Source organism: Equus caballus, chromosome X, assembly GCF_041296265.1.
Source record: "Equus caballus isolate H_3958 breed thoroughbred chromosome X, TB-T2T, whole genome shotgun sequence".
NCBI lineage: Eukaryota > Metazoa > Chordata > Mammalia > Perissodactyla > Equidae > Equus > Equus caballus.
The window spans coordinates 126119849-126264027 of NC_091715.1; the positions used below are offsets into that span (position 1 = coordinate 126119849).

The window sequence follows — 144179 nt, forward strand, 5'->3', positions numbered from 1 at the left end:
TAATTCAGGCTATCAATGAAAACAGATTCAAGCACAGCATAAATTACAACCATATTGAAATATCCACAAGGAATTCAAATACCATTCCTCTACTTATGTCATAATTAAAAAGGAAAAGTCAGACTTGTTCAAATTTCTGGTCCATCCAGCCCAGAATTTTTAGGGGCGGACTGTAGACATGTTGGCAGTAGGAGTGGAGATTGTGTGGTTGTCCTCCTTAATGACAATTTCAAAGGTTAAAGACATTTCTCAAGATTCTCTTAGTAAGCTGTCTTGGTTTTATCTTCTACAAATATAGTTTAAATCTATCTCGAATGTCTTTTCAGCTCAACTTGTACTGTCGCTTGAGGTGGTGAGTTCTGTAGGTTTTACTGCCCACTGTATAAAGTCTCACTTCCTTTTGTTTGTCCTGGACTTGACCCTTTTGAGTTTCAGGGTCTGTGCTGAGCTCTGGCCAGTAAATAGCTTAGATCTCTATTTACTCTGTACACACCCTTTTTGATGCTTTTATAATGAGGGACCTACCATATCGGGTTAACAGGTATTGAATGATTGAGTACATGTCAAGTGCATAGACCTGTGCCAGGCACAGAGTGAGTACTAAGTAAGTGGTGATTATGAGTAGTACAAGTATTAGTATGAACTTCGGCCATTGCCTTTATCTTCATCTTTCTGGGTTAAAGAATCCTAACACTTTGAATCTGTCTCAGCATAGCTCCCTCTCATTCCTTCATTCTTGCTGACCATCTCTACACCTCCTTGAGCTTCATTTTGCCTTTTCTGATTTATGGCTCCCTGAATTAAACATTATGTTCCAGATATGGCCACACTAGGTTTTAATTTTTTTTTTTTCAAAAATAAGATAATGTGTGGGGCCGGCCCGCTGGCGTAGGGGTTAAGCTTGTATGCTCCACTTCGGCGGCCCGGGGTTCACTGGTTTGGATCCCAGGTGCGGAGCTAAGCACCACTTATCAAGCCATGCTATGGCAGGCTTCCCATATATAAAGTAGAGGAAGATAGGGGCCAGCCCGGTGGCACAGCGGTTAAGTTCACACGTTCCGCTTCTCGGCGGCCCTGGGTTCACCGGTTCGGATCCCGGGTGTGGACATGGCACTGCTTGGCATGCCATGCTGTGGTAGGCGTCCCACATATACAGTAGAGGAAGATGGGCATGGATGTTAGCTCAGGGCCAGGCTTCCTCAGCAAAAAAGAGGAGGACTGGCAGTAGTTAGCTCAGGGCTAATCTTCCTCAAAACAAACAAATAAATAAATAAAGTAGAGGAAGATAGGCATGGATGTTAGCTCAGGGCCAGTCTTCCTCACGAAAAAGAGGAGGATTGGCAGCAGACACTAGCTGAGCCTAATCTTACCCCCAACTCCCGGCCCCCCAAAATAGGATAATGTGGTATCCTGTTTCTAGTTTGTTTTCTACTGATGTACAGCATTTTGTTGACCTTTCCACCCAAAATGGCACAATGAGGTGAAATTGTTCCAGAAATATCTACAACTCCTAGATCTCTTTCCAGAGCCATAAGTAACAACAGATCTTATTATTTGTATTGTATAGTTAGGATTTTTTTTTTCTGTAAATGCTTTACCTTGCTGAGATAATTTATTGTTCCTTTTTTCCCATTCTCCCAATTTTGAGAGATTTTCTTGCCATTTATTCTACCAGCTTGCTATTTCACTACTGAGAAGAGTTTAGTGCCAGCTACAAACACAGGAATACCACCATATATAGCTTATTTTACACCACTTATTACGCTTATACAACCCTGGGACCATGGGAATCTTAATGCTGACAGTTCTCTATCCAGAGAAGCACCTACTTTTTCCTATCCTCCATCTCATTCTGTAAGTTAGCTCACCTTCCATGAGAAAAAGCTTCCCCAAATCCCATAGGGACTCATTTAACAACAACAAAAAATCGACAGTGTGGAAGCTTGTTAAAGGCTTTTTAAAAGTCTATGTAAATTCTATCCCCTGGTTCCTCCTTGTCCATATGTTATTTACTTTCTTGAGGAGCACTAATAGATTAGTCAGACATGATTTTCCCTCACAGAAACCCTGCTGCCTTCCTTCTGAAAGGTCATGTTTGACTGTGACTCTAGATTTATTATTTGGCTATAAAACAATGGTTCAGAGATTTCCAGATTTTGCTTTTTAAGCATTTTTTTCATATAATCATTAAATGTCAGTGCTAGAACGAACCTTAGAGATGGCCCAGTTCTCTTCATTTTACATTGAGGAAACTGAGACCTAAAAAGGCTTCTGACAAAATTGTTTTTCATTTATTAGTCTTTTAACAATTTGAGTAAAATTCTTATTCTGGATTGTGGTAAAATGTTTGGGCATATGCTTTCTCTGATAGCTCAAATGAAATGTATTTTTCTTACCATGGAATACAAAATAGACATAATTTATAGAAGCAAAATATTTTTAAGAACTCTAACATTTTTAAAAAATAAGCTTGTTACATTTAACTTTTTTGTCATATGCTTTAGCTCACAAGTTAGATTTTTATCTTGTTATTCCTATTAAGAATTCTACCCCCAAAACATACCTGCTTTCTTGTTATTGTTAAAATCACATTGTCAAGCTTATACCATGTTTACCATGTGCCAGGCATTGTGCTAAGTGTATTACATAGATCCTCATTTAAAGTTCAAAGGTAGACAATACGAATCCATAATGTTCAAAGACAAGGAAGTGGATCCATTTGGCATCAAGGTGACTTCTGGGGTGCAGGGGGTGTTCTGTTTCTTGATCTGAGTGACAGATACATGAGTGTGTTAACTTTGAGAAAATTCATTGAGCTGTTTGATGCTTATTATTTGCACAACTTTCTGTATATATGTCATACTTCAGTAAACGTTTAATGAAAAAATAACATTCTTTTAAGCCCTTAAATCAACTTGATTACATAGGTATTGTTATTACCTATATTTGACATATGAGGAAACTGAAGTACAGAGAACTAAATACCTTGCTGAAGATCACAGAGCTAGTATGTAAACAAGACTGGGATTTGAACCTAAGTAGTCTCGCTCCACGGTTCATGTTCTTAATTAGCATACTGCATACCACCTCTCAGAATTGATATTTTCAAATACCAATGTTATTTGCTTTCCAATCTTACAATGACTTTGTATTTGACCCTAACTGTACTTACTTTTGTATTTCCTCTCATTATATATCACCACCCCTTGCTTCAGTGAACATGCACACACGTACACACAGAAAAAAATGCTGTAATGACATAATTTCCTTGCTCTTGTCATCTCTTTTCATGCCTGTGTCCCTCAGAGATGTCCACGGTGAGTTTTCCCATGAAACTAAAGTATATAAACCCCAACTTGAAACTCTAAGAACACTCTCAATGTGAAAAAAAAAGCACCCTAAAACTCCTTCTACTAATGTTTAAGAGCAGAAATCATACTGTAGTCTTTTGTTCTAACCTAAACATTTTAGGGATTCAAAAGATAATGGAAGGAAGGAAAACATTTTAGGCACTCTGGGTTCCAATTGACTATACCTCCGATTGCTATGTAACTTCTGGGCAAGTCAAAATGCTTTCATAAATAAGGGTTAGATTTTCAAAGATTCATGAGGGTTGCTGAGAGTAGCAGAGGCTCAGAGGAAGAGGCAAATGGACAGAGGAAAGGAACTCTCACTATTTGTGAAGTGTCATTTCTGTACCAGATATCACATTAGAGCAGTTCATGTTCATTATCTCATTTAATCCTCACCATCACCATTCGAAGGAGGCATTGATAATCCCCGTTTTGCAGATGAGGAAAATGAGGCTCAGACATCAAGTTCACAGAGCTAACAAGGTCTGTCTGGCTCCAAAGCCTATGTTTTTTCCATTCAATTGCACTACCTCTCAAAAAGTAGATGCCCCTTTGCCTGTTTTACAGTAAAAATATCAAAGGAAGAGAGAAGAAAATAGTGTGAGTAAATACACATTTTTCTTTTAAAAAGCTCTTACTAAAAGAAAGCTCTTACTCTTTACAAACAACACAAAGCTGCATTGTGAAGGAAGAGAAAGTTGTTTTGAACAACAGTACTGATCAGTTAATTCCACTCATTACAGTGAATCGCACTTTTTCTTTAATCTCTCTCCTGGGAGAACATTGAAAGAAAAATTATTTCAAAAATGTTACAGATCTTATCACTTTTAAAACAAAAGTTCTCACCAAAGTACTGTGACCAAATGATATTAACTATTGAATTAAAAGAAATTCAAACTTATAGACCTATGATCCTACCAATGAGATATTCATTAGTCATGATTTTTTTCAGTATTCCAGATATAGACAATAAAGCACTCTACTCTCCCTTCCTTATAATCAGTAGAAGTATAGTGGCTAAAAGCATGAATTCTGATGTCACACACCCCGGGTTCAAATTCTGGCTCCACCCCTTAATAACTATATGCCCTTGGCTTGAGGGTTGTCGGATTTAGTAAATAAAAATACAGGAGAGCTAGTTAAATTTGAATTTCGGATACATAAAATTTTGAAAGTATAAGTATGTCTCACATAGAATTATTCATCACTTATCTAAAATTCAAATTTTACTGGGCATCCTGTATTTTCTCTCACAATCCTACTTTGTATGAGTTACTTAATATCTCTGTGCCTCAGTTTTGTCAACTGTAAAACAGGAATGATATTATGATAGTAGTACCTAGCTCATGGAGTTCTGGAGAGGATGACATGAGAATATATGTAAATCACAACCACGCCTGACACAGAGTAAGAACAATATAAATCATAGCTCTTATAATTACCTAATTCCTCCATTTATATTAATATGAGTTTGGCTTGGGCTTTCATTTTAAGAAGGACAACGAAAGAATTACTTTATACCTCATTTACTATGTGCAGAACCAACGCAGAAGAGCGATACTGAAGTGTATTGTTAAGCATACTTACATTGAATACCTCACTTTTTCACTAGGAAACATATTCAACAACTCAGCATTTTACAACCTAGACACAGTTTCTTTTGTTATTGTTCATATAAATTACCTTTCCATACAGCAATAACCTTTTTATGCTTTGGGAGTCTGGAAGAAAATGAGAAAATATCTTTTTTAAGTATATATTTCATGAACTAAATCTATCCTTCACAACACAGTAAGCACTCATTTCTTTATATTTGCATAGCAGGAATCTGTATATTGTCAGATGCAAAAGTAACATGAAAATTTAAGAGCTGATATATTTCAGTTTCTTGTAACACCTGAGAAAAACCCAAACACATAATAAAATGCGTTGTGCAAAACATTTAAAATATAATCTATTTGTATCTGCTTTCATGATCTCAGATTGTAAATGTCTATCACTATTTTCACAATTTATGTGAAAAGCATGATTTATCTATGTTAATTTCAAGTTGGCATTTAGCCATTTGAATGCTTACCTTCACACATGGTAAACTATAGGGATGTGTGAAGTTTCATAACAGGTCAATAGCACAGAAAGAATGGAAGAACCAGAACAGTATGAATTACTCCGAAAAATTGAAGAAATATTAACTAAAGTTGCTGTGCACTTTCACAGCAGGCAAATATCATGACTTTGCCAGTAATCTGTGCTTTAGATTGCAATAAATTGTTCCTGTTTTTCTTTCCATTGTAGAAGACACTAACTTGGCTTCATGAAACCAGGCATGCATGTCATCTCCCACCTCATTTTCTTTTGAGTGTAGGAGGGGAAATATAATACAAACTGCTCTGGTGCACAATAATCTATTTTACAGTTGCATGCAAGAAAACCATCCCAGAAAACCTGGCAACACAGCATGCAGATCTCTTCACATCATTTCTGTCCCTTACTCCATTCCTTTCTTTACTGTCATAATCTTGCATTCAAAGGGCCATCTATGTATGTGGGAACACAGCAGAAATATTTAGTAATACAATCTTATAGACATGAGATTAACAATGATGACTTTGAAGAAAATGGTATGCTTTCTGCAGATAGATATGATGTCAGCAGGCACAGCCAGCATTGACTGGACCAAAACATAGGACAATTATTTAAGAAGTGATTTTCTAAATAAGAAGTGAATGGTTCCAACTTGGTTTCTATTTTTTATGTCCTTTATTGACACCTTGCGGTGAGGTTACAAAGGATTTCTCTCTGCAATTCTCAAATCTATATTTGCAATCTGACCTCTTGTCATTTTCAACTGCCTCTGGACATCTCCACTTAGATGTCATATAAGCACCTCAAACTCAGTGTACCCAAACTGAACTCCTTATCTTTTCCCCAAACCTGGTCCTCTTTCGGTATTCCCTGGCTCAGTTCCAGGCAACAACATTTACCCATTTCCCTAAGCTAGATGTCTCTGACATTTTAAACCTCTCCCTCTGGTCCATATCCAATCAACCAAATTGTTTCTGGAATCTATCCCCTTCTCTTCATTCTCATAGCCATTAATTTAGTTCAGGCCCTCTCCTGTACTTTCACAATGGCCTCTTTATAGGTCCCTCTGCTTCCAGTCGCTCCCATATCCAATCTATCCTCTACACCAGAGTTTGGTGTTGGGTGTTTTGTTTTGTTTTGTTGAAAATACAAATCTGGAGCAAATTACTCTTTTCCTTAAAACCACTTAGTACTCCCAGGAGCCTACAGGATCAAGTCCAAGGTCTTCAGTATGGCATACAAGGCTCACAGTCTGCCCCTCACTTCTTCCAACCTCATTGGTGGGATGCCTCATGTACTATACGTTTCCGCCTATTAAACCAACTACCAGCTAGTCCTCAAAGAAAGCTTGTCATTTCTCCAAGCTAGTGGTTCATAACCAAGAGGACACATCATAATCATCTTGGGAGTTGTTTTTTTTTAATAAAATGCAAATGCCCTTTCTCCATCTCAGACTTACAAAATCAGAATCTGTACAAATGGAGCACAGTATCTATTTCAATCAGGTCATTAGGTGATAGGGGATACACATGCCTGGCTTAGGCATCTGTTCATGCTCCTCCTTATATCTGGAATGCCCTTTCTTCTCCACTCCCTTTCCCCAATTCTCTACCTGGCAACCTCCTACCCATTTTGCAAGGCTTAGCTCAAATATCACCTCCTTTGAGAAGCCTTCCAGGATCTACACAGGTGAAATGAATTGCTCTCTGGTGCCTGCTATTGTAGCACTTTGTAATATCCTGCTACTATAATCATGGGTCATTTTGAGTGCCCCCTGTTTTTTATGGTGTTCTCCTGCGAGAAAGCAAACTCCTTGCATTTCTTTGTATTCCCAGCACTTAGCAGAGTTCCTGGCACTGTGCTCAAGAAATATGTGAGAAAGAAACGAAGGGAGGAGAAAGGGAAGAAAAAGGGGAAAGGTAGTGTGGCCTAGACTGGCTCTGGGGCCCAAGTGAAAGTATAAAATGACATTCTGTCTTCTGTTTCTCAGCAAAAATTCTGTTACAGTCTACAGTTCAACCCTTGGAGTGGGCCTTATGGTATAAACACACTGAATTTTAACTAATCTTAAAATATTGATTTGGCACAGGAAAAAAATGAGTAGGGTGGGAGCTTTGCTTGTCTACACTGTTGTTTCTGCCCCTAGAAACTTCTGGTGGTGCCTGATAACAGTCCTGCAAGGGGTGCCTGTTAGTCCCTTGCTCTTTTCACGTTCTCTTGAGTACAGCAGCAACAAAACTATGGCAGCTTTTACCACAGAACTTCAGCAAGCGAGTTGAAGGGTGGTAATTTTACACAACTGCCTTTCTTAGAGGTCCTGGCAACAACTTCCTTTTCCTCAGTGTGAGCTGATGGCATAGTCACTTCCTATTTGGTCTCAACTGCCAGTTTTTTTTTTCCTGTTTTTAACTGCCACCTTTGACTAGAACTGGTTTCTTGAGAAGCTTACAAGTTAAAGAACAAATGGTCAATTCAATACATTTTAAAGAGCTAATTCAGAGGGAAAAAGTATCACCCGAATTGGTTGTTTAGCATCATTTTATGGTAACACATGAAGGGTTCTCCTGTGACTAAAAACCACACGCTGGAGAGCAAAGAAGTTACCTGACTTCAACACAAAGAATGTAATGTCCCAAAGAATCTCTCCTAAGAAACTCCCCAGTCTCTTCATGTATCCCTATTGGCAACACAGAACTGTCATTATAGGTGCAGCAAGCAGTGGTTCCATCACCGTTGAGTAGACCGTGAGTGAACGCAGGCTTCTGAGGGCCTTCGCCCTGGGTCCAAGGCAACTAGAGATCAAGCGTGCAATTCTGTGAGAGTTCAGGCAGGCAGCAAAACTGAAACCAGGAAGCTATCTCTTAACATGCCATCTTTTGACTCCCACCTCTACACCTTAATGAAATTGTCTGGGTCACATTTACCCCTCTCGGTTCTGTAACCAATTGGTGAAGGCAAGAAGTAATGAGCTGGATTCTTTTGGTAGCTAAATGCAAATATTTCAAAGTGAGTGAGGGTATATGTAAAGAAATGGTATAAGCAGGAAACCACTTAAGCAGCATCTGCTTCCACCCACCTCCTCTGTTGCTCTATTCCCCTCTGTAGGGTCAGGAAGTAAAGCTTGCAAGAAAATTCAGCTGCGCCGAGTCTTAGATACTAGTTTTTGTTATAAATGATACTATGGTAGAGTACTGTGCAGCCCCAAAAGGTGCAAGCTTATTCAGGAGAATTAAGCAATTACACAGGTTTAATGTTCCCTGACCAAGAATTGATTCAATACGTTTTTCCTTGGGATGCTTTACTGGAACAATAGTGAGGACACAACATCTGCAAAAACTATTATATCCTGCTTTCCAATTTGATACCCACAGAGAGCAAAGAGGAGATTTGAGGTATCACATACGCTTATATATATATATATAGGCTCTGAGGATACAGCATATATATATATATATATGACCCCTGAATGTTATACTTCCAAACATCAGTACAGAGTCTAGTAGCTTGAATCAAAATCTTCCCATCACTGGATGGTGAGCTTCTAGAATTACCCAGATAACTTCCTTTAGTTTCAAATATTCAGATAATTGAAAGAAATTCAGATAATTGTATCAATGTGTCCTTATACTTTATATATTTTTACACTTTATACATTTAAGTGTAGTTATTAGGCCCAAATGTGAAAGTCCAAAATGTTAAACCCTACCTTTAAATTTTGTGAAATAGAGTTAGAGGTCAAATGTATCTCAATGAGGTAACATATTTGGAGGCTCCCAGGTAATGCCTGGTACCTTAGAACATGCTCCATGACTAAATATTTTTTTAATCAAATCATTAAATTTTTCTTAAAGTTATTTTCTGTTCAATATTATTTTTCATTAGGTGGTATTCATTCTTTTGAGGGAAATGATCTATGGTTTAGTACAAGGTAACATAAAAATACCGCTTTGTTTCCAGTACCCACTTGCTGTGGCCCAATGTCTTGTGGGTTTTTTTTTTTGGTTTCTTTTTTGGCCCCAGCCATCACATTCAACTGAAATCCTCGGGAAACAGTGATTCCCAAGTTAGTAACTTCTATTGCAAAGAGTGTAGAGCATGGTTTCTCAAAGTTTGGCACCACTGACATTTTGGGCTGGGTAATCCTTTGCTCTGAGGGCTGTCCTGCGCATTAGAGTATAGCCAGCAGCATCCCTGGCCTCTACCCCCTACTAGCAGCACCCTTTCCTCCCCATGTGTGACAACCAAAAATGTCTCCAGGAGGCAAAAATGACCGTGGTTGAGAACCATGACCCTAATGTATTACCTCACTGTTGCCTACATTAAAATTTGGCTATTTCTGTCTACTTACACTTTAGCTCTGAACCAGTCCATCCAGTAAATATTTATAAACATGGTTAAAGTCAAATATTTAACATTGAGGGTATGACAAATGTAGGAAATTAAAACCAAAGATCATAAATTTAAATTATTAAACTTTGCGGGGCTCAAGGACACTGTCTAACTTGGAATTCACTGACTTCAGTTAATCTTTATACAATCTCACTTTATTTCTATGGTTATTAAGTATTCATAGCTACTCAGGCCACATCAATCAAGCAGGTACCAAATGCTCCCTGCAGGACTATGTTACATTCTGTGGGGTTACCAAAGAGCATAAGATGTAGTGTCTCCCCTCAAGGAACTTCTTCCATCAAGCTGTGGGAACACCTTGTAATATATTATTATACTCTGGGCTGACATTTGAAGTAAAATATTCAAGTGTCCTTCTTGAGGGGGAGTACCAAAGCACACTTGAATTTCTTAACATGGGGCCAGCCCGGTGGTGCAGCAGTTAAGCGCGCACATTCCACTTCGGCGGCCCGGGGTTTGCAGGTTCGGATCCCGGGTGCGGACATGGCATCGCATGGCAAGCCATGCTGTGGTAGGCATCCCACGTATAAAGTAGAGGAAGATGGGCACGGATGTTAGCTCAGGGCCAGTCTTCCACAGAAAAAACAAAAAAGAATTTCTTAACATTTTATTTAAATTAGAAAAAATACATATATGAAAAAGCATAAGCAAACCACAAGGAGCTCCATGTAAAAACTCAAGTTATCTCTATCAATAATAGCAACAACAAATAATTTGTTCAATAGCAGTAGGCCTAAATAAGGTCAAAAGTTGCTAAGATCTCAAAGAAGTGTTTTTAAGGAAATGTCTCAATAGATCAGGTCTCAAAATTTAGCATTCAGTCTTCCACACTCTTTCAAAACTCTGGCCCAGAATGATGCCAGCGAAAGTCACTTCAAAGACATACTTAATTTACTCGTTTATTAAAGTTACACAACACACTCTTAGGTAGTTGTGAAATTAAAGCAACTGGAAAGAATTCAGAAGACAAAAATATGGGAGGTGTAACATGTTATAAAGTGAACAATTTAAAGATTCAGCAAGAGCAGTGCCTAGGGGTTTAACCAGGCAGCAATAAAACATACAGTGTACCCATAGCGTGCCCAGCACTATACCAACCTCAGTGAGGAATTCAAAGGGAATCCATTCATTCATTCACTCAACAAATATCTGTTGAGGGCTTATTACATGCCACATACTGTTCTAGGCTCTGAGGATACAGCAATGAACAAAACAGACAAAAATCTTGCCCTCAGAGAGCTGACATCCTACCTGGATAATCTTCATGTAAGAGAAGCTGGATCTCTGGCCTCAAGCACTCAATAATCTTGTTGGGCAGACTAAACAAATGAAATGCATGAAATAAGAAAAAATTACCATGTGAATGTAATAGGAGAATTTTGAAGGAGGGCTTGGAGCAATGAGGAAGGCTGAGTGGGGGTGGGCCTTGAGATGAGCCTTAAATGATGGAGCTTGATTCAGACCCTTGCTACTCAAAGCATGATCCAAGAATCAGCAGTATTGGCACCATGTGATAAATTGTTAGCAAGGCAGAATCTTGGGCCCACTCCAGACTTCCTAAATCAAAATTCGCACTTTAAGAAGAATCCCAGGGAATTTCTATGGACATTAAAGTTTCGGTGGCACTGCCAGTTTCTGGTTAGGCTGACATTGTGAAGTGTGAGCTGGGCTGGTGGGAAATAGACTGGATTGGGGCCTATCATCAGGTTAGAAGGAGCAAGGGCCTGGAATTGGGGAACCAGGAGTAAGGGAAATGCAATTATATCCTTTATCGTGTGAATGGATAATGAAAATGTGTTGTATATACATGCAATGGAATATTATTCAGCCATAAAAAAGAAGGAAATCCTGCCATTTGTGACAACATGGATGGACCTTGAGGGCATTATGCTAAGTGAAATAAGTCAGAGAAAGACAAATACCACATGATCCCACTTACATGTGGAATCTAAAAAAATACCAAACTTACAGAAACAGAGAGTGGACTGGTGGTTGCCAGGGGCAGGTGATGGAGGAAACAGGTGAAGGTGGTCAAAGGGTACAAACTTCCAGTTAGAAGATGAGCAAGTTTGGGAGATGTAATGTACAGCATGGTGACCATAGTTAACAATACTGTTTTGTATACTTGACAGTTGCTAAGAGAATAGATCTTCAAAGTTAGACGAACCTGGGTTTGAATTCCCAACTCTATCACTTCTTAATTGTGTGATATTTGGGTCAAATTATTTAACTTCACTGAGCCTTTTTCTTCTTGTGTAAAATGAGGGAAAAGCAATACGACCTCAGAGGGCCCTTGTAAAGATTCAATAAGGTAACACACATATAATACTTAGCAGTCCCTGGGCAAAGAAAATGGCATCCGTTAATAACAACAATATTGATAACAGTAATATGTTATCTTTTGAGAAAGATTCAAAAGGAACAAGAGAAATATTTATTGAGCATCTACTAGAGCCCCAGCACTGTGTTGGGTACAGACCTACAGCAACTTGCAAGGTAGGGAACTTCATCCTCATTTTAAAGTGGCACTCGGATATTACATTTTTAAAATCTTATTAACCCCTTGTAGATTCCCAAAGGTGCCTTCACAACGAGATTCCTGTAATTACTATTATTATTATCGTTACTGTTGTTATTATTAGGGTACTCTCAAAGGAGCTTGTCTCCCTCCTGAAGTGGAACTTAAAATGGGGTGGAGGCTGGGAGTTGCCGGAAACATTGCTGTGTATGCTGAGTCCAATAATACGGACTGCTAATGATCCGATCTCATTTCCCATGCCTCTATTATCCTCATTAACTTTTCTGCCGCTATACCAACTGTTTTCCAATTTCCCTCTCTGTTACACGTGCGAACTTGCGGCGAAGAGAAGCCTCAGTCTGGCCGTCCCCCACCAACTGAGAGCCCAAGAGGTAGGTGTAGCCTCAGGTTTAAGTCATCTGAAGCACGTCTGGGGGCAAGGAATCCGGAAAGCAGGACAGTGGCTACGGACCCGCCCAGTGGCGCGCAGCCCTAGATTGAGGAGATTGGACCCCGCGAATGAGCAGGGGTCCACTGACTTGGCGGCTCTCTGTGCCTCCACCCTCGACAAGATCGGGGAGCCAAGAAACACTTCCAACACTCCCCGAGTTTCAACTCAAAACGTCTCCGAGGCTGCGTGTGCCCCAGTCTCGCGCGCCTGCCTGCAACGTGGCCGCGTCCGGGACGCCCTCAAACCCCCAGGGTCACCCAAACTCTTCCATTCTCTCTCCAGGCCGAGCCGTGTTCCAGGTTCCCCAGGCCCCAGGTTCTCATCTCCATGTGCAGGGAGAGTCTCCCCCTTCTCAGGTTCCAGCAACTCCAGCCAAACCCCTTCACTGCGTGGAGCCTTAGTTCTCCTGACACCGCCCGGCTGCGGGGCGGGGGCAGGGCCAACGGCGGAACCGCCCCCAACCGCCTCCCGGGCCAGGCGGGCGGGCGGGTTGCTGGGGCGCCTCCACCTCCTCTTCCTAAAGCGGCGAGGCGCAGACAAGCGGCATCACTGGAGCCCAGGTCCCAGCCACCGCCACACACAGCGCCCCGCATTCAGGAGGAGAAGCGGCAGCGGAGGCGGCGGCAACAGCGCCGGGCGGGCGCCAGAAAGGTAGACTGAGTCCCAGGGAGCCGCGCCGCGAACTGCCCACCTCCCAGCTCGAGCTACGCGCCACCAGCCCGGTAACCCTACTTCTGTGTGTCCTTCCAGGCCCCGGTCGAAAAGCCAGGGAGGGCCGCGGAGCTACCCCCGGAGGAGGAGCCAGTCCGAGCCCAAGGCGCCACCGCCGCCGAAGCAGTGTGGAGCAGCAGTCGCCTTCATGGCCCACTCACCGGTGGCTGTCCAAGTGCCCGGGATGCAGGTGAGGAAGCCCAGGCCTCCCCCGCCGCCCACGTGACGGCCCGGGAGCCCGGTGCGCGCTCCAAGCTGGGCACCGGCGACGAGAGGCGGCCCCAGGGCTCCCCTCAAGGCAGGGCCGGGTGCTCTGGCCAGGTGACCCAGGAAGAGGGCTCTAAGTGTTTCTTGGCGTTTAGGCTAGGTAGTGCCCCGCGCTGGGAAGGCGGGGAGGGACTGGGGCGCGCAATGAGGTGGGAATGGGGGGCGGGGGCTTATAAAAATAGGCCAGAGCGAGACACCTGCGCCTGCTGAGCGTGAAACGATTGGGGATTGGAGTGGGAGGACGTAATTTAGGAGAGATGGAGGTGCCTCGGAATTCGTGGGGTAAAACGCCAGTCGTGCTGCCCCACCACACACACAAGTTGGGCCGGAGCAAGACAAGAGGGTGTCTGTGGTGGCGGCATTGAATTGGGCTCTTCCTGTGTGCGTAGAGCGAAGAGCGAGGTGACTTCTTTTCCCCTTTTGGTGCTGCTTCTGAAGGGCAAAGTTGTATCTCGCTCCCCCACCTGGCCCAGCCCATAGTGTGGCGTGAGAAATGCAGGGTCCTATGTCACAGTCGCCTAGATGATGACTCCCCGGTCCCCTCCCCCTGCCTTTCCCACAAGATGACTGTTCAATGTACTTAAAGAAAGCTTTTTGTCCTGGACAAGGGACTACAGCATGGGACCCAATTTGTTACTCGCGATCTACCCAGCCCCTCATTATATTTTCATTTTACTAAAGAAGAAATAAGCTGTGTCCATACACTTTTTATGCTGTTATGTTTTTAGATCGGTGCATTTCAAGCTATCTACTAAATGTTATCCAAGTCTACTAACTTTTAAGCGTTCACATTTTTTTTCCGTTGCTAGATAGCCTAAACAACCCATTTATGAATAGGTCAGAGGCTAGAAATACTAAAGCCGCAGTCCCTCATTATCTTCTAAAACTGTGAAAGCAAACTTTTCAAGTGCAGAAAAAATGTTTAGAGTAGTAAACAGACAGCTTATGTTTCTAGTAGAAATCAAAGCACTATGCATTAGGGCCTCAATTTACTAACTGATGCATGGAATTCATCCTGTTTTAGCAGTTGGTCACATTTTATGCATGGCCACAAAACAGTGATTTTAAAAATACTTTCCCAAAAAAGGACCATTTGTGTCAGACATATATCTGACCTATGACTCCCGTGTGTCTAAGCACCGGGCCTGTTCGCTGAATATGGGGCAAGTCTGTGTTCAGTCCCAGGAAGTCGGTGTGTATTTAATAAAGAAGAGAGGGGGAAAAGGGGAAATGAGAAATATTAGGGCTTTTTAAAAGGTTAATCCATTCAATTTTTGCAGAATGCCTCAAACTTTTTTCTAAGGCCGCCCCCCTCACCATCCTTTCCTCCCTCTTTCTCCCATCCATCCTGCCCCACACCCCATTCATTCAGCCCTGCCTTTAATTGTATCAAGAGAATTAATAGTTTGCAATAATAACTACAGTTTTGCTCTTTCTGGTGTATAAGAAAGTGCGAAAGTTTTCCCACCGTGCTCTCCATCATGTGGAGAGCAGAACGTTACAGATGTAAAATTTGTCTCTGAGGGTCTCCATGTTTCTCTCTCCATTGTGTACGCGCTCCTGCGTGCATACGTGCAGTGCGTCAGCAGAGTGAGTGCCTCCAGTTCATCAAGTTTGTGGTTCTAGGGAACCTGTGTGTTGAAGAGAAAATGGTTTCTGGTCTTTATTTCATTTGTCTTGACGTTATTTGATTTATATGGTTTCTGGTCCTTATTTGATTTGTTTTATTTGATTTATGGTTTAGGAACTGCTTACTGTTCAGTATTTCTTTTTGCTCCCTGCTTTTTAATTATCTGCGTTCCCTATCACTTGAATTTTTAAATCTTAATTAAGGTGGCTTAGAATGTGAATCACATATTTTAAATGTCAAATTCTGCCTTTTCAGTTTATGCCTTCTCAAAGTTGCGAATACTTCTTCCAACCTAATTTGGGGAGGGCAGTCATCTCAATATTAGCAAAGAAGAAAGGAATATTTGTCATTTTCTCCAACTTAATGAAATGGTAAATTCTTAAATTCTTATTTCCGTTTTCTTAGTAGATGTGGTTCTTAAGCATTTGGTGCAACACAAAAGTTTTCCACAGTTAAAATTGTACAGTACCCTAAAAATAAATTTAATAGCATGCAGTGTGACTCTTGAGCCTAGACTACTTTTGCTATTTTTTTGTTCAAAAATATAGCAGATGAGATGCAGAAATATACCAAGAGCTTGTAAAATTCTCCTAGAGTTTTCTTAAGGAGTTAGGAGCAACTTTTAGACCTTTTGAGTAGTAAGAAAACTCGAGTTAGCCATGTGTTCTTGAAATTAATGTATAGTATTTCCACAAATCAGGGTGAAGTGGTCGACCAGCCTATAACTTTTTAACAGTTTATTTTAGAGAATTATGAAGATTGATGGAAAAAATGATTTTTCCAGAAATAAAAACAAAATTACTGTACCCACAGTGTTTTTCTCCCCCTGAGGAGAGACGTGAAGTAGAAGCTGAGTTACCTGTTCTATCACTTAAGACTTCCAGCGTTCCTGACTTTCAAACAAAGAAATTTCTGTTGCCACTAGTTTAAAATAGAAAAGAAACTTGGAGTGACGAAAGAAAACCCAGGATTTGGTCCAGTTCAAACTCTTCCTTATGAATTAGTTATTCAAACTCATATTGTTGATATTTCTTAATATTGTGGTAATGAACATTTTTGCCATATTACACCAAATGTTGAGGGTAGGAATTTTTCTTATACTTAATTTGTGCTTACTTCTTTAGTATATAAAGGAATTTTCCATACCAGGAGCTAAACTCTTGAAAAATATTTAAAGCACTAGTTTAAAAAAATAAGCCAATAAACCTGTTTCTTTCCGCTGAAATATTTACTCCTTAATGGTTTAAAACATGTTTTTTTCTTTGAAGTTTTCGGTTATAAATCATACTTGAGTTTAAGATATTTCCCCTTAAAACCTGCATTAGTATTTATGAAGACAGTATTCTAAATAGGTTGTTAAATCTTTCATAAAATGTAGGTGGGAGAACAAAGTTAAATGTTGGAGTACTAAGCATTATTGTTATGCTTTATGTTATGCCTTTTGTGAAATAATTTTTTTAAAGTTCTTACTGAAGAATTTTAAAACTAGCCTTCACATATCTTTAAGTATGATCAAGGTGATAGGTGATACACTTTTTAAATGGTTGTTATTTGAGATGTGAGATGGAAATGAAGTTTAAGGATTAATGAACACTTTATTGAAGACTTTTATCTAAGAGGTGGAAAATATTGCCTTGCATTGGTGAACCTACTTACTGGGTTCTGGGAAGGATGTAGAAGTACACTACATAATCTGTGCCCTTAAAGATCTTAAAATGTTGTTGAGGAGTTAAATCTAGCTCATGAAATATCAAATAATGCAAAATCTGTGATACTCACTCTGTAATAGAATTTTCTGCCTAGAAGAGTTGAAGGCTTACAGAAGGTAAACTGACCCCAAAGGATTGTTAGGCTCCATGTTGGAGAGGGCATTTCCAGGCAGGGAAATGCCCTGAGCAAAGCCATGTGGACAGAGAAGGGCCCACCCACAGGCATGTGTGCACACACAATCTTTGAGAATGGAATAAAATCACTTGGACTTTGATGAAGAATTCCTGTAGAGAAACAGTAGGGGGTAAGATTGGAAAACTTGATTGGGTCCAGATTATGGTCGTTCTTGAATGTTAGGGAGAAATTTTGGCCTTTGGACTAGCCACTAAACATTTCTGAGTAAGGGAGATTTAATGAACAAAGTTCTATTTAGGAAGAAAAATCTCAAGACTGGATGAATGGATGAACTGGAGAACTGAGAGACTTGAGGCAGTTTGATCTACCGAGGCTGTTTCAGTGGGACAATCATATCTGTACAGATGCAATGGACCTTGCACTGAGTGATTGCCTTCTATATGCCTAGTACTGTGAAGAGAAAAATGTAATTATCAGACTTAATAATTAGCTAGTTACAGAAGGAGGACTCAAAGCCTTTGTGGTATTGAATATGGGGAACTGGGAAAATTATGGTACATCTGAAAGAAATTGGAAAGTCAGGGGGAAGAGCCAATTATGGTAGGAAGTTAATGATTTCTAGGCTTGTGAAGTTTGAGGTAGCAATGGGATGACAAAGAGAAAATGTAGAACAGTATGTCTATTACCTTGATTGTAGTGATGGTTTCACAGGTGTATGTGTGTGTCCAAACTCACCTAATAGTGTACATTAAACATGTACAATTTCTTGTTTATCAATATGCCTCAATAAAGTTGCTTGAAAAAATGTCCAGCAAATACTTGAAGACATAGATCTGGAGCTTTAGTCATTCATCAGACATTTAGTGAGCATTTACTATATACCAGTCTCTTTACTTGAAACTGAAGGATGGAAGCCACCAACCAGGGAGAGGTTCATAAAGCCAGAGAGAATATGTGGAAGTGAGGGCCCTCGTGAGACAGGAACATAGATGGAGGATTAGCTTGTAAGAAAAGGAAGGGTGACTTTAAGAGGCGTGGTTGGATGAGAAAATATGTCAGTATCAGGATCTAGAGGGAGTTAACTGGGGGGAATTCTTGAACTGTTTAACTCTCATCGTGAAACCTAAATTGGAGTAGGAATTCAGTTTGGTTCCAGAATATAGTATGTGGAGTTCTTACTTCCTTTATACCTTCTGAAAGGACTAATCAGCTTTGCAATTTGAGGTGGAAAGCATTGCCTTGCATTAATAAACTCAAACCATTGACCTTGTTGGTACGTGATTGATACAGAGATGTTGAATATGCTAATAATAATGGCAGAAGACCAGCTGGAACAGAATAATCAAAGACAACTGTTAGCTGGGAGAGTTGGGGATAGTTGGAAGGTATAGGGTTAGAGGCTAGGGGCTGTAGGGAGAGTAAATAGGAATTGGATATCATAGTGCATGTGCCTTGAAGACTAATGAGGGTCTAGAAATGGCACTTGAGGACAAATGTCCATCATGTCCCACCCTTACTTTAGTCATAGAAAATAAGAGAATGTAATTTAGCTGGTACTTAGGAACCATTGAACATTGTGATACTGTGTTTTTTTATTCTGCCTTTCATTTATTGAGTAACCTTGAGCAAATCATCTACAAAATGGGGAATAATAAAAGCTTCATTTCCTTTGCTTCAATGAGATGTTATTAGGATGAATTAAGTATCATCTGTGGAGTATATTTTGAGCTCCTTTATAAAAGGTGTTATGATGTATATGGGCAATTCATCCTGCAGAACAATGCTAGGCTAATCACGTGAAAACATTGTCATTATCTCACCTCTCTGCTGCTTGATAACCCACATTTTTCTGTTGAAGTCCATCCCCCCTCCACCACACACCCTGCCGCCAGACCCAAAGTCCTCTGCTCAGCTTTCCAGACTTTCTGTTATCTGGCTTCTCTCTACAGATCTAAACTTCGTTATCACTACTACCCACCAAGAAATTTCTTTTGTTGTACCATGCCAGTTACAATTCAATAATCACTGACTAGCCAAATCCTACCTGGTTTTCAATGTCTCCATTTTACTTTCTCTATGAAATTTCTCTGAATGTTCCAGGCTACAGAAATCTCACCCATTTCCAAGCACTTATTATATCTGTTGTCGGTAGCAGACAGTCCAGTCAATTTATTGACTGCCTTAGATTTTCTCTAATTATATATGTTATTCTTGCCTCCCAAACTTAAGTTGTACATTTCTTGAAGGGACCATGTACTTTACTTTTCTTTGTACCATTAAGTATGAATTATATGTAACAGTGTTGGCTAATGAATGTAGTATAAACTAGACTTTTCTAACTTTTTCCCATTGTTTCTTTAAATATATTGTGTAATGCTTTAATTCGTGTAGATCATGAAGGCTAATTTCTGTGTGCACAATGTAGACATTTTATACTTACTAAAATGATTTGAATGCATTATATGTAATATGTCTAACAAAATATACTTGTAACTAATCAGCTGTCTACACACTGAAGCTCTCATTCCCTTGCCTTCCCAGGGTTTTGAGAGAAAAAGGAGCCTCATTGCTTTCCTAGTAACTAGGGCTGACTTCAGACAAATTTGTGTCTTTGGGAGAAATAACCTCTTGTCCCTTCCCTCTGTCCCCACTCTCCCCCCACCAAAAAAACCCAAATAAATAAAAGAAACTTTTTCAGTTCTCTATCCCAGCTATCACACTAAAATGAAACTGATGAATTTCATTCATATTAAGGTGGTTTTGATTAATGCCTCAGTGTGTGACCTCTCCCATGGATGTTCACATTTTACAGGGAATAATGCCTTAAAAAAAGGAAATCTAGTAGTAGAATTTCAGACAGCTTGATAGTTTTTGACTGAGTTGTGTCTCCTGAAAGAGTGGTGGTTTTACATGTTTTATTTGATGCTAGAAAACGGAGTTAGGAGAACAAAAATGAACACTATTACTAGGTGTGATGCAACAAACTCCTTTTCATTTCTCATAATTAAGACCCAAAGAATTTCTGCCACATGTACATATAAAACAATGTCTCTAGAGGAATGCCATGAAGTAACTCACTTTTAAAAGAACAGAAATCAGTAAAATGTGCACAACTAAAATTTTGACTTCATCTTGTGTACATTTCTCATTTGGTCATCTGCTGCCGCTTTAGACTAAGGTGCTATATGGCAGAGACCACATCTTTGAGTTAATGCTTGTAGGAATCAAACATTTTATAAAGATACTAACTAATTCTTCTCAACAATTCTATGAAATCGGAAGAGTTGTCCAATAGGAAAATGCCTTCAAATTTGGATTTAGAAACTCTACCCATCATCCTCTTTATTGTCCCTCCCCCAAATCCCATATAATTCAGGCAGGTCACCTGACATGCACATGCAGAGAAACCCAGAAACCTAGTACAGAGAAGAACCCATACTTCTCTAATCCTGCCTGTTTCCCCATCACCTTTCACCAGCATTTACCTGACTGGGGATAGAGCTACATTCGCCCTCAGCCTTTTCTGGACTTGTTCCAGCATCCCCCTGACAGCAGCCCTCTGGCCTTTCTTTTCCTTCGTTTAGCATATGATCGTGGATTACAATGATCCGTGTCCTAAAATCTCAGATTAGACGTTAGTATGGCATAGCTTTAGATATTCTAGCAAAATTAGAACAAAATTGTGGTTCATACTTCCTAGGGACTAGAGACAGCTTAAGTGAAAGAGTTAAAAATATTCTAATTATCTTTTATAAGTGCCCACTTTCCTCCTTTTTGGTCAAGTAACTTCAAAAATGTGCTGCTGAGGAAATTCAAGGACTGTGTTTTTGTCTTTTTCTCATGGAAAATGTTTATAGGAAAAGCTTTTCAACCTTTCTTTGTGATCCTTATAACAGAGATTGTGTGTTCTTAGTGGTATTTTTTCCCCTCTCCGTCTTTCACCCGTTTTTAAAAAAGCGGGGAAAAGAAATCTGTAAAACCCTACCAATTTAAAATGTAAAGGACTGAAAAAAGTAGGTTCAAATCAACCATCATTGAATTTTTAAATTTGTTTATCACAGAACAATAGAGTGTCTAGCTGAAGAATAACAGTTGCTTTGAATTATGGAAATAGCTTCCCAGTATCAACTTAATGAAGTTTTACTGGATTTGAAATCCATACCACACTAGATGTGTTAGGGAATTTCTAAGCATACTAGTGAATTACTCTACCAGGTTTCAGTAGTGCCTGGTAACACAATCCTAGCAGTGAATTTTTGGCAAATGGAGGAAATACTTCAAGGACATCTAGACGCATCCAGATTTTTCTTTGAAAATGCATTTTTGAGTTGCTCTGGTAGTGCCTTTTTATCCCCCTCCCCCAGCTTTCCATTAAACCATTGGCTTCGGGACATATCACTTTACAGTATGTTATATTAAGCTAGGACTTTACTGCTTGGTGCACTATAGTGTAAATAACAGCAGTGGGTGATGAGGAAGGGATGGGCAACATAGATAATCAGGTGGGACATAGGTTGTTATTAATGCAAGAAAATTTGGGGGACCTGAGCCAATAGAAACCATAAAGTCATAATTTCTTCAAAAAGCCTCTGCCTCATCATCATTGCTTCCCGCTAGAGCTGGGAAAGTTTCTAGACTCCCTGGTCTCAATTTCCTGCTGCCTGCCTTAACTTTAAGCAGAAGCACAAAAGAAACTAATCAGCAAAGCATGCACACATGCTACTAAGTATGGTGATAGAAAATAGAACTTTGACCTCTTGTGGTTAAAGAGACTATAGTCGGTGTGTCTAGCAGCCTCAGGGAAAGAAGCGTATTTCAGATGTGTGCTTTTTAAGTGCTGCTGACCCCATGGGAAGCACAGTTAGCAAACTCATTAATTAGGATCCTGTTTGCTTCTCTAGCTTTAGTTCAAATCCTTTGTTTGAACTTAGCTCTGAGCCTTCCTATGTGCCTGTCAGTAAATGGTAATATATTGGACTTTCCCAAGTTGGACACTGGTGATCCAGGTTTAATGGTTTTACATACTTAGTCTTCATAAAACAACGAGGTGTGATTTAAGCTAGAAAATTATCAGCAAAGTTTGGAAGGCCCACTTTGTGTAGGACATGGTGCTTGATGCCTGTCTTTGAGATGCAAAAAGTATGAAAGTCTCAGACCTCAAGAAGTTTATGCTGTGACTGGAGAGACTGGACACCTGCACATTTAGGAATCTAAATGCAGAGCAATAGTGATGAATCCTAAATGAGACAGAAACTGCTGTAGTAGCGTCTGAGGCAGACGGAACGAAGGAAGGGAACTATCGTTTACAGAATTCCTTTATGCTAGGCACTCGTGCTTTTGCCACTGCTGTACTTTGCTTCTAGGCAGGGCAGCCCTCAACAGACCCTTAAAGGAGAGTAGGAGACAAGCAGGAGAAAAGGCACAGAGAAGCATGCACAAGGTTCCTTCTATAACAGACGTTTGAGGTAGGTACTTATTGCCATGAACTGTCTTAGGGCCAAATTATAAAAGGCCTTGAATGCCAAACTGAGACTGTTGTTTTTAACCCAGTCTACGAGGAGATTTTCAGCAAGAAAGTGAACTGATGGAAGCAATGACTTGTTTGTTTGTTTTTAGAAGATCACGTTAGACTTTCAACCCACCAGGCTGGGTTGGAGAAGGGGAACACTGAATGTAATAAGTGGATATTGTAATTGCCCAGGCTTTAGTTGATAAGGGTTTGATCTAGGGCAGTGATGGTCAAACTTGAGCAGGTATCAAAACTAACCGGAGAGGGGGCTGGCCCCGTGGCCGAGTGGTTAAGTTCGCGCGCTCCGCTGCAGGCGGCCCAGTGTTTCGGCGGTTCGAATCCTGGGCGCAGACATGGCACTGCTCGTCAGACCACGCTGAGGCAGCGTCCCACATGCCACAACTAGAGGAACCCACAACGAAGAATACACAACTATGTACCGGGGGGCTTTGGGGAGAAAAAGGAAAAAATAAAATCTTTAAAAAAAAAAAAAAAAACTAACCGGAGGGTTTGTTAAAACACAGACTGCCAGGCCCCCCATCTCCAGAGTTTCTGATTTAGTAGGTCTGCAGTGAGGTCTCTGAATTTGCATTTCTGATAAGTTCCCAGCTGCCCTGCTGGTCTGGGGAGCACTCTGAGCACCACTGAAGGAAGACTAACAGACCTTGGGGACTCATTGGATATAGCAAGGGGGGAAACATGATGGGAGAGTAAAGACCCAAAGATATGGCTGAGTTTGGGAGAAAATGGGTTCATTTTTACAAGTGTTCAATTTGAAGCACTGGCCACATATCCAAACAGAAGTAATTAGGAACAGGTTTGTTCAGGAGTGAAGATGGAGATCGGAGGTTCTACATGGAGGTAGATAGTAGATGAAATTGTGAGAAATTAAAATAACATGATTTTCAATTATCCCTCCAAGAGACTGAGCTCAATTTTGTGTTAAGTTCTACAGCTTCCAAAATCTCAGTCACCCATCACTTCTGTTTCCCTTCGTCCAGGTAGGTGTGACAGCTCAGTAAATGCTCTTATCTTCAAATGCAAACACTTTTATTAAGAAAATGAAATCTATTTATGCTTATAGCTGTGAAAATGCAACTTGGCTAAAGTGAAATAAAATGCCAGTAAGTGGTAATATTTCCCCCAATGGTAGATATTTTTAAGACTTTTTCCGATTGTGATACATCTCACCAATTTTTATTGTTCAGAATCCCTTTCCCCCACCCTGTTATTACCCCCTGCAAAAAATCCTATACTTGATAACTCTGAGCTGCTATTATGTCAAAAGTACCCATTTACAGTCATGACATTCCAAAACCAACTCATGTTTACATATGTAAATTCCTGGAGAGGAGAGGAAGTTACTTCTGAATCATTAAGGAAATATCAAACCACTTCCTAAATGGCCTTTCTGACTCCAGCTCCTGCTCTCTAAAATATTCTCTATACCTGTCAGATTAATGTATTACCATTTGCCAACAAGTACCATGTAGGAAAATTCAGAGTTTAGTTCAAACAAAGGATTAGAACTGAAAAGAAGAGAAGCAAATAGGGCCTCCCTAATGAGTTTGCCAACATCAAACAATGTGAGCAAACCTGATCACCCACCTCACTCACTAGCCTTGGATCTAAATCTCTTTTCAATTTCTAAAATGAACACACAACAAAACCGAAAGTATCCTTCAGAGTCAAAGATTTGCCACCAATAAGGGTGTTAAGAAACATGTGTAGAAATGTACCTCTAAACCATTTTAAGCAATGTTTAATTATCATTAGAATAAAGTCTTTGAATCTCTAGGTGGCTTGCTCCCCCTTTAGGGAATACAATTTATTTGGGTGTAAAAATTCTAATATGTTTATCTTATACCTCACACCTCTTATGTGGTAGCTGTCTCGCTTCCTGGCTACTTAATTACTCTTGTGACCCACTTTTCATTTTCTGGATGGTAGATTAAGTTTTTGTTGGGGAAAATTGGTTGGGGGATATATATGCACAGGCAACGTGTATTGTGCGTGAAGTATATTTTGTGTTTGAAAACGCTTTTAATCTATTCAAGAAAGTAAGACTCAACATTTGCCTTTAGTTTTTAATGAATTGTACCAATTTTAGACGTAATTGTTTTTAAGAAGTAGAAAAGTGCATTGTCAAAACAAAAATGGGCAAAAGATAGGACGGTCACTAAGTTCAAGAAGCAGAAAATTATGATTTGGCGATGTCATTTAAGAAGGTCTGCGTATAAAATGAATTCAGTAAAAATTATGTACTCAGTAAAAATCATGGTATCCATGGATTTGCTAAATATTTTTGTTAGACAAAAAATATATAGAATTATTTATTGCCTTTAAAATATCTACTTTAAGGTAAATACATATATGTATATGTACCTATCTCTAAATACCTGAAAGGTTATCAGGATTTTACACGTTGCATTTTTATCATGGCTGGTTCGGTTTGCTGCTTTTAATATTTAAACTATTATTATTATTATTCAAGAAATTGGACTCAGAGCAATCCATTCCATATAGGGTGCAGATCATGGGAAATGACTTTTAATGAAATTCAATACCAGTATTAAGCTGTTTTGGTGAATTAGAATTGAATTGTACATTATGTAGGATTATATTTATCAAGATTCTCAGTTCTCTGCTTAATTTCTTCCATAGAATAGTCTTATAGAGAATCATTGCATCAAAGGAACTGCTTTTGATAAATTTAACCGGTTTACCTGTTAGTAAAATCAGAGGCATGTGGGTAGTGTACAGATGACTTGTAGTTAACAGAAACTTGTGATCATTGTCTAAGCTCTCATTTTGAAGCTAAAATTGTTATAGATATTTTACACTGTAGATTCTAAGGTGATAGAGAATGGAAGGGATGGGACATTGGACCCTGTTTCAGTGACAAGCAGAATCTTGTATGCAGAGAGCTGCTTTTTTTAAAACTATTTATCTCTTCATGAAAAACGGTAACTGTCACCAAAAGATCTTTTTTACTCTTTGACAAGCTTCCCAAAGGGCACATAAAATGAAAACGTGGGATTTGACTAGTTAAATAATGAATCAATTTCAAGGTTTTAGCATAGGTGACACTTCTATGGTCGTCTTTTTGGACTGTGATTTCTGGTAATAGCAAGTGAAAAAAACTCTTACCGCTGTTGCTATGGATCTTCTATCTGCTGAGGTTCAGGCATCGTTTTGGAGGCTGCAGTGTAAACCCTGCTTAGGGAAGGTAGAATTTCATAATACCAGAGGATTACTGCTGCCTCATGAGCAAACAGCAAATGTAGGTGAGGGAAAAGGTGTTGGACTCTGGAAGAAGAGAAAGACAGTATTTCCAAGGAAGGGGAAAAGTAGTCTTTTGCTTGAAAGGTTGAGAATTCTCTCTTTATTTTTTAGAATGGGAAATTTCTCTACTTTCTGCAGAGAGGAGAAAAAGCTAACAGAAAAGGAAATTGGGGAGGTAATAGTAATTCATTTCTTTCTTGTTCCTTATGACTTCTGTGATAAAAGTTACATTTACATAATTGATTTGTTATGGCAAGAAAATGTCAGTAAAGAGTCTTTTGGTTGGGAGAAAGCTTGTGAAAGATCAGGGGGAAGAGCTGACATCAGAGAGATGGTGATTTAAGCTGCTTTGCTGTTTAAGATATGCAATTTTGGTGGCGTGTGTATTGGGCCAATAAATTGTTTCTAGACACTTGGAGTCATTTTGGGTGGCCTTTTTTTTTTCCTCTGTAGGCAAGATGAATACTTTTCATTAACAAGGAAAAGTGCCAGATATCACTGGGTTACAGCTGGCTAATTTGGACTGTTATTTTGGGGGCGGAGGGAGGCTAAAGAGAAGGAATCTTTCTTTCAAATGACTGGACTTAATATTGTTGTTACTTTTCCAGTAGGTTCTGGCCTTAAAACTCTCCCTCAGGGAATGATTAAAACAGTTCTTTGGAGCGTTTCAAGGCTGAGTAGCATCTCAGATTTACTTTAAAATAAGTTTACTTAATGACTTTTTAGCACCACTTGATTTATGTCTCGGCTGAGAGAAGACTTCTAAGTAGTATGTAGTCTAGTTATTTTTTTTCTAAGAATGCTTAGGGATGCTAAATACTGTATTATCCTATTGTTAGCTTTCAACTTTCCAATAGTTTAAAAGGTATAAATATCCTCATACAAAACAAAACAAAACATTGTGTTCTGCTCCCAGGAATGCAGCCCCCTCTCCAGGTTCCTGGCTAGACACAGGTCTCTCCCGTTGTCCATTCACATGCCTGTGTTCTCTGGGAGGGTCCATCTGTGTAACTGTAAGCATTTTAATATGATTGGTCTTGTGTGTATTTTTTGATGACAGTGTGTCATGTAGTTAGAGTGTAAGTATGATCCTGATTGAAAGATCAAGCACATTTTTGGAGGATTTTTAAAAAAACTCCTTTAACTGAAAACTTGATCTGTATATTATGAAAGAATATTCTTGTTTAATATGACCAAGTGGTTCCAGAGCTTGAGAATTTAATTATTTTTTCCTGGTAGGACACTAAATTATTTCCTCCTAACTACTAGAATGAGGAATGCAGTGTATTCTGTTCCTCTATACTATGTAATAATGCCTGCTTGCATCTCCTCAAATGTAAAGTAAGGGGATTGTATAGGGAATCCTTAAGCTCTAAAACTGTGAGCTTTGGGGATTCTGCTCAGGAGTCTGGACTAGGTTATTATTTATGAAAGATAAGGCATACACAACTATTCATATATTGAAGGCATCAGGTACTCATTCCAAGTAAATTTTGAATTAGGTGTAATTAATTTTCTACTGAGGCAATTTGTGTGTAATTGCTTTTCCACTATGTGTAATTAATTTTCTACTAAGAGGTAGTGAAGCTATAATGTTTGGCTTATGCTTTGGACAGAAGGAAAGTTTTGAAATTTTGGATTTTAACTTCTTCCTGGTAAATATTTTTTGACTGCCTGTACTTTTTGAAAATAATAATGATCACCTTCTTTGTTAATCTAATGCAGCCTTTCTCATCCTGGATTGTCATCTGAACCACATAATAAAGCAAATGATTTGAGTTAATGTTTTCTCAATTCTCCCAAGAAGGACAAGTGACTAAGACCATTCTAGATCTACTAGAGAGGAGTTGATTTAGTACATACAATGGATTCCTTACAGCAGCAGTCGGCAAACTGTAGCCAAGGGCCAAATCCAGCCTGCAGCATGTTTTTGTGTAGCCTGCAAAGTAAAAATATTTTTTACATTTTTAAAGAGTTGTTGGAGGCTAAAGAAGAAGAATATGTGACAGAGATTGCAGACTGTACCTGGCCCACTAAGCCTAAGAGATTTACCATGTGGCTTTTTACAGAAAAGTTTGCCGACCCCTGTCTTAGGGCATGCAACCACATTGAGAATTGCTGATCTAAAGAAAGGAAGCATTTTATAGCATTTGCTCCAAATTGGGGATACAGTAAGATAATAGGAAAGTTTCTCTTTATTAAGGTAACTGACTTGTATCTTGGTCCCATTATTGTAATGCTTGATTCAAGGAAAGACTCCAGATTATAGCAAAGAGGTAGACATATTTTTGTTTTCTAGACATAGATTTTGATGGTTGAATTATATGGAAAGTTACATTGGTAATAATAATGAATGGTAAATTATGTGTGTGTGTGTTTTTCTTAATTTCTAGAGCAAGAAAATAAAACTGGGCAAATTTTATACAAGCATGTAAGGGAAGGCATTCATTTCTTTTATCGCTATTTTAAATTGAAGGGCCATGTCTATTAAAGAAGGAGAGTGAATAGAGAATGTTAAGTGTCAGATATAATCACATTTGTTTCCTCCTTGTACTGAATAAGTGTCTTCACCCTACAATTAACATCTCAGGTACTTTGTCAGCAGTAAGAAGAATAGTACTGTAATCAAAAATGCATTAAAATTATTAGATCATAGCATATGAAATAATCAGGCTCCACCAAATGCCACTTAACTACTTGATTTAGTGGGGGAGGTGCCATCAGCCATAAAACATATATTGGTAAATCGCAAAATTATCAAGGAGAAAAAGACCACCAGGCATTATTTGTCATTTGCGGCTGATTTCCTTTATCTCCATGTTCAGTTAATCATGAAGTTCTATCAGTCTTTTTTCCCAGAAAATGTCAGACATCATCCCTTCTTTTATCATGCCGTTCTGGCCTTTGTCACTAGGTAGACTCGAGGCTACTCACAGACATGATGGAGCTGCCTGACACACAGACTTTATTTTTTCACTCATCTGCTGAAATCTTTCAGTGGCTCCCTACTAGCCTGATCAGAAATTCCTGGGGAAGATGAGTTAAGCCAGTCTGCTGAGATGGGCAGGAAAGCCGTCGCTGGGTAGCTGAGCTGGCTTTAAGACTAGTTGGGAAGAAGGGAAAGAAAGGGAAGGAATGAAATTAGCCAAGGCAAGAAAGACACACAGAGTTGTAAGGTGGTATTTTTCAAAATGTTTTGAGTCCTTTTCGGGTGGGAAGTGAGAATTTGTTTGATGAGTGGTACTTTCTCCCTGGTTAGAGCTGTAAAATGATAGGGTACAAGTCAGCTGAAGTTGTAGATCACAGATCATTTTGGGTAGCACACTGTTCAAAGCATTTTAATTACTTTGAATTGCTCATCAAGCTTATTTTGGCGATGGCAATTCAAGAACTAATTAAGGAACTTTGTCATTTGTCTCTATCTTGAGGTTGCTTGTTTGTCATTGCCCTCCCCACCCCATTACCAGCTAGAAATCCCTCATTATAAAATCAGAAAAGCCAAGTATTTTATAAGGGTCGCTTCCAGTTCTAAAATGCTATGACCCTTTAAAGTTCCCAAACAGACTACATAGCAGGTTTTTTTGGAGGAAAATAAATCAGATTTTGTGCATGTATTCAAATTTGGTACTGGATGTTGATTATCCTTATTGGAGAATTATAGTTTTGCTAAGTTGATTGCTAAATGAACAAGGACTATAAATTTCGACTAATAAAATATATTATCCTAGCCATAGTTGTGTGGAGAACATTTAAACAACCTTATGTTTATAATGGTATTTGTTAAAAATTGGAAGATTCAACTCATTTTACTAGATAGCTCATAATTTCACTAGCATTTTCCCCTTCATTTGAACATTTAATTTATCAAATATTTTGCTTTGGTAACATGAACAGATTTCAGCACAGGTCAATGGGGGTAAAAACTGGTCAATCTGTACCTTTAGGAATAGAGATTAGGAAGTTCACAATTGCTATTGACAGTGGGGTGTAGAGTAGGATGGAGATTTATTTGAGAAATTTCAGTTCAGGAAAAGTTGGCGAAGTTCGAGGGAAGATTAATTTATAGCAGAAAGCAGAAGAGTTCTCTAAGCTGAAATTCTTTGGGAAAAGGAAATATAACAATATTTAGGGCATTTTTTTTTTCAAATGAACTGGCACTCCCTATGCAAGGGAAAGGGAATAAGTATAATAAAGTCATCATCAGTGAGGATGTTGGAATCCAGTCCCTGTTTTGTTAATGTAACGAATTTGTTAACGTAAGCTAATTTTTCATATATGTTGGGTGTATCATGGTGCTGAGTACAGAGCTAACTTTTATGCCCATTTATAGTAGTTCTTCTTAGCTTAGGTTTTCAGGACTAACTATCACACACACATCCCATTTTACTTGGTTTCTAAGTGTATTCTTATTTATTAATGCACTGCTCCAAATCTTTTAAAGAAGTAGATAGGGCATAAAAAATAACAACAAGCCTTATTCTTTTAGCCCTTCACCCATAGACACACATAAACATACACACTGATGATGTTTTTTGCTTTGGGTAAATGAAAATACTAGATTGTTGAAACTATTAGAGACCATTCTTTTAGAGTATTCTATAATCTCTCTGCTTCATTCTTAGTGTTTGCCAAGATTAAAATAGTTTTCTATTGACGCCATCGTGCCATCAGTGTCATTGTCTTGGGATCATAGAATGTTAAAGACAGCAGGACCCAAGAGATAATTTTCCTTAGTCCTAAGATTCCAATGGGTAACTCCTTGCAAAGGCTATTTGATTAAATTCGTTCAAAGTATAGATTTGGTTAAAGAGGAAAATGTTGGAGGAAAATTATTCTGCAGCCACTTTCTCATTAAGAATGAAAAGGTAAGTCTACGTAAAATTCCACTTTTTCAATCAGTGTTAATTTTCTAAAAGAACTCATGGTGTTAATAATTTAGTGCTGTGCTTACAAGCTTCAAACCTATTGATTTTAATTGGAGTTCCACATCTAGAAGGAAGATAGGCAGTGAGCAAATCAATTTTGTTTTAATCCAATGCATTTTAATAAGTGTGCTGAAGATTCACCATAACATTACCTGTAATAGTTCGATATTTGCTATGAGTCCTCTGCCTCAGATTCCATCCAAAAGTGTTTATTTCTGAAAGTGCTCGAATGACATCCTTTTATTTTACCTCCAGGATGAATAGCATAAAATAAGGCTGTGTCCATCACGTTAAAGTGCCCTGTGTGGGTTTGATTGAATAATGGCCTGAATAAATTAGGATACCTGTTTTATCATTTACATTTTAGCAGAATCCTTGTCTTCCTTTCATTGTATGGCCTTATCCCCCTTCCCAAATAAATGTTTTATAGTTAGGGCTTGTTATCAATCCCAGGGAATATTTATGTAACATCCTGTCTAGTCAGTAATAATCCCTTTTATTTTAATATTAATGCTTATGGTTAAACCTGATCCCTGATTGAATTGTGTATTTCTATATGTGTTTAGCCCAAAACAATTCAATAAAATTTACAGCAGAGTGATATACAGACTGTGGCTCTTCGAGACTTCTAATCATTGCATTAGAGTCTGAAATCGCCCTAGACTCTCCGGGACATACAGTAGTCACGCGGCTTTGGTTAATAGTGATTGTAGGTATGCTTCCAGAATCAGACTTGCATATACCACTGATAATGCATCCTCGTGTGTATGGCCACTACCAACTCTCCTTTGGTATCCATATTATTCAAGAACTGCTGTTTTGCGACCTAGAGAGCTCTCCAGTAGAAAGAAGAAAAATCTTGAAGTTGTCACTTTGTAAAGTTTTTATTATGTTAATCACATATGAGAATAAGGATTGACTTAGAATTTCGTACCTATTTTAACATCCTTCAGTTTATTGAATGTGATCTCCCTTGCACCAAAAGTCAGAAATCAAACTGCAAATGAAAGGATAACCTTATGCCGAAGATTGCATTGTAGGAGGGCCCCCAGGTAAACACTCTGCAAACATCCAAGGGCCACAGTATACAAAGCACTGTACTGGGTGCTATGAGGGTACCTAGTGTTTAGTGAGACAGAGCCCCCTCCTTATTGAGCTTACTGTTGAAAGCAGAAAGGTCATGGCAATGAAAGAGAATGCAAAGATGATAAAGTGTGTGCAGTAATGGAGGTGCGAACACAGTGGAGGCTGCAGGAGGGCAAAGGAGATAGTAATTGATTCTGTTTGGGTGATCAGGTTCCCCTGGGAGTTGGGAAGGTTGGTGGGTTTTTTCTTTTAAATTAGAGGTACAGGATTTTCAGAGATGGAGGAGAGGTAGGGTATTGTCGACTGAGAAAATGGCATCATTCAAAGGCTCAAAACAAACAAAGTAGATTTTTCCCCAATGAAGCATTACATTTAAGTTTGTGTGTCTAAGCTCCTAATCACTGATGCACTGGGTTTGAGATATGGTAAGATATCCTTGAAATTTTCCCTTTAGGCACCTAGTTTTGTTGGATGTTCTAGTTCTGTATATGGACAAGTATAATTATGTTACTTTCTGAATGCTACTTTACTTTCTGAATGAATTTACTTTACAGTTAAAGAAGAGGAAGACTAATAGAACCTTAAGTCCTGTATGAGCTGAACTCCTGGCTCCCCTTGACTTCCTTGGAGCAGTCACTCATATATAATGGGACATGGCCAGCGTGAGAGGCTAGAGATCAGTCTGGGCAATAACTCTGCTGCTCTTTATCCATCTATCCTTGGCTTCTGAGCCTACTTCATTATAGTATCAGAGAGTTGGGACTTGAATGAAGCCTATGAGTGATTCGAAATTTCTTGCTGGAATAATGGGATAGTACATAGTTTTTGTTTGACTATAGAATTGACCATTTGGCCAGTGCCAGTTCATCTCTTGCCTTAATGATTGCTTCAGAACTAGAGTTGGCAAACTGCTAGTGATAGAAGGAGGGGAACAAAGGGATTTGGCTTCTAGTACTTCACAAATTCACAGTGTCAGAACACTAAGGGATTTAGTGATCATTTAGCCCACCTCTGTCTCTCTCATACAGATGGTGAAGCCAACATTTAATTGCTGATTTCTTGTAATTTCCAGGATAAACAAAATTAAGCCAATTTTGCCTGACCTCTCTGCTCTCTTTACTTCTGTAATACTTATAAGAAACCAGACCTCCCTTTTCCTTTGGAATGGCTGTAAGGTCAGAGAGAAATGAGCTAAATGATGCAATGGAATTTGCATCCAGCATTTATTGTGATGATAGCCTTCGCTTTTGGTTTATTGAAAGAAGAGTGTGATTGTTTGCAGGATGTTTCCTTTCCCTTCCCCATGGATATAATTAAAGATTTAAGGGAATTTCAGATCTGAGAGAGTTAGTCAAAAAGACAAAATTAGTTATTTCATTTAATTTAAGAGCTCTTAGATCCAAAGATGATTTAGCTGGCTGAACAAAATAATCTGACATTTCTACTTTCAATTAAATTTAAAGATCTATCTGGGAAATGGAGCTAATAAAAGTGTTGCCTATTATGACTTTGTTTCTTACTTGAGGATTTCTAAAAGTGGGGGAAGTTATTAAATTTCTTCTCATTCTTTATTTCATTTTTCTTTAGAAAAACGTTATGTGGTAAAATGACAACAGAATCAAATAATTGTTTCATTTTTCTTTACTCGATTGTAAATTCAACTGTCTTACAAACATATGTAAAGAACTGCGTTCTTCACATCCCAGAATGTGTTCTCCTTCCTTCATTGTTCTTTTCCCCTGCCTCCTAACTTGCTGTTCTCTATGATCTGTTGAGTAGGCGGAATTAAGATGAAGGAATATTATCAATTATTCTTTTGTTCTTAAAGAGGAAGTAGATGCAAAATTATTAATCAGGATAAACTCCTCAAATGGCTGTGTTATTCATGCAGCTATGTCAAAACCTTTGTAATAATTTTAATGAAGTTATCCTTTACTAAAATATTTGCATTCTAAGTATTTTTGCTAATGAGGTACATTTAAAAATAGAAATAATAAAATAAAGAGAAGATGAAAAAGTACTTATAAATCTAATTATATATTTGCCTGATGAACACATTTTTCTTGTTGCTAGGCACAATATTGCTGAAAGTTTAAATTGTTGCCTTAAGAGTACAAAATATTACTGCATGAGACCTTTGACTTTATCCTTTGCCATTAAGACCAGGGCTGCTTTGCTGCTCAAAACTGCCTTTTAGGTGAGTGAGTAAAGACAGGAACTCAGCTGTGAGTTGATAAAATGCTGTCTGATGACCACAAGGAAGCCCAGGGTTGTTGTAACTACATTTCTGACTACGTTCATTTATCCCATTGCATATATGTAAAATGAGACAATTTGACTTCCACTTTATGTTGCAAAAGCAGGTTATAATAACCTTTGAGAGAGATGTAAAAATGTGAGTATGCCATAAAAATAGGTAAACTAAGAATATTTTCTTTATGTGCTTAGATAAATATTTTGAGCTCTCATAAACATGGAAATGCAAACTCAAATGACTGACCACCCAAAGAAGTTTGACCTCAAGCCCAATTCTTCATGTTTAATTTGAGACGTATACAGACATAATTATCTTAGTTCTTATTCTGTCATATGCTAAATATAGTGAAGCTAAATATTTTACTTCAGTAATATAAATCACAGAGGTGTCTTAAGAATTCCATAGGGGGCCAGCCCCGTGGCCGAGTGGTTAAGTTCGCGTGTTCTGCTGCAGGCAGCCCAATGTTTCGGCGGTTCGAATCCTGGGCGCAGACATGGCACTGCTCATCAAACCACGCTGAGGCGGCATCCCACATGCTACAACTAGAAGGACCCACAGCTAAGAATATACAACTATGTACCGGGGGGCTTTGGGGACAAAAAGGAAAAAAAATAAAATCTTTAAAAAAAACAAAAAGAATTCCATAAAATTTCATCAGATGCTTGTAATATGAACCTGAGGTTGTACAAAGTGGAGAAATACTCTAACATCACATTCTTCAAAAGTCTCTATGAGTTTGTTTTATCCTTCTCATTGTTAAAGTAATCTGAGTAGTCATACGGTCATTTGAACAATTCTATGCCTATATATAACCTAGCACAGAATTATTATTTTTATTCTTGGACAATTTCATCAATTTGAGAGTCTTTTTTTATGAAGAGAACTGAAAACCTTAGTGTTAAGGGCTACTGAATTCTATAATAAATCACTGATAAAGCTGACATTGGAGCTGTTGGCTTCTGGACATTGGATCCTATGGGAATCATAGTATAGAATACCAGCCCTACCTTGTTTCCCATGCTCTAGAAGCTGGCCCATTCTCGTCTGGTTATTGACATGGACAAAAATGGGCTGAGAATCGTAACTTTGCCAGAAAGGCAAGATTACATGCAGGTCGCTTCTCTGAAAGATTGTAGTATGAAGTATTTGGTAATTGTGCATATATGCAGGGATCAGTCAATTGTGTAGAGGTTCACAAATTATAAGCAATCATAGCATTCAAAGAATAGGAAAGTCCTATTTTGAGTTTTTCAAATGCTTTTGGTTAAACTTTTTCAAATTCAAAAAATTACATTAATAAAATAAATTATAAGAATTCATAGCATTCAAAGAATAGGAAAGTCCTATTTTGAGTTTTTCAAATGCTTTTAAGTTTAAATTTTTTCAAATTCTTTAAATGTAGGGCTATTACTAAGTAGACATTAGACAATTGTATGATCTGTTCATAGTGGAAAATAATCTTGGTTTTATAGCAAAAGAGTAGAGTTTAAGTTACAAATTAACCCAAGTTGTAGTGAAAGAACCTTAGATTTAAGAGTCAGGAGACTTGAGTTCAAGTTTGAGCTTTGCCGCTAGTTAACTGCCGTATATCCTTAAACAATTTATAACCTCTCTGGACTACAGTTTTCTCTTTGTAAAAATAGATTTGTGACCAGATGTTTGCTAAATTCCTGTTCATCTCAAAGATTCTATAATTCTTTTAATTCCAGGATTTCTGCTTCCCTTCTTAACCTCTCCCTACCTCTACCATCACTTTGGCATAAATGGCCTTAAATTTCATGGTTTCCATTAGGTGATATTAACCTAGGACACAGAAGGCATACAATAAATACTTGTTGCTTTATTGGAGTTGGATTAAATGACCTATACATTTCCTTCCAGCTCTAAAAGCCTATGACTGTTGTAGTTCCATCCAGGGAGAAGTCAATTTGTGCTTAGATCATATATGGCACTTTAAAAAGACAGATGGTGTCCTGTGGTCTTTCTTGAACTCAAGCAGTACTAAGAGGTATATGGCTGTTGATTTTTAATATTTTTTTTCTTCTGACAGTATCTTGATTAGGAAGCACTCAACAAACTTTTGAGGCAATGTTCATAGGGCAGTTGAAAAATCTTAACATAGTCAATCATAATAGAACTAATTGAATTTGAAGCTCGTAGATCCACTAGAGAATAACTTATATTTATATGCACCCTACTTGTTAGATGACAGGTAATACTATAGAGATGGAAGTAATCCAGAAAAGCCTTTCCTCTCTAATTTGGGAGAACTAATCTGAGCAATTTAAATAGGTAGCTAACTGGGTATGCCTCTAGTTTTTAGTACATCATTAGGCTAAAGTTTTCAGTTACTCTCTGTGATTGTCAGGGCATCTTGAGTTCACTGCTGTCACTCCTGGTGTTACCGCTTGAGAATTTGAAGAGCGTAAGAGGTCTTCCTTTCTAAGCCTTTATATCATTAGCACATTCTTTGCTCATCATTTCCCATATACCCCTCCTCATCAGTGAGTCACTGAAAGGCCTATACACAGATCAGTCTTTGCAAAGTGCAAAAAGTATCTTTATAGCAAAGAGCATTCATAGTATGGATTTTATTAAGATAGGGAGGCAAGTGCAAAACTTAGAGTTCAACCTTGCTCTTCTTGGTTCTTGGTTCTTGAAGGTCCTTTCACCTGAACTCAACCCTTCCTAGTCAAATCTTCTGAGAAATCTATCGTCTCTTCCCTAAATCTATTATGTGTTCACTCTCGGCTCCAGACTAGAGGTCTTACTTAGCTACTGCAGATTCAAAGAAACTATATTTTTTAACTTTGGTTCTTTCCCACCTTTGGCTCTCCAGGTCTCCATTCTGTTAGAACCTCAAGGCTAATTCTAATTCAGTCTATAATTTTCTTGTTTATCCCGATCACTTATTCCTAATGCCCCCTCATGGGGTTCAGAACACGCTACCCCAAAATATAGCACCTTGGCATATTGAATATTTGAAGCTGAAGGAGTTTGAGAAACTGCAGAAGCACGAAGGTCACTGTCACTCCCCCTCTCTCCCCTGAAGCAGATCCTGAGACCCTCATGTGAGAGGTGCTCTCCCTATACCCAGAGGAAAGGAGCATCCTTGTCTCCAAAGACAACGACACGCCAAGAAGAATCTGAACAAACACACCTCGCTGAGCTTCCCCCGGTTTACTACACTTAGCTCATACTCTTGGCCCTATCACATCTTCCCACGACTTTCCACACTTCATCAAACCTCGCATAAAAACCCACAAGTTTAACCATTTCCTCGAGCCTTCACTTCCTTATGGAGGCTCCCATGTCACATAAAACTTATATTAAATAAATTTATATACTTCTGTCCATCTGTCTCTGTCAGTTTAATTTTCAGACCCGGCCAGGGACACCAAGAGAATCAAGGAAATCTTTTGTCCTCTCCTACATCCCGCTCCATGATTCGTACCTACTTTCTACTGGCTAACTAGGACTAAATTTTCACTCCTTAGCAATGTTGACTGTTACCTCAAAACTGTCATCAATTAAATCTTAACTTGTTATACACCCTATTATTACATAGACTATACTGGGTAAAGAAAATGTTCGAGAATACATAGACAAAGAGTATGGGATCTATTGTGTGTGTTTTGGTACATACTACGTGTCTGGTCATATTTTGAGAGTAGGTACTAACTTCAGAGAGGTGTTCTTAGAAGAAGTATAGCAGACTTAATTTTTAAAATATAGGTATGTATATATAAATACCAAAGTCCTCTTAGTTCTATTTTCCTCTCCAAGTTGTCCACTTACAGTGTGCAGAGTTAGAAGAGAGCCGTGTGCTTGCCTGGGGGAAAATAAGGGTAATGGGTTCCCCGTAATCAACGATACAAATTTCAGATGTGTCTACTCCATGGTTCCTAAATGCTGATCTTAAGACTGGTGCCAAAATGACTACATAGGGAATAGTTTGTAGTACTTTTTTAAAAAAAAAATACTGATTGCTGGGCCTCAATCTTAGAGATTCTGACTCAGTAATTTTGGAATAAGGCCTAGGTATCTGCATTTTAAAAGTTGTGCTTGTGCTTCTAATTTGCAGCCAGGACTGGAGAGCACTTAGAGAACCTTTAAGAGTTCTTCCAGCCTCTGATTCTGTGAGTTAAGTGTGCAGGAAGTCTTCTTCCATCTGCCCCTGACTTTCCACAGGAGACAAGCAAGAGGATCATCTTGCATTTTTCCATTTTGGACTTCCTAAGAGTATTTCCCTACTGAAAGGTCCTTGTTATTGTTGTTGTTGTTTTAGTGGTAATGATACCTTCTGTCTAAGACTTAAATTTGTAGAGGCCGGCCCCGTGGCCGAGTGGTTAAGTTCGTGTGCTCCGCTTCGGCGGCCCGGGGTTTCACCGGTTCGGATCCTGGGTGCGGACATGGTACCACTCGTCAGGCCACACTGAGGCGGCGTCTCACATGCCACAACCAGAAGGACCCACAACTAAAATATACAACTATGTACTGGGGGGATTTGGGGAGAAAAAGCAGGAAAAAAAAGAAGATTGGCAACTGTTGTTAGCTCAGATGCCAATCTTTAAAAAATAAAAAAAAGGCAAATTTGTAACAGTGTGCTTAGAACTGAAGAGTCCAAATCCAAGCAAAGGAGAGGTAGAGAGTGCGAAGGGCTCGTGAGAATGTCCTGAGGTGACTCTGTCAGGTTTTCATTTTCACGGACATATTTTTGAGGGGCACATATAAATCGTCTACTAATAGTTTGTAAATCAATGTGAAGTGAATTTAGTAATTCCTCCTATTTGTTGCTGCAGAATTTAGAGCTCCTTCCTGGGCTAACTCTTTGAGAAGGCAATGCAAATACAAATATAGTAGTAAACTATAATTTTGCAGTAGAGATAGAAAGATTTGGAAATTTTAATATTCTTCAAAGAATATTTGATTGAGTGGAGAGGGAGCTGACTTGACTTGATTTTCTTAGAGGCTTTGAAGAAGAGTGATGTGGATGATTGGGCAAATCAGGTTCTTTGTATAGGTAGCTTTTAAATTGCATTACTTCGGATGTTTACCGTTTATTTTCTTGACTTTTGCCCTGGTATGAAAAACAGAAAAGAAATCTGTCTTAATAAAGACTTAGGACGCTTTGATTTAAGAAGCTGGTGAGATAATACTTAGGTATTATCTATCCACGATTCAGGAATTGGTAAATAGGGCAGGGACCTATCCCTCAGGTAGTCAAGGAGGCGAGGTTATACTAGTGAACGCTCGTTCTCATGATTCCCTCCATTCTGAAAGTTTGGGTTTTTCATGAGAAGTTTTAGTCCCCAAATAAAAGAGTGGGAAGTGCAAACATTGTGTAAATGATAGATCTTTCTCCAACTTGGTATTCATTGATTTAAAATCTTAAACTATATTGATGAGTTAGGATTCACTTCAGAGTTTCTTTAAAATGCAAAATGTGACTTGATTTTTTAAATCTTTGATTTACATACTTTCAGGAACTCATTTATTGTAGAAAGCAAGAGCAGCTGTGTGCTCCCTGGGGCTGATTGTTTCAGTCAAATCCTTTTAAAACATGAATTATGAACATTAGGATTTAATCTTTGTTTCTTGCAACAAAAATTTCTGGTTTTAAAGTTAACGAAAACACTTCTTAGTCCAGAATGTGTTATCAGAAAGTACGTACTATGTATTTTTTAATCAATGGTATATTTACAACTTTTAGATTTGTAGTTACATGAGAAAAACTGAAAGATTTGATTTTTTTATTTTTCCAAATCCACCGAATTTAATAAGTTATAGGGAGGCAAACTTACCACCAAGCTGTTTGGTGAGTATTTTTGCTGCCAGGTAATAGAAAGACAAGAACCATCACCAAAAGTAGGAAGAGGTAACTTGTGGGTTAGCTACTGTGTAATAGTAATCACAATGAGCTACAATGCCAAGGGAACCAATAATGATGATACTCAAGTTTTGGAGAAGGTATTATAACAAAATGTGAGCATTAAAGAGACATTTGCAACCTACAAGAAGTCTAAATTATTTTTAAAAGCCTATACAGGAAGGTCAAAATGTATTTGCTTCGTGTGGGTGCTCGAGGTAGGTGGGGATAACAAGTGGCTTGCAATATCAGAGACTACTACATAGAAAGTGCATCTTTTAGAAGTGGAAAAAATCCAATCAAGAAGGGGAAGCTTGTAAAGTAAGCAGGTCATGTGCAAATTGTATTTTAGGCAGGTTGAAAAAGAAAGGTTGGTGAAATTCTTTAAAAACAGTCGTAAGTATTTAAGTTACTCAAAGGTGTGCAGTTTACTGGAGTACTAGCGGATCTATTTGGTGATGATGGTACAAAGAACTTGAGAGAAAACTAGTAACCTTTAATGATGTCTTTCTCTAATAAGAGAAGATATAAGGAAACATACTGGTTCTGTAATTATCTCCTGAAATTGAGGACTAGGTAACATTATAGCAAATGAACAGATAATCTAGGTCAGATTGACAGATTAAATATAGACAGCTCACCAAAACTAGATAGCATCCTCCTATATTTTTAAGGAGCTCAAAGTAAAGTTTAAGACGTAGACTAATTAAGCACCTAAGTATAACTTAATAGTGTTCCTATGGGGAGGGAGGTTTGGAAATCTTGTGTTTCTACTTTATCAGTAGCATTTATTCAGCAATATGAGTTTAAGTAAGGATATAAAAATTGTCTTGTGGGAATAAAATTTTAATTCAAAATTGTATAAGACAAAGGATATTTCCAAATCGGGAAAGGACAGTGAATTTGTCAATCTAAGTCATGCCTATACATTTGTTAACCTAAAAACCTATGCTTGATTCCAGATTTTATTGTAGCAAAATTTTGACTTATTATGGATTCCCACTGTGAGATGAGTTGTGGGAGTTCAACATATTACCATTTCCCTCATGAGTACTAGCAATTATGATGAAGCTATAGAATCTTATTTCGGCCATTGATGAGAACATTGCATATGGATAGAATCCCACGTAAAGAAAAAAAGACTTGTAAATTCTCGAGTGTTCTGTGCTGTTTACATGCTGGTTTAGAAGTACAGGTGGGGTGATTGGGATGTCCGAGCTGGAGAGAGAGGAGAGTTAAAGGGTAATGTTTTGATGATAGGATGTTAGGTTCTCTCACTGTCGCTACCATTGCATTGATGTGCAAATTGTGTATTCTTAAAAGTTCCTGTCCATTTTGCAGGCACCAGAGACAACATTTGCTCTGTGGGATTGTTTGTGGTGGTAGGATCAGCTCAACTCAGTTAGTGTGGGTGATTCAGTAGAATATGGACTGGCTGGCTGTTTAGGATTGCAGTTGTTCCAACAAAGCACATGTGCAGAGTCAAGGGAGTTTGTATTCTTTTGAAAAATGTGTGATGTCTTATCTGATTTATTTTCCTTCATTTAAACAAATGTGCTGCAAAACATTCCTTCTCTCCTTTCTTTCTCTCTCCCCCCGGTAGAATAATATAGCCGATCCAGAAGAACTGTTCACAAAATTAGAACGCATTGGGAAAGGCTCCTTTGGAGAAGTTTTCAAAGGAATTGATAACCGTACCCAGCAAGTGGTTGCTATTAAAATCATAGACCTCGAGGAAGCCGAAGATGAAATTGAAGACATTCAGCAAGAAATAACTGTTTTGAGTCAGTGCGACAGCTCATATGTAACAAAATACTATGGATCATATTTAAAGGTAATGTGTGTGCTATATTATTTAAGTCATAAGGTATTTTCATTATAAGTTTTTCTTTGTTTTTTTTTTAAATTCTATTTTTTGAAAGGCAATGTCTTAAATTAGGATTTGGCAGTCTTTGGCCTCCAGGCAGAATCCAGCTCCATTTATAGTGCCAAATAGACTGTTTTTCGATTTAGCAGCTGTATCCTGAATGCATCCCAGTCCTCAGCTGCACCATTTTTCCACACCTGAACTTCTGAGTTGATGGAGGAGCAGAAATGTAGCTGGTCCTTGAGACATATCCTTTGTCAGAAAAGAGCTTTCCCCCTGGGCTTTCATACATTATTCTTGATGATCCAGTCTGTCTCAACCTCAGAATTGATGGAATATGTAAATACTGTATGTCACTTATTCCGCTGAGTTACAGTGGTTATTTACACATCTCTCTGTCCCTCCAGGTTGTGAGCTCCTTGATGGCAGAGAGTTTATAGCTCAACCAGTCTTGGTTTTTACATCACTCAGTATAGGGCATGGCACATCTTAAGCACATAATAAATATTTGTTGAAATGGAATTAAATGGAATAATATCTGTTCCCCACCTCCTCCAAAGAAGAAAAGTTGGATTTTTAGTTTCCGTGGAATTAACAGACATTAAAGTTCCAGCAGATGGAGATGTTTCTGCATAACAATAAACTCTTTGGTTAGTAAAACCCAAGAGTTCTTGGGTTCCAGAGTTCGAAGTCAGGATTGGTATCTATTGAAATGTGAAGAATAAATAGGTAGAAACATCTAGCTTATGTTAGAGTTTAAATTATTTTAAAATAAAAAATTTCTGTGCTTGTGTTGAAATTTTTCAAAGGAAGGCAGTGTTAGTTAGATCCTTGCTTTTCTGGGTTTACAATGGGGGAAGGGCGTTTTGTTTGGTTGGTTTTTGGTTCATCTATCTCTAGGCCAAAAAGGGTGTGTTTATAACTCATCATGCTGTTAGCCTGCATAAAAATTAATTCTATATTTTTACGTTCTGCTGACCAATAAACCCTAGGATAATCTATTTATATTAATCAATACTGATGTAGAAATTCGTCATCAATTTTACTGCCTTTTTATGATGCGTGATTTATTCTAATATTACATGAATTATATTAATGTGGAATGAATGCATAGTAGAATGAATCATTAAACAGCCAGTCACTATGTGTCTTATACTGTACTAGATGCTAGAGATAGAAAAATGAGCAACTCACTCCTGCCATTACGGAGCTCACAGTGCCATAGTGCACTAAAATGGTACAGATTCTGTGATTAAGTATGTATAAGGTACAGATGGGGCACAAATAAGCAAGTAGTCACTTCTGTCATTTTTTGGGGGGTTGTGTGAAGCAAAGGCTTCCAAGAGGAGGTGATACTGCTGGTAATTCTTATCCAATTTACTTCTAAGTATTAGCCGTTACTCTATTTTACTATATACGCAATTATTAGATTCTTTGTGGCGTATTTTGCTTTGGTATTCTTTTCTAAAAACCTTATTTAGTGGATCAGATTCTTCTTTAGGAATCCTATCTATTGTCACCCAGTCTCACTAGTTTTAGGTCCCCCTGCTAATTCCCATAGCAGTCTTGGTTGTAGGCAGCCCCAGGAATTTGTCGTCTCGTGTGTGTGTGTGTTTGCTTGTTCTGGTTTACTCTTTCTGGATTAAATCCTGGTAATTCCAGACCCACTCCAGAGCAAACCTGAACCCTTGCTATTTTTAGACACCTGTAACAGATAAGCTATTTTTGGTAACTGACTTAAAATATTAAATAAGCCCTATTTAAAATTGGCTATTCTATATTATATTGAAAATGAGTACTGAATGGCATGCCTGTTTGGTTGGTTGCTTATAGCCTTTGTTTATTCATATTCAGTACTCTCATGGAAAATAAATTATAGCTCTGTTTGTATTATTGATTCATAAGATTTCATGTTTAAAAAGAATTCCCCTCATAGTGCGCATGTACCGGTCACCCAATACATACCTGATCTTTAAATGTAAAAGAATGGATAGTTTGTTTTGTCCAAATTTTGATTGCAGAATGTTCTCAGGCCAATCAGTGATATAAAACCATTATCCATGATGTCTTCTTAAAGGATTAAACTGGATTATTTTTATCTGTTTTACCCACGATTAATTAAAGTCCATGATGTGAAAGACTACTTTGAAAAACATGTCATTTCATGATAAATTCTAGAAATTCACAGCTGGCCTATTATTTATCATTTTTATCCTGAATCTGTTTATGTTAAAGTAAACAAATATGTGTTTGTGTATTATCTCTATATGGATGTACACATATATGCACAAAGAAAAATCTTATGCTTTTATAACCTTTTAATACTGTTTATTTAAATTACTTTCTTAAATTGACCAACTTGTTTATTTTCCATTAATATTAAAACATAGGGTGACTTTGTGGGCTTACTTTTTTTTTTGTTAACTAAAATCATATCAAATATAACAGGGTTCTGTTTAATGCAGTTAATGTAATTCAAGGCTACATCGTCTAAGTGCCATCAGAGAGCTGCATTATCAATCGACTTATGTTCTTACTGTGACCCATCCTTCCGTTTCAGATGACATGGGAGATTTTGTGAGTCGAGTTAATTGAGTAAAGTAGGATATGGGTTTTTCTCAGATTGTCCTTACACAGAATATCATACATAACCAAGACCTCACTGTAAGCTAGAGGAAAGGTTATTGCATTTGAGACTAAATTATATGCTCTCTGAAACTGTATGCACTTGCAGTGATTTCCTTGAAACATGCAAAAATGTACTAGGTATTCATTTTGACTGAGCTCACTGTATAACTTCATTTTTAAAAACAAGAGTAAAAACCAGACAAACACATCAGTATGACCACAGTATTTTCCTTTAATTTTAGTTCACTGCAGATTTTCTTGAGAGACAAAGTTAGTCTTTATGAAGAGGGCTAAAGTAAGCAAACCTTTCCCTTCTGATCTCATGATATTGGAAAAATCTTTTATAATCTTTAAATATTTTTTCTGGTTCGATGTAAATCTTAAAATGAAGCTCACTCAGGCATTGAGTAGAATTTGAATCGTGCCTTTCTTTGCTGCTGAAAATTGCCTTTAGATTTCTGTTCGTGTTAAGGAAATATGCCCCCCTCCACATACCACCACCACTGATATAAATGATTGAAGTAAAATATTTCCAGAATAGAGTCTATACAGTTTTGTAGCCTTCTCATTATTTTTTCTGAGACTTCTGTGTGTGCTTGTTTCTGGTGTATGATGAATGTTTCTGGAATATTCTTTAATTTTTAAAAATTTTGGAGTTTTCTTATAAAACTTGAAGGAAATTGAAGTGGGACACATTTTCTCCTTCTTAGGATGATTTTTCCTCAAAATAAGAATAGCTTTAAAGTTCATATCACACACCTCTAAGAAGCCCCATGTTAGATTCAATTCAGCAGACATTTATTGAATGCCTACTGTGTGTATTCCTCTCATTGTGCGTATTTGGCCTGTCGGTCTCATTCACTTTATTCTGACAACCTCTAAATTCATGTCTCTGTTTCCTGCCTCTCCTCTTAGCCCCAGATAGGTCTATCTAACTTGCCTCATATATGCTTATCTGTAGGTACATCAAGTGGAATAATCCTAAAACTGGTAGCATTTGAACTGGGTCTTGAGTATGATTTTGCTGGGAGTTGGGATGTGAAGGTGGGGTATAGACAAGGCATTCTAGACTAGAGGAAAATGATTCGGAGGTGGTAAAGTATCTGGCAAGATGATCTCTACTGTCCCTTCCAGCTCTATAAAATTTCATATACTGTTTCTTTTTTATTGTGGTAAAATATACATCACAAAATTTACCATTTTAACCATTTTAAGTGTACAGTTCTGTGGCATTAAACACATTCAAGTTGTTGTGCAACCAACAATCACCACTATCCATCTCCAGAACTTTTTCATTTCCCCAACTGAAACTCTATACACCTCAAGCTGTAACTCCTCATTCTCTTCTTACCATAGTTTGGTAGCTACCACTGTACTTTCTGTCTCTATGAATTTCACTCCTCTAGGTTCCTCATATAAGTGGAATCATACAACGTTTGTCCTTTGGTGACTGGCTTATTATACATGCTCGTTTATGTGGTCAGTGTTAAGATTGGCTATTGGATCCACAGACTAGCCCAATTAATTCAACATATACTTGCTATATAGTACAATGATGATCTCTCAAATACATATAATGAATATTTTAAGTGGCTTTTCTATCAACAAATGAGTTCTAAGTTCTGTAGTAGCATTTCTCCCCGCTTTGGCCAAGTGTCTGTTTTCGCGACCAACAGTGGGATTCAAAGGCCTCATGGGGTGACAGAGTTGATACTTCAGACACCAGTAATTTGTTAACACTAGGCTTCAACTTCTCCTCAGTAAATAGTACAAGTATTTGTTACACTAGATTTGTATAGAGTATGGACAGTCCCTGACTTATAGTGGTTTAACTTACGATTTGTCAACTTTATAATGATGCGAAGGTATTACATGTTGAGTAGAAACCATATTTCTAATTTTGAGTTTTGATCTTTTCCCACACTGACAATATGTGGTACAACGCTCTTGTGTGATGCTGGGCAAAGGCAGCGAGCCGCAGCTTCCAGTCAGCCACGCAATCATGAGAGTAAATGACCGATACAGTGACAACCATTCTGGACTCAGACAACCGTTCTGTTTGTCACTTTTAGTACAGTGTTCAATAAATTACATGAGATGTTCAATGCTTTATTATAAAATAAGCTTTGTGTTAGATGATTTTGCCCAACTGTAGGCTAATGTCGGTGTTCTGAGCATGTTTAAGGTAGGCTAGGCTAAGCTAGGATGTTCGGTAGGTTAGGCCTATTAAACGCATTTTCAACTTACAAAGGGTTTATCAAGATGTAATCCCATCATAAATCAAGGAATGTCTGTACTTACTCTTTAGGCATTCTGAATTTTGGAACAGAGCCATTTCTTAACCCCTAACTGACTACCCATGCTGACGCAGGACTTTAGACTTACTCCTCCAACCCTTTGTTAAAATATGTGGATCATTTTGGAAGTGGAGAAGTGGATTTTTTCCTTTAGGGACTTCCTGTGCTTAAATGTACTGGATGTATGGTTATAGTTTACAGTCACTTGGCTCTTTTGGAAGTGTATGTAGATAAATCATCTTCGCCTTTTAAATTATTTAAAAGCAAACAAAACATACTTATTTGCATTCTCCAACACAAACATCTTTTATCAGAAATCAAAGGTAGAAGTTGTAGTTCCCCCCAAAAATACAAACACAGGGTCTAGGTTTTTTCGTTTTGTTTTGTTTACGATGGGTGTTTTCATCGAGACCTGCGGTGGACAAGGAACTGGTGAGAGGAGCCTCTGTGGGTTAAGCTTCCTTGAGCAGGGAGAAGCCCCACCAGCTCACCATTCCTGCCTGAGCCCACTCAGCCCTTGCTTCAGTCCCAGTGCCTGCCTAGCACTCTTCTGAATGCTCAGATCTATGGCCATCCTCCAGTGAGGCTTATCTCCTGAAGTGGTAATCAGAAGGAAGCAGCCAGAAAAGCTATCAGGCAGGCAGCTCTGGTTCCCTGCCTGTCTCAGAAGAGTCCTAGTTCCACTGAACAGCTTGCTTGCTAGGAGGAAGCCTTCTTTTCAGATCTGGAAGTTGCTTAGTCATAACTTTAATAACATTTTAAGCTTTCTATGAATAATTTTTAGCGAAGAACAGTTGGTAAGTTTCTGTTTTGAATTGGTACCCAAAAAACCCCCACACATTGTTTTTAACTTGGAAAAACCGCAAAACAGGTAAACATGTTTTATAAGACCTTTTTCTTTTAAATGTCAGGTGAATGGGAAGCATTCTAAATTCATAAGGTAGAATACAGTACTTATTAGAAACAAGCTTGTGGCAAAAGAAAAATTCTCAGGCTATATGGCATTGTGAGAAACACTTTTTTCTTCTCTTGAAAAAAGTATAAAGACACATCAGGTTCATAATTCTCTGAGTGCCTAATTTCTATACATAATAACAAGTTACATGAATGATTTCTAGAACTCCTCTTTCCTCCCCACTATTATGGAGATTTATTTCTCTCTTTCCTACTGTAGACATCGCTGCTAGCGAAGACTCTCAGCTCTTTCTTTCCTCAGTTCAAGCTGACCTGCTGTGACAGGAGAGAGTGGATGTGGAGATTAGGGGGAAGGCACATTGTTCCTCTCTTCTCTTATACATCCTACATAGGGGCAGCCTCAAAAAACAAAGGAGGAATCCTTTCACCTTAATTCAACTGAGCCCTCCCTCCTCGGTCCCTAACTTAGGCTACATACCCCATACTACTGCCTAAACACTCATCATGTTGCTGGAGTCCATTCTCTGCCATGATAAAGCCTGAGCCTCATGGAAACACTTGGAAATGTTAAATGGAACTCCTGAGTATTTCCCGGGAATTTTAGAGTTTGAGGCCTACCAGCAGTAGCTTGAGAATCTTCATCACACAGCTGGGGCTATAAAGGTGAGAAATGTGTTCCTGGCATCTCAGGTTGAAGCACAACACTGAATACATTTTTCCCCTAGAAACACTGTTACAGTATAAATAGTAGTTAGTTTCTTTGGTACTCTTTAAGCTGTACTATGGATCCCTTTGTGTTAAATTGTCTTTTGAGGGGGACTACCCCAGGAACCTAGACATTATTTTTATGGAAAAATGCTTGCTTTCCAAATTCCAAACATCTCACTTAAAAATGGACTTTGGAACACAATCCATTCACAACTTGACTACTTGCCAGTATAGTAAAACCAACCATTCCACTTCCAGTCAATTTTGTGGTCCCACAAAAATTCGGAGAATACCACTCATGAAATGGTATAGAGACGTGTCCCTTGTATTTCAAGCTATAGCTCAAAGAAAAAAAGATTTAATGGTTTATTCCGGTTTTTATCTGATAGAGCTGAATGATGTGTGTGTGTATGTGTGTGTGTGTGTGTGTGTACATCTGTTTTGGGATTCATATACTCCCATGTACTCCCCCATGAGCCTCATTTCCTCGTGCACAACTTACAGTGAAGTTAATTCTACCTGGAGTAATCATATGCTTTTTAAGCTGCACAATCCCTTTCTCTTATCCATTTACCTCGGGCAGTGGGGGTAAGCCAAATTCTTTCTAGGTTCCAAATATGTACCAAAAATGCCCACTAATCATGGCTGATAAAAGTTGTAAAGTACATTTGGGGCCGACCCAGTGGCATAGTAGTTAAGTTTGCACGTTCTGCTTCGGTGGCCCAGGGTTCACCAGTTCGGATCTCAGGTGTGGACCTACATACCACTTGTCAAGCCATGTTGTGACAGGCGTCCCACATATAAAGTAGAAGAAGATGGGCATGGATGTTAGCTCAGGGCCAGTCTTCCTCAGCAAAAAGAGGAGGATTGGCGGCAGATGTTAGCTCAGAGCTAATCTTCCTCAAAAAAAAAAAAATGTTGTAAAGTACATTCAAACAAAAGCCAAAAACCGAAAGAAAACAAAATATCCAGTGTCCTCAAACTCTAAAATCACATGGGAAGCATCCAGAAGCCCCATTCAAAATTTCTCCAAGTCTCCATTTACCTCCTCATTTTTTCACGTAACTATCTTTTCTTTTCGATAGCATCATTCAAAATAATCATTTAAAACTATGGTTATTTTTTCTGGGTTATGTAAAAAATGCTAACAGTTTAACAATAAGAAATAATTGTTATTTATTTAGCCGTATCATAGGCTAAATAAGTTTGAGGGAGGGTCAAGACTCAGAATTTTACTTTCATTTGTAATGTTCTATAGAAAAAATATTCTGGTTCCAAACAACTAACTTATAACCTGTATTTTAGAACCAGTACATTAGTATGTCAGATTTAACATTTATGCTCGTATGTTATTTTGCTCGGGTTTCTAATTATGAAATTGTTTCATGGCTTTTACAGGGTTCAAAATTATGGATAATAATGGAATATCTGGGTGGCGGTTCAGCACTGGACCTTGTAAGTATTTTTAAATAATTACAGACACGCATCCACATCCATACTTTAACTTTTCTTTTAATTGGAGTAAAGAACAACTTTTGGGCAAGCTAAGTGGTTGCTTTAGTTAATGTGTTCAAAGTAAACTCTTTCTTTAGGACCACCACACTTGTGTTGACCCAGCTGTATTGCAGGATTGAGCATGTTGCTGACATTCTTAGAGCATATAAGAAATGCAAATAGCTTAATAAAATAAAGCCCCCCAAATGAGGAATAAGTGTGTGACGATTGATGTCAGTTTAGAGTTTTACTTTGCAAGTTTATCCCTGAAAAGACTGTGTATTCTTAGATTTTTAAAAATAGATAATTCAGATAACTGTCACCACAAGTGCTTCCTAGGTTCTGACCAAGTAGGTCTACAGACCCAGGGCTCGACAGAGTTCTCTCTGCCTCTCTATAGGTCACTTGGAAATGTGATGGCATTTTTGCTTGTCACAATGTCTTGGAGTGCTCCAGCCATTTTAGTGGGCAGGGATGAGGATGCTAAAATCCTGCAGTGTGTAGGAAAAGTTCCACACAGTGAAGCCGTGTTCACTCACAAAATGATTTTGAGAAACGCTGGTTGTTTTCCTCATGTTAGTGTGATTCTACCAATGTTGGTTTTTTACCCTTTTAAAATCTTTATTAATATGAAAATAAATTGTATTTAAAATTCAATATGAATTATTAGAGGCAACTTTGTGCAGTAGAATGACCACTGGGCTGCCCTATGGGAGTTTGAGGTTTTAGGGCTGGATTTATTCATAACTGAATCTGTGACAGAACCAGACCCATAAATTCCTTGCAATTGGCTGTCCTATAAAACAAAGACGTTTCACTAAGCTATTTCTAAGTTTTCTTCCATCTTGAATATTATATGACATATTAGCTTGCTTCTGCCTTTAAAATTAGAGTATGCTGTTTCTAAAAATAAAATGTTTTGATGAGTAAGATCATCAAGTAATATTTTAATTCTTATTTTTTAAGTGGAGATGAGTTTTCCTAACTGAAAGTGATTATTTTTAAAGGGCGTTAAGCCTGACTGCCAATGACTCCAAAGTTTCAAATGATCCTATGAACAGAAATGACCATAAGAGATTCTCTTTCCTTTAGACAGAACCATACTTAAACCATTCTGAATAAATGGTAATTAAACTTGATGGAGAGCCTCATCTCCTTCTAGGAATTCATCTTAGTTTAATCAGTTGCTGAGTTAGGTAATCCTTCCTCGTGTCTAATCTAATTCTTGATCCTAAAGCTTGAGCTCATTTTTTCTTTCTCTCTCCTCTCTCGTGAGAGAACACAACTGGAGTTTCTTTGTATAATAATCCTTCATGCATATGGAGTCAGCTCTCATTCTCCTCTTGAAGTTAAGTGATCTCATTTCTATTTGTCTTGTCACGTAGTTTTATTGTACAATAATTTTTACGTTACCTCCACAAAAAGCCTCATAATTGCTCCACGATCCTCCTTTCTCTTTTTAAATATGAAGAGCCCTTTCCAAATTTACCACAGTTACCTTATCTGGTCCCCTGAGGTGCTCACCATGTCTCTTCCCCGTTTTGTAGGCGTTGGCAAAGCTAGTCCACTGCTTTCATCAGAATCACTGCTAGCCATGTTAAGCATTGGACACTGGCCCAGTCCTAACTGACACAATCTGTGTCCCCCAGTGGGAGTTTGGTCAGTTTTATGAAGTCTCTGAACGAAATGATTGTAAGATCTTAATCTTATCCTGCCGTTCTGATCTCTGCCTAGGAGAATAGGTACCAAATTAACATAAATTCAACAAACTTAAATGCTCTTAGCACTGTAGTAGCTAAAAATCAGGAGTCCTAGGTCCTAGTCCTGGTTCTGCCAGGCTAGCTGGCTAATTTTGGGCAAGCCATTTAACATCTGTGCCTTAATTTCCTCAGATGTTCAATGAAGAAATTCGATTAGCAATCTTTCTAGTTTTGTTTTTCTAGCTCTAGAATTCAATAATATTGTGATTTAATTATAAACCTCATTTAACTGAACATTGTAGGGAGAGCAAATGATGAGAAAATGTGCTATTTCTTCTCTATGTATAGTTCTGTACAAATAATGCTAGCATTTGGAGGGCCTAAGAAAAGATTAGGCTTAGAGGAGGGCACTGCTACCAGGAACAAGAGAAAACAAGAGGGATACTGATCTGAGAGTGTTTATCACTTTAAACTGGGGCCTGACTAATGGAATATTATTATGACATAATTTATGTCAACATTATATACTGTATATCTTAAGATTCCTTACCATTCTTGAAAAAAAATTAGTTGTATGTGAACAGACTTGGAGCATACTGTATGTTATCGTATTGAATTTATTCTACCTCCCTTCTTTCCAATAAGAGTTGCAGTGGCTTACAATAAAAACACATGTAATGTGGTTAATAGAATAAAACTTGAGTACCAAGGAAAAAAGTTGGAAACAATATGCATAACCATAAGAGAAGGCATAGCATAACATGCTGCATTAGGGACCGGCTGGAAGTCAAAGGAACGTAAGGAAAATCCCCAAGCCCATAAGTATACAATCTTTGAAAGAGCCAATAGTCCTCTCTTGCATATCCTCAGCTGACAGGCAAATTACCCACGGCGGGTAAACTGCCCTGAAGGCAGAGGTATTAGCTCTTGGGGACAAGGCGCAGTCTTCAGTCATTGGAGAGGAGTTCAATTATGCACTCCAAGGACAGTGGACCAAGATCTTGGGATTCTCTCTCCCAACGTTACATTAGAAATTAAAAAAAACAATCTTTGTTCCATCTACTTTACCTTCCTTCTCTTTCCAACTCCCTTTTTTTCGCCTTTTTCTAATAGTTATCAACATGACTAAGGAAACCTTTTTACCACAAGGTTTGGGATAGTTTTCTGTCTGATAATTAATGAGAAAAACCCAACTGTCCCACCATCACATTCCCATTTCCTTGCTATGGAGTCTCCCCTTCCATTCTTCTTCCAGGACCCAGTAAATTGAGGTTTTACTTTTACTGAATTTTAAACTGGACCTAAATATACCAGATAAGCTAATGGGTGTTTAGGACCCCTTTTTTGTTTGTTTTTCCTTAAATACATTTTTAAAATTCTGTATTAGGTAATACACTGGCTTGTCCAGGCCGTTTTAGAAGTCCTTCAGAATGTTAGCTATTACCCCTTATTAAGGACCTTTCCCAATTTCTTAAGTAACTGAGGGTATACCTCCTCTGGTCCTGTCAAAATTTTATGATCACTGATGATAAGTACTAATATTTTTAAGGGAACATCAGTGAGTCTTTTTTTTTTCTGTGAGGAAGATTGGCCCTGAGCTAACATCTGTTGCCAATCTTCCTCTTCTTTTTTCTCCCGAAAGCCCCCCAATACATAGCTGTATATCCTAGTTGTAGGTTCTTCTAGTTCTTCCATGTGGGACGCTGCCTCAGCATGGCGTGATAAGGGGTGCTAGGTCTGCGCCCAGGATCCAAACCAGCAAACCCCTTGTTGCCGAAGCAGAGTGCACGAACTTAACCACTTGGCCATGAGTCCGGCCCCATGAAGTACCAATTTTTGGTAGTATGATGTTTGTCTTTCACTTATTTGGTTAGTACCTCAGAATTTCATTGCCAGAATCGATAAAATAACATGCCATTTTCACCTTTTAGAATGACTTTAATCATTACCGTTTAAATAGAAACTTTTGGGGTGGAAGTTGATAGATTTGAGAGTAAATAGATAATGTTACCTAGGAAAGGCACCTATTGAACTACGGATGTCCCTGGAGTCTACTGTATACCCAGACCACAGTTAATATTAAATAGTGAGACCAAAGTATGGGTTCTATTTTAAGCTGTTAAATTTCAACATAAAAGTGCCCTTTATTCAGAATAAATACGGCATTCATGAAAGATGAAATACACAAGGTGCCAAAGAGCTGTGAATCCCTCCCAGTGTGAGGCGGAGTGGGCGATGTTTGATTTTCACCACCTCTTCCCTCCTGCCAGCAAACAGAACTCTACCTCAGCTCTGACTTTAGATTCCCACCCTTTTCCTGTAATAATATTGTACAGTCCACTGTTTGTGCTTTATGAGGTACCAGAATTTTAAAATAACCATGTATTTTAAAGAGAGATTTTCAGATATTCCATTACAAGTTCTCCTGAAACCTAATCATTGCTTTCCTTATATTCCAGTTTGGAACTATTGGCTTCGGTACAGGGATGGGGAAAGAAAGGGAAATGTGTTACAGTTATTTGAAAAACTGTATCCCTCCATGATTTGATAATTTTTTTTTTACAATGAAAGTCTGAATAGTTTAATTATTAAATTCCTGGCTAGATTTTAAATTGGAGCCTCAGAAAAGCTCTATGCTTTCCAATGTTATTGAAATACATAAATTCTAAGAACCGTGTTGCAGTGGACCTACACAATCAAATTGGGTTGCTGCGGAAATCTTATGGACTGTCTGATCTAAAAATCAGTTCACTATAAATATTTAATAGCTTTTAAACAACAAATGCCAAACTTTAAGTAGCTGATTTCTTTTTTCCTATCTGAAGAAGAGAAAGCTAGTCTGTCATTATTTAAGCGTATTTCTTAAATCTTTATGTCAAAGATTTAAGAACCTCAGGATTTGGAGCTAGTATATAGGTGACACTGCTTATATTATCTGTCAAGATTAAATCTAATCATTTAAAAACTCCTTCAGCCCTTTGACTTAACTTTTTTACTCTCTTCCCTCACCTTTTACATTTTTGATCATTTGTTTAAAGATTGGTTTAATAAACAGAACTTCTTCATATATCTAAGTGATTCCCTTATTTCAAAGCTAATATCAAGTTTGAACTTTATTGTTCCAAACATTTATGCGTGTACGTGTGTGTGTTTTTGCCCTAAGCTGCGAGCTGGTCCATTTGATGAGTTCCAGATTGCTACCATGCTAAAGGAAATTTTGAAAGGTCTGGACTATCTGCATTCAGAAAAGAAAATTCACCGAGACATAAAAGGTACACAAACATCTAATATGAACCTGAGAAAAATAGATGCATTCTGAGGAAGCTGAGGGGTAATTTTTGTTTGTTTCCTTTTTCCTCCTAGCCGCCAATGTCTTGCTCTCAGAACAAGGGGATGTTAAACTTGCTGACTTTGGAGTTGCTGGCCAGCTGACAGATACACAAATTAAAAGAAATACCTTTGTGGGAACACCATTTTGGATGGCTCCTGAAGTTATTCAACAGTCGGCTTATGACTCAAAAGTAAAGTGTTGCCTGTACAAACTCTTCTCTTTTTAATAATAAGTTTTATATAGCTTACTATCCTGTTTAATCAACTGCCTTAATTTTCCTTCCTTTTAAAGTATTCTTTTTTTTTAAAGATTGGCACCTGAGCTAACAACTGTTGCCAATCTTTTTTTCCTGCTTTTTCTGCCCAAATCCCCCCTAGTACACAGCTGTATATTTTAGTTGTTGGTCCTTCTAGTTGTGGCATGTGGGACGCCGCCTCAACGTGGCCTGACAAGCGGTGCCATGTCCGTGCCCAGGATCCGAACCGGCTAAACCCTGGGCCATGGCAGCGGAGCATGAACTTAACCACTCGGCCACAGGGCCGGCCCCCTAAAGTATTCTTAAAGCCAGAATTATGTCAGATGTTGCTGCTAAATCATAAGTTCTCTTGATGCTGGTAATATTTGGATTCTATTCCCTTCAGTGGCATTCCATCCCACTTGGAATAAAATCCAAAGTCCGCCCTTTCACATACATGCCTCTCTGTGATCTGGCCCTTGTCTGCCTCTCCAGTCTCATCTCCTATCACTCTCCTCTATATTCTATCTGCTTCAGCCATAGTGGCCTCATTGCTGTTTTGCAAACATAGCAGTACACTCTGGCCTCAGGACCTTTGCACTTGCCCTTCCCTCTGTCTGGAATAACCTTCCTCCCAATCAGGTCTCTGCTTAAACATTACGTACACAGAAGTCTTCCCTAGCCATCCTGTGTAAATATGCAGCCCCTTGACCCCATCATTCATTCCTTTTTTTTTTTTTTTTTGAGGAAGATTAGCCCTGAGCTAACATCCATGCCCATCTTTCTCTACTTTATATGTGGGACGCCTATCCCGGCTTGGCTTGCCAAGTGGTGCCATGTCCGCACCTGGGATCCAAACCGGCGAACCCCGGGTTGCCGAAGCAGAACATGTGCACTTAACCACTGCACCACCGGGCCGGCCCCATTCATTATTCTTTTATCCTGATTTATTTTTTTTTTCACAGAACTTAGCACCATCTGACATGATACTGTTTGTTTATTTATGTGTTTCTTCTACTAGAACATAAGCCCCTTGAGAGCAGGGATTTTTGTCTCGTTTATTCACCCCCTGAATCCTCAGTGCCTAGAATGTGGTACCTGGCCCAAAGTAGGGAATTTGATAATTTTTTAAAATAAATGAGTTCTATTAATAAAAATTTAACACCACATTTCTTGAGATGCTTTAATATCACATGACCATTAGATTGCACAGGTTATTTTGTGGCCGGGTGTTGGAACGGAGTTTCAAGGTAATTTTTTCTGTCTCTTGCCTTAGGCTGACATTTGGTCATTGGGAATCACTGCTATTGAGCTAGCCAAGGGAGAGCCGCCTAACTCCGACATGCATCCGATGAGAGTTCTGTTTCTTATTCCGAAAAACAATCCTCCGACTCTCGTCGGAGAATTTACTAAGTCCTTTAAGGAGTTCATTGATGCTTGCCTGAACAAAGATCCGTCATTTGTGAGTATATATTGCTATCACTACTGTTTTCTATTATCCGATCTCCATAGAGCAGATGTGGTTTTTTTCCACAGTGAGGAATTACAGTGCATGTGACAATTCTCCAGGATGCCAGGAACCTGGCTCTTCCCTCTGTATTGCTAATTCTGTTCAGTTCTTCACAACTTCCTTAGTTCCTTTTCTCCTTCCCCTGCATCTCTTTCGTCATCCCTAGCTTCTTCCTTATTCTATTGATCATTTCCTATTTCGAGGGGAAAGAAGTTTGGGAAATAATGTTTATTTTATAGGATATCATGATTAAAGCATATGTGTAACTATTTGCAATGGTTTTTATTCAGCTGTGTTTTCATTTGCACAAAAAGTTTTGTTTGCGTTTCACTATTTTTTCACTTAATGTTTCGGAATTCCAACATGAAGTTGTATACTTTTCCTGAAGTCTAGTGAGCTCCACTCATTTACCTGGCAAATTTGATTATCGTTGTTTTATTGTTTTTAAAATAAAGCTGCCTGGTGACTTCTAGAAAGTAGAAATATACAAGAACTAAGTTTGATGCAACTGTTTTTAAGTCAATAATAAATATTCTAATATTAATAAAATACTAGGGAGAAATATCCCCTGCAGCACCGGGTATAGGCTTTGAGATTCAGTAGGAATGAATGTGTGATAGATGCGGGATGAGTCTGAAGATCATAGGATGTGTGCAGATAATAACAAAGTTACAGCCTTGCTAGTTTTCATCTGTTTTTTTTTTTTTTTTTTTTTATTAATGTTATGATAGATTACAACCTTGTGAGATTTCAGTTGTACATTTTTGTTAGTCATGTTGTGGGTACACCACTTCCCCCTCCGTACCCTCCCCCCACCCCCCCTTTTCCCTGGTAACCACCAATCAGATCTCCTTCTCAATATACTAATTTCCACCTATGAGTGGAGTCATATAGAGTTCGTCTTTCTCTGACTGACTTATTTCGCTTAACATAATACCCTCGAGGTCCATCCACATTGTTGTGAATGGGCCAATTTCGTCTTTTTTTATGGCTGAGTAGTATTCCATTGTGTATATATACCACATCTTCTTTATCCAATCATTAGTTTCTGGGCATGTAGGCTGGTTCCACGTCTTGGCTATTGTAAATAATGCTGCAATGAACATAGGGGTGCAACGGACTCTTGAGATATCTGATATCAGGTTCTTAGGATAGATACCCAGTAATGGGATGGCTGGGTCATAGGGTATTTCTATTTTTAACTTTTTGAGAAATCTCCATACTGTTTTCCATAGTGGCTGTACCAGTTTGCATTCCCACCAACAGTGTATGAGGGTTCCTCTTTCTCCACAACCCCTCCAACATTTGTCGTTCTTGGTTTTGGATGTTTTTGCCAATCTAACGGGGGTAAGGTGATATCTTAGTGTAGTTTTGATTTGCATTTCCCTGATGATTAGCGATGATGAACATCTTTTCATGTGTCTATTGGCCATATTCATATCTTCTTTTGAGAAATGTCTGTTCATGTCCTCTGCCCATTTTTTGATCGGGTTGTTTGTTTTTTTGTTGTTAAGCAGTGTGAGTTCTTTGTATATTATGGAGATTAACCCTTTGTCGGATAAGTGGCTTGTAAATATTTTTTCCCAATTAGTGAGCTGTTTTTTTGTTTCAATCCTGTTTTCCCTTGCCTTGAAGAAGCTCTTTAGTCTGATGAAGTCCCATTTGTTTATTCTTTCTATTGTTTCCCTCAACTGAGGAGTTACAGTGTCCGAAAAGATTCTTTTGAAACTGATGTCAAAGAGTGTACTGCCTATATTCTCTTCCAAAAGACTTATTGTCTCAGGCCTAATCTTTAGGTCTTTGATCCATTTTGAGTTTATTTTGGTGTGTGGAGAAAAAGAATGGTCAATTTTCAATCTTTTGCATGTGGCTGTCCAGTTTTCCCAGCACCATTTGTTGAAGAGACTTTCTTTTCTCCATTGTAGGCCCTCTGCTCCTTTGTCGAAGATTAGCTGTCCATAGATGTGTGGTTTTATCTCTGGGCTTTCAATTCTGTTCCATTGATCTGTGGACCTGTTTTTGTACCAGTACCATGCTGTTTTGATCACTGTAGCTTTGTAGTATGTTTTGAAATCGGGGATTGTGATTCCGCCGGCTTTGTTTTTCTTGCTCAGGATTGCTTTAGCAATTCGCGGTCTTTTGTTGCCCCATATGAATTTTAGGATTGTTTGTTCAATTTCTGTGAAGAATGTTCTTGGGATTCTGATTGGGATAGCATTGAATCTGTATATTGCTTTAGGTAGTATGGACATTTTAACTATGTTTATTCTTCCGATCCATGTGCAAGGGATGTCTTTCCATCTCTTTATGTCATCGCCTATTTCTTTCAAGAGAGTCTTGTAGTTTTCATTGTATAGATCCTTCACTTCCTTGGTTAAGTTTATCCCAAGGTATTTTATTCTTTTCGTTGCTATTGTGAATGGGATAGAGTTCTTGAGTTCTTTTTCTGTTAGTTTATTGTTAGTGTATAGAAATGCTACTGATTTATGCACGTTAATTTTATACCCTGCTACTTTGCTGTAGTTGTTGATTATTTCTAATAGTTTTTCTGTGGATTCTTTGGGGTTTTCTATGTATAAGATCATGTCGTCTGCAAACAACGAGAGTTTTACTTCTTCGTTACCTATTTGGATTCCTTTTATTTCTTTTTCCTGCCGAATTGCTCTGGCCAGCACCTCCAGAACTATGTTGAATAGGAGTGGTGAAAGTGGGCACCCTTGTCTTGTTCCTGTCCTCAGAGGGATGGCTTTCAGCTTTTGTCCATTGAGTATGATGTTGGCTGTGGGTCTATCATATATGGCCTTTATTATGTTGAGGTACTTTCCTTCTATACCCATTTTACTGAGGGTTTTTATCATAAATGGGTGTTGGATCTTGTCGAATGCTTTCTCTGCATCTATTGAGATGATCATGTGGTTTTTGGTTTTCATTTTGTTAATGTAGTGTATCACGTTGATTGACTTGCGGATGTTGAACCATCCCTGTGTCCCTGGTATAAATCCCACTTGATCATGGTGTATAATCTTTTTGATGTATTGCTGTAATCGGTTTGCCAAAATTTTGTTGAGGATTTTTGCATCTATGTTCATCAGTGATATCGGCCTGTAGTTCTCCTTCTTTGTGTTGTCCTTGTCAGGTTTGGGGATCAGAGTGATGTTGGCTTCATAGAATGTGTTAGGGAGTTCTCCATCTTTCTCAATTTTCTGGAACAGTTTGAGGAGAATAGGTATTAAGTCTTCTTTGAATGTTTGGTAGAATTCTCCAGAGAAGCCGTCTGGTCCTGGACTCTTGTTTTTGGGGAGGTTTTTGATTACCGTTTCTATTTCCTTACTTGTGATTGGTCTATTCAGATTCTCCATTTCTTCCTGATTCAGTTTGGGGAGATTGTAGGAGTCTAGGAATTTGTCCATTTCTTCCAGGTTGTTCAATTTGTTGGCATATAGTTTTTCATAGTATTCTCTTATGATCTCTTGTAATTCATTGGTATCTGTTGTGATTTCTCCTCTGTCATTCCTGATTTTATTAATTTGCGATTTCTCTCTTCTTTTCTTGGTGAGTCTGGCTAGGGGTTTGTCAATTTTGTTAATTCTTTCGAAGAACCAACTCTTTGTTTCATTGATCCTTTCTATTGTCTTTTTTGTTTCAATATCGTTTATTTCTGCTCTTATTTTTATTATTTCCCTCCTTCTACTGACTCTGGGCCTTGTTTGTTCTTCTTTTTCTAGTTCTGTTAGGTGTCGTTTGAGGTTGCTTACGTGAGCTTTTTCTTGTTTAGTGAGGTGAGCCTGTATTGCGATGAATTTCCCTCTTAGGACTGCTTTTGCTGCATCCCAAATGATTTGGTATGTCGTGTTCTCATTTTCATTTGTCTCCAGATAATATTTGATTTCTTCTTTAATTTCTTCAATGATCCATTGTTTGTTGAGAAGCGTGTTGTTTAGTCTCCACATTTTTGCACCTTTCTCTGCTTTTTTCTTGTAGTTGATTTCTAGTTTAATAGCGTTATGATCAGAAAAGATGCTTGATATTATTTCAACTCTCTTGTATTTATTGATGTTTGCTTTGGTTCCCAAAATATGGTCAATCCTTGAGAATGTTCCATGTGCACTTGAGAAGAATGTGTAACCTGCTGTTTTTGGATGAAGTGTTCTATATATATCTATTAAGTCCATCTGGTCTAATTTTTCATTTAATTCTATTATTTCCTTGTTGATTTTCTGTCTGGATGTTCTGTCCATTGGTGTTAATGGTGTGTTGAGGTCCCCTACTATTATTGTATTGTTGTTGATGTCTTCTTTTAGATCTATTAAGAGTTGCTTTACAAATTTTGGTGCTCCTGTGTTGGGTGCGTATATATTTATAAGTGTTATGTCTTCTTGGTGGAGAGTCCCTTTTATCATTATATACTGTCCCTCTTTGTCTTTCTTTATCTGTTTTGCTTTGAAATCTACCTTGTCTGATATTAGTATAGCGACACCTGCTTTCTTTTGTTCATTATTAGCTTGGAGTATTGTTCTCCATCCCTTCACTCTGAGTCTGTGTTTGTCTTTGGGGCTGAGGTGTGTTTCCTGGAGGCAGCATATTGTTGGATCTTGTTCTTTGATCCATCCTGCCACTCTGTGTCTTTTGATTGGGGAGTTCAATCCGTTTACATTTAGAGTGATTATTGAGACGTGGTGGCCTACCACTACCATTTTGTGTCTTGTTTTCCGGTTTTCTTCAGTTTCCTTTGTTTCTCGTCCCATGGTTTAATCTGTTCTGATGTAGAGCTGCTACTCTCTGTTGTTGTCCTTCTACTTATCTCCTCTGCTCTTGGTTTTGTAGTCCCTTTCCTTTTTTGGATTTTTCAGGAATGAGGGTTTTCCTGAGGATTTCCTGAAGAGGAGGTTTTGTGGCAATGAACTCCCTTAATTTTTGTTTATCTGGGAAAGTTTTTATTTCTCCATCGTATTTGAAGGATATTTTCGCTGGGTAGAGAATTCTCGGCTGTAGGTTTTTGTCCTTCAGATTTTTGAATATATCATTCCACTCTCTTCTAGCCTGTAAAGTTTCTGCTGAGAAATCTGCTGATAGCCTGATGGGGGTTCCTTTGTAGGTTAGTTTCTTTTGCCTGGCTGTCCTTAATATTTTCTCCTTGTCGTTGACTTTTGCTAGCTTCACTACTATATGGCGTGGAGTTGGTCTTCTTGCATTGATAAAGTTTGGAGATCTATTGGCTTCTGTCACCTGAAGATCCATCTCCCTCACCAGATTTGGGAAGTTCTCAGCCATTATTTCTTTGAATAGGTTTTCTGCCCCTTTCTCCTTCTCTTCTCCCTCTGGTATACCTATAATCCTTACGTTGCATCTCCTAATTGTGTCTGATAATTCTCGGAGAGTTTCTTCATTTCTTTTAAGTCTTGCTTCTCTCTCCTCCTCTGCCTGCAACAATTCTATATTGCCATCTTCCAAATTGCTAATTCTTTCCTCCATATTATCGGCCCTACTGTTCAGAGCATCTAGATTTTTCTTAATCTCCTCTATTGTGTTCTTCATTTCCAGTATTTCTGTTTGGTTCTTCTTTATCGTATCAAACTCTTTTGTGACATAGCTCCTGAACTCGTTGAGTTGTCGGTCAGAATTCTCTCTTAACTCAGTGAGTATTTTAATGATGGCTGTTTTGAAGTCATCATCATTTAGGTTATATATCTCATTTTCTTTGGGATTGTTTTCTGTGTATTTGTTACTTTCTTTCTGTTCTGGAGATTTGATGTATTTTTTCATATTGCTTGATGATGTTGATTTGTGCCTCCGCATGGAGATAGAGTTTAGTTGCTCCTTTCACTTGTTTCAGCTGCTGCGGTGGGGGGAGCAGCTGTTTATACTTCACCAACCAGGAACCCTGTCCGTAGTTGCTAACTGGGCCTGGGCCCCTCTTCGTAGCCACAGTGGCCCTTTGGATTCCCTCCTCTGCCGTGGGGGCCGTCACGGGGGGCTTCAGACTGCAGGTGCCTACTGTTGTTGCCCACCTAGATGCGCTCTCTCCTTGGGGTCTGCAACGGTGTTATGGGCTTTTCCAGCGGCCAGGGGTGGGATCACTTTTATTTGTCGCTCGGTTGCTGTCGGCACCCACCAAATCTCACTTGTCCTCTATGGGTCGCAGGAGAGCTATTGGCATCTTCTACAGTCTGTGGTTAGTACACCTAGCTATGCTGCTTTTGCCCTGGGGTCTTCCAGCCTTGTGGCTGGCGGCTGGGTGCCTTCTACTGGTGCTGTGCCGAGGCTTTCCCTAAGGCTTCTGTGAGCCTGTAGGGTTTCCCCCTAGGCTACTAAGCTGGGTCTCTGGAACTCTCTCCAGCCCCAGTCCTCTCCGAGATCTCCGGCAATCCCTAGCCTCACCTGGTGGGCAACGGCAGCTGGGGGTCGCCCCGCCCTCTGGGCTTCTCTCCGGGCCTCTGCCGGGAGCTCTGAATGCTCAGCGTGGCCCCTCTGCTACCGGCAGACAGAGAGTTTTGTCTGCTGCCCGGGCGGAGCTCCGGCGCTTCTCCACCGGATCGCCGGACCCGCCTTTGAAAGTTCCCCCGCCCCGGTCCTCTCCGAGATCTCCGGCAATCCCTAGTCCCACGGGGCGGGCAACGGCAGCTGGGGGTCGCCCCGCCCTCTGGGCTTCTCTCCGGGCCTCTGCCGGGAGCTCTGAATGCTCAGCGTGGCCCCTCTGTTACCGGCAGACAGAGAGTTTTGTCTGCTGCCCGGGCGGAGCTCCGGCGCTTCTCCACCGGATCGCCGGACCCGCCTTTGAAAGTTCCCCCGCCCCGGTCCTCTCCGAGATCTCCGGCAATCCCTAGTCCCACGGGGCGGGCAACGGCAGCTGGGGGTCGCCCCGCCCTCTGGGCTTCTGTCCGGGCTTGTGCCGGGAGCCCTGAGTGCTCAGCGTGGCCCCTCTGCTACCGGCAGACAGAGAGTTTTGTCTGCTGCCTGGGGGAGCTCCGGCACTTCCCCTCCGGGTCGCCGATCCGGCCTTTGAAAATTCCCCCGCCCCGGTCCTCTCCGAGATCTCCGGCAATCCCTAGTCCCACGGGGCGGGCAACGGCAGCTGGGGGTCGCCCCGCCCTCTGGGCTTCTCTCCGGGCCTCTGCCGGGAGCTCTGAATGCTCAGCGTGGCCCCTCTGCTACCGGCAGACAGAGAGTTTTGTCTGCTGCCCGGGCGGAGCTCCGGCGCTTCTCCACCGGATCGCCGGACCCGCCTTTGAAAGTTCCCCCGCCCCGGTCCTCTCCGAGATCTCCGGCAATCCCTAGTCCCACGGGGCGGGCAACGGCCCATCTGTTTTTTCAATTTACAGTAAATAAAAATATTTGAAAGTGCTATTTTGAGATGTTTTTAAATTTTTATTTTCAAAATCCTTCCTGTGTTTCTCTGCTTTTGAGAAGGCCCTACCTGCCGATCTGCTGGTACATAGGCCATTTTTTGCCCCTTGGGCTTTAACAAATTGGTACCAAAGTAGTGAATTTAATTTGGTTGCCTTGAGCCACTTCAAAAATAGGATTAGCTATTGTCCTACAGCATTTTAGTTTTTCTTATGTCTACAGACATACTTTTTCGCCTTTCAGCTGAATAACTGAAATGATTTCTCATTACCCCTAGTAATCACAAAGAGCCTAGAAATATTCATGCATCCTTCGTTGTTTTCCTCAGCGTCCTACAGCTAAAGAGCTTCTGAAACACAAATTCATTGTAAAAAATTCAAAGAAGACTTCTTATCTGACTGAACTGATAGATCGATTTAAGAGATGGAAGGCCGAAGGACACAGTGACGATGAATCTGATTCTGAGGGCTCTGATTCGTATGTACAAATTATTTCATTTTTATGTAGGTAGCCCATTTTAATATTGCATCTCTTTTAACTATGATCCAATATGCTTTCTCTAGTATAAAATATAAACCATATCCTAAAGTTTCACTTTCGAAACGGAAAATGTTTTAAAATTATAGTCTGTTAAATACAATGAATTTGGAAACATGTTTTTCTTAGAAGTGAACTGCTCTAGTTTTAAATGGTCTTGGTCTAACCCCTAGTGGATACTTGAGTATATTACAAAATTTTGGAACAAGGTTTGATTAAAGGTGTTATATTAGTTTGCCCAAAGTGATAAGGGGCTATGTCTTCTCATACTTCGGTGGCAACCTGCAAAATCCCTCTGGAGAACTGACTGCCAGGTCTTTCCCACATCTTGGCCATGTACCAAACCATGATCAGACTGGTACATTTAAATATTCATTTATATATGATTTGTACCTGCTTAAAAATTGCACCAGTTTTTTGTTTGTTTGTTTTTTGCTGAGGAAGATTAGCTCTGAGCTAACATCTGTTGCCAATATTCCTCCTTTTTTTTTTTTTTGCTTGGGGAAGATTAGCCCTGAGCTAACATCTGTGCCAGTCTTCCTCTATTTTATACGTGGGTTGCCACCACAGTGTTGCTGACAAATGGTGTAGGTCCGCACCCAGGGTCCAAACCTACGAACCCAGGCTGCTGAAGCAGAGTGCACTGAACTTAACCACTAGGCCACAGGGCTGGCCTCTGCACTGTTTTTTAATTGTAGCATTTACATTAACATTTTAGCCTCTAAATCCATAACTTAATGCAAATGTGGAAAGTCTGTAGGCTATACTAGAATTTACTCCTCCACTGGCTGAATTGGCACAAAGGCAATACCAAATTTCTTTACATGATACTCTCAGAGTCCTGCATTTATGAGAAATTGCCCAACTTTTAAAAGGGATAAAAAAATATCAGGATAGTTTTCTACCCTGTTCTAATACTTATTGGCCTTAGCTGCCCATGAGAGTTGCCCATGAAGCCTTAATAAAATCACAAGCTGTACTACGAGAGATTCTGGTCCAGTCAGTGGGGAGGGGCGGGTCAGGGCTTTATATATAAGAGGCCTCCACATGTGATTCTGATGCACACTTAGAGTTGAGAACCACTGCTCCTCTTCAGTAAAATGTAATATCTACCTGAAACTAAGATCAAATGCTTTTTATACTATGATTTTTTATACATTGGGGCAGTTCTCTCTTCAGAGTCTGGCTGCATTGATTTGGTATTTTCACCAAGCTGAATTGTTTAGGAACTTATAGAAATATCTTTGGGAATCTCTTTAGGGAATCCACCAGCAGGGAAAATAGTACTCATCCTGAATGGAGCTTCACCACCGTGCGAAAGAAGCCTGATCCAAAGAAACTACAGAATGGGGCAGTACGTACATGGAGATGATCACTTCCTCTTGACAGACTGTTTTGAACTACATAGTGATATTATGATGGCCTAAAATTGTTAGAATTGAATAACCCTAAATGCCTGTCTACCTCGTTGTGTCCATAGGATGCTTCATTTGCCATTTTTTGAGCTAATTACGAAAAGGTCATAGAATTCATTTAAGTGGCCATTGGTGTATTTTTAAATGATTTTACCAAGAGATACATAAACCCAGTGGAATCATGAGTGTATGTTGTAATCCTACAAGTTAGAGGCCTTCTGGATGATGGATGGGAATTAGCAAGGGGAAGAAAGCGTGGAGACTTGCCTTATATTGAGTCTTTTGGCGAGGAGGATTCAAATTAGTGCACATTTGTTATAGAATAACTAAGAAAAATATGAATGACTTTTAAATTCATGTGTATAACTATACTATTTGTTCAAAGGAGCAAGATCTTGTGCAAACCCTGAGCTGCTTGTCTATGATAATCACACCTGCGTTTGCTGAAGTAAGTACAGATTCATTAGGTTTGTACATCTATTTTAAGAAGTATAGTCATTTTAAATGTTATAGCTATTGATCTTTCTCAGCTTAAACAGCAGGATGAGAATAATGCTAGCAGGAATCAGGCAATTGAAGAACTCGAGAAAAGTATCGCTGTGGCTGAAGCCGCCTGTCCTGGCATCACAGATAAAATGGTGAAGAAATTAATTGAAAAATTTCAGAAGTAAGCTTGAAATGTCATTTTTAAAATTTATTTTGACGTTTTCTGTTGGATGTTAATTTATAATGCAATATAATTACCTTGATTCAGTCATTTCAATTATTCCCAGCAAATTAACTTCTTAATGGTTGTATGCTTGAAAACTGTTTTGCTTGTTGCCCATCTTAAACATTAGCTTTTGGAATAATTACCTTCAGGTATTACAAGGTACTTTTCCATGGAATGAAATGGCTTTTTTTTCCTTTCCCTGCTAGTAGGAGTATAGACAAAAGGTCACGGAGCATGGTCTTATTTGGGCCCTCATAAACACCACTGAGGAATGCTTTCATTCTTGCCACTACTCTCATCACACCACTATTCATGTAATTTCCAGTGCTCAAGTTCATAAGTTTAACCCCCATAAGAAAAGGAAAGGATTTTAGGTAGAGGAACTCAATAAATTGAGACTATAAACATTCCTTGACTTCAATTTCTATAATGTCTGGTGAACTATTAATTTAACTTCGTTCATATTCAATAAAGTTCTCACATTTTGTTTTAAAAATTCTCTTTTTAAACAAGACTTTAGTATGCATACACAAACATACACACAACTTTTTAGCTCAGGCAAGTTATAAAGCAATACTGATCTTAGCCTTATTCCCATTATATCACTTCTCAGTACATCTTTATATTTCTTTGTATTTGTGACACCACTGGGATCAAGACTGTCAAATCACACACTCTCATAGGTCTTCCTATCTGATAAAGCCTACTTGCACTTATAAACTAAAGCCCCTTTTAAAATCCGTTAGATTTTAATGGAAAACTCCCCTCTCTTTTCCAATTTGCAAACAAATCAATTGGAAGTTGTAAAATCAGGTGCAGAAGGGATTTTTTTAACATCTTTATATTTTAACATCTACATGATGAGACTCAATAGAAAGAATTTAGTTTGCTGAATCAGTTCCTTCATTGCAGAGTTCATACAGACGAGAAATATAAACATGCATAGTTGTATATCAAGTTTTTCTTAATTTCCTAGGTGTTCAGCAGATGAATCTCCCTAAGAAACTTCTTCTTATTGGCTTCTATTTCATATGGACCCAGAGAAACCCACCAAAGCCACTTCAAGCTTAACAATGCTTAATTCATGAGCTCCATGTGCCTTTTGGATCTTTGCAACATTGAAGATTTGGAAGAAGCTATTGAACTATTTTGTGATGGTCTTTATCATTTTGTATTTTAAAGAGATTATTTTGTAAGGAATAACTTTTAATACTATAGTTTCCTCAGTATTCTGGTAAATGTTGAGCTACAGTTTGGCTTTTAGGTATCATTATTACTTAAGTTCCTAGGATGAATGCCTTTCATGTTTTCATCTTTAGTTAACTGTACATTCATGAAACATACAGGTCTTTCAAAGTCATCCTAAGTATTCAACATTTGTAGATCATCAAGCCTCAAAAAGCTTTTTTTTTTTTTTTTTAACACAAGCATGTTCTAAAAATGACTGTTGGTGTAGAGGTGGAAACAAGTCATATCTTCTTAAAACAGAAGTTTTTAATAGGCTCTTGGAAATGAAACCTTGAAAAGTATTGACTCTCCTGCCAAGTTGGTGTGATATTCCAGGCAGCTCAATGACGATCACATTTGAGAGCCCTGTGATTGAAGCATTTATCGGCAACATGTAGCAACAGAGGTCCCTGTTGGTGTGCAGTATTTACCTTGTCTTTTTAGAAGAGGCAATTAACCCTTATTTAACATGGTTGGAAATTTAAAGCAGTACCCGTTAGCCAAGGATGAGTTTTTGGTAATACTGGAGGAATTAGTCAGGCTTCATTATAAAAATCTTCAAGTGAAATCGTATATTATATGCTTGGATTTGGGGAGCTTAAAAACGCTGATCATCATGTGATTAAATACCTGATCAACAGGTATGAATAGAATTTACACCAGCATATTTTTGTCATGGTAGTAAAATGTCCTATAAATTATTTATACATTTTTGTTCTTCATAATTATCCAATACATAAGCATCATTTGTTCATTTTTAAAGGGTATTTAAATAAGCATTTTCTAGTTCATAAGAAAATAACCATAGTACAGGATGATTTCTGTCCGTACAAAGGTAAGTTAGACTGTACAGCTAATTTTCAGTTATATTTATGGTACTGTTATGTGGGTAATACTTTTTTCTTTTAAGCCCAGTATATATATTATGCCTGCCTGAGTTCTGAACTGGGGCTATTTCGGTAGTTGTAGAATTATTGATATCAGTTAGCTTTGATAGTTAATGTTTTATTGTTTGGATCTGCACAATTTGGTTTTTGCACAGAAGTCATTTTTAAAAATCTGAATAATTGCCAAATATTAGAAGAAAATGTTCTTCAAGTAAAGAATGCAGTTTTTAGTCAAAGTGCCCATTACCTCCTCTGTTTTTGTAATAATACAGATATGTGAATAAGTTGTCATATCATATGCCAAGAAATTCTTTTCATTGGTGCCAGTACTGTAACAATTACTTTTAACATATTATATTTTGAAGTAATGGTCCAGTTAAAATTTTCACCTGCTGTCTAACTGAAATTCCATTACAGTTTATGATCTGTAAAGGTCTGGAAATAATTTTGCAACTCATCATTGATTAAATGAATATTTTTGTAAAAGTCAAAGCAACAGATTTATAAATTGATTATTTGAAACTTGACGACACAACTGTATCATGGATAGAAATTGTATTGCTTATTCATTGTAGTTAGTAGTCCTGTAAAGTGTTTCTAGGTGAAGCATACTCCAGTGTTTTGGGGGGTTTAAAAATAAATTCTTAAATTTCATGGTCTTCAATGTTTGTTTTCTTGAGCGGGGTATGGTATAGTATTTTAATTGTTTCAAATTATTTCTCCTTTGCCCTTTGATCTATTGTTGGAACTTTAACACCAATGTTTCTGTTGAAAACTGGAAGATATTCTTCACATTTTATTAAGCATTGATTGTAGCTACAGTGAACGTCTGTCCTCATTTCTGCCCCATCCTGACAAAACTATTATTAGATTCCTATATTTCACTCAAAAATGTCCAAGGTTGGACAATAAATTATATGATCACCCTAATTATAGTTTTATTTGGAAATCTTTTACAGATTGGAACCCTATAGTTCCCTGGGGCAAACAAATTTCACAAAGGTTTCCAGAAATTCATATGAGAAATAGCATAAGCCTGAAGGAATTTGAGATTTTCCTAGAGAAAAGGTCAAAGATGAACTTAACATAGCTTTGAGGATCTATAGGATTGATATATAGGTGATTGGGCTTCGATATAGTCTTATTATTAAATATTCTAGTCTGTGAGTTACTAGATACGATTCCAGGGACAGGAAGGAAAGTGGTAGAATGTGGGGAAGGAGTAGAGTGAGGTATATTAAAAGGGATTTTTCTGATGTTAGGACTAAGAGAATAAGGAAACTATTCCATCCATCTTTTCTCACTGAAGTCATAGATAAAAATAGCTTGCCTATATGATTGCATCATTTCTTTGAAGTTAGTACCTAACATTATCTTGTAAATATGTTGTACTTAACATTAAAATCAATAAACAAAATAAAGTTCTCAAATAGAATGCTATAACTTCCACGGGGAGTGGTAGAGAAATTCTGAATGGGTCAAGAATAGAATTTTGGTTCATTAACTCAGTCTGGTTTTAGTACTCTCCTTTTTCATTTCAGCTACCCCAATTTACCGCTTCTCCATCCCTTACTAGGCATTTTCACATGCCTCCCTCTTTTCCTTGTTCTCTAACTGTCCCTTCCCTTAGTAATAGGCTAGAACCAACCACTTCTGAAATTGATTAAAACAAAAGGAAGATCATACTTACAAATTATTTTTTAAATAAATGGATTTCCATTGCTCTTTATTAAAATACTATTCATCTCATTCCCTTGCCTACATTACATACATGCAAGAAGATATAGCAAAAAATCAATTCTCGCAGGAGAGATTAAACACCATGTTAACTTTTATCTTTCGCTACATATAATAGATAGTTAAGAATAGAGAAGTAATAAGTCAAACATCATAATATCTTCATCAGGCATATATCTGGCTTTAGCAATTGATTAATTCATGAATTTTTGAGGTTTAGAATTCTGCCAGTTCCTAGATGAGTTATAGACTTGTGTTGTGTTGAGAGGATCTATGCCACTGTCTTGTTCCTGAGATATAGGAGGGCCATGCTCCCCCTAGTATATGTTATAAAAATTAAAGTTCTTAACATATAACAGGACCATTTTTACCAGGCCCCACGCAAATAATGAGGACTGAAACCTTTAGTCATAGTATTAAGAACAAAATGACCAACACAGTCACAATCTACTAAATCACTAAATGACATCAGAAGCCAATTCTATATGCCAACCCCTACTGTCACCATTCTTCAGTGTTGAAGAGCCTGACTTTCATTTATAATGTCTCTATGGAGAAATGTATAATGGAGATGACAAATACCCACCTCACCCCGCCACAGTGCTGGTGAGGAGAGGGCATGGTCCAGAGACCCTTCAGAGGGAACAAAAGAGTGGAGCTTGAGGATCGAGGCAGCAGCTGGATATTTCATAAGCTAGGTGCCCAAACTTAGAGGATTCCATTAATACCAAGGAATACTAACTAAAAAAGTGGTTTATGCAGAAGGTTCCTAATTTTTTACCTAAGTTGGTAACATGGAACTGGCCCAGGAATGTCCGTAGAGTTCACATTTTTAAGTTAAAAAGTAATTACACGGTTTTAGCAAAGTCCTGTCTTCAGCAGTTGGTGTAGTGAAAGAAACATCTTCATCTTCTTCGTCTAGCTGTAGACTACCAGAAGACAAGCGGATTCTGGCCATGGGTGACCTTATTCCTTTGCCATACAAAGAGTAGTAGTCTGGTTTAAGAATCTCTGATTCAGAATCACTGGATTCACTGGCTACATATCTTTCTGCTGCTCCCTGATCCATTAGAACTGTTGGAAAGTCCTGCTCTGCAAACATATATGTAAACAGGTCAGCTTTACGACTCAGAGCAGGACAAGGCCCTAAAGGTCTAAATTCTGACCCAAAAGGAAAACGGATAGTTTTCATGTCTGATTGGCTCTGGGATCGTTTAGGGGTTTGCTCTTGAATGTTACTTGCAAATGCATCCTCTAAATTTGGGTCTTCCTCTTCTGGATCTACATTGATGTTGCTCCTACCACTAGTCCTGGCCATAGCTTCTTGGAGTTCTTGAAAGTCTTGCTGAAAGCTCTTCATTCTGACATTCCTTGGGCTTTTTTTGGCCGGCTTCATTGCAGTGGGCTCTAGACAGTTATCTTGCCTTTCCCTTTCCTCTGCCATGATTGGAGACCGTCGGGGCACCTGGGGTGGTCTGTCCACATAAAAAAAGACTTGAGGAGGCATGATATCAACCTGCTGACCAGTACAAGGGATATAGGGCACATCTGTGTAAGTTAGCTGCCTTGCTGGACTCACTTTGCTTGTCAGGCCAGAAGATGTGCTCATGTGATTGTCAGCAAACTTACAGCTTGTTCGGAAGGAGCTTAGGGGACTCCTTTCCTCAAAGTAGTCTCTGGGATCAGTGGCAGGATCGGGGTCAGTTTTAAAGACAGGGTCTGTATAAATAAAAGGGAAAGAGGAACTGCTTTGGGACTGATGTAATGATGTGGGATCCGCTTCTGGTTTGGAACGCTCCAGCTCGGCTGCAAACGTCACCTCCACTGCAGAATTTCTCCTCCGACTGTCTAGCACCGGCTCAGATGCGTGCACTCCATTCACATTTCGGTAGTACCCACCGCCGTATGCTAGTCTCAAATCTTCCACCTGGAGAGAAAGGACATATTATTGGTGAAAGAAGGAAAAAGCCATTTGGTTGGGGTCGGGGCAGGGATCTAAATTAGCCTTGAATTTTGCAAAGGTAGTTTTTCAAGAAGTCATTTCAATCCATATTCTATTCCAGGGTTGATGAATATGTAACAGAAGGGTAATAACTTCTACCATATCCCAACTCATGTGATAAAAAATACCTATGACGCGATCCTTTCTCAATGCCATCCCACTCCCAGCCTCCGAGTTCTCTATGTCGTTCAGCCAGCATTGTGCTTCAAGCAGTATGGTTTAGTAGTTGTATCAATGAGCCAGGAGTGCTTCCTTTTGTCCTGGCTCTGCCTTTGACTAGCTGTGTGGCCTTAGGCAAGTCTCCTAACCTCCCTGTTCCAGCCTCCTCCCCATTTTCTGTAAAATGGTGGGGAGGAGGGCTATGAATGGCATGAGAGTGTCATGTCTTAGATGGCATCTTCCAGCATTATATCTCTGTGATGCCTTTCAGATAAAAACTGCCTGTGACTTGCATGAAGACGTGAGTTTATGAGACCTATAATTAATTATTTTGTAGAGAGAGCAAAAGAAAAATGATTAACATGGTTCATACTATAAAACTCAAGTGAAGCCTTCATCTCACAGTTCCAGGAGAATAGCACTTTGTTCCTAAATTAAGTTACCAAATTACACAGCAAAAGTACTTTAAAACCTTAACCCAAGACCTTATAGCTTCCTCTACGCCTTAAGATTTTCATAGGTAAAAAAGCAGAGCTTTTAGTTTTAAAAATACGAAGCCATAGAAATTCATTTGCATCTGCATTTTGCAAGATGTTAGCAATTCAGGTTGCAATTTAAAGATGTGCCAGATGCTTCCAGTCTATAGGGTACACACTGCTGGTAGTTTACTAAATAGTCTTCTATTGGCTGGAAAGACTGAGCTAACAGACCTCCCCAGGAGGCCGACCTACTTGAACAGAGTAACCTTTTTACACACTGGGAGATTCTGGCAGAATCAATTCTTGGGAGCATTTGGAATGTGGGCACATTACATTTATCTGAAGAAGAAGGAATTTTCAGAAACCTACTTGTTTTGACACATCAGAGAGGAGGTCTGGCGAGGACCTGCACTGCCGTTCATGGTACTGAGATGGATAATGTTTCCTGAAATCCCCAAACAGAGAAGGAATTGAAACAGTCTTCGTGTGAATACAGGATACATATAAATCTCCAAATTCAACTTAAAATCAACATGAGAGGGAGAAACAAAACTATGTACCTTTCAAATGGCAAGCTCTTCAACCTTCCTTTTTTTCCATATTCCAAAAGTTGCCTTTGGGTTCTTCCACTATTATAAGAACGAGATAATCATTTTATTAATGCTGGCAGTAAGCCAGGAGGCTACTAAAACTTGATGGCCTCATTTGTTGTTGACAAAAAAGAGTTTGGATGAATGACGTATGTCATGAATCTTTGGCCATCACATGAATGATAATACTTATCCAAGGACCAGGCATAGCGCAGTCTTAACTACTCAGAACCCAGAAACTTTTAAAAGCCTCTGAGCAGGGCTATACAACAGTTAAAAATTCTGGCCTTGAAAACTCATGTACTTTTCTTTCAAGGCCTTTTCCTTACCTCTGCATTTACACACAATTTCTAGTGAGGCTATTTATCCGGTTTCCCAATCCATGGCAGAAGACAAACAGCTAACCAGACAGTAGAATCTCCAGTCAGACACACACTGGCCAAGAAAGCCAGCTGACTGCCAGGAGAAACACAAGAGCCCAAAAAGAAATCATGGAATGATAAAATCCAAAAAGTCTGGGCCATTTATCACTGAGGTGCAGGGTCTGACATGCCTCCCCCACCCTGAGGCCATTGCTGCTACAGCTGCCTACAGAGGATAATAAGCGATGTTTCTAATAACTCAGGTCATTAAGAAAAGGGCAAAATATGCTCAGTATCATCTGTTTAAGAAGGCAAGGATTTGTAGAATACATTTTAGAAAGATTCCATCAAAAATAAGTACGTTTTTAAAATCTCAGTTCTTACTGGGGTAGGCTTCCATTGTTTGAAAAATTTCTTATGGGAAGCATTTGATTAGAATTTTTTTATCTTAGCTAAGAGTTTTGAAAGCTTCTTCCAAAGAATCCCTAAGCTGGTGTGTTCAAGTGAAAACAAGATCTCATTTCGACCTCGTTTCCATTCCTCCAAAGTGTTACCTATAGTAAGGAGCCTCTACTGCAACATTGCTCAACCTTTCCAATCCCTTAGCCCCTCCAGTGCTTTCTCACACATCTTTTGCCTAACCACTACCAAACGGATGTTGTTGAGCTTTCCTTTTCATGGGTTGCATATAAGAAAAACAATAGGTTCGTTGAATATGTTTTCTCAAGCTGCATATGTCCCCCACCCTTGCCGAGATTCCGATCTAACCTCTTAAGTAGGGTGCTCCCCTCCCCCGGCCTCCCAGTTAGGAAATATGTACTTAATGCGTCAAACAGAGAATGAGCAGTAAAGGGCAACATCCTTTGAGTGATTGAAATGGATTCATTATTGCTTCTAGAACTCAAGCTCCTCTTACTGCCTTTCATGTTATTGAAAAGAAGTTGTGTGTGTAGTTTGCCTGTGTGCAATATTTAATTACCTATAGCGGAAACTGGAACCTTTGCTGCAGAGTAGGGTTTTGGGCTTTGATTTGGGCTCTTCGGAAAGTCGGAAGAAAGCATGGTACTCCACACAAGTCTTCCAGAAAGCCTTGCAGGCATCTCGGCTGGCCATGGTGAACTCCAAGGTGTCCTTGCACAACACCTGTATAAACCAATTTCCATCAAGCAAAACACCCTTCAAGAATATCAAAGACCTGAAATCCCAACGCCTTCCAAACTACTGGCCCAGGGGCCCATGCAGCTTCTGATTTTCCACTTGGCTCCCTATAGGCTTCACACCTACTGAAACCAAATGATCGGCAACCTTCTGAGGAAGAGACAGGGCCCCTGCTCAAAAACAGAGCCTTCTCTAAAAAGCAAACCTTGCTTTGCACACCCCCCCCACCTCCAATGCTTTTTTACCCCCTCTTCTCTGCCAGGAACGTTTTCATAAAGTTGTAAATTAGGTCAAAATGAACATCAAAAGGCATCCTTTCAAGGTGACAAGAAGTTATAAATGACCAACAGGAAAGGAGCGGGAGGAGATTTCCTTACAGATGGTAGGATTTATAGGATGATTACACGTACATGAGTCTTTTTAACATGCCACCTAGAAACACTTCTTCCTTTCTACACTCCCTTGTTTCTCTGATGCTCTGTATTGCTCGTTTAGCATAGTCTAATTTGCTCCAGGGGAGCTTAGCCTGTCAGATCTAAAGTTCAAGTTTTCCCCATCCCCCGACTCACTATATAGCCCCATTTGCCCATGGATGCATGTAGCCCTGTTTTCAACAGCCGCACCAACCCACTCTGCTGCCCTCCCACCTTCTCTCATTCCTTTCCAGGTTCCTGTATGCAGCCCTGGGACTCTTCATGAGCTTACACTGGACAGTCTCCTAAACTGCTCAAATGAAAACTTTTTTTTGGTGAAGATGATTGGCCCTGAGGTAACACCCATTGCCAATCCTCCTCTTTTTGCTTGAGGAAGATTCTTGTTGAGCTAACATCTGTGCCAATCCTCCTCCATTTTGTACGTGGGACGCTGCCACAGCATGGCTTGATGAGCAGTGTGCAGGTCTGTGCTGGGGATCCAAACCCCTGAACCCTGGGCCACCGAAGTGGAGATCACAAACTTAACCACTACTCCACCAGGCCAGCCCCGTGAATACTTTTATATAAGGCTAAGATCCAGAGAACGAAGCCCAAACTACTGGATCTTCTGTAGTTGACAAACGTCTTGATAAATACTTTTCATGATAAACATTTTTCATTTCCTTTATAGTCACAAAAGAACATCCTTTCTAGTACCTTTGTCTTACTCCGTACAACACAGCCTTGACCAATAATTGCTTCTTTTGCTTACAATACACTCACTGCCCCCCCCCCCCCCACATCCTGCTTTGGCATATAGTAGGTGTTGAATTATTTTTGCTTAAGGAAAGAAGATAAAAAGACTTCATAAAATGGAGCAGATAACATCAGATGAATATGTCAATACTCCTGGATGTAGTCACTTCCATTTGATTCATCAAATCCCTGAAAAATGGTTTCTAAGGAGACTTGTCTTTCATCCCAGCCACCCCATTTTCCTATTTCTTCATTCATTCGGAACTGCCAATAGGATTTCTTAGTGTTTTGCCTTGAGTAAAAATATGACTAAAGCTCTGTTTTATTTATGTAGAGGCAAAAGAGGGAGCCCATCCCCCCTCGGGGCCAGCCAGCTTTCACCACTCCTATTCAAACCATTTGCAGGAACAACCAAGAAATCTCAAGTGTGCAGAAAGTAAAAGAATTTATTAGAAAAATACTTACCAAGATGTTGGCATGAAGTTTGATGAGAAAATGCTTTCTCTTAAAACTCAACTTGCGGATTTTAGCCCAGTTGAAAGTATTGATCTTTGTATTTCCCTATAATGAACCACATGGCAAATTTCAGGATGAACATTAGCACAAGCTTGTTTGTAAGACAATGTAAACCTGTTTAAAAATGTACTTCATGAACAGGACTATCCTTGATCTAGCGCTCGCACAGACTGAGCTTGTCATAGTAGGTAGAAGTCATGGCCCAAAGAAGGCACTCCAGGCGGGACACAAGGCTGCTCTGAAATGCAAGAAGGCGTATGCCTGGGAAAAGTTTCTAACCAGGATCGAGAGATCACAATAGAAAAAGATTACTGTAATAGCTTCTGTAATCTCACCACTTCCCATATTTCCAGATTCAACTACTTAAAAAACTCCTATTTATCCTGCCACCCCATTGACTCAAATTCTTTCCATAACTCTTCGCTGTCTGCATCATGGATTTTCTTACCCCAATTACATTGACTATCTAACCTTATATCTCACTGCTCCTAGAAAACACCCAACTCTGCACCTTCCCTCCCATAGGTCTCCTCATTCTCCTTACCCAGAAGGCCTTCCCCACAGTTAGGCCTTCTTGCCAGCTCTGGTAGCAACCCTTCTAGGATATTCTATATAATTACTGCAGGCTGCACCCATTTCTAACTCTTCCGAACTCCTCTGGCTCTCCTGGACTGCCCAAACAGTTTTGCTCTTTTGGCTGGTTGGCTGGTTGGCTGGTTGGTAGTTGTTTGTTCACCTGGTCCAAAAATCAAAGGTGTACAAAAATATATATATTGGGAAGTCTTACTCCCACCACTGCCACTCCTACCTCTGTCCCCATATAGCCATTCTCCACAGGTAACCACATTTATTAGTTTGTTGTGTATACTTGTTGTGCAACTATGAGTTAATATGATAGATTACCTTTGATTACTTACTATCTGATATTGATCACTATTTTTCTGGTCTCTCCAAGTAAATTGTGAGTATCTTAATGACAGGAGCCATGTGTCATGCTTAATGTTAGTTTCTTGATTATGCCATCCTTTATGCTTCTCAGGGCCTTTGTGTTGTGCCTTTTCTCTGGCACACATTCCCTCATCTGCCAACCCTACCCCTTTGGTCTGGATAACCTCCTCAGGTCTCAGCTTAAATGTTAAGCCCCTTTTACACGTGTGACCTTAGCACCTCATACTTCCAGCTCAAAGCACATCACATTTGTTTATAATTACTTGTTGAATTGTCTATCCTCCCCCTATTAGAATGCAAGTTCCATGAAGTCAGAATCATTCCTGTTTACCTCTGTAGCTCTAGAGCTTGGCCCAACTCTGTAAATATACTCAAACCCATTGAATTGTACAGTTAAAACAGATGAATTTTATGGTATGAAAATCATATCTTAATAAAGCTGATTTTTTTTTAAAGATTTTATTTTTTCCTTTTTCTCCCCAAAGCCCCCCAGTACATAGTTGTATATTCTTCGTTGTGGGTCCTTCTAGTTGTGGCATGTGGGACGCTGCCTCAGCGTGGTCCGACAAGCAGTGCCATGTCCGCGCCCAGGATTCGAACCAACGAAACACTGGGCCGCCTGCAGCGGAGCGCGCGAACTTAACCACTCGGCCACGGGGCCAGCCCCCCAAGCTGATGTTTTTTTTAAAGAAGGAATAATACAATGAAGAAGACATAGAATGAACTCAATACTTAAGTATTCTTTGACTGGATTTGGGGTAGGACAAAACATGCCAGCTATATTGTTTCCAACTGCCCGTAGTATTCACACCAAAAGAGATAACAACTAACATGATGGCCTTGCTCCCTTACTCTCCTCATCTTCTCTATGAGATAGGAAATGGCAAGGATCAGGGCTTAGAGTGGAATGGGTAAAAATTTCCTCCTAGGTGAACAGGTATGCCTGTGATCCATAGGGCCTTTTGTCCATCAATGTGACTCTCACGCTGTAAAGTTTACAACCAAATAAATGAGAAGATCAAGATTCTTTTAGTCAAGTCTGCACCTGACCTGCTTTGTGACTTACCTCGGCACTGTAATTCAGTCCTGGGAGTCATTGGGTCTAAGGTCACCCCTTCCTCTCTCACAAGTAATTCATTTGCAAACCGGTCTAGGTATCTGCCCATCATTTTGAAGATTAGGCAAGTGTTCTCGAACTTCAACTTGGATCTAAATTCATTGAATGTTTACAGATGTGAGGAGATGGACTGATAATGGACTGAAAAACTGCTGACAAAATAGCCTCTGGCCAAGTTCCTTGGAGGAGGATTAATAATGATGGAGGATCAGAGAGCCCTGAGTTGGTTTCTAACCCGGAAAACAAAGTCCTTGGGAAAGGATGAGCCAGTAAACAGCAACAATTGCTGGCGGGGTTGGTCACTAATTCCCTACCAGCTGGCACTGGGCACCTCCAATGAAACCAGTAACTGAACGAGAACACCACATTTTGGACCCTTCAGGTTGTTTCTGCTGGATTTGAACAGGTTGAATGCCCTGTGTGTCAGAGCCTAAGCTTTTACAATGCCAAAATCCATATTCTTATTTAGGTCTAAAATTTCCAAAGACCCTCTTGACTTCGTCTCTCCACCATGCTGGCCTGATCTAACGTGTGAGCTCCTCAGAACCAGAAGAGTCAGTTACAGACTGTAAATGGAAGCAAAGCACACTGAAGGGAGAGAACTTATCCAAAACACTTCCAAGTATCACCTCCCTTTCTGGCTGGTGGTAAGACTGATGGGTGAAGTCACCTTGGAGTGGATACCCAAGTTTGAGCCAAGATAACCCCCAAAGGTGAAGGATTTTAAAGGAAAGAGTTGTTACCCGTAACACCAGTACGCCCATGTGAGCAACAGCCAGGTGGATCTGCATCCCTTCGCCATCACTGGCAGGGTGAGGCCTGATGCCATACATATCCAACTTCCTCGCTATGTCCAGTAGCAGAATGTCAGATTCAGCTGGGCTCCTGCCACTGCAAGAGGAAGGAATTTATGAGCCTAATAAATGCAGCCAGAATGACACCTTCGCCCTGAGAGCTCCATGAGGAGCTCAGTGTTTTCCTGAGCCTGAAGCTTCTCTGACTTAAGGGCTTGCTTTTAAGAGTCTGTCCCCAGCTTTAGTGTTCTCCGCTGGTGGAAGCAGGTGCCAGTTAAAGTACTTACATGTGCTTCTGATGAAAGTGCGTGATCTTGCTCTCTAAACAGTCTTGGTTCGGTAAGTACCGGGTTCGTGCCAGATGTTTTCTATCTGTTTCTTCGTGAAAGTCTCCCAGTTCTGCTACATGACAGAAAAGTGACATTTTTCACACTACCATTGAGGAGTTAAGTAACAGAGCACCCAGCAGACTCTCTGACCTCCCCCAAACAGCCCTTTTTTTGGTAGCCAGTGCAGCCCTAGGCCTCCCATCCATACTTTATGTGTATTTATGTTTTAGTATATGGGGAGGAGCTAACTGGTTCTTTTTCAAATCAGGAGCAGTGGGCTATGAAGTCTCAGTATAGTAAGTCACAGACACAGTGTAGGTCTGAAAGACTCCAGGACCACAGGTGAATATTTTGTTATTTTTTTCTCCCACACTCTGTTTATGATCTCTTCTACTTCTGATCAGTCCCTGGTATGGGCTGAATTGTATCCCCCCTTCTCAAATGCATATGTAGAAGTCCTAACCTCCAGCACTTCAAAATGTGACTGTCTTTAGAGATAGGGCCTATAAAAGAGATTACGTTAAAATGAGGCAGTAGGGTGGGCCCTAATTCAATCTGCTGGTGTCCTCATGAGAAGAGGAAATTTGGATACACAGGGAGACACCAGGAATGCAGGTGCACAGAGGAAAGACCAGGTGAGGACGCTTCAAGAGGGCAACACTCAGAAAGCCAAGGGAGAGGCCTCTGAAGAAACCAAAACTGCTGACACTTCAATCTTGGATGCCTACCCTCCATAATTGTGAGAAAATCAATTTCTGTCATTTAAGCCATCTAATCTGTGGTATTTTGTTGTGGCAGCCCTAGCAAACTAACACAGCCCCCTAACCTTACTCCACTCTGATCATACATTATCAAGAAAGGAGAATAAAATGCCAACTACAATGCCAGCCAGTCACAGCCATTCATCATTCTGTACATCGAGAATCTAGTAAAACCCCAGCTATCTGGAATCCTCACTATATGAACCATTCTGAAAATCATTCTGGCTGTTGCAAATCACTGGCGGTTTATCCTTGATCATAATTGATTCTTTTCTAGATGTCTCCAGTTTATTGTTATAAATATCTGTTATAGCACTATGCCTACAAAGGCAATTGAAGTATATAGGATCATCTGCCCCTACAGTAAATGGCTTCAAACTGTTTCAATTTTTGAACTCTTATGTCTTCTTTATAATTTTTGTGCTTTCTCCCTCTCTGTCAGATTGATACAAATCATTTCTTGGTCATTGAAAAGGTCTCCACTTGGTTCTAAATTGTGACTTCTAATCTACCATAAACAGGGAACTCACAACAATTTTTACAATTAAAATTCACATTTTAACATGCAAAAAAAAAAAGGGAACCCAGATATTCGAACCTGTTAGCATTTTATGAATTGTATGAGTAAACAGACTTTCCACGGAATCCTGTGTTGCTCTCTTATTGAGTTAAACACATAGACACAGGGGAACTGATTTTAAGTGCTGAAAAGCTGTTATTTTCTCTTTTATCTTGATTTTCTAATGTGTTTTAAACAGATGGCATGCTCATTTTTAGACAAGTGAGGTGTATATATATATTTGAAAAACCACGTTATAATGAAAATATCCATATAACAAGCTTTTAAAAAAATCAATGGCTCTTTTATTTATTTTTTGCCAAAATTGATAAATGTATGAATCTCATTAAAACTCAATCAAGCCCATATGGTTTCACTGCTGAATTCTGTCAAATATTCAAACAAGATATAAACACTAATCTCTCAAAACTCTTCCAGAAAATAGAGGAAAGGATACTTACCAACTCATTCTAAGAGGCCAGTATTACTCTGATACCAAAACCAGCCCAAGAAATCACAAGAAAAGAAAACTACAGAACAACATCCCTCATGAATACAGAGGCAAAAATCCTCAACAAAATCTTAGTAAACTGAATCCAGCAACATATAAAAAAGGATTATACATCATGACCAAGTGGGATTTATCCCAGGATTGCAAAATCAGTTCAGCATGTGAAGATTAATTAATGCAATATACTATGTTAATAGAATAAAGGACAAAAAATTATCATCTCAATAGATGCAGAAAAAGCATTGGGCAAAATCCAACACCAATTTATGATGAAAACCTTCAACAAACACGACATAGAAAGGAACATTTTCAATCTGATAAAGATTATCTATGAAAAGCCTATAGCCAACATCATAATCGTACTAAATGGTGAGAAACTGAATGCTTTCCCTTAAAACCAGAAACAAGACAAGAATGTCTGCTCTTGCCACTTCTCTCCAACATTGTACTGGTGGTTCCAGTGCAATCAGGCAACAAGAAGAAATATAAAGAATTTGTACTGAAAAGGAAGAGATAAAACTGTCTTTACTTGCAGTCAACATGGTCCTGTCTGTAGAAACTCCTAAAGAATTCACAAAAAAACCCTACTAGAAGTAATATATGAGTTAATCAAGGTAGCAAGATAAAAGATCAATATACAAAAAGTAACTGTCTAGCAATGAACCATCAAAAAATGAAACCAGGAAAACAATTTCAAGTATAATAGCTTATAAAAAATGCTTAGGAATAGATTTAATTGAAGATGTATAAGACTTGTATACTGAAAATTACAAAACATTGCTGAGAGAATTTCTTTAAAGGTCTATATAAATGAAGAGACACTTTAGGTTCACTGATTAGAAGACTCAATAGTGTTCAGATGATTAATCTGCCAAAATAGATCTATAAATTCAATGCAATTCCCACTAAATATTTTTGTAGAAATTGACAAACGATGTTAAAATTCACATGGAAATCCACAGGTGCAAAATAACCAAAACAATTTTGAAAAAGAAGAACAAAGTTGGAAGATGTACATCCCTGTTACAAAGCTTAATCCAAAGCCACAGTAAACAAGACAGTATGGTACTGCTATAAGGATTTATAGATCAAGGAATCATAGTTGAGAATCAAGGAATAAGCCCTTACATTTATGGTCAGTTGGTTTCTGACAAGGGTGCCAAGACAATTCAATGGGGAAATAACAGTCTTTTCAATAAATGGGACAAATAAACACCCACATGCAAAAAATGAAGTTGGACTTTTACCTCACAACATACATCATACAAACATACAAAAAATAATTCAAAATGGATCATAGGCCTTAACCTAAGAGGTAAACCTATAAAAGTTCTAGAAGAAAACTTAGGAGAAACTCTTTGTGACCTTAGGTTAGGCAAAGAGTTCTTAGATACAACACCAAAAGCATGATCCACTAAAACATATTGAGAAAATAGAATTCCATCAAATTAAAAATCGTTGCACTCCAAAAGACAGCATTAAGAAAATGAAAAGTTAAGCTGCAGATTGGGAGAAAATTTGCAAATTACATATCTCTTAAAGGACTTTTAATCAGAATATATAAAAATCTCAAAATTCAATTAGAAGACAACCCATTTTTAAATGAAAAAAGATTTAAATAGGCATTTTACCAAAGAAAACATAGGAATGGTTATTAAGCAGATGAGAAGGTACTCAACATCATTAGTCATTAGGAAAATGCTAATTATGATTGCAGTGAGATACTTCTTCATATCCACTAGAATGGCCATAATCAAAAAGTTAGACAATACCAAGTGTTGGTGAAGATGTGGAGAAATTGGAAACCTCATACATTTCTGGTTTTATTGTACCAATTTTTTTTTGAAGAAGAAGATAAGCCCTGAGCTAACATCTGCTACGAATCCCCCTCTTTTTGCTGAGGAAGACTGGCCCTGAGCTAACATCTGTGCCCATCTTCCTCTACTTTGTATGTGGGATGCCTGCCACAGCATGGCTTTTGCCAAGCAGTGCCATGTCCACGCCCGGGATCCGAACCGGCGAACCCCAGGCTGCCGAAGCGGAACATGCGAACTTAACGGCTGCACCACCCAGCCGGCCCCCATTGTACCAATTTGAAGAACAGTTTGGCAATTTCTTAAAATGTTCAACATAAATTTACCTTAAGGTGAAGAAATTACACTCCTGGGAATCTACCCAAGAGAAATGAAAACGTGTGTCCACATAGAGACTTACACATAAATGTTCATAACATTATTTAAAACAGCTAAACTGGAAACAATCCAAATGTCCATGACCAGGTAAACAGAGAAACAAAATGTGGTATATCCATAAAATGGAATACTACTCAGCAACAGAAAGGAACAGACTGTTGTGATTCGTGCTGGAACGTGAATGAATTTCAAAAACATTATGCTGAGTGAAAAAAGCCAGATACAAAGGGCCACATAGTGGATCATTGCAATTACGTGAAATGTCCAGAAAAGGTAAATGTATAGAAATAGAAGTAAATTAGTGGTTGCTGGGACTGAGCTTGGGAGCAGGGAGTGACTGCAAATGGGTGTGAGAGATTTCTTTTGGTGTGATGAAAATTTTCTAAAACTGGACTGTGGTGAAGGTTGCACAACTCTGCAAATTTACTAAAAACCATTGAGTTGTGGACTTAAAATGGGTGAATTTTATCGTATGTAGATTATACCTCAATGGAGCTGGTTTTAAAAATAAATTAGAAACACACACACAGACACACACACAGACTAATCTTCCTGTTTATTAAGCACAAGACTGTACGTCGACCCTCAGGAAAAATCTAAGAACACATACGACCATGCTTGTTTTTCTCTCCACGCAAGACTATGACAATCTAGGGAGAGACCTACGACATACAAATGAGTAAATATCATCAGTAACAGAAGATAGCAAATGTTAGCATCTTCACTGATACCACGCTGGTCCAAACTACCATCATCTCTCTCTCCTGCAATAGCCTCTTTCTGGTCTCCCCACCTTCCACCATTCCCTCATAAGGTCTATTTTCTTTCTCTTACTTTTACTGAATAAATTTCAATAATGACATGTAACATTGTGTAAATGTAAGGTGTACTATGTGTTACTTTGATACATTTATACATTCTAATACAATTGCCATTGTAGTGATATTTATCACATTACATCATTATGGTACAATATTATGGTCTGTATTCATTGTATTGTACAATAGATCTCTATGGCCTATTTACTACTCATTACAAGTTTCTATTTTCACCACAGCAGCCAATATAATCTTGTTAAAACCTAACTCAGATCATTTCACTCTTCTGCTTCAAATGCTTCAATGCCTTCCCATCTCACTTATAGTAATGTTCTAGGTCTTTTACATGCTTTTAAGGCCTTCCATGATTACTCTCTCCCGCTCTCAGTCAGTTCCAGCCAGCCACAAAGCCTGTTCAATGTTTCTTGAACACTCCGGGCACACTCTCGTCTCAGGCCCTTTGCACTGGATCTTCTCTCTGCCTGGAACTCCCTTCACCATATCTCTGCATGGTTTGCTCTCTTACCTCCTTCAAATCTTTGTTCATCTGTCACCTTCACAGTGAAGCCTACCTTGACCACCTTATTTAAAAATTCAGTACCCATCCCCAGAATTCCCCCATCTCCCTTCCACACTTCATTTTCTCCAATGCAGTTAGCACCGTCTCACATACAGTATACATTTCCTTATTTTGGTTATTATCAGATTCACCTCCACTGCCAAAACATGAGCTTCATGAGAGCAAGGATTTTTGTCTGTTTAGTTCACTGCTATGTTCCCAGTGCCTATAATAGTACCTTGGCATGTAGTAAGTACTCAATAAATTTTTGTTGAATGAATGACAAAGAAGAGTTACTAAGGGTATTCATAAAAGAGAGGTTTCATTTGGAATGCACAAATCATGTTTGGGAGGCAGTGTCTGGCTAGAGTCATGGGGGGTATAAGAGAGACTTAAGCAGACGAGAAGGTTCGAATGCGGAGGTTCTTGAATGCCTAGAACATAGATATTGGATGAGTGAAGAAATGAGTGAATGAATGAGCAGCCTGGTTGTGTTCTGCACACTGCCTTAGCACGCAGAGAAATAGTCTGAACTGGATGGATTGGGAAGAGCTGACTCATTGGAACAACAGCTTTTTGCTATGGAAAGAGCTTCTATTGACAAAATATCCTCCGGAAAAGCTGAAGTGCTCTATGCTATGCCGGAAATGGCCACTAGGGAATGCCCAAATCCATAATGCTGAATCATTAAGAACGAAATTGGGCTCCGCCATCAGAGGCTGTCCCGGGACCCCCAATCCCCTCAGTGCTGACTTAACAGGTAGCTAAGAAGGCTAAGTCTTCCAAAATTGTTTTCTCTATCTGTCTTACCCCATGCCCTCCAGCAAGCCAAGCACAATACTGGAAATATGGTTGGTGTTCTTGGCATTCAAGGCCCTTTAAAATGATGCTTACTTTTCTGCTCTCTCTCCTAAACAGACCCTATGCTTGAGCTGCACTTGAGTATATACTTCTTCCTGTCCCACCACCAGTTTTTTTCATGCTATTTTCTCTGCCTAGTACTATTATCCAATTCCTGTGAGTCCCTCTAAGGCCCAGCACGAAAGCCATCTCCTCCCTAAGCTTTCCCTGATTACTACTGATCCCATTGCTCACTGCCTCCCTGAGATCCGAGGGCTCACGTCACCTGTCCCAGTCAGGAGTCATTTGGTAAATACTGATTCACACACTGTTCCTACCCAAGCACTTCATTCTAGAGTTCCCAGTGAAATCAGAAATCTACCACTTCTGGACCGTCAGGAAGGTAAGGGATAGAGATAAAAAATGAACTTACAAAATAAAATAAAATGCAGTCATGATCCTGTAGGAATAGTGAGGAACGGCCTATTCTTGTAACGACTCACTAGAAGAGAGAGAAAGTCCAGCCAGCCCTAGAAGAAGACATACTTTCTCTAGCTGCCTCGATTCTGCCCTTAGGGATACAGAAGCAACCTGGCCAGCCCGGCAAGCCCCCACTGATCCACAGGCCTCCCTCTCCCTGTCTTCATTATTCAGCCTAGTCCAACTACTTGGCTGCTAGGATACAGGGAACTCTAATAGATGCCTGGGGCCTTTTTCCCTTTTAGCCTCTCCCCACCTGCTGTACTCTGTGCTTTGTTCTCTGGAATCATGATAAAGAACAACACAGAAATCACATCAAACGTGACAGTCTGCTGCAGAAAGCACGTACCAGAAACGTAACCTGGGGTAAGCAGAGGGAGTGGGGGCCTGCCTGGCAAAGTCCATGCTCAGATTAGTCCAAACCAGCTCCTGGACAGCAAGCCGCGGGCAGCGAGAGGGGAAAGTTAAACTGAGATAGAAGAAAATTAGCATCTACTTTTAATCTACATGACACTCTGTGAGAAGGTATTCTTGTCACTATTTTAAAGACTAGGAAACTCAGGGACTTCACCCAAGGCTACAGCAGTTAGAACATAGTAGAGACAGGATTTGAATCCAAATCTCAATGACTACAATGACCAGCCTGTTTCTACTGGACCATGCTATTTCTATGTATCTTATCCAGGCTTTCTCTCCTCTGTAAGTCCTAACACAGTGATGGACATGTTGGAGGTGCTCAGCTCCTTTGCTTGGTTCTCTGCCTGGCTGATAGGCCCCAAAGCCAACATTTGCTACTTACATTGTAAGATGTGAGATACCATCAACGCTGTACAGTTGTCACTGCACGGAAGCCTTCCTAGAGCCAAATCCTTCTTTATTTGAAGAGTAAAAAGATACCTGCAAAGAAGTTGGGAAAAATCTCTTGAGAAGAAACAGGAACAAGAAAGAAGAATTTCCCTTCTCCCCGATCCAAGATGTTTCAAGAAAGAAACGGCGCCCCCAGTCAGTGAGATGCCTTTTTGAGGTGGTGAGTAATGCACAGGCTTTGCTTCAGCCCCAAACCAGCACTAGACCACAACTCGGCTGATCCAGCACTTTGGCAGGCCTCATAGCCATTAGGAATCACCCCGGCCAAATCCTCCCGCCAACTTCAGAGAGTTGGCCAATCATCCTCTGCTGGTTTCTGCCACGTCGCAAAGCCACATACCCAGCCAGAGAGAAAGGGAGATTTAGCAAGAATAAGCCCACTCAGGAGGCCAGTACTGCTGTTTATAAAATGTGAACAAGTAGTCACTATCGTAACAACGTAGGAGGTTGGCCAGGCAGGAGCAATCACCCCATTTTACAATTACGGAAAGACAGAGGTTAGGTATTTGGCAAGGTCATATCATCCAAAGGTAGTGAAAGTGTGACCAGATCTCAGGTCTGCCGCTGAAATTAGGCTGCCTCCTATACAAAAGATTATGTTTCAGAAATAAAAAACTTGAGACCATGCTTCTGCCCCTTTGCCTGGACCACCTTCTCTATCACCAGAGCCCAGCCCAGGGCTTTGCTCAGAGCGAGAATGGAACTACTGTGTACTGAATGGAACGAAGCCAGACTGCCCTTTTTCTTATCAACGGCTCATCAGGGACCCATAAAGTGCAAGTTGGTATCGAGAGCTTTGCCAAACAGATAGCATTTGTCCCACACTTTTAAGGCCTCATCAAAAGAGGATCAATTTTTTAAAAGATGTGTATAATTAAAATTCAATCACTGACTGCTTTCTTCCATGGTCCAAAATTGGTTCCAATATTTTATTTTATACATTAAAACATTTATTGAGGGGCCTGCCCAGTGGCGTAGTGGTTAAGTTCATGTGCTCTGCTTCACTGTTCATGGGTTCACGGCTTCAGATCCCGGGTGTGGGCCTCGCACTCCTCATCAAGCCAGGCCAGGGCGGCATCCGATGTAAAATAGAGGAAGATTGGCACAGATGGTTAGCTCAGGACCAATCTTCCTCACACACACACAAAAGTTATTGAGTATCTACTGTGAGCATTTCCCTGTATAAGACATGATTCTCAAAATAAAGTTCTATCTGGATTTTTTTTTAAACCAATTAAGCCTTGAAGGCAATGTGGTGAATCAAAATCAATTGCAGGTGATAGAGGAACAGCTAGATTAGAAAAAAAAAATCAGGCAAATTAGTAGGTGATTATTCAATTTACAAAAGCATTCATTATTATAATCCTTCAAATTATGAGCTCCCCTAATGGATTAGAAACGATTCAATTAGAAAAATTGTATTTGCACATCACTGTCAGAAACTCACGTATTGGCCCCAAACAAAGTATCCTTATAAAGACAACTACAGTTAAATATTCATAAATGGGCCAATGGGGAAAAAATAAAGGAATTCTAACCTTTGCCATTGCCTGCTTTCAAATATAGATGTAAATAAGAATAATCAGCCTCAGTTGCTAAAGGGAAAGTGAATTTCAGTTTGCTCCTAGCAAGAAAGAAAGGAAACTTCTTGTCATTTGACACGTTCCTTGCAGTTAAGAAGGCAGCTGCCTGCTACAAATACTAAATCCTTGCTCCGAACAGCTGATGAATCATTTATCATCACATTGATTTTCTCTTTTTTTTTCCAGAGAAAGTTTATCTCCATCAAAATTGGTCACAACTTGAGATTCAACTGAAATGGGTTAGCAAATGCAAACTAATATAGATACCAAGATATCAAGTTGTCTGGGAAAGCGGCCTACAAGTCACAAATGTGGAGAGAATTGGGAGAGAGAGAGACCGTCTTGTGAAAAGTGACTTCTGCAAAGACCCCTCAGGAAAAAAGTCCCCCTATACCAAAGGGATGAAGAAGAACCGGCCATGGACCACACCGGGGTGGGGGGGGGACTTCAGGGAGAATAACTGCCAGCACTCTGTGATCTTGGCCGAGTCACTCTAGCTCCCAGGACCGGTTTCTCATCCGTAAACCAAGAGGGCTGGACCAGATTCTCTCTTATTCCCTCTAGATGTCAGAGTCTAAAGTCTACAAAGCAGAGTAAGGCATTGGGGAGTGTTATGTTGACAATGTATTTTTGAAGAAGTAGGTTTACATTGTAATTTTAAAGGACATTTTTTACAAGTATAAAAATGCTTTCTAAAATGTTTTGTACTTTTTGTCCTTTTCCTTTTTTATTTTTACAAGTATAAAATACTTTTACTTATATAAAATTATCAATAATTTGATTATAAAATTATCCATAATTTATAATTATTAATTATAATAAAATTATAAATAATTTATAGTTATACATTGCAAATAATTTACAAATATTATCTTTTATACTTTAGTTTTTAAATTTTTTATTAGTATATGTCATCATCCTTTCTACTGATGGGATACATACAGACACACAGCGTTTTCAATATCCATGGACATTAGCTGGCATCATACTTGTGCTGACAAGCTGCCGTCGGATTGGAACACAGATGCAACGAAGGCAAGCACTCTTATTGTTGTAGCAGTTTGTGGCATAACCCCTAAGTGGGCACCCAGACTGGCTACCACTTCTAGAATACCACCCCCCACTTCTCCCCAAAGTCCCCACCCTTTGGAAGATTAACATTTTGGGGACCAGCCAGGCCCTCCTTCTCTTCAGCTTCTTGTCATCTCCCAGAGAGCAACTGAGAGCCAAGCTTTCCAAAGAAGGCTAGAAGCCCATTCCCTGATAAATGAAGAATACTTATTCATAAGTAACATCATGCAGCAGACACACAGGTAAGTACTATACCTTGTAAGCTCTTCTCGTAGATGTCCAGGGTCCACTGGGAAAAATTTCACCATAAATTTGAAAACAACCTCCTTAGGATCTTAAAACACAATATCTTCATAAGTTTTATTTAAATGTCCATCACAACAGTTATAGGTCTTCACACACACACTCCCCTCTCCTCTTCCCATGACTCCCTCCCACAGACTTCTGAATTTCAATTGCTCACATTTGTAAGATGCTGCTATTTCTCTGATTGTGTCTCTATGTGGATAGCGATTGGGAAAGTTCTCCTGCCCCGCTTTCTACCCTCTCGCCCTTTGAGTTTCTTTTTATAAGGATGTGCCCGTTTGGGTGTCCTCTCTTAAGAAGTGTCCCATTTAGAAAAATATACTACTTGTTACTTGGGATTCTGCATTCCTGGCCAAGAGAAGAGGGCAGCTTTAGAGGCAAGCGAATACCACCTGCCTCAAGGATGTCATAAAGGGAACTAGAAGCAGTATGGACCGATGCCTCTATGTATCTTAAATTTTACATTAAGAAAACATATCTACTTGCCTTCACTTCTCCTTGCATTTGAAAATAAGAAACTTTTTGCATCAAAAGCAAACACATACATGTAGCATTAGCACCACTCATTCAGTAAATATTTGCTGAGTGCCTATTATATGCCAAGCATTGTACTAGGTAGGTACTGGGAATAAAAAGACAATTAAGCACTCATAGTCTGTTAGAAGAGACAGACATCTAGACAAACAAGCACACCACCACAAAGTGTGATAAGCAATGAGTAGTGGGGAAGCACAAGAGAGAGAAAAGAGTTTGAAGGAAGTCAAGGAAGCCTTCCTAGAGGAGTTGACACCTGAGTAGGGCTGCCAGATTTAGCAAATAAAAATACAGGACTCCCAGTTAAATTTGAATTTCAGATAAACAACGCATGCATGGGACATACTTATACAAAGAAAATATTCTATGTTTATACGAAATTCCAATTTAGTTGGACATCCTCTATTTTATCTAAGAAGCCTACGCTTGAGGTTAATATTGTCAAAGTCAGGAGAGGTAAAAATATGAAGTGGTCAGTAGCAGAGGTAAGGCTGGAAAGGCAGTCAGAGTCTATTGCTCAGTGGATCATGCTAACGAGTTTGGACTTTATTTTAAGGCAATAGGGAGCCATGGAAGCATTTTAAGCAGGACAGTGATGTGGTCAGGTTTGTATTTGCAATAGTTCCCTTTGGGAGTAGTGTAAATGATGGATTGGGGGAGTCAGTTAGGAAGTTAGTGGAATAATGTACAGATTATCATTACGCTGTGGGAACAGACAGAACTGTGGGAAGCATCAACATGTAAAGAGCATGTCGGGGGAGAGACACTAAAACAGCATTTCTCAAAGTGTTGGCTGAAATCCACACGCATCAGAAACACCCATGGAATTTGTTAAAAATGCACGGTACTGGCCCCCAACCTGGAATGAGGCCCAGGAATCTGCATTTTAACAACAGCTCCTAGTGATCCTAATTGCGAACCACCACACTAGATTGTGAAATATGGGCTGGGAGGATATTTCATACATAGTAAGGCACTCAAATAAGAACTGAAACAAATGGACAATGTCTGTGACAGTATAAAACAAAAACATCTTCAGGCGGAAGGTGAATGGCATTGCAGACTGACATAGAGGATGTTTGAAGCTTTGAGTGCTAGAGCCTGTGATATATTCCCAGAGCCAATCCACAGAGTGCTGTAATTACTAGGGTTCTTCAAACCTATTCAAAGATCCAGCAGCATGATTTTCTTCATCTTGGGCAAAGTTAAACGATTTTTTTAAATTGCTAAATTCACTGGATGTATGAAGGATTAAAATAATACATCAAAGCCCATTTCTCCCCTTATATTAAGGTGAGGAATAGTATGGTGTTGCTGAAACATTTTCAAGTTGTAACTGGGAATTATATTCCTTAAGTGATTTTCCATACGTACTTTTTACTTGCTTTGTAATGGGCTTCAGAAGTTCCAACCAGACCTGTAACAACATTAATGAAAAAATTGGTAGAACATGGCATTGAGTGCAGGGTTTTTTGGTTTTTTTTTTTTTTTGGTAACAGATAAAAGTCAACATGAAATAAACAAATAGCAAGATTATTTAGACTTCTAAAGATAGTTGGAAACAGCAATGTCAAAGAGATGATGTACCTCCACCACACTCACTGTGCCCCCTTCTGTTTTCCTAATGACAGTGAACATTGGTAATCTATAAGCTCTTTGCTGTTGACATTTGAATCACTGCTCCCCTGCCTTAGTAGGATGACAGAGGTGTCACATACAAGGCTCATTAGTTGCTACAAAGACTAATGAAGGCATTTGGCTCCACATTTGAATCCTACAGGCCCCAAAAGCCACCTTACTAGTCATAAGGAGCTTTTCTGGGAAGGTGCCAGATAGCAGACATGCCAAGCCAGGACACAGCGGGAAGAGCATCAGGAATGTTAGGACCTGAGAGCGGGAAAGGAGAGTCCTCTGAGTTCTCGTTGGTGAGGTTAAGAGTCTTAATTCTGGAAATTGAGGTCCAGACTCTGGAAAGTCAGACTAGATAAAGCATAGATGGCTGCTCACAGGATGACGAAAGAGGAGCATGGGGTAGAAGAGATTGTGTTTGGCAAACTGAGGTGACTTAACGGACAGGGAGGGAGGAGGGAAAAAGAGTTATTAAATTCAGTCATTTTGCAAGGCTTTAAATGGTTTTTCATCTTTCCAATCAGGGGTTTGAGCCCTAAATACCTAACTACAAACTGCATTTAGAAGCAATTCTAGACACAAAGCACCCTATAATGAAATCAACTTACATTATTTCCAGAATGGCTACAGAATTCTAATCCAAAATATTCCTTTTCAGCAAGATTTAGATGGCTGCAACTCAGGTTAAACAGCGCCTTCCCGGATGACTTTTGCTAAACAAAACAAAGAGATCATAGCACAGTTTGCGTTCCTAACCTGATATTGTTACTGCAGTGTGGAATAAAGGGTAGAAGCAACAAGACTTTTTAAACACTGTTTACTTTGAGCACTGTTTAGAGGCCCTGCATCCTCTCAAATGACGTTGAGTTTTAGAGAGAAATACATGCATCTATCTGTAGATCGCTTTAGGGGTACTCCTTAAAAAGCCTCAGACTGATGACAAGCCCTCTTGGAAAAAGAGAGCCTTGCACTTAACTATAGCTAGAACTGCAAATCTACCCTTTCAATGGAATTCTTTAATCAATTCATCCCACAGGCAAGTTGAATGATTTGCCCCAAACTGACAGATAGTTTAATCAAGATGCAAATCTGACCTGCTTAAAACCTTTCAGTGGCTCCCCCCAGGATGAAGTCTATACTCCTTAACTCAGGAGGCTCGACCCTCTCTCCCACATGTGGCCCTACCTGCCCCTCCAGTCTCATCTCTTGCCCCACCCCTTCTCTGACACTTTCCCTTATAATAATCGAAGCCAGCTCAGTTCCCCACACATGTCAAGTAGTTTCATGCCTCCTTGCCTCTGCTCCTGTCATTCCTTCTACGCAGACCGCCCTTCCCACCTTTCTTTGGTTTGGCTTCCTCCTATTCATCTCAGATGTCATCTCCCTGGGAGAGCCTTCTCTGATCCTTAACAGCAGCAGTTGAGCCAAGGGCAACCTCCGTGCTCCCAAATACCCTGGCTTACCTCAAACATGGCACTTCTCACATGGGATGTCTATCTTCCCCATTAGACTGAATTCCTTTACAGCAGGGACCTTGCTTTACTTTTCTTGTTACTCACCAGGTCTAACTCAGAGCCCGGCACATAGTAGGTGCTCTTGAATGTTTGTTGATCCAACATGAAATTGACCAAATTACTCTTAGGAGCTCCATGAGTAGATTTCATTTTGCAGCTTTCCCCACCAAATCTGCATATAGCATACTCCGTTCACATAAGATCACACATATTTTTTATCTTCATAAAGCCCACCCACACTGAGAACAAAACAGTCCCTTCCTTACGCTCCTCTGAGAACAGGAACTTTGAAGAGCTCTCTGTGAAAATCTCTTTGAGCTGAGTATGACTGGGGCTGATCTTCAGCCGCCACCATTGCGGAACCTGAGGGCTGCTGTCGCAGGGAGAACTGCGATGGGAAAATTGAGCCCTGGCTGATAGGCACAAAGACATGCTGCTGACAACTGCTAGTTAAATACAAGTCATGCGGTGCCTGCAGTGCTGCAAAGGAAGCCGGGCTCAGGGAAATGTAGCTGGAAATCACCGACCCATAGAATTAACGGCAACCTTGAGAGGTCAGAGAGTCCAGCCACCCTCCTCCCACCCCCTACCCTCTCCCTCAAGGCAGAGCCCACATCTGGGATTTAATAGCTTCCAGGAAGGCGGCCTACCCCACCCCCTTCCTCCAATGACCAAAAATACTCCCCTCTGCCCTGGACTTCTTTCCACTTGGTTACACCGTCCAAAGCTCCACCAACTCGAGGTTCGTGTGGGTTAACCAGGGTCCTATTTTTAAATGCAAATAGGGCGCCAAGGGTGAAACCTACTGCAGCCCTCACACCTGGAGAGAGAGCTGAAGGAAAGGGGGGTTGATTTTATGTGGGAGGTCACATTGGAGCTGTAGTCCAGGAAAAGGGGGTCAGCCCACTGTTGAGAGGAGGAGGATGCGGGGCATGAAGAGCACTGGGGGGCAGTCGGGGAGGGGGTGTCTGGTAGGGAGAAGGGAGGGGGAGTTTTGTCTGTGTGGCAACCTTGCCTAGGGCAAGTGCTGACACAGACCATTCCAGACAGATGAAATCGCTCCTATTTTTAAAGTCCTCCAGACAAGTTGCTGCCACGGGATTTTTATAATGAAAAAAAAGAATTTCTAAAGAGAGAGAGATATGACAGCAATACTTTTTCCAACACCAAAGAAACATTTCAGTCATGAGGACCAAATTCCATCATAGACTCCAGTTTTTTTTTTTTTGCAAACGTTTAAGAAACTCAAGATTTTCCTTTTTTCTCCTCATTTTTTTATTCTTTTTTTCCATCAGGTTGCTTAATCCTCCCCATCAATGCTGCCACATTCCACGTGTTTGTATATTTAAATGTTTCTGCAATCACAAAGAATATATAGCCATTATTGTAAGGTTTCCAATCAAGGCTTCCTTTTTGCTCCCTTTTGTAAGATCCCATACCATGTTTATAAGAACAATCTCCCGATTCTTCCGTCCCTGTACATGGTGCCAACTGCCTCTAAAAGCCTTTGGCATTTACGCATTTGGAGGTCAGGCGCTCATGTGGCTCAGGCTCTCCGCCCCCATCTCCAGGAGAGGCATTTATTTCCCTTCAGTCCTCCATAGTGTACGTTGGAATTGGCCAACCTTATGGAATGTGTTGCATAATAGGTAAGGTCTTGGTTCTGTCTCAACACGCAGCTTTTAACTTTTTCCACCACTATGATCCAATTCCTCAATCTTTATTTTATGATTATTTTTCTCATAATATCTCTTTATATACAGTTTTCCTATTTTCTCTTTGCTGGACTTCTGATTCCTTTTTCGATTGCTTGTTCTTGTTTAAGCTGACACTTTTCAACATTTTAATCAAGCTCCTAAGTGGATCTAAATTCTTTACCACAGTCCTTCCACTCCAGGAATTGGAACTCCAGTCCTGAATCCTGTCTTATCCTCATCTCTCCTATCTCCCTTGGGTTCCAGTAGAGCAATGTTTGCCTTAAAAAAAAAAATATACATATATATATAAAATTTAAAACTTTTCAGAACTTGTATTTATAATCTCCAATTTACAAACACGGTCTTAACCATTGGACACTGATTTCCGGGGCCTCCAAACTCATCTTCTCATGGAAACAATAAGTATCCAAGGTGGCTACCTCTAAAACCAATCTACCAAATCTTCTCTGCACCCACAGCGTCATATAACAATTTGTTAAAACAAACCTGGTTTGTAATCCTGCTCCATCCGCTTACTAATTGGATGATTCGGGGTAAATCTTTTAGCTTAGCAACTGACCTACCTTTCCCGGGTACCCAAAGACAGAAACCATGTGTTTGAATAGTTGGCATTAAGTAGAGTGACTGGCAAAGAGTGGACATTCAATAAATGTTTACTGAATAAATAGATGAATGAATCCAAACATTTAACTTGATTCATGTACATTAGTAAGACAGTCCTCTCAGGAGGAAGAACAAATTAGTCACTATGTGATCTAGGGCAAATTACTGAACCTTTCTGAGCCTCGGTTTACTCATCTGTAAAATGGAGATTATAGTAGTATTCTCTCATAGAGTTGTTATGTGTATTAAACAAGATAATTCACATCAAAGTTTCAAGTACAGTGCTTGGCACATCGTATGACTTAAGCAATGCACATGTATAGGTAAATGCATAGAAGACTCTGGAAGGATACACACCAAACTGTAAACAGCATTATTCTTGGAGAAGGGATTAGATTAAAGAGAACTTTAGCTTTCTACTCTGTACATATCTGGATTTTGCTTTTTAACGAGCAAGGGCAGTGGATACTCAACCACTCAACAATGTACAGAGAGTGTTTTCCATTCCCTCTTTGAAACATTGATAGATGCCTATGTCATGATGAAAACTCACAGCTAGTGGCTACTCTAATACTATGGTGCACTTTAACAACCATTGATTAAGTTCGATGCTTAATAATAACTATTTTCTTGAACACATTTTTGGCAATTCTACTCGTTATTGTATTTACACAATTTAATTAAATTGTATAGAAATAAAAAGAATCATGGTCACTAAAAGCCAGAGCTGTTTCTATGATAACTAAGTCAATCACTTTGCAAAAAATAAGGGGGTAATCACAAAAATTATGCTGTCAAATTAGTTTTGGATATGACAGCAGTAAAATATTAGGGGAGAAAAATCTGGAAGGTATTCTATACTCAAATTGCTTTGAAAGCATCTACATTCTTGTTCCACATTAAATAAGCAAATGCTGGAAATCATAGATGATGCATTATGGGTATGATTTATGGCAGAAAGACAAAGAGAACACCAATCAGAAGTCCTTACTCAAAAAGGCCTTGACTCTACATCAAAAGATCGGCATATAAATCTAAATGTGTATGTTCTATGTCAAAATAAAGCTTACGGTGTTTGTGTGCGTATGTATATATTAATTATGACTTTCTGCTTCAGCAAATTTTATCAACTAAATGACCAACAACCACCTTTGACACATTAGATAAAGGAGATTCTCATGTATCCACATACTGATTGTGTACTTTAAAAAATATAGACTATACAATTAAGGGTTCAGCAAAGGATAAACTGGAACAAAATGTAGCATATTATTAATAGCAGCATAATGGGTTATTTCTACTTTTTACTTATACTTGTTATATTTTACAGAGAAATGCAGCAGACATTGTAAAATTTAAAGTCATAGTGCCATGCAAAGAGTCTTATAGACGCTTCTCCTTTTTCCAATGCTGATTTCCACATTCAAAGTATTTCTGGGGGCTGGCCCAGTGGTGTACTGGTTAAGTTCGAAAGCTCTGCTTCAGTGGCCCGGGTGTTCACAGGTTCGGATCCTGGCATGGAGCTAGCACCGCTCATCAAGACATGCTGTGGCGGCATCCCACATAAAGTCGAGGAAGATTGGCACAGCTGTTACCTCAGTGACAATCTTCCTCACAAAATACATATTTATATCTTTCTCATGCTCCTCTTAGAAAATTGTTCTTGAAGACCCAGGTAATAATCACTCATTGTCTTGACTTTATGAGTATGCCTCATTTTTTATCCCAAAATATGATTGTATTGCTCCAGCTGCCATAACAAAATACCACCGACTGTGTGGCTTAAACAACAGGAATTTATTTCTCACAGTTGCAGAGGCTGGAAGTCTGAGATCAGGGTGCTAGCATGTTTGGGTTTTGGCGAGGGTTTCCTTCCTCACTTGCAAATGGCCTCGTTGTGTCCTCACACGGCAGAGAGAGACAGATACCTCTCTCTTCCACTTCTTAGAAGGCCACCAATCCTGTCAGATTAGGGTCCTACCCTTATGGCCTAATTTAACCTTAATTACTTCCTAAAGCCCTATCTCCAAGCATAGTCACGTTAGTCACATGGGAGGTTAGAGGTTCAACATATGAATTCAGGGGAGAACACAATTCAGTCCATTGCATGACCCAGCTTGATAGCTGACTTTAGTTACCATATTTGCTCTTTATGACTTTTGGCTCTTTCCAAACATTAAATCTACCCTCAATTAATGAAGATTTGTGAGGCATTTTGGAAAGAATGTGCCCAGTTACAAAAGGCCAAAAAAGATTTCCAAGAATGTGCTGAGTACCTGCAATAAATTTGGGGAGGCAACACACCATGGCAGCTAAGAACGTGGGCTCCAGAGCCAGACACACCTGGGTCTAGTTCTGACCCCTCTACCTGTGAGAGGGGTGATCTTGGGTGGGCTGTTTAATCTCTCTGAGCCTCAGTTTCCTCAACTATAAAATAAGACTGTCAGAAGCCAAACACAAAAGGCCACATATTATATGATTCCATTTATATGAAATGTCCAGAACAGGCAAATCCACAGAGACAGAAAGCAGATTGGTGGTTGCCAGGGGCTGCGGGGAGGGGGAAATGGGCAGTGATTGCTAATTAGTATGGGATTTTGGCGGGGGGGAGATAGAAATATTCCGGAATTAGATAGTTGTGATGGTTGCACAACAGTGAATATACTGAAAACCACTGACTTTTACATTTTAAAAGGGTGAATCTTATGGGCTTTGAATTTTATCTCAATTTTTAAAAAGAATCAGAGTGAGCATCTAATGAGAATATTCATGTCAAGTTCTTTACACGGTGTCTGGTCCACAGAAAGAGCTCAAGAAGTGTTGACTATAGGGTGATCAGATAATTATTCATCCAAACTGGGACATTTTTGAGGGTTGATGGGGATGCTAGTAATTATTATATTGTCACAACAGGTGTAAACCAGAACTGTCCTTGACAAACCCTGATGTATGGTTACCTAGCTATTAGCGTTTGGATCACCCAAAGGGTCTGTTTTGACAAGAGCAGCATTTATTTGAATATTCAAGATGTGGAATATTAAGGATCACATACCTGAGTTTCCCTTCATAGAAACCAGTGTCTGTTGATCACTCCTTCACCAGCAAGTGAATGAGCTGCCTTTCAGTCACAGTAACCCTCTCATTCCACATTTTCATAGATAAGGCTCCATCACCACAGCCACACAAAAAGACAGGAGCAGAGAACTGCTTCATCAGTCTTAACCTTCTCCTTAAAAGCCAATCCCTTGCTTCTCCTTTAGCATGTTTTTCTCCATTCTTTATTCTCTTTTTCCAATTCTTTTTTGTTGTTCTGTTGTAATTTTCCCTTGCCCAAACTCCAGGCTTACTTTCCATGCACTTGCCTTTGTCCTTCTGTATATGCCTTTACCCTTTTGAGACCCTGTTCTCCAGCCATCCCTTTGATTCAACACATTATTGTGCACCTGTTCTGTGCCAGGTGCTCTCCTGGGCTCCAGGAATACTGACGTGAACAAGACACAGGCATTATCACCAAGGAATACATAGGCTGGTCGGCAAGACAGGCACATCAATACGTAATCACAGTAATTGGGGCTAAATGCCCTTGTGGAAGCATGTATGCAGGGGGTCATGTGAGACCACACCCAAAGGGCACCTAACCCAGAAAGATGGATAAGGCTGTAGCACAATGGATTTTTAACAGAGGGGACACCTAATTCAAGATGAGCAGCAAGATTTGGAGTTAGCCAGGTGAAGAGGAGAACAGGAGAAGGATGTCAGAGGCAGAGGAGATAGAAGAACTGGTGTGAACAGTGAGACTGCAAACAGTGTGGTGTTCCTAAAGGAGCAAGCGAGATACAGTGACTGGAAAAGTGGGCAGGAGCCTTAGCAAGACGGGCCTTTTGCGCCATGTGAAGCCATATACCTGAAGACAGAGTAGGCGTAGCTGGATGAATTTAAGCAGGAAATCAACACGGTCAGAGTTGAGTTTTAGAAACACCATCCTGGCAGCAGTTAGGGCAGAGCCTCCCAAACTGTAAAGTGCATATGAATCACCTGGGGATCTTATTTAAAATGCAGATACAGGGGCCGGCTCCGTGGCCGAGTGGTTAAGTTCGCGCGCTCCGCTGCGGCGGCACAGGGTTCGCATCCTGGGCGCGGACACAGCACCGCTCATCAGGCCATGTTGAGGCGGCGTCCCACATCCCACAACTAGAAGGACCTGCAACTAAGATATACAACTATGTACAGTAGGGGTTTGGGGAGATAAAGCAGAAAAAAAAAAAAAAGATTGGCAACAGTTGTTAGTCCAGGTGCCAATCTTTAAAAAATAAATAAATAAAATAAAATAAAATGCAGATACAGATTCAATAGGTGGAGTGGGGCCTGAGAATCTACATTTCTCACAAGCTCCCAGGTGAGACTGATGCTGCTGCTCTGTGGACTACACTTTGAGGAACAAGGGTATAAAGAATGAATGGAGGAGGGGACAAAACAGGTGACAGGCAGACCAGGTGGGGTTACTGCAGCAGTTCAGGTGAGAGAAGATGGTAGCGTGGACAATGGCAGTGGTAGTGAGACTAGGAAGAGGTGAGCTGTGAGACACATCTCCGTGGTAGTGCAATTGGACTTGGGGAAGTGAGAGAGAAGGGGAGGCCTGGAGATCCTGGTATTCTCTTTGCTTGCTCCCCTTTTGCAGTTTCCCCCTTTTGGCCAGGGTCAGGGTTTGCACACACGGTGGCAGACCTTAGGCTATGTTTTGCTGTCTTGCATTCACCTTTGTGCATCGCTTTGCTCATCCTTGACATTTGTTTCTTTACCAGTTGGCCCACCAACCACATGTAAAGCAAGGGGCTACCCAAGCAGCTGATCTTACTTCCCACCACCCCTTATTGCTGAATTCTTCCCACTCCCACCTATCTGAGAGTGGGGATGCTTGGAACATTCCTCACCAATGTCTGCACATATTTGAGCCCCTCCTTTGACACTCCCTATCCTTTGCGTAGGTCTGGAAAGAAAATCACAGCTTGTCGTATCCAAGGCTTTCTGCTGACATAAACATAAAATATCTTTTTGACACCTCATCTCTGATGTGTTCGCTGATTCCTTTTAAAGTTGCCTAGCTGGAATTTTCTTTCTGGTCTTTTACGGTGCATCTGAGAGCTTCCTTGTGTATTATTCCATTTGCAACTTACCCCAATCACCCGTTCTGGCAATGATCCAGAATCAGTTCCACCCAGAATAGTATAAGCACATTGCCACTCAGCATCTTTATGGGGACAATTGTGAACTAGTCCTTTCTGGCTGCCCTGATGGCTAATTTCCATATCTCCTTTTACTCTTCATATCCTGAATGGCATTTTGGAAGCCAGAACCAAGCAGAGTGCACTATGAGAGGATCTGACTTGTGCTGAGTGGAATAGAAGTCTGGAGGTATTTCTGCATTTTGGTACCATTTGGTGCAGTTCCAGGCTAAGCGTGTTTTCACTGACCCTGATTTAATTTTGGCCACGTATGGAAATCTTATTCTGCATTTAGGGCTATGCTCCTTCACCTCAATCCTGATCTCTGTTTATAAGCAGCAATAGGCGTGCACCTCATTTACAGTTTGGACTCCTCCGAAGGTAAGTCTTTCTCCTTTCTTATCATCTACAGGCTACATCCAGAAATCTCAGAACCCCTTAGGGATTAACCCCTGGGACTGCTCCTTTTAAAGGGCTGTTTTACTTTTCATTAAAAATGCAAATATCGTGACATTGCAAAAAATAATCAGGCACATAGCCTACACATTTACCAATACGAGATCAGACGCAGCCAGTTTTCTAAGAAAGGAGTTGGACATAATTTCAAAGTTTGCGCTGGGTAAACCGCCCAGGGAACTAGGAATCATAATGCCTTCAGAGCAGGGCAGAAGAAATTATTGGCCAAGCTGTAACCCTTCTGGGGGTTGGACTGACTCTTGGTAAAAAGAGAGCTGCTGAGAGCGCTGAGAGGCTAATTACCAGGTAGCAGCAGTTCACTCTAAAATGGAGCCCTCTCTGCAGGCAGTCTAATCTTCTAGCATCTGGTGGAGAGCAAGGTGCAGTTAGACACATCAAAGAACAAAGAATAAGTAGAAAGTCAACTGAGGCCCTTTCCCCAGAGCCCATAGGACTCAGCAATAAACCCCGGAGGGAAGCACAGTTTAACTGGGTACTTAAGATTTCCTGGTGGCAGTAAGCAGAGAGAACAACCCTTGTAGTTGCTTGTGCACGTGTGAAAGTCACACCAAATTACAACTGGTTTTTATTTTATTTCTGAAAACATAAAGCAGTTCAAAGGACTACATGTGTGATAGATGGAAGGCCTAAGGTTGCTTAGGATTAACTGCTCAGAAAGATTTCCAGCCCACGTGGCTGTCCTTGGGGGGTCTGGGGGAATCAAACTGAGCAGCTGCCCAACCACCACCCTCTGTATCTGCAGCCATATTGATACTGACTGAAAACTAAGTTTGGAAAAGAACTCTGGAATCAGAGAGCTAATCTAGTATCTGATAGATACCTTCTGGCAGACACCTTTTTAAGGTTACAAGGGAATGATTATGTCACTGCCTGAGGCCTCATGTAGCCCTGGCAATGACCTGGACAGGTTGCATCTGATTCACACTCTTTGCTAGATGGTGTCTAAGAGACTCTCATTGCTCAGAGTTACCCTTCATACTAAAGAAAAAAAAAACAAGATTATCACCCTAATAGCAATCTTGCCCCCACTCATGGGACATTGAAATTACCATGCCTATATTGGAAAGGCTCTTGAAAAGTGACAGTGTAATAATAGCATTCTCAACACAGTGCTCCCAAGTCTTGTCTAAATTACTAGCTACTCTGGGTAATTAAAACAATTATAATTGTTTGTTTCCACGTAATGCTTTAGCACTAAATCCGTGTGGTATGCATGATGCACAACCAGATTCCAAATGGTAGTTGGAATTTTCTTTTAAACTTGAAGTTGGTAAATCATTCTGTACATATCTAGCAATATAGACATTCAGGACACAACAGAGACCATTAGATGTCGTGTAGTCCAGCACCATCATTTTTTAATTGGGGAGGTTTAGATCCAGAGCAGAGAACGACTTGCCCAAGGTCTTTCAGCAAGTTAATAGCAGAACTGGGACTGCCACCCAGGTCTTCTGGCCTCCAGTAATGGGCTCATTTCATTGCACCAGGCTGTCCTTAAATGTAAAATGAAAACTAATATCTAGGTGTATGAAGGACAGGAAAGAGAGAAACGTCTGAAACTTGTTCCTTTGATTCACTTTTTCCTTTCATAGTCACTCTGTTTTATCCTAACTTGATTATCTTTTCTCAACTTTTGACTGTCCTATTGACTCACTTTTCTCTTCTTTTGCTTATGACTCCAATGTCTCTCCTTCTTAGCCTTCCTTTCCTCACTTGCTTTCCATTCCTCTCTCTTCTTTCCTAGAATCAGTTTTACTCCATTTATAAAGAGTGCTCACTGTGTTACCCAGCGCGGCTGTGAGCAGGTTGGAAGCCACTCTGTTCTGACAGGTTGTGAATTTCACAGAAACTCTATAAAGAAGTCATTAAAGGATAATGCCTTTGAAAATGTCTACTTAATAAGAGGCCATGAAACCCAACGTATTAGGGTTACTGTGGAGAATCTGTGCTGACTGAACAGAAAATCTTTTAAAAATATATTCACAAAACCCAAACTAAATAGAATGGTGGAAGCACATGTGGAGTTTAGGGATCCATAAGAAAGTAGCATTTCAATGTATAAAATATACACCAAAATGTTGAAATCTGGGTGGCAGGATTATAGTTGAATTTCATTTTCTTCTTTTTGTTACCAGAATTTTCTACTCTTTCTATAATGAATTTACGTTCTATCATATATTGAAACTGGAATTGAGAATTTAAAAAAAATAATGAGCCTCTAAGGGCTTCTGATTAGCAAAATGAGGGGTCGTGTGAGCTATCACTCAGGCTAATCTCCTGTCACAAAGTGCCTCATTCCCCCACCCTTTTAACACCCCCACATTAGCCAGGTGTGCTTGCTTGTCGTCACCTGTGGACTGCACTAAGGGACCAGCTCTGCCCTGCAGCAAGAAGCCTAGAAGGGGCCCTTGCCACAGTCTCGACTTGGCTTCTTGCCAAGCTCTACCCCTGCAGAAGTCACTCAGGACGAGTTATTTCATTCTTCTTTCAATACCCAGACGTTTGCCTGAGTTCCTGACTCATGTTCACCTAGTTTCTTCACTTGGCTTCCTGCTGTTTGGTGCTGGCTTGGACTCACAATGGCAGCCAGCTAGGCTCCACTAAGCTCTGCTCTCCTCCTGACTGATCTTCACCTATATTGTGCACACGGTAGGTGCTTCGTGAAGATTTGCTGCACCTGTGGCTCAGCAGCTTAACTCCTGGGTCTGCTTTCAGCTTTCTACCTCTTCCCTCCTAGCCCACGCTGGCATGCAGCCGTTCAAGTCCTGAGTGCTAACTCACTGACACGGGCCTTGGGGTGACCTGGGCTCTACAACGCGAAGCCTAGAGATTATATATTTTTCTCAGTCTGGCTCAGTCTGGGGCCGACCCCAGGTTTGCAGACCTTTGCCGTCCCCCGTCCTCAAGGTTCTTTCAATATGGCGGCTCTATTGGTAGGGTGTGCAACATAACTCAAAACAGTTGTCTGGGATTGTCTAACTGTACCCAGGTACAAACACAGCCAAGCCCAGGACATTTTTAATTTGTATGTTGCTTTTCAATACTACACACCTAAAATTCTAACGTACAAGAAAGAAAAAGAAAGCATGATTTAACTTGCAAAAGGTGGAATTGTGGGAACCTGGGAGGGGGTAGTGGAAGGAATTGTTACTTATTAGCAAGCTTTAGTGGGAAACTGGATCCCAAGAGATACTAACCTCTGTCTTAAAATTAGTTGCACACTCCAAATGCAAGCTTTTCCAATACCTTTCTCCTTTAATTGCTTAGGTGGAATTATTTGTGCAGAAGGATCTGGTTAAGATGACTCATTGCTATTTATAAATCAAAACCAAAGATATTCCTCCCTTCTGAATGTTAAACTTGACATTTGCCTGTGCCAGCTTAGGAGGCTCTAATCCACATTCCTCTCAATGCAGAAACGAACAAACACGTTCATGGTAACATCCACACACAGACTTGGGGAGCCTTTGTAGATTTTTAGGAGTAGAGATGACCTCTCCTTTGCTGAACTTTAGTGAAGCCTAAGTCGGGGTATTTCTCATCTCTGGCAACACCATTCCAAACAGTCAGCGAGGGTTTACCGTGACCACACAATTTTATATGGGTACAGGGCTGGTCCAGGGACATTTTGTGACTGTAATATGTGAAATGTTTGTGCCACATCTTCCCTGATTTAAGATTTGACTTCCTAGAGTGACATTTTGTCAGTTAACTCATTGGAGCAGAGATTAGCTGCCTGGCAGCAGAAGAGAATTCATTCATTCCTTGCTTCAAAGATAGTTATTGAGCATCTCCTATGCTTCAGGTTAAGTGCTGACTATACTATAGACAGTCGCTGACTTCACTGAATTAAGAAACCCCTCTGTGTCCTTTCAGATGCGTAACTGCCCCCAATGTGCACGAAGAATGACCTATCCTTTTTAGCCTCATGCAATTCTCAGACACCCTATACCCTATCTTTCTAAGCCTGTCCATTTCTCTGCACCATTTCCATTGTCCATCTGGCCTGTGAGAGCTTCCTCACAGCTCTTGCATGTCCTGCTTACCCTAAGTCAGTTTTTCCCTGAAACCACTGACCCTGTTTTCCACATCAAGACAAGCCTTAAAGAAGTTCCCAGCTTGCTCAAGTTGCATTGTTTGTTTCTTGTCTTATTTTTCTTTGAGACTTTGACTTAAATACTAAAATGTTTAATTTTTCATGTAAAATTTTAATTAAGTACTGAAATGCAAACTGTGGGAAAGATTCATGACAGTGATTGCCCTCGCTTGGTAAAGCAGGGAAAGGATTTTATGAATGCAAACTTCCTACTGGGTATGAGAAGTTGGGAGGCAGCAGGCTGTAGGGGAAAGACTTGGGGCTCTGGCATCAACACATCTACTTTTTTTGATTTTTTAAAGATTGGCACCTGAGCTAACATCTGTTGCCAATGTTTTTTGTTTCTCCCCGAAGCCCCCAGTTACATAGTTGTGTATTCTAGTTGTAAGTCCTTCTAGTTGTGGCATGTGGGACACTGCCTCAGCATGGCCTGATGAGCGGTGCCATGTCCACGCCTGGATCCGAACCAGTGAAACCCTGGGCCGCTGAAGCAGAGCGCGCAAACTCAACCACGAGGCCATGGGGCCGGCCCCAACACATCTACTTTTAATTGCTGGCTCAAGTACTTACTTGCAGTTGTATGACCTTGGGCTCATATTTAACCTTGCTGAACCTTAATTTCTTCATATGAATAATCTCTTTTATGACTTGGCCCATGCTTGTTTCTTCTATCTCATCTCTCAGTCTCTCACCATTCTCAAAACACTCTCTGCCCTCAATTTTAAGATCCAATCACATTGAGCTACTCTTCAGGCCTTTCCCTAGGTTTCTACCTTTGTCTGGACCAATCTTCAACTCTGCTCCCTCCTATTCCCCCAACTCCCCATATCTAAATAACTAGTACTGCTCATTAGGGCTCAGGCTAGGCGTCACCTCCCTCAAGAAAACCTGTCTGACAATCCCCTCAACACACACGGGTCAGTCTGGGTTAAGTGCCCCTGCTGGGTTGTGCTGTTAAAAAACTATCCTTGCCACTGTTATTTGTATACATCATACTATAGTGTACATGCCTGTTTAAGTTTCTGGTTCTCCACTAGACTATGAGGTCATTGAGGTCAGGTACCATTTTTTATTTTTGTCTGCATCCTCAGTAGCCAACACAGTGCATGAGAGCAGTGAAAGCTCATAAGAACCTGTTAAATGAGTGATGAATGAATGAAGTAGTATAATCATACCGATTTAACAAACTTATTAACTAACGATTGTATGAAATAATATAAGTGGAAATGCTTGGAACATAATTAGGTCAGGAAATGGTATCTCATAGTGTTAAAGGCAATGGAGAGTAACTTTGTGACAGATCTCTTGCAATCACTTAAGATGTTCTGAGTGTGAAATTCTGGAGAACCTTGGTCTTTGTTTAAGTCTGTTGAAAGGTGAATTTCGTCATCATCGAAGGAATCTCAGAGGACAAAGGACCTCTTGTTTAAGACAGCTAAGCCCAGCGATTAGTGGTGAGGCGCCATGCCTAAGTGCTTCCAGGGCCTGGGGTCAGCTCACTCAGACAGACCTGCCCTCTCTGGCCCCACACCTTGGACCCAGAAGAGAAGGAGGAAGTAGGTAAAGTAGAGAAGGAATAAATAAAAGGGAGCTGGAATAAGATTCTGTGGGGGTAATAATTGTAGCTTTTGCACAGCAGCTGTGTTTAGAGCAGACTATCCATCAGAGAGTTCCACAGCTGCCAGAGAAGTGCCTCCTGGATGCCTGTCACCTTCCCATCTTCCTGAGCTTTGCAGCCTTCGGCAGGTCTTCCCCGTTGTGCCTTGCCCTGGCCCCTCATTGGCCAATTCCCCACTACTTCCTGTGGGGCAAATGATCTGTTAAGGGTGGATCTCTCAGCAGTAGAACCAGTCTAACCAAATGTTTTCCAGTGTTGACAGTCTAGCACAAAACTGCTTAGCGGCACCTGGTATCACAACAGGCAGCACTGCTCTCTGCTGCTGGGAGGGCAGGCTCCAGGTTCTTTAAGGAAATTGCTGGGTCAGTCTGGCCACCTCCCAGGTGGTTCTGCCCCTCAGGCCATACCCTTTTGACCCCAAGACATTGGACTCAGCTCAGTCAATTTGAAGAATTTCTGTCTCGAAGTTGTAATTGACAACTTCATTGTCTTAAAGCATAAGTTAAGACTCAGCTCTTATTAGTGTGATATATTTGTATTTGCGACACATCAAACAATGATGCAAATACAGGGTAAATGACATGTAAAAGAAAGAGAGAAACTTGTTAATATAGAATTCAGAAGAATCTCACCACCCTTTAGCAAGTTTCACTCAGAGAGAAGCTCCGCCTTGAGATCCAGCTGCAGCTAGCCCTCCCCAGTGCCCAGGCAGCAGGCGGGGCCCCGCACTGTGATGAAAGGTGAAGGGGTGGCAAGGCCCCAACTAACTGAAACTCTTCACAGAGATTCCCACGAGTGCAGACTTGAACAAACACCCAACTGCCACCCACCCAGCTCCAAAGACAGTTCTCCAGTCCCCACCCCCAGCGCCTCAAATGTTCCTGTGTTCAGGTTCCCTCCTCCTTCCAGCTGTGGGGAAGAGAAGAGGTGGGGGGGGAGCGGTGGGAAGACTTGAGTCCAGGCCTCTCCTGAGCTGAGCATCAGGAGGGCAGCCTGGCAGCCAGGTGACAGCAGAAGCTATGGGGCCCCTAGAAGGGTGGGACAGGAGGCACCTAAACCACACTTGGCCTGCTTCTCAGCCTGGCCCCAAGCCAGACAAAGCACAAGCACTTTCTTTCTTTTTCCGTTCAATTTATTCTCTGAATCAACAAACCTTAGGCTATGAGGGGCAAAGCAAACTCAGTAGTTTAAACAAAGGCATTCATCAGGCAGCCGGGGCCCCTTGCAATGACAAATAAATCCCTGGCAAAGAGGCTGGGACATTATGATTCCAGGATGATTTTTCCGACATGGTTTAGAAGCTCCTTCTCTTGGAGTTCCTTGTACAGGCAGGAGGTGGTAAGTTGATATGGTCTGTCTATTGGTCAGCCTGTCATCAAACACTGATTGCGCCTCTAGTGTGGGGCAGGCTGCCTGGAACTAGAGAATATGTCATGAAGTCCTGGAAAACCAGGAAGCTGGGAGCCAGCCTGGTGGTGTACTGGGTAAGTTCGGTGAGCTCTGCTTTGGCCACCTGGGTGTGGAGCTATGCCACTCATCAGGCCATGCTGTGGCGGCATCCCACATGCTAAATAGAGGAAGATGGGCACAGATGTTAGCTCAGGGCCACTCTTCCTCAAGTAAAATGAGGAGGATCGGCAACAGGTGTGAGCTCAGGGCCAATTTTCCTCACCATAAAAAAAAAGAAAAGAAAACCAGGAAGCTTCACAACACATGCAGCAATCCCAGTTGAGTCATAAGCCTACCACCTAACCAAGGCCCAGCCATGGTTTTGAAGCTAGACAGACTGGGGCTTGGACCCCAGCTCACTCATTAACTTAAAGAGCAATGTGACCGTGGATAAGTCAAACTCTCTGCACCTCAGGTTACATGCCTGTAAAATAGAGATAAAAATAACATTCCAGGCCTCATCAGCTTGGAATACTGCTGCTTGGACATAAGCATCAGGACTTGTGTTCATCATCTAAACTTGGAGCCAAATTCCACATGGCATCAGCATAGCAAACACTTTTATAGCACTTACTGGCACTGTTCTGTGTTTTACATATATTAATTCATTTAACCTTCATAACAATCTTATGAAATGAGTACTAATATTATCCACATTTTGCAGATGAGAAAACCCAAGGCACAGAAAGGTTATATAACTACCCTAGATAGTGCCACTCGCTTATCCGACTTACGTGAATATTACATAAGATAGTGTATGCAAAATACACCTGGAACGCAGGCTGTCAATAAATACTATCTATGATTATTAGTCAGTAATATCGTTGTCATTATTATTAACTGTGTTGGCATTACTGAGTAGTTACCACAGAGTAACTTAAGATGTAGTTAAACACAAAGGGTTTGGCTATTTCCATCTGCTTCCTTAAAGGAAGCTCAACATTATTTTAGGTAACTCTAGACAGTTATTGCGGACCTTCCTAGGATTAATCACTCCAGGGGGAAGAACAAATCCGCCGGGGCTGCTGACTAAGCATAGGGCGAACCGCTCCGAAAGGCGGGAAGCCCCAGATGAAGGGCAGACCTGGGGAAACACACGTTCTTTTGCCTGGAGGTGGGCTGCAACATCAAGTGTTATCAAAAGATACTCCAAACTTAGGGTTAAAGACTATTCTACGTTGGTTTGCAAAGTGTAAAATAGAGGTCTGCAAGCAAGGGAAAAGGGAATGAACATGCCCTGAGTACCTACTGTGTGTCAGGAACCTTAGCTCTGGTACTTCATTTACCTTCACGATGACTTTATGAGGTAGTGCTATGATTATCCCAATTTTAGTGATAAGGGCACAGGCTGAGAAAGGTGAAATGTGGAACCTAAGGTTCCACATCTTAGCATTGTTGGAGCTGGGACCAGAACTCAGGTCTGCCCAACTCCAGATGCATTTCTCTTTCCATAATCCCGTTTATAAATCCACAACAAAACTTGTTATCGCCCAACCTAAACTTGCTCCTTTTATTCTGTTCTCTGTTTGTGAACAGAGGTCACCATCCAACCAGTCACCTCAGCCAGAAATTTGAAGGTCATATAGATTCCTTGTCACTTATCTCCCATATTCAGACTGGCGTCAAATGCTTCTAGAAATTCTACCTCATTAACGTCTCTTGTATCCATGCTTCCTGTCTGTCTCTACCATTCCCTATCAGGCTGCAATATTGATGTTTGGGCATATGTGTTAGGACATGGGTTCACTATGTAAAATCGGAGCCACTGAACTTGAAGCTATTATCCAGATTCTACCTGGCATCTCCAGCACTTAGAACATCTATTTCGTTAAATATTGGCTGAGTGAATGAATGCATAAATTGAGTAAGCAGATGCTAATATCCCCATTTTGAGCTTCTTAAACTTTTTAGTGATTCTCTATCACCTTCAGGATAAAGCCCAAACTTCATATATAAACTACATGTCCCAAATGATCGAGCTGCTGACTACCTCTGCCGCAGCTTGATTTCCAGCTCCTCCCCATCTGCCTTGCAGGCCTCCACTCTTCATCAGATTGACCTTTTTTTCCCTGAAAGGGCCATGTTCTATTTTGTATATTGGCCTTCAATCTTTCCTTTGTGTAGACCGCCCTACATCCCCCTAGCTCCCACGCTTCTCCTCCTTAGTTCCTACTCAGCAACTTAAATGTTTTATTCTTTGGAAAGTTTTTCCTGACACCCCAGGTCCAAGTTTTTAGAGTTGACAGAACTACCTCTGAGAGAGGCTAAGTGACTTGCCCAGGGCCACACAGATTGTAAGTGGCAGACTCAAATTTGTCCTGCTTTATCAGACTCCACGTGTGCATTACATCATTTATATTACTCCTCACAACAACTCAGGGAGCTAAGGGGTTAAGTGACTGGCCCAAGATTACACAACTAAAATGGTGCAGTTTTTGTAGCCCCAAATCCAGGTACATTCTACTACACGAGAGCAATTCCATCTCATTGGAGTTTGCCTTATAAATGGGAGGGGTATTATTTCACTATCGACAAAACTGCAAAAGATCCCTCATCATTATAAATTGAAAAACCAGCTTCTGGACAGACATTCCAAGGATAAATACTACTACCAATAAAAAAAAAATCACTGGGCCAGTTCTTTGCTTTCTTGTTTAGCTGGAATAGTGCTCAATCCTGGCACTGCCTCCCCTCTGCCTCTTTTAGAAAATGAGTACTCGTGGCTTTATGACGGGCTCCTAAGAGAATGGGGTAAGCTGTCTCACTATATCCACTCACTGGGCAAGCCACTCGGTACCCACTGCACTGGCCAATTCAGTCACCTAGCAATCAGGTAAATGTAAGATTTGAGATGTTTCAAACCTCTTATTTTGGCTCTAGGCTCCAGAAATCATCAAAATGAAGTGTGCTTTTTGAAAATTCACAAACAACAGCTGGTCATCCCCCCGCTATGCTTCTACAGAGCCAGACCTGCAGCAGGAAGGGGGATGTCAGACAGAACTGTGTCAAATATGGTGATGGGATTATTGTTTTGAAAACTGTCCATGTAAACCCGAGATAAGCAAACAGTCCAGGCTTAAAACGACGTCACTCTCCAACAACACTCATTGCTGCTACTGGTATGTGTGAGCTCTGGGAGGACTCACAGTGATGCTAGAAACTTGACCTTCTCTACTCCTTCTAAGAGCTCAGAAGCTTTAGCTTTGGTCTTAGCCTCCCTTTTTCTATCAAGAAAAGTCCCAGTCCCCATGTTGAAGAGGTGAAATGGAATTTACACTAAAATCGGCAATTATTTTTTAAACGATTGCTTTATTCCATTTCTCCTCCTGCCTACCCACTCCCATCATCATTCTAGAAAGACCCCCTTGATTATCTAAGGATATTCAGCCCAGGATAAGTGCAACATTAGGGATGATGTTGATATTTGACAACGATCAATTTTATTAAATAAACATGAGACCTCAAAAAGTAAGATGAGATTTTCACTAAATACGTTTTCTTCATTGGACTACACTTTAGTAGGCACATTCCAGCAATTCTGCAGTTCCATATCTATCCTGCATCCCCCAAATACTCTTGGAAATTCTGGAAGGAAAAAGCTGACTAATATTCTCAGAGAGTTCATCTATAAAATCAATACATGGTTTCTCAGAGCGCAGATATGCAAAGAAACTTCAAAAAACCAGGCCCTCTCTAGCCACTCTTCCCAGTAACCTAACTGAAGGCATTAACAAGTTAAAGACAGGTCACTCACAAAGGGAGTTTGTCAACCATGCAATGAGAGAAAAGGGAGTCACTGAAGCCAAAGTTGGTAGCTCCCAGCTGGCACTGTCCAAGCAAGGGTGTGACCTTGCTCAAGAAGTTTACCTACCCATATGGTAGAGTCTACTGAGCCCAGAACAGAGCCTGAAACACATTAGGACCTCAATAATAATTCGTTACTGAAATGACTAAATGAATGAATGAGTGACTCATTGTCTCGATGACAAGGCCTTTGTGCAGATGGATGCATTATCAGGCCATCAAATATTCAGATCATACGTCTAATTCCTTTAAATCTGATTCTTTTGACATTTAGCAGCTGATATAACTGATGAGAGGATCCTAGTGTCCCCAATCCTACTGTAAATGGTGACGCTAGCATCCTGATTTTAATTATCAGTCTCTCACTTCAGTTCTTGTGGAGTACTGACAGCTAAGGCTTCTGAGTCTGTAGGCCTGAGCCAGATCTTGGACACCAGTAAATTCACCAAAATAATGCTACTCGGGGTGGAGTAAATGGTTCTGGACATCAATTAGCCTTACCCTGGAGATATTATTCTTATCTGACCATGTGCCCTTTTCATATTTCTACTCCTGTACTTTCCGTAAAATCAACACCAATGCCCAAGACTCCATTGTTTTTCCCATGCAGCCAATTGTTTTCTTAAATTTTATCTTGAAGAACAATTCTCCCTGGGACTGATCCATGCCTCCTGAGACTTCAGTCAATTTTGGTATCAAAAGCTCCTCCATGTGGCTTTCCTTAGCTGCTAATGATTCTCTTAATTATGGTTCCAAGCATTTATTCATCCTGTTTAAGATATTAGTATTAGTAAAAGAAGATATGTTTAGGTTGCTTTTTTTTTCCTATCCTTGTCTGAAGTCCCCCAAAATGTGGCACTGGTGTGCATTTTAACGAATTATTAACAGATCCAAGGGACCTTTTTATGCTTTTGAATCAATGAAAAGATTCACCCCCTGCTCTCCCTGACCTCTAGGAACTACTTTCTCGTATAGCTCCTCATCCACGGATACAGAAAGAAGGAACTACTAATTGGTGCACAATAGTCATCAGAGGCTTGCTGTACACCAAGTTCTGTGCCCTTTGAAGGCAACAGAAAATAATGTGCAAGAGCACTATTAAAGAACTAGAAGGCTACTGACAAATGAGTCTTCTGGATACATTGTACATGGAGTAGTGGGGAGAGTTCTGGATTGCAAGCCCCAGCTCTGCATTTATATGCTGTGTAACCCTGCACAAGTCACATAAGCTCCCTGAGCCCCTATCTCTTAATTCGTAAAATGGGAAAAGAGTGGAACGGAGGATCAAATGAACTAATGGATGTGAAATTGCTTTGTAAATTTCAAAGTGTTATCCATTGGTGATTACTACTATAGCTATCATTATCATCATCATTTTCCTTGTCATTATCCTCCTCCCTCATCATCAGTCTATGGTTTTTAAGGAGAGAAGATACTGTTGGATGACTGGATGCTAAGTTAAGGTTCCATTTCCCTCAGGTCAAAGCTGCTCGCGGGACTGCAGTCAGTGCTATTGCCATTCTTGGTAACGCCACGATTGCTACTTACAGAGCAGCCTTCCACAGAGCAAAGGGATCAGATGCTGTGACATCTGAATTGCTGGGTATCAAATCTCTCCCATTATCTTCCTAAGGAACACAATGTGTTGCAGCTGGAAAGAGACAATCTGACTTGAAGCCAAAGCTTGCTGGCTTCGAGTTGCTGGAATTGGCTCCTCAGAAGGTAAATTTTGTGAAGCTATGGTACTGTGCCTCCCACCCCTCATTTAATTGGATCTGAATTTGAACTGCACATTCAGAAAGCTCTTCTGTCACTTTTTGTCAAAGAATTCTCTTTGAGTCGCTTGAAATATCTATTAAAAACTTAGCCTAAAGCAGTGTCTTTTGAATACCCAGCTCACTAATTCAGGTACCGGAGCACTGTGAGCACACCACCAGCCTGCAAATGGATAAACTACTCAAAAGACATTTTCCACCCCTTAAATATAGTTCCAAGAAAGAATAGGAAATGCCTCATACCTCTAATGGAAGCTATTTGCTACAAAAACAAATCATTCAGGTCCGTGGACCTAGAAATGCCTTTTGCAAATAAAAGTCAAAGGAAGAGACAGCCAAACAGCAGCTGAAGCCATGAAGTCATCACCAGAAAGCACATGATTCAAATAAAAATGAAATACTTGTTTGAAAAATGGGTTACCCACACACCCAACAGCAGTTGTCAGTTTATGTATAAAAGAAAACAACCAGCATTTTGTATGAATTTCAAAGAAAATGAACTATTTGTTCCTTGTTAGTAGCTAATGTAAATATCAGAGCAAATAGCTTTTTTTGTTCCAAGAAAATCGTAGAACATTTCAAAGTGCTCATACATAAATCCTGACATCAAAATGTACAATCTTAAGATACAGGAAGATGAGCCCCAAATGATGTACTTAATACATTTGTTCTTTCTTGAAGAGATGAGGTATAATTGTACGCAATCATTTCGTAGCTAGGAATTATATTAAGAACCCTGAACTATAAGTACTAAATCAAACTAAATAGTCTCTTATCCTATTTTTCTCTTTCATACTTGTCATTACTTCCTGAAGTTCTCATTACAACTGCATAATTCTAAACGCCCCCCTCAACCCCGCAGGTTTTCTTCAGAAAAGGAAGGTAGCTTTCCCCCTCTCTTTTCCCTCAGAACCACAGTTTTCTCCCCACAAATGCTCATGGGGTGAGACTCAGACAAATTATTTCAATGAGCCATAATACCTTTTTGGGTAGGACAACTAAGTTATTGCTGCTTTGTCTTTTCATAAATATTTAGCGTATCTTTAAAACTTGCTTTTGTTGTCCCTTGAGAAAAGAGAAGCTGTTCTAGAAGAAAGGTTAATGGGAAGACATGAGCTACATTGTGATATTAAATACAGATTTCTTTTTCCAAAGCTAAAAACCACAGTCCTCCTTCATTTGGTCCTAAAGAAGACATAACATTGCTGGCTAATGGGCTGTCCACAAATGACCATTATTGAATGAATAATAAACGAATAATAGCAATGTGATTTCCACTTACATCAACCACAAAAATCTTCTGGGAATCATCCAAAAACTGCACTTTTAAATGTAGCATTCTCGGAGAGGCTGTTGGGCTGCGAGCAGGATCAGAGTGCTGTGGGTGCTGTGACAGGAAAGGGGCTTTCTCAAGGAATTTCACTCTCAGCTGGATGCAGTGTGCTCGGGTCCCGCCACCCCCACCCAGGCACCCCCACCCTCAGCAGGGCACACTTCTGTTTGCTTGAAGTGATGCACACCCAAGGGCGTTTGTGCTGCTGAATGCTGGTGATCAATAGCATCTGGACAATCTCCTATGCAGTCAACGTCAAATCCAGCTGGACTCTCTCTGGCCCTCTTAAACTCAGTTCCTTTCTTCAAAGGAAAATAAAAAGAAAGAAAGCATTTGCAACCCCTGGGTATTTTCTTTATTTCACAAGAGCACGATTTGAAATCCCTAAATGAAGCTTTGATAAACTGAAAATAGCCATTCTCAAAAGTAAAAGGATCAGTCTCAAGTAAAAGAGTCTCATATTGTACTAGAAATTTCATGGCCAAACTAGGAAGCTTTACAGTAATTTTAGTTGTTTTGAATTTACATGATTTAGAAATGAAAACTACATAAAAAGGAATATATGAAAAGCCTCACTTCCACTTCTGCCCCCTCTGTGCTGTGTCCCCATCGCATCCCTATCAGTAAGCAATTTCATTAGTTTTTTTGTTATTACTTAGCCTTCAGTGTTTCTTTATGCAAATACTGAACAAGCAAATATGAATGTGTTTCTTATATGTAGATAGCACACTGTTACACTGTTTCGTGTCTTCCTTTCCTTACTCTACATTGTAATATCTCTTCACCATTGTGATATCTCTTCAACTGTGCATGGAGAGCGTCCTCATTTCTTTTTACAGCTGCATAATTTTGCACTGTGTGGGTGAAACATAGTTTACTCTAATAGTCTCCAGTTGGTGGACATGGGTTGTTTCCAACGTTTTGCTATCATAAACAAGGTTGAAATGAATATCCCCATACATATGTCATTTTATATGTGCACAGGTATAGTTGTAAAGTAGATTTCCAGAAGTGGAATTGCTGGTCAAGTGTAACGTATTGGTAATTTTGGTAACTATTTCTAAATTCCACCCCATAAAGATTGTTATGGGATGAATTGTGTCCCCCAAAATTCATGTAAGTCTTAACCCCTGGGTAATCAGAATGTGACTGTATTTGGAGATAGGGCCTACACAGAGGCAATTAAGTTGAAATGAGGTCATTGAGGTGGGCCCTAATCCAATACGACTGGTGTGCTTATAAGTAGAGGAAAATAAGACACAGACAAGCACAGAGGGGAGATCATGTGAAGATACAGGGAAGAGAAAATGGCCACATACAGGCCAAGGAGAGAGGCCTCAGGAGGAACCAACTCCACCAGCATGTTAATCTCAGACTTCTAGCCTCCAAAATTGTGAGAAAATAAATTTCTGTTCTTATAAGCCACCCAATCTCTGGTACTTTTTTATGGCAGGCCTATCGAACTAAGATAAGAGTTGTACCAATTTGTAGTCCCACCAACAATGTATGAGAGTGCCTATTTTCTCCAGGCTCACCAACAGAGTGTGGTGTCAAACTTTTGGATTTTCACAAAATTGGTAAGTGAGAAGAATCTCAAGGTAGTTTTAAATGTTTCATATTATGAGAGAAGTTGAGTGACTTTTCAGATAATTAAGGGTCATTTGGATTTCTTTTTTTGTGATGTATCTATTCATGTAGTTGCACACCCCCTTTTTATAATATTAGTTATTATCCTTTCTCCTCAATCTTTAGAAACTCTTTAAAAGTTAGGCAAATTGGTCCTTCATCTGTGATATGAGTTACAGATATTTTCCCCCATTTGTCCTTTGTCTTTTGACTTTGCTTATGGTGTATGTGTGTGTTGTTGTTTGCCACAAGAAGGTTTAATTTTTGTGTAGTGAAATTAGTCAATCATTTTTTAAATGGCCTCTAGATTTTGAGTCATAGTTAGAAAAGCCTTCTTCGCTTCAAGATTTTCTTATAGCACTTTTATGGTTTCATTTTTTAAAATTTAAATCTCTGATCTATTTGGATTTTATCTTGATATATGGTGTGAATTATGGATCAAATTTAATCTTTTTCTAAGCGGATACCTCGTTGTCCCGATGTCATTGATTAGAAAGTTTATTTTTACTCTCATTGATTTGAGAAGCTCCCTTTATCATACATTGAATTGCCATACGCATTTGGGTCTGTTTTTGGATTTTTATTCTCTTCTATTCATGCACCAATTCCACACTGTTTTAATTTTGGAAGCTCTAGAGTATATTTTAATATCGTAAAGCTGCTGCACACAACATTGCCCTTTATTTACAGAGTTTTCCTGGTTATTCTTGTTTACTTACATTTCTATATAAGCTTGTTCAGTTCCAGGAAAGGAATGTAGGTATATTTATTGGGATGTGTTAAAAATTATAAATTTACTTATGGAAAATTGATATCTTTCTGATCGTTAGTCTTCTTATGATGGGGCATCTGTGTCAACTTGTTCAGGTCTACTTTTATGTCCTTCTCTTCCGGAATGTTGTACTTAATATACAATAGAATTAAAGAGTTTAGTACAATGAGCTCCCGTATGCTCATCATCTAGATTAAATAGTGTTATGAGATGAACTGTGTTCCCCCAAAATTCCTATATTGAAGCCCTAACCTCCAGTACCTCAGAATGTGACTGTATTTGGAGAGAGGGCCTTTAAAGACATAATTAAGTTAAAATGAGCCCTTTATGATGGACCCTAATCCAATCGGATTGGTGTCAGAAATACAGAAAACACAGAGAGATACAGGGATGCATGAGCACAGAGGAAAGACCAATTATATCTTCTAACTGGAAGCTGTTTGCACACATGAAGGGTGTTTCTATACGTTAATTTTATATCTTACTAACATACTGAACTTTCTTCAATGTTTGTAGTAGTTCTTTATTTGACTCTTGGATTTTCAGGTATAAGACGATTATATTATTAGTGAATAGAAATGGTGTCATTGTTTCCTTTCCAATTCTTATACGCTAACTTCTTTCTTTTTTGTGATTGAGTTGGCTAATACCTCTGATGAAATGTTAAATAATAGTGGCCATGGTGAGCATCCTCTTCTTTATCCTGACTTTAGCAGGAATGCTTCCAGTGTTTCCCCCTTAAGTAAAACAGTGGCTTTCGAAGCAGATATTTTAAAAAGTACATTTCAACCTGATTGGGCAAGAAGCCCCAAACACCACCCTTTGTCTATATTGAACCAAATTATTCTATGTCACTAAATAAATAGTGTGGAAAAATTAGACCAATGAAATGCTGTCGTCTGATGGACAAGAGTGCAGACCTTTGATAATATTTTGACAGCTCACAGCACAGTCTCCACAACAACTCCAAGTGGAGAGGCAGCTGCGAGGCTGGTGGAAAAAGCAGTGGCTCTCGTGAGCAAAGAATCTATTTTAAATCTTACCGGCAATGTGACCTGAGGCGAGTCACTTCAACTCCCTGTGCCTCAGTTGCCTAACCTATAAAGTAAAGTAACAATTCTAATTCATAGAGTTGTTACGAGAAATAAAAACTCTAGATATGTGAAATCATATATTTCAGTGCCTGGAAAACAGTAGGCACTGAATAAATGTTTGCTGAATATGTGAATATTAACAAAATAAATATGAATAAATTACTTTCTGCTGAAGTTTAAAATGGTAAATAAAGACTGAATTCTCTCTCTTCCTCTCTCTTTTTCCACCTAAACTTCATTCCTTCAGTTATTACTGGCAAAATATTACTAATAGACTGTGATCGAAAACAGGAAACCGTCCTAAAGGAAATTTTCATATTCTACTTTAAAGTAAAAATCCAAAGTTGAGCTCACTCTTGGAAAAATTAGCCTGGCTGGTCTGTCTTTACTTAGTCCCTCTACACACAGGGAGGTGGAGAGGGAGAGCTGGGCAGGAGGCCAAATAGGAGCAAAAGGAGATTGAGGAACGGATTCCAGGGTCTGTGAGCTAGGACGGAAATAGAAGAGTATGCTACAGAGCTTTTACCATTATCACTTAAAAATAAGTAAAATAAACCTAAACCAAGAATGAAAAGCACCACACAACTGTTTGTTCCTAAGATTCAAAGAGTGATCTGTAGTATGACTTGAGGGATAAGAGTTAAGAATTCTGACCAAAATTATGGCCCCAGTTCCTGGCATTTCATCATTAGTGCCTAATTTCTTTGAGGTTAAAGATTGTTCTTTTTCAAGGGTCCCTTATTTTTTCCAGCTTTATTGAGATATAATTGACATATAACGTTATGTAAGTTTAGGTTCAACATGATGATCTGATACACACATATTGTTAAATGATTACCTCGGTAGAGTTAAACACCTCCATTACCTCATGTAATTACCATTTCTTTTTTGTGATGGGAACATTTAAGATCTACTCTCTTAGCAACTTTCAGGTACAGTCAGGCATTGCTTAAGGATGAAGATATGTTCTGAGAAATGCATCGTTATGCAATGCTGTGTGAACATCATAGAGAGAACTTACAGTCACCTAGATGGTGTGGTACTAATCTTATGGGATCACCGTCATATGTGGTCCCTCATTGACCGAAATGCAGCAGCGTATGATTGTATATTATACAATATTGTTAACTATAGTCACCATGCTGTGCTAGATTCTCAAAACTTATTGATCTTATAACTGGAAGTTGGCACCCTTTGACCAACAATTTCCCCATTTTTCTCACCTCCCCAGCCCCTCGAAACCACCATTTTACTCTGTTTCTGTGAGTTCAGCTTTTTCAAATTCTACATATAAGCAATATCATACAGTATTTGTCTTTCTATGTCTGACTTATTTCACTTACAATAATGCCCTCAAGATCCATCCATGTTATCGCAAATGGTAGGATTTCCTTCCTTCTCATGGCTCAATAATATTCCCTTCTATCTAGACACCACATCTTCTTTATGCATTCATCTGTGGACTGACACTTAGGTTGTTTTCACATCTTTGTTATTGTGAATAATGCTGCAATGAGCCTGGGAGTGCAGTATCTCTTTGAGATCTTGATTTCATTTCCTTTGGATATATACCCAGAAGTGGGATTGCTGCATCGTATGGTAGTTCTATTTTTAATTTTTTGAGGAACCTCCATACTGTTTTCTGTAGTGTTTGCTCCAACTCACATTTCCACCGATAGTGCACCAGGGATCCCTTTTCTCCACATCCTCGCCAACACTTGTTATCTCTTGTCTTTCTTACAATAGCCATTCTAACGGGTGTGAGGTAATATCTCATTGTGGTTTTGATTTTCATTTCCCTGATGATTAGTGATATTGAGCATCTTTTCATGAACCTGTCGACCATCTGTATATCTTCTTTGGAAATAAATCACTCAGTTCCTCTGCCAATTTTTAAATCAGATTGTTTGGGAGCGTTTTTGCTACTGAGTTGTATGAGTCCCTTATATATTTTGGATATTAACCCCTTATCAAATATATGATTTGTAAATATTCTTTGTCCATTTCATAGGTTGCCTTTTTATTTTATTAAATTGTTTCTTTTGCTGTGCGGAAACTTTTTAGTTTGATGTAGCCCCCCTTATTTATTTTTGCTTTTGTTGCTTGTGCTTATGGTATCATTGCCAAGACCCACGAGGAGGAGCTTTTTCCCTATGTATTCTTCTAGGAGTTTTATGGTTTCGGGTCTTAAGTTTAATTCTTTAATTCATTTCTTTTTTTTTATTGAGGTAAAATTGGTAGATAGCATTATATAAGTTTCAGGTGTACAACATTATAATTCAACATCTGTATACACATTTGGTGATCACCATTAAAATCTAGTTACCATCTATCACCATGTTTTCTGCTAGGAGTTTTATGGTTTCAGGTTTATGTTTAATTCTTTTATTTATTTTCAGTTATTTTTTGTGAGTGGCAAGATAAGGGTGCATTTCATGCTTCTGCATGTGATTATCCAGTTTTCTCAACACCATTTATTGAAGAGACTATCTTTTCCCCATTGAGTATTCTTGACTCCGTTGCCAACTGTAAGTTGACTGTATAGGCAAGGGATTATTTCCGGGCTCTTGATTCTGTTCATTTGGACTATGTGTCTGTTTTTATGCCATCATCACACTGTTTTGATTACTATAGCTTTGTAGTATAGTTTGAGATCAGGTTGTATGATATCTCCTGCTTTGCTCTTCCTTCTCAGAATTACTTTGGTTACTCAGGGTCTTTTGTGGTTCCATACAAATTTTAGAATTGTTTTTTCTATTTCTGTGAAAAATGCCATTGGAATTTTGATAGGGATTGCACTGAATCTGTTGTTGACCTTGGGTAGTATGGACATTTTAACAATATTAATTCCTCTAATACATGAACATGGGATATATTTCCATTTATTTGTGTCCTCTTCAATTTGTTTATTCAATGTATTATAGTTTTCAGTATGTAGATGTTCAACTCCTCAGTTAAATTTATTCTTAAGTATTTTATTGTTTTTAATGCTATTGTGAATGTAATTATTTTCTTCATTTCTTTTCCAGGTATTTCATTGTGATTGTATAGAAATGCAACTGCTTTCTGTATGATTTTGTTTCCTGCAACTTTACTGAATTCATTGATTAGTTCTAATGGTTTTTTGGTGCAGTCTTCAGGATTTTCTATATATAAGATCATATCATCTGCAAACAGTGACAATTTTACTTCTTCCATTCTGATTTGGATGCTTTATTTCTTTTTCTTGCCTGACTGCTCTGGCTGGGACATCCTGTCCTATGTTGATAAGGAGCAATGAGAGTGGGCCCCTTGTCTTGTTCTTGATCTTAGAGGAAAAGCTTTCAACCTTTCACCGCTGAGTATAATGTTAGCCGTGGGCTTGTCATATATGGCCTTTTAATATGTTATTACAGTCCTTCTGTACCCAATTTGTTGAGAATTTTTATCATGAGAGGATGTTGTATTTTGTCAAATGCTTTTTCTGCATCTGTTGAGATGATTATATGATTTTTATCTTTTATTTTATTAATGTGGTGTATCACATTTATGGATTTGAGTATGTTGAACTATCCTTGCATCCTAGGGTTAAATTCCACTTAAGCACAGTGTGTGATTCTTTTATTGCACTGGTGAATTCATTTTGCTATTACTTTGTTGAGAATTTTTGTATCTATATTCATTGGGGTTATTGGCCTGGGTTTTCTTTTCTTGTAGTGTCCTTATCTGGCTGTGGTATCAGCATAACGCTGGCCTCATAAAATGAGTCTGGGCGTATTCTCCCCTCTTCAATTTCTTAGAAGAGTTTGAGAAGAATTGGCATTAATTCTTTAAAATTTTGGTAAAATTTCCAGGGAAATCACCTGGTCCTGGGCTTTTGTTGGGAGATTTTTGATTACTGATTCAATCTCTTTACTTGTTATTGGTTTCTTCAGATTTTCTATGTATTCATGATTCAATCTTGGGAAGTTGTATGTTTCTGGAATTATCCACTTCTTCTAGGTTATCCAATTTGTTCTTGTATAATTGTTCATAGTAGTCTCTTAGGATCTGTTGTATTTCTGTGGTGTTAGTTGTAATATCGCCCCTTTATTTCTGATTTTGAGTCTTCTCTCTTATTTTATTTAGTCTAGCTAAGTTTTCTCAATTTTGTTTATCTTTTAAAAATCCAGCTCTTAGATTCATTAATCTTTTCTATTGTTTTTCTAGTCTGTATTTCATTTATTTCTCCTCTGATCTTTATTTCCTTCCTTTTACTAGATTTGGGCTTAGTTTGTTCTTTTTCTGGTTTCTTGAGGTATAAAGTTAGGTTGTTTATTCGAGATCTTTCTTTTTTCTTAATGTAAATGTTTATTACTATAAACAGCATCTACTTCTAAGCAGCATCCCATAAGTTTCGGTATGTAGTGTTTCCATTTTTGTTTATCTCAAGATATTTTTTAATTTTCTTGTTTATTTCATCTTTGACCATTGGTTGTTCAGGAGTGTGTTATTTAATTTCCACATATTTGTGAATTTTCTGGTTTTCTTTCTGTTACTGGTTTCTAGTTTCATACCATTGTGTTCAGAAAAGATACTTGGTATGATTTCAGTCTTCTTAAATTTTCTAAGACTTGTTTTGTGAACTGCCATATTATCTATCTTGGAGAACATTCCATGAGAGCTTAGAAGAATATATATTCTGCTGTTATGGGATAGAGTGTTCTGTATATGTCTGTTAGGCCCATTTGGTTTAAAGTATGATTCAAGTCCAGCATTTCCTTATAGATTTTCTGCCTAGATGATCTATTCATTGTTGAAAGTGGGGTATTAAACTCCCCTACTATTATTGTATTGTTGTCTATTTCTCCCTTCAGATCAGTTAGCATTTGCCTAATATATTTAAGTGGTCTAAGGTTGAGTGCATATAAATTTATGATTATTATACTCTCTTGATGAATTGACCCCTTTTTCATTATATACCAACCTTCTTTGTCTCTTGCTACAGTTTTTGACTTAAAGTCTATTTTGTCTCATGTAAGTATAGCTACCCCTGCTTTCTTTTGGTTTCCATTTGCATAGAATATCTTTTTCTATCCTCTCACTTTGAGCCTATGTGTGTCCTTATAGCTGAAGTGAGTCTCTTGTAAGCAGCATATTGTTTGGTCTTGCTTTTTAATCCATTCAGCCACACTATGCCTTTTGAATGGAAAATTTAATACATTTACATTTAGAGTAATTATTGATAGGTAAAGACATAGTAATGCCATCTTACTAATTATTTTCTCACTGTTTTATATTTCCCTTCTTCAGGGGTCCCTTATATAAGGGCGAATAGTCTTGGAAGTTAATTAATTTTATTACAATGGATTTAGTAGAATTCAGCGCCAAAAAGAGCTTTCTTAGGTATATTGGTTTATTCATTTTCTGTATCTCCTATGAAAATAGTTTTTTAATGATCATATAAAAAAATGTTCATTTTTTTAATAGTTTGGCAACACAAACATATAAAGAAGGAATTAGTCATCTGAATTTAACCCAACAAACCTGAAATAATCACTATTAACATCTTGGTGACCATCTTTAAAAAATTACAGTAGCAATCTTGGTACTATAATTTGCTAACTGAGTGACTTCTGATAGGTTGTTCTGTAAACCTGTTTCCTCACCGTAAAACAGGGATAGCCAAATATTGTCAGTCAGTGCTTTGCCCAGATCCTCTCAGATGCCTTTCACTATTTTTCTGTGCCCATCTTCCCAGCTTCTATGTATTTTGCCTTTAACAGCCAGCACTTGCAACTCTTCTTAAGAGGACTGTCCTTGGGTGATTGGAGCCACTTTTCCTAAAACAACAGATAATCACAAAGTCTTGGGTGTTTGCATCCATCCAGTGTAGCCCTTAGCCAATGGTTGATGCAGAAGTATGTCAGTCTAGCTCTGATGTGTAATTTACATGCCAGAGCTCCCCTGAAGGATAAAACTAAGGCTGGGACTTAGCCCAAAATTGCACCCTTTTTTGGCTTCTTCTCCTTCTGTATCCCACCTTCCCCACTCTTTCCAGTTCTTCCAGGAGCAATTGCTTAATAAACCACGTGCACACGAAGCTTCATCTCAGTGCCTGCTGGGGAGCCCAGCCTAGGACACTCTGGTTGCTTACTTCACAGGTTGTTGTCAAGATAACTCAAGAAAGTGAAATTGGCTAACCTTGCTAGCTCGAGGACCCTCCCACAACCATCCTTTCTGCTTTCCTCTTCTAGAATGAGTTCTACATAGGACTGACTCTCGGGATCCATGCAGAACCACCTCTCTAGAAGTGAGTCTCTGCCCATGCTTAGAATTGAAGAAACTGCCACTCCTAGCACATTCTTTCTTTCCAGGCATGTTAATCCAAGAATACTAATAATTACAACTCCTATATGTCAAACTCTTACCATATTCAGAAGGTTTGACTATGTTATCACATTTTATCCTCACAACTGCCTCCTGAAGTAGGAATTTTTATTATCATCCCCATTTTACAGATGAGAAAATGAAAGTCCAGAAAAAATAAGTATCAGCAAGTGCCAGTGCTGGGATTTTAACTCAGGTCACAAATTCATGACTTTAGTGCCTAACTCAACCAGTATGTGTACATACTGCCTCCACTTTTTACCTACCTCTCACTCATGGAACTCAGGAATCCTGTTTTTTCTTCCCATGTATGCATCAGAACCTCACCACTTAAAACATGCCTTCATTAGATCTCAGCAATCGCGCCTGATCAAGTCTCTGAATTTGTGCAGTATTCATCCTGGAATTTTGCTTTGGGACTTCTATATAAAAGTTTATCTTTAAATGACTGTTCTGAGACTTCTGGGAAAATGAACTTTTATTGAGTGTTCATTATGAGTTAGGCACTTTGCTAATCAGCTAATTAGCTCATTTAATTTCCACACAAACCTATGATGTGGGTACTATTTTCATCAGATAAAACATGAAGATTATTTTGCAGATGGAAAAACTGAGGATCAGACTGGTCTTACCCAAAGATCACCCAAGCAACTACTGGCAAACCTGTAATCTGAGGCCTGTTGACTCAAAAGTTTGAATCTGTTCTTTTTCCATCAGGCTGCCTGTTAACTTTATTTGTCCAAATCTCAAATTTGACTTGTTGACTACAGAGCTAAGTGTGTTGCCTTCTGTTCTTATTGATGCACTATTACTGAAGACGGTATTTGCTTAATTGTGGCACATATTTGTTTTTCACCACGTGCTCAGTCTGATTATTGCAAGCTGTGTTATTTGTCCAGGGGTTTTTGAGAAGGTGGGAAAGAAGTGATGAGGGCAAAGTCACTGTCTGGTGTCTTTTGGTTCCCTGCACAGCCAGTCTCCCATGACACACCTAACCATCCAAGGAGAAGACTAGCAAGAGGGATGACAAAATAGGTGGGTGACAAGTGAGGGCATGATTCTTCTCAAGGTGGAAGTTCTTATTCTCACACCAACAATATGTCGCTCAATTTCCTGCAGGGTTTTACTTGAGTAAGAGGCATTAGGATTTTCTTGGGTGCCAGTCTTCTTCGTATGCGATTCATTCATCATTCATTCAAAAATATCTGTTGAGCCCTGTTAATGTAAGACATTGTTGTAGCCATTGTAGATGCAGGAATGAACAAAATAGGGAAAATATATGCTGCTCTAGAGCTTACATTCTAGTGGAAAGCAAATAAAATCTTGCTTTTCTTCCCCCAGCTACAGCCCCAGCCCCAGCTCCAACCCTTGCATCTTTCCTTTTATTTATTTAGTATGTAGGGAGTTGAAGTGAGAATTCATTTGAGAAAAGAACCCCTGCAGCCTGGAAAACAAAGTTGAGTAAGATCACTCTAAACAAATCAGATAATTAGATCTAAAGTGGATCCATAACTTAAACACAATCTTTTGGATCGTTAAAACCCGCTTTTGTTAGGAACTAAATAGCTGCTTTTTTCAGAGAACATCATTCTAAGTATGAATCAGTTCTGAGTAAGGGCTTTCGGCTTAGACAGCAAGAAAGAGATTTGAACTCTTTTATTGTCGAAACTGCAACAAAACACCAAATAAATTAAAATATTGCATTTTAAAATTACCAAGTGAGAGTTAACTACAACAACATTGCTTTCTTATTTAATTTTCATTGCAACTGCGTAAAGTAGCTGCTATGATCATCCCATTTTGCAGATAAGGGAATGAAAGCTTGGAGAGATTGACTTACTTGCTGCTAGGGAGCAGAAGTAGCAGGGCTTGCGTGAAGATGTGTCTGTGTTTCATCCACACAGCCCGTATCTGAGAGAGCTGGGATTTTAATCAAAGTCTGTTTAACTCCAAAGCCCAGAGACTTTTTACTTGAGCAGATACTCTCTTCTAGAACTGAACATGGCTGTTTTGCTCTCTACACTGATACTAATGAAAGACAGTGTTCAAGAGACATCACTAATGCTTTGGCTAAAAACAAGGAAAAGCAGTGTGGATCCCACAGCATGTATCTCGGCTGGTCTTCCTAGGGGATCGCTTGATCAGAGGCCCCTGGGATTGACCATGCCAGGGAGGGCCTGCATTTGAAGAAAGGCAGTTTTGCCTCCTGTCAGATTCCAGGGATTGGAGTTCAACAGGCTATGAAGGAAAGGACAGCCATTTATTAGTTCCTTTCCACTCCTTGAAAATTCCCTGTGATCCCTGCAAAGATGATCCAGGTTTATGGAGGTGCAAGGAAACTTTTTAAGAGAAGGGGGTCAGGGGGCACATCGTGCTGCCAAGAAAAGCCAACCAAGCAGTACATATCCAGCTGATTGTGTTCCAAGATTTCAGCTCACAAGCATGAAGCATAGTACATTCTTCCATATTTGCCCCTCAACTCCGGCTTCCTCAAATACCAATCTCAGAGTCAGTGTACAGCTGAAACACTTAGTAAGTCATGGATGCCCTCAATTGGTAGAACACAGCCAGGTCTTTGAGAGCAGATACAGTGAAATCCACCAGATGGTGATGTTTCCAAACAAGGTGATGTGGAGCGTGACTTGGAACTGCTCGGGAGGTCTGAAGTGTTTACTGATGGCAAACTAAAAGAACACTTTACATGTTGCTCAAAAGTCAAAGGGCATCTCTAAAAGCCATGAAGGTGATGGGTCCATGCAGAGGGTAAAAAACAACTTGGGGCCAGGAATCAATCATTCGCTCTCTAGACAAGGAACCCTTTAGCTTAATGGGGACTAGGCTTACCCTCTCCAGGGCCCCCAGTACTTTATGTCTTGGAGAAAGAGATACATGACTAAAAATTAGGGCTGATGTCAGACATTTCAGCAAGAAAGCAAGCTCCAATGTCTGTCCTAAGATCAGCCCAGATGAGGCCCCATGTCCCACATGATCTATATCAGTGGTTGGCAAACTTTCAGAAAAGGCAGGCCACAGCTTTATTTAGCCCCACTAATTTAAGGTTGTGCATGCCAGGAATACATTTGAGCATTTGAGGTCTCTTGACTCAACCCTTCACATATGTACAGCAAATATGATTCCTAAGTGTTGGAGGACCTCCTTTTAAAATTCGGCTGCAGTGGCGATTTGGCCACTTTTGTGTGATTTCCTTCTCTTGACTATTCCTTGCAGAATATCTTCATGGATGATTTAATCTACCTTGACAAAATGTAGCCCCCAGCAGTCATCTGGCCTGTGCCACTCTGCATTGTAATCTCCCAGGGGATTAGAGGACTTGTTTCCAAAGGGCAAGCCACTGGTATTCTCTTCTCCCTGGCCCTCAAGGCCCTTCTCTCTGAACTGCAGAGCATGCTTCTCTGTAGGCGGCCTCAATTCCTGCTAGAAATGTTGTCCAGCAGGCTGAGCACCCGAGACATATTAGAGACCGCCAAAGCATCCTGGGTTCTCTCACCTCCTCCTCTTTCTCTTAGCCCTCTTCTCCAAGCTAATTTACTCATTCTCCACGTCACGGCTTAAATGTCACTGTTGGAGCGGAGATGTCTTGCCTGATTACCTGGACTAGAATTGATTTCCCTCTTAAGCATGCTCATGAGCCCCTTTGTAGCACTAATCACAACTTTACTGTACTACACTGTAAGATCCATGGGGGCAAGAGGAAGTATCTATTTTGTTCACCATCATATTCCCAGTGGGTAATAAAGTTAATAATTATAATATTCACTAATAACAAGCATTTGTATGTGCCAGACATTGTTCTATGTGCTTATGTGTGTGTCCTGTGTATTAATTCATTTAATCCTCACAAAAATCTGATAACGTGTGCACTATTATTATCACTGTTTTCGAGGTGAGGAAATTGAAGCATGGAGAGGTTAAGCAGCTTGCCTAAGGTCACATAGCTAAGACATGACAGAGCTGGCATTTAAACTCAGGTAATAGGGCTTCAGGGTCCATGTTCTTAACCATTACACTCCAGTGCCTCTGCCAGAGACTAATACATGAGTAGAAATGAGTAAAATGAAATGATCCACCTCTAGCATATTCCTCAGTTATGATCAAAAGTACTGCTCTTCTTGGACTTCAGAAATGGCCTTTTGAGTTTGAAACTAGAAGTGAGCACACATTTATTGACAATCTCCGTTTAGAGGGGTCCATCCAAGTAGAATTGTCCTCTGCCGGGCTAGCGAGAGAATACCTGGGGCTCAATTTGCTTTATATCCCACACTGAAAAATACATTCTTAAGAGTCAAACAGGGATTTGGGAAGACCTTATCTTTAAGACAAGGCAGAGAAGGCTGAATAATACTGTATTATTGGGATTACGTTCAGTTACATGCAATAGAAAATCCCCAAACAACAGAAGTTCATTTCTCTTCCATGTTCAATAAGTCCCAAGGTCATCAGTCTAAGACCGAGGCATATAGTGTTTTATAGTGACAGGGGCTGTGGATGGAGATGCAAATCAAGAAGCGAGAAATAAGTGACTGGAGTTCAGGGCAAAGGTCAGAGTTGGTTATACCAAATAGAAAGTCATCATCATAGAGGTGGTAACCGAAACTCTACGAGTTGGAGCAAAAGTTCTTTCTTTTTGCTCTGCCATGTGTATCTTCCATTCTCACAAGCTGTGCGACAATTCAGGAACCACCTTTTCAACACTGGGAACATATTTCTGCATTTATTTTCAAACTGAAAGTTCACTTTTGAAATAAAGTTTCATTTACCTCTGGAATTCTGAAGGTTTTACATATTTATAAAGAAATGGCTTAGGTTGTAGAAATCTCCTTTAGAATCTTAGAGGAGGGCCGGCCCTGTGGTGCAGTGGTTAAGTGTGCACGTTCCACTTTGGCAGCCCGGGGTTCACTGGTTAGGATCCTGGGTGCGGACATGGCACCGCGTGGCAAGCCATGCTGTGGTAGACGTCCCACATATAAAGTAGAGGAAGATGGGCACGGATCTTAGCTCAGGGCCAGTCTAGAAGTGAGCACACATTAGCTCAGGGCCAGTCTTCCTCAGCAAAAAGAGGAGGATTGGCAGCAGATGTTAGCTCAGGGCTGATCTTCCTCAAAAAAAAAAAAAAAAGAAAGAAAAAAAGAATCTTAGAGGAGTCAATTTTCTAGCTTTTATTTTAAGCTATTTATTCCTGAAAGGTTTATTTTCTTTTTTTTTGAAGATTTTATTTTTTCCTTTTTCTCCCCAAAGCCCCCCAGTACATAGTTGTATATTCTTCGTTGTGAGTCCTTCTAGGTGTGGCACGTGGGATGCCGCCTCAGTGTGGTTTGATGAGCAGTGCCATGTCCAGGCCCAGGATTCGAACTGACAAAACACTGGGCCACCTGCAGTGGAGCGTGCGAACTTAACCACTCGGCCACGGGGCCAGCCCCAAAAGGTTTATTTTCTGAAACAACAATGAGATGCCACTACACGTCTGTTAGAATGGCTAAAATACAAAACACTGACAACATCAAATGCTGACAAGAATGTGGAGCAACAGTAACTCTCCTTCATTGCTGGTGGGAATGCAAAATGGTACAGCCACTTTGGAAGACTGTTTGCAGTTTCCTACAAAATCAAGCATACTCGTACCATGTGATGCAGCAATTGTACTCCTTGGTATTTACCCCAATGAATTGAAAAATTGCATCCACACAAAAACCCACACGTGAATTTTTATAGCAGCTTTATTTATAACTTCCAAAACTTGAAAGTAACCAAGATGTCCTTTGATAGGTAAATGGATAAACAAACTGGTGTGTCCAAACAATAGAATATTATTCAGCACTAAAAAGAAATGAGCTTGCCACAACTAGGAGGACTCACAACTAAAAATACACAACTATGTGCTGGGGGGATTTGGGGAGGAAAAAAAGAGAAATGAGCTATCAAACTATTAAAAGACATTGAAGAACCTTAAACACATATTGCTAAATGAAAGAAGCCAATCTGAAAAGGCTACTTACTATATGATTCCATCTATACAACATTCTGGAAAAAGGAAACCACAGAGACAGTAAAAAGATCAGTGGTTGCCAGAGGTTCCAACGAAGGAAGGATCAATGAGAGGAGCATAGGGGATTTTCAGGGCAGTGAAATTATTCCATATGATACTGTGATGGTGGACATATGACATTATCCATTATCAACACTCACAGAATTGTACAACATAGAGTGCACTCTAATGTAAACTATGGACTTTAGTTAATAATAATGTATTGATAGTGTTGGATCCATTGTAACATGAATCACACTAGTGCAAGATGTTAATAATAGGGGAAACTGTGTGCAGGGTTGGGAGTGGAGGAGTGGAGAGGCTGGGTATATGGGAACTCTGTGCTTTCTGCTCAATTTTTCTGTAGTAAACCTAAAACTGTTCTAGAAATAAAGTCTATTAATGAAAAAAGAAAGGCAAATACAAAGGTCATGCACCCACACAAAGGTTTATTTCCCTTTTACATATTTTGTGGTTATTGTTATTTATTATCACTACAATGATACTAGCTTGACTAAAAATCTGGATTTGATTTGTGAAAAGCCACCCAAAACAAAGACATAAATTTTGATTTCCAGTTCCAACTTTAGAAATTATGGACCAAGGTAGCTTAAACCTCTCCAAGAGCGAAAGATCGTCCAAAATCCTTGGAATGGCACCAAGATTCTCATCACTCTTTGCAGCTTGTCAATTCTATCAAGTACCCAGAGATTTCGATCTGAATAGGATCTTTACAGTAATCCCTCTTGTGAGAGCTTATTCTCTTGCCTGGAAGCTTGTTCCTGGAGCAATGGTCTTCTTTTATACTTGTTAACTGTATTTGTTTCTGAGGGCCACCCTAAAAATTACCACAAGCTGGATGACTTGAAACAACAGAAATTGATTCTCTCTTAGTTCTCGAGACTAGAAGTCTAAAATCAAGGCATCAGCAGGACCTTACTCCCTCTGAGACTCTGGGCAGAATCCTTCCTCAACTGTTCCCAGCTTTTGGTGATATCCACCAATCCTTAGCGTTCCTTGGATTAAAGCTTCATCACCCACTCTCTGCGTCTGTCATCACATAGCATTGTCCCTTTGTATCTCTCTGGATCTTTTCTACTCTTATAAGGACACCAGTCATATTGGATTAAGGGCCCACCCTACTCTACTCCGACCTCATCCTAACTTGATTATATCTGCAACAACCTTATTTCCAAATAGGGTCACATTCGGAAGTATTAGGGGTTAGAACTTCAACATATCTCTTGGGGGAATGCAATTCACTATAATACTAACAGAATAGTAAGGTCAAGTTGTGGGCATGTTTTGACCCTTGGCCTGAAGCAAGGACTTCTCAGAAATGACACCTTCTACTTAGAATAGCCTTGGGACTCTAGATAGACCAAAAGTCTAACTCTTACAACCTAGTCATGCTTCCTCAGAAACCAGGCTGAACTTTCATTCAGGGGTTCTTTACCTAGGTCAGGAACTCTAAAGAGGCTTTTTTTTTTTTTTTTGAGGAAGATTAGCCCTGAGCTAACTACTGCCAATCTTCCTCTTTTTGCTGAGGAAGACTGGCCCTGAGCTAACATATGTGCCCGTCTTCCTCTGCTTTATATGTGGGACGCCTACTACGGCGTGGCTTTTGCCAAGCGGTGCCATGTCTGTACCTGGGATCCGAACCGGCGAACCCCGGGCCACCAAGAAGCGGAAGTGCGAACTTAACTGCTGTGCCACCGGGCCGGCCTCTAAAGAGGCTTTTCTTATCAGCCTCATTGGGCAGGATTGTGCAGCTCCTTGAAGCCACTGAGCCTGCCAGTGCAGACCACAAAGGTAGCACCTCCCCCAAACAGGCCTCTAACCCCTATATTGTTCGCAGCCTTAGTTCTGAACTTCCTACCCTAGCCATTCTTCCTTATTTCTGATTCTTTTATCTGCTGAGCTCATGATTCCTTTTACTGATTATGGTTATACCTGTCCTTTGGACCTGATATTCAGCACCACTTCTCTGGCTTTGACCAATATCTTCCTTCCTGTACCCCAACTTACCAAAGACCGTATTATAATCATGCCTTGTGTGCAAATACTCTACAATGTCCATCCATATGCTAGCACGGTCATCCACAGATAGCGCTTCCATTGGACCGCACCACACTCATGAACCAGAGCCAAACATTAAAGCCATGACCTCTAAGATTCTACAACATCTCTTGTGCTGCCAAGAAATATTTGACCCAGACAGAACTCTCATTTTTTCACTGGGAACATATTTTTGCATTTATTTTCAAAACTGAAAGTACATTTTTGAAATAAAGGTATATTTGCCCACGGAATTCTGAAGCTTTTATATAGTTATGAAGGAATCTTAGGATGTAGAAATTTCCTTCATACTCTTAATGGTGTCAATCTTCTGCACTCACATCGTCCCTTGAACAGGACCCTAGGAAAGGTCCCTAATAGACTCCTAATTATTACATTCGATCAATTTTTTTCAGCCCTCACACCGCTTGACTTCACAGTGCCATCTGACGCTATTGACCATTCTCCATTTCTCAAAAATATGCTCTCTCTTGACTTAAGAGATATAACCTCTGCTTTTTTCTCCAACTTCAGTGATCACTCCTTCACAATCCCTTTGCTCTCTCCTCTTCCTCTGACCGTTCTTTAATCATTGGTAATTTCCCAGGCTCTCTCCTTAGCTTTCTGTTGTCAGGCTACACCCTCAGTGAGTGATCCCATTTACTATCACAGCTTTAGTTATATGTTGATGATTTCCAAATCTACATCTCCAGCCTTCACTTCTTTTCTGGGCTCCAGACCAGTGTATCCAATTAGTGACTGGACACCTTTTCTAAGATAATCTTCAGGCAGCTCAAATTGCACGTGTCCAAACAAATCTCACTTTTTGCCTATATTGCCTACCTCAGTGGAAGGACCATCAGCCTAGATTAGTCTCTCTTCTTCACCGTTCACATCTCATTTACAGGTTCTGCCTCTCTTAATTGACTCCTCCTCTGTACTCACTACCTTTACCCTAGTTTGAGCCTTTATTATACTGTTCTGGGCTATTTTAATAGACTTTTGCAGGGTTTATCTCTCACTCAGAACCATTCTCCACCTGGCATTCAGAACGAAAATGTCACAGCATGAAACAGTCCAGTCGCCGTCCATTGCCTACAGGATAAAGTTCAGTTTCCTTAGTGAGACATTCAAGAGATGGCCTTTTGCACTTTGAACCTCACCTTTTGGTTTGCTACCCCTCCTCCCCAGAGCTTCAGTCATATCAAACTACTTGTAGGATCCCAATGTGTATTATTGTTTTATGCCTTTTCTTAAACTTTTCTCTCTGCCTGGAAGGCTCCCCTTTCTCTACCCCCAACAGCTTAGAAAAAGCTCAGGGCCAGAGCTCCTGTCTGAAAATGAGACAAGAAAGGTGACCCTATGTGAGAGCTTACCCACTGTGGGAAGTCCCAGAAGACACTGTTGGGAAATTGCTGCCTTTGCATTGGGGCCCTGGAACACTACCGCAAAGTGACCTTGGATCCCTGCCAGAAGCTGCAGGGCAGAGACAACTTCTGTGGTGGACTCTTCCGGATGTGTGTCAGTTCCGGGTAAAGCTTTGAGGCTGCCAAGTTCTCAGGCTGGATCTCCTGTTGGCAGGTTGACAGTTTCTCCATGCCCTAGGTGCCAGCATTGTGAAGGTTTCTGCTGGGGGGCTCCAGTATTCCACAGTTGCACAGACAACTACACCTACACTGGTCTTAGAGCCTGACTCAAAAGCAGATGGGTAAATGGAACTGTTCCCATCCCCACTGGCTCCTGGGTTGCGTTGTGGCCAGCCCACAGTATCCAACCTGCAAGGGGCCTCTTTCTCTAAATAACTTATAGGCTACTCTCTCTCTCATTCTCTCTCTCTCTCTCCTAGCATTTATTCAATCAACCAGTATTTATTGACTGAGAACTATACACCAAATACTCTACTAAATAACGAGGCCACAGCAATGTACAAAAAACAGGCACAATTACCAGGGGAACAGGGGTGGGGGGTGGGCACAGGGGGTGAAGGGGAGCACTTGTGTGGTGACAGACAAGAAATAATGTACAACTGAAATTTCACAATGATGTAAACTATTATGAACTCAATAAAAAATACATGCACAAAAAAGATCACTGCCTTCTTTGAGTCTACAGTCCAGTGTAGAAGACAGACACTAAATACAAAGACATGCAAACATTTTCTTAATAACAATTGTGAAGGAAAAAGTGCAGTGAAGGACAAATGCAGGATTCTATGAAGCAACTGGCTCTTTACCAGCCTGATTTGTTAGAGAAATGACATTCCTCAAATGAGTATAAAGCAATTGCTTTTCTCTTGCAGTTTTAAGTTTTTCTTCTCTATTTGTATGAGTTTTCATACATTAAAGCTATTAACCCCTTGTCTATCATTTTTCTTACAAATATTTTCCAAGTTTTTAAAATTTAGTTAAATCTAAAAATCTGATACATTTGAACATTGCAGGCCAGTTATGTAGGCATCTCCCATTTGAGTTTGTCTAATGTTTCCTCAGCATTTGGGGCACAATTGTCACATATGTGATGCTTTGGACTTTTCATTGCATCCTATCAGGGGCGGGGAGTGCATGTGATTTCATTGTGTTGTGTTACTGATCATATTCACTTTGATCACTTGGGTAAGGTGGTGTCTGACAGTCTTTTCCGCTGTGAAGTTACTCCTTTTCCCTTTGTCTTATTATTTTGTGGACTCGTTCTTCACCCTGCATGGACTGCAGCATCCCACACCAGGCTGCCCCTCCATGGATGCTTTCATCACCCAGGAACGGACAACCTCCTCACCTGGTCAGGCTCTGGCACCCCATGCTGGGCCATTCCCAGGTGTGGATGCCTTCACACCCCACGTCTGGCCGTCCTTCCACGTGGATGCCCTTTCTTACCCTGCTCTGACTCTGATGCTGAGCTTTCCCCCTTCATGGAGGCCCTTGTCCCCCACTTAGGTTCCAACATCCTATAGCACGTGCCCATCTCGCAGAGGAACACCCTCCATTTGGGCTTGGACGTCTCCTGCTGGGTCTTCTCCTGCATGGGCATCCTGCCCACACTGTTCAGACTCTGACATTCTGCACCTGCTAGGCATCTGACTGCACAAATGCTGGGGTTCTGTGGGGACACCCTTCTCACCATGCTCTGACTCTGACTTCTCACTCCAAGCGGCGTTTTGCTCCATCCCCCTTAATGGCAAGGGGACTGAATTGCTCAGGAAGGGAAGGAAAGTGGAAGTACTAGAGCTCCATGTCCTTAAAAAGCTCTCCCCACTCTGCTACCTCCAGGGTCTAAAGCCACCGTCACCTCTCACCGGGATTACCTGAATTACTTTGAAAACCGCCACCTTTTTAAAGGGTCCGTTTAAATGACATCTCCTTATGAAGCATTTCCTTATCAATTCATCCAACTATAAGTGATCTCCCCCCTTACTGAGAACATTCTGAACTCCTACACTTTCATTCATTCAACAAACATTTATTGAGTGCCGACTCTAGTGCCAGGCATTGTGCTGGACTTTGAAGATACTGTCGTGAGAAACACCCCAGCCCTGATGGAATTTACAGTGTAGTTAGGAAGACAGGGAACAGGGAATAATAAAGTGTGGTAAGTGCTCTGATGAGAGGAATGCAGAGTCTGCAGAGAATGAAGGGGGAGTGGAGAAATGAGGATGAAGAGGTAGGCGAGGCCAGATCATGTAGAGGCTTTTCAGCTATTCATTCAACATACACTGATATGGAATTTACTATGTGCCAGCCACGGTTCTGGGCACGGGGAATACAGTTGTACAAAAGAGAAAAAACTTTACCCTTGTGTAGTTCATATTCTAGTGGGAGGAGACAGCTGATGAACAAACTAAATAAGTGAGTCATATAGGACATCGCATGGTTTTAACTACTATGGAGAAAAATAAAACAGGGAAGGGGATAGGGAGCACCAGCTGGAGGCAGGGAAATTAGCAGGAGGGGGTAGTTCGGTTATAATTTTAAGTAGGGTCGTCAGGGAAGGCATCACCGTTAAGATGGTATTTTACTTCCTTCATTGAAGTAAGTGCAGGAATGACATGGGCATTAGACATGGGCATTCTAACCAGAGAGAAGGGCAAGCATAAAGGCCCCGAGGCAGAAGTGAGGAAGAACAAGGCTACCATGCTGGAACAGAGAAAGGAGGGGTAGTGGGAAATCAGGTCAGAGGCTGATAGGAAGCCAGCACCCTGAAGGCCGCGTAGGCCCACATACAGGCTTTGGATTTTGTTCTATTCTGTATGGAATAGAAAATCATCATAGAGTTTTGAGAAGCATGGCAAGGTGTGGCTTAAGCTGTAGAAGAATAAGAACAGCGGTTGTGCTGCGAATAGACCGCAGAGGAGGAGGGCCTGGGTGGTGGGCGGGAGACTGGTCAGGGGTCTACTGCAGTAATCCAGGGGAGAGGTGATGACGGCTTTCTGCTCTGGAGGCAACAGAGGAGGTTTGGAGAAAGAGCCAATAGGATTACTGATAGACTGTATGGGGGATCAGGCACTGGATGGGGAAAGAGAGGACTCCGGGATGTCTCCAAGTCATGTTAGGGAGCTAGGACTGTATGATGAAGACAATGGAGAGTCACCGAAGGGATTTAAACAGGAAAGTGATACGTGCTTTACATTTTTAAAACACCCCTCTAGCCACTAGGTGGAAGATGGATCAGGGGAGTCAATTTTGAATGTAGAGAGACCAGTTAAAGGATTATTCCAGTAGTGTAGGCAAGAGATGAGCTTGTCCTGTATTAGACTGGTGGCAAGGGAGACGAGGAGAAGCTGCAGATACAGAATACACGATGGAGGCAAACCTGACAGGAGCAGCTAATGGATTGGATGTGAGATGGAAAGAGAAGAATCAAGAATGACCCAGGCTTTTGGCTGCAGCACCTGAATGGTGCCAATAACTGATATGGGAAAGCCTGGAAGAGAGACAGGTTAGGGTAGAAGGAGAAAATCGAGAATTCTGTTTCAGCAAGAATAAATTTTGAATTCTGTTAGATATTCATGTGGAGATGTTAACTAGGCAGCTGGATATATGTCTTCGAAGCTCAGAGGAGAGCGCTCCATCTCTGAAACTTCTCATTCTGAGACTCCCCTCCTTTCCTAATCACAATCTCCCATCCTAATAAACTTGTTTTTCAGTTTCATCAAGACCTCAATTCCCATCCTCCATTTTCGTTTTCCAAGTCTAGCAGCTACCTTCTAGCTTCATTAGTTTTCTCTCCAACCCAAACTCAATGGTCTGCTCTGTCAAGCATTCCAGTCGAAATTTGCTCTGCTTTGTAATTTCTGTCATATCTGTCTTGCTAATCCTCAATTCTAGACAAACGCAGTCATGTTTCTTTCTTTCCTGTTCCTGTTCCATTTATGGGTTTCATAACCTGGGGTCCAAAGATGGACTCCATAAATCCTCTGACTTGCATAAAAATTTTCCATATATATATGGTATGTGCATTTATCTGTAACAGACAACCCATTGTATTGACATTTCCAAAAGGATTTGGAGCCTTAAAAAAGAGAACTATTGGTGGCCGGTCAAGGGGCACAGCAGTTAAGTGCACACATTCTGCTTCGGCAGCCCGGGGTTCATTGGTTTGGATCCCGGGTGCGGACATGGCACTGCTTGGCACACCATGCTGTGGTAGGCGTCCCACATATAAAGTAGAGGAAGATGGGCACGGATGTTAGCTCAGGGCCAGGCTTCCTCAGCAAAAGGAGGATTGGCAGCAGTTAGCTCAGGGCTAATCTTCCTCAAAAAAAAAAAAAAGAGAACTATTGCATTAAATGATACTGTAAATATTAAAATCAAACAACAATAATTAGTCTCATTGTAAATTCATGTTATGGGAGCTCGGCTGATTCTTTAATGTCACTTAGTGATGATTTTTACTCTTTACTCCTGTTATGAGCTCAGGGGTTGAAGAAATTTGAGGATAAAAATACAAAATTATATTTGAGGTTGATTCTTTCAGTTATAGATGCTTCTCAGGCATAGTGGATTTTCGTCTAGGCAGGGTAGAGCAGAAAGAGCATGGAATCAGGAGACCCAAGGTCTAATTCCATGTCTGCCCAAAACTAGTAGTGTGTCTTTGGGTAACTTAACCATCCCTAGGCATCAGTTTCCTCATCTGTAAACAGAGATAATAATATCTCACAAAGTTTCGTTTCTTTGTTTTGGGTTTGGTTTTTTTTTGAGGAAGATTGGCCCTGAGCTAACATCTGTTGCCAATTTCTTCTTTTTTCCTTCCCAAAGCCCCAGTACACAGTTGTATGTCCTAGTTGTAAGTCCTTCTAGTTCTTCCAGGTGGGACGCTGCCACAGCATGGCTGGATGAGCAGTGTGTAGGTCCGCGCCCAGGATCCAAACTTGCGAACCCCATGCCACCGAAGTGGAGCACGCAAACTCAACCATTAAGCCACTGGGCCAGCCCCCTCACAAAGTTTTTTAAGGGTCAAAATTGTAAGCAACATATGCGGATGCATTTTGTACATATCTTCACTAGAAACCACATGTTGAGGACGAGAAATGGCCGAATTTTCAGAAGTGTGGCATTTCTTCTTTTGAAACAAATTGAGTGGAAGAGTCACAGGGCAAAGGCCTGGAAGCAATATGAAGTGGACAGAGAATTCATAATTAGCAATTGATTCAGTGTGTTTTGATATAAACATACTCCTGGAAATATTTTGAAAATCTTCAGCTGTAAATCTCCAGGCACTGAGCTGAGCCAAACAGGGAGGGGTTCTCCTTGAGTGGAATGATGAAATCCAGGATGTGTCTTTTTGGGCCCCCTTCATGCATCCCCACCCCCACCCTCCATCCCCGCCCCTAGTGCCCCCGCTGGCAGAGTCAGAAAGTATCTCACTCTGCAGAAATGTGGGAACATGGAACAGCCTGAGGGCAGAAAGGGGCTGAGCGAAGGCAAGCCATCATTCCTGCCAATTTCCCCTCCCTTTGCCTCTTGCCAAAAAGAAGTCACGTCTCCACCTGGCTCTCTCCCTCTCTGTCAACTTCCTTTCTACCAGTGAGCTTTGTAGTTTCTTAAGGAACTCTTGAAGACCCATAATTTTTCCGGACCCCAGTGAAGGAATCTTTCATGGTATCATTCTAGGCACTGCAACAGTATGTGGAAACAATACCTTCTCAGCACATTGATAACCCGGCCCAATATTTGCCTTTCAGTCTTCCTACTCTGAAGATCAGCCTTGGTGACAGAAAAGAGGGCTACAAGTCTTGAAAGTTCTAGTCAAAGCTTCTCTTCCAAGAATCATGAGTCACCAGGGTCGTTGGCCTAGCTAATGAACAAATATTGAAGCACTGGCTTCTTGTTGAATCCTCGTGGTTAATAATTCTTCAAAAATAGATAACCTGAAGTGGTGCCATATTGCAAATGCCACTGAAATTATGATGTAATGCAGTGGTGCTCAACGCAGGGCACACACTGGAATCTACTGATGGAGGGGATTATTGGAATTAACTAGAAACCAGCCCCAGGGAGTATGATTCATTTGTCAGAAGGATGATTGGGTGGGCAGGGCACTAGCATTTTCTAAAAATTCCCCAGGTAAAACAGTCTAGCAGTTCCTTAAATGATTAAATATAGAGTTACCATATGATGCAGCAATTCCACTGGTAGGCATATACCAAGAGAAGTGAAAACATATATCCACACAAACAATTGTACACGAATGGTTTAAAGTAGCTCTATTCAAATAGCCAAAAAATGGAAACAACAACAAATGTCTATTAATGGATGAAGAGAGAAACAAAATGTGGTATATACATACAATGGAGTATTATTCAGCCATAAAAAGGAAGGATGGACTAATACAAGCTACAATTTGGATGAACCTTGAAAACACTGTGTTAAGTGAAAGAAGCCAGTCACAAAAGTTCAAATATTATATGATTCCATTCATATGAAAGTCCAGAACAGGGAGATCTCTAAAAACAGCAGGTAGATCAATGGTTGCTTAGGGCCAGGTTGGAGTTTGGGAGGATAGCAGGGTGATAGCTAATGGGTGTGGGATTTCTTTTTGAGGTGATGAAAATAGTCTAAGATTGACTGTGGTGATGATCGCACATACCTGTGAATATACTAAAGTCATGGAAATGAGTGAATCGTATGGTATCAATTATCTCAATAAAGCTGTTTAAAAGAGAAAGAGAAAAAAATACTCCCCAGGTGATTTTAATGTGCAGCGAGCTTGAGAACCACTGTCTTTGAAGGAGCATGCCCTTGAAGTTAGACAGACTGGAACAAAACCACCGTGTCATTAGATGACCCAGCTGTGGCTCTCTTAGCTTCACTTTCCTCATCTGGAGAATGAGGATAATAATATCTGTCTCATAAGCTTGGAAAGAGGATTTAGTGTGGAAAACAAATGAAAGTATGTGTAGAGTCTGACACTTAGTGAGCTGGCACTCTATTAAAGGAAGCTATTGCCGTCATTGTTTTTCTTTTCTGCCTGAAGGCTTGGAAGGCCAGCCTTAGAAATATCAGTTCTCACTGCACAAGCTGGGAGAAGGCAATCTGAAGAGTGGAGGGGACCAAGCCAAATGCATTATCTGAATGTAGACTCAATAAATGTTCTCTGTGCTGGTAATAATTTTTTTGGCCCCATCACAAAACCCACATTCTTCCCATGAGTAAGACTGCAGCGTCATTGTTGACTAAGGAGAAGTGTTGGAGTTTTTTTTTTTTTTTTTTTTTTTTTGCTTTTAAAGCTTATAGAAGACCAAATACAGGCCCACAGTGGGATCTACTGATATTCTCTTGCTTTTCATAATATATTTGCCATCAAGTTCTGTCAAATATACCACTGTAATAAGCTTCTTAAATCCACTCACTTAATCTACTTCCACTGCTACTACCCGAGACCAGGCCACCAATACTTCTTGCTTAATGATTGCAACATCCTCCTTAGCTGCCTCCACTCCTTTCCCCTCCACCTCCTTCTCCACACCGCAGCCAGAGTGATCTTTGTGACACGCCATTCTGATGGGATCTCTCTTGTTTAAAGACCTTTCAATGGCTTAAGACCTTTCAACAGTTCCCTATAGTTCTTAAAGTCCAATCTCTGTCTAACCCTTCAGCCTTATCTCTTGCTACTCCCAGCCTCCTAAATCTCTTTTACAATCGTCCATTTCTCTCCAGCTCCACTCTGTCGCCATATTTAATATGCAGTCTTGCATAGCCTGCTAACAGGTCTCCTTGGCTTCAGCCATGCTTCCTTTCAATCTACCTTCCACAGAGCAGCCAGTATGACTCCTTTGCTTAAAACTCTTTTATGCCTCCCAATTTTTCTGAAGATAAAGATCAAGCTTCTTGGCAGAGCTACAAGAACTTCCATGATCTTATCCTGCCAACTTTCCCCCTTCATGTTTCCTCACTGCCAATGCCTGAACTACTACAGTTCTTCGCATACATCACTTTTTCCTACCCCTGCACCTTTGTGAACATCCTTGTTTTCTCCTGGAATTTCCTGCCTCTGTCCTTGTGTGTCCAATTCCCATAGAGCCTTCAAGGCGCGGTTTAAATGATATCTCATTCAGG

At 40.0% G+C, this 144179-nt stretch overlaps 2 protein-coding genes across 2 annotated transcripts; one reads left to right on the top strand and one right to left on the bottom strand.

Moving 5' to 3' along the window:
- The first annotated feature begins 13314 nt into the window (after window positions 1-13314).
- Window positions 13315-69667, top strand: STK26 (serine/threonine kinase 26). The gene is given in 12 exon segments (NM_001433608.1): window positions 13315-13468; window positions 13568-13718; window positions 41805-42035; window positions 50015-50071; window positions 54974-55082; window positions 55174-55331; window positions 56653-56838; window positions 64559-64707; window positions 66028-66121; window positions 66568-66630; window positions 66713-66849; window positions 67871-69667. Coding segments are annotated over 11 exon segments (1251 nt in total). The 5' UTR covers window positions 13315-13468; window positions 13568-13676; the 3' UTR covers window positions 67896-69667.
- A 1037-nt stretch (window positions 69668-70704) lies between these two features.
- Window positions 70705-94947, bottom strand: FRMD7 (FERM domain containing 7). The gene is made up of 13 exons (XM_070257151.1): window positions 94859-94947; window positions 94638-94764; window positions 93687-93791; window positions 92824-92866; window positions 90865-90898; window positions 87888-87985; window positions 80327-80441; window positions 79989-80136; window positions 77130-77225; window positions 75317-75480; window positions 73946-74014; window positions 73755-73830; window positions 70705-72672 (listed from the first exon to the last, which is right to left on the bottom strand). The coding sequence occupies exons 1-13, from the start codon at window positions 94945-94947 to the stop codon at window positions 71578-71580; spliced, it is 2259 nt and encodes a 752-aa protein (XP_070113252.1). The 3' UTR covers window positions 70705-71577.
- Between the last annotated feature and the right edge of the window lie 49232 nt (window positions 94948-144179).

Bases quoted from the DNA above. Each gene is read 5' to 3' on its own strand.
- FRMD7 (XM_070257151.1), bottom strand. From the start codon at position 94,947: ATGGTGGCGGCTGAAGATCAGCCCCAGTCATACTCAGCTCAAAGAGAT. The intron at 92,867-93,686 runs GTAAGTTGATTT...ATGTTGTTACAG, and splicing joins GTAGCCATTCTGGAAATAAT to GTCTGGTTGGAACTTCTGAA. The intron at 72,673-73,754 runs GTAGGTTTCTGA...CTTTCTCTCCAG, and splicing joins TCTCTGATGTGTCAAAACAA to GTGGAAGATTTGAGACTAGC.